This window comes from Phyllobates terribilis, unplaced genomic scaffold (assembly GCF_046119375.1).
Source record: "Phyllobates terribilis strain yellow unplaced genomic scaffold, ASM4611937v1 Scaffold_2__4_contigs__length_985480577, whole genome shotgun sequence".
Lineage (NCBI taxonomy): Eukaryota > Metazoa > Chordata > Amphibia > Anura > Dendrobatidae > Phyllobates > Phyllobates terribilis.
In genome coordinates, this window is record NW_027362762.1 from 126735113 (window position 1) to 126858514 (window position 123402).

At 44.4% G+C, this 123402-nt stretch overlaps 2 protein-coding genes across 6 annotated transcripts; one reads left to right on the forward strand and one right to left on the reverse strand.

The window, feature by feature from the left end:
* Positions 1-400: 400 nt before the first annotated feature.
* Positions 401-71790, reverse strand: PROSER1 (proline and serine rich 1). Of its 3 annotated transcripts, XM_073662577.1 has the most exons (16): positions 71391-71790; positions 64432-64524; positions 61505-61719; positions 57769-57834; positions 56873-56941; positions 54400-54494; positions 35384-35477; positions 34503-34613; positions 32198-32278; positions 32021-32099; positions 25032-25175; positions 21458-21547; positions 21338-21382; positions 16964-18569; positions 3546-3669; positions 401-2427 (listed from the first exon to the last, which is right to left on the reverse strand). In XM_073662577.1, exons 3-16 carry the CDS (start codon positions 61547-61549, stop codon positions 2305-2307), a joined length of 2772 nt encoding a protein of 923 aa, XP_073518678.1. In that variant the 5' UTR covers positions 61550-61719; positions 64432-64524; positions 71391-71790; the 3' UTR covers positions 401-2304. The 3 variants fall into 3 exon arrangements, with proteins under 3 accessions (XP_073518678.1, XP_073518679.1, XP_073518680.1); XM_073662578.1 differs by lacking the exon at positions 25032-25175 and having other exon boundaries at positions 402-2427; positions 71391-71789; XM_073662579.1 differs by lacking the exons at positions 401-2427; positions 3546-3669 and adding an exon at positions 15326-16011 and having other exon boundaries at positions 71391-71789.
* NHLRC3 (NHL repeat containing 3) lies at positions 71700-97707 on the forward strand. 3 transcript variants are annotated; one of them, XM_073662581.1, is made up of 8 exons: positions 71700-71844; positions 74857-75072; positions 81433-81585; positions 88332-88485; positions 89575-89775; positions 91025-91116; positions 92926-93038; positions 95805-97707. In XM_073662581.1, exons 2-8 carry the CDS (start codon positions 74986-74988, stop codon positions 96028-96030), a joined length of 1026 nt encoding a protein of 341 aa, XP_073518682.1. In that variant the 5' UTR covers positions 71700-71844; positions 74857-74985; the 3' UTR covers positions 96031-97707. The 3 variants fall into 3 exon arrangements, with proteins under 3 accessions (XP_073518682.1, XP_073518683.1, XP_073518684.1); XM_073662582.1 differs by having other exon boundaries at positions 71737-71853; XM_073662583.1 differs by having other exon boundaries at positions 71821-71884.
* Positions 97708-123402: the final 25695 nt, after the last annotated feature.

A 123402-nucleotide genomic window follows, 5' to 3' on the forward strand; every position in this document is an offset into this window, starting at 1 on the left:
CACGCGGCCCGCGGGCCGCATGCGGCCCCTGAGGCTGCTTTATGCGGCCCGCAGGCACAGACCCCTTGATGATCCCGACCAGGTCCAGGAGGAGCCGCCGACAGCAGCGCTGAATTGCCGCACAGAGACTGTTTCCCAGCACTGCATTTCCAATGCCAGCCGCCGGCCAATCAGAGGCCAGCAGCTGATATCTGCGTGTCGGCGCAGCGAGTATGACGTCATTGCCATACGCAGCTATCAGCTGCTGGCCTCTGATTGGCCGGCGGCTGGCATTGGAAATGCTGTGCTGGGAGACAGTCTCTGTGCGGCAATGCAGCGCTGCTGTCGGCGGCTCCTCCTGGACCAGGTCGGGATCGTCAAGGGGTCGGACTCTGTGGTGCCTGCGGGCCACATCTGCAGGAAGGCCGCCGAGGGAACGGAGGACAGGTGAGAATCATCTTTTTTTTTTTTCTATTTTATGTGTGTGAAGAACAGGGGGCACATAGCCACAAGAGGGGACCTGAATGGGGCACATAGCCTCAAGATGGGGACCTGGATGGGGCACATAGCCACAAGATGGGGACCTGGATGGGGCACATAGCCACAGGATGGGGACCTGGATGGGGCACATAGCCACAAGATGGGGACCTGGATGGGGCACATAGCCACAGGATGGGGACCTGGATGGGGCACATAGCCACAAGATGGGGACCTGGATGGGGCACATAGCCACAGGATGGGGACCTGGATGGGGCACATAGCCACAGGATGGGGACCTGGATGGGGCACATTACTACAAGATGTTTGCCATTATTACTATATGATGCTAATTGTAAGACAATATTACTGAATGTGGCCAATTGGGGGAAACAAAATTGTAAAAATCAAAAAAATAAAAATAAAGCATGAAAAAATATTGGGCACTAAAAATGCTGTTTTATATGTAAACTAAAGTAAACACAAAAAAGTGCACGTTTATTATCGCCACATCCATAACGACCCAAGCTATAAAAAAATAAACACGGAAAAAATGTTCAAAAGGTGTATACAAAAAAAAAATGGTATCACTAAAAATGTCACATTGAACAAAGAATGCGGCCCCCCAAATTCAAATTTTTTCCATGTGCGGCCCATATACCCAGCCGAGTTTGAGACCCCTGATCTAATGTATAAGGGACACCCATAACGATGGAAGGTGATGGGAGAGAAAAAGCAAGTGGTTGGAATCTGGGAGGAACATATTCATTCTCCCCATTTAGGACACATGCATGCCCGTCTGAGCGTACATGTATAATGGGAAAGGGGAGTAGAAGATGTCTGAAGAGAAGAAGATCCATAGAAAACATGCCACCAAATTGTTGTAAATCAGAGTTCCTAAAACAGCTAAAGTATGCTTTGCTCATCCTTGATGTCTCCACTTAACAAGATGGATCATGAAGAGGTCGCCATCGATATCGAGTAGTACACGTGGTGTGATTCATGTCAGGTTCTTTAAAACCGGCCACAGATATAAGTCTGTCTGTAGAATCAGCAAAACTTCTCATGTCAGGGGTGACAGACACCATTCCTAGATATCTGCCATCAGAAGACAACAAAGACCAGAGAAGATGATATCCAATCTGTTTCACCATGTCCACATCTGACGCCCTTTTACTTCTTATAGTTTCATAGTTTTAAGGTTGGAAGAAGTCGTCCATCGAGGTCACTCTATAATTTGCTTTTCCTTTGATTCAGATTACATGACCTTTCAACTATTCTAATTTAGTGGCCCTGGTGGGCTAGAGGAAGTTAGCTGACAGTTATCTTATACATACCTATGGCAGCTTTAGTGTTCACCAATTATAAAACGTTTGCGCCTAATGACTGGTGTAGCCCATTTCTGGGGTACAGAAGGACAGACTGGTAATATGGTGCAAATGTCCAACAGGCCTATGGGAATATCTGTAAACTGGTCTCCTACATCACAGAGAACACTAAGTATATACATATTGGCTTTAAAAACTCAGACTAAACCTGTAACATTTTTGTGATTTTTTTACATGCTCTATTAAAACTCACTAAAAAAAATGTATGAGGGATACTACATTTCATGAACTAAAAGAATATAAAAATTACTGAAAAGATGTAAAAATAAATTAGACCCATAGGCTAATATTGTCAGAATACCTGTGTCAGTAAATATCTAGCCAATACAATATAAAACCCTCAATGATAAGTCTGGTTTAAAAAAAAATATATATTAAAAATCCAGAACCTAAAAAACCCCTCTAAAAACAGTGACACAATGAACCTCACTAAAATGTGGTGGACTGCAAGACTTTCCGATTACTGCCAGCCGCGTTGGGGCAGTCCTGGTTGAAGTGAAAATGGTGTACCGGGTCCTGTGGGAAAACCGGCAAACGCATCTGCCTGTGCCGAAAATCCTTCCAGGGCAGATGCTGAATGTGCCTGACGAAAAAGACAAAAACACAATGTCAATTATACATCGAATCCTAAACTGGTAGCAGATTTTAATAACCCCTTCACAACCTTGGATGTATAGGTACGTTCAAGGTTGTGTCCCTCCCTTTGATGCGGGCTCCGGAGCTGGGCCCGCATCTTTCTCGGCATAACAGCTGATTTAATCAGGTGTCATGTGCCTCTAACAGCCACGGGTGAAATCGCGATCCACTCGCTGCTGTTAACGTGTTAAATGCTGCTATCAATCTCTGACAGCGGCATTTAACTCATGCAAACTGGATTCACGTCATAAGACATGGCCATCATAAATTAAACCGATCAGTAAACGGCGTAAAGAGGAAAAAAATCAAAACGCCAACATTTTTTTTTTTTGGTTGCCAATAAAATGCAACTACAGCTGAGCAAAACATCGCATCTACCCAAAATGGTATCAATAAAAACGTCAGCATGGCGCGCAAAATATAAGCCCTTACCCGGCCCCAGATCCCGAAAAATGGAGACGCTACAAGTGTCAGAAAATTGCGCCATTTTTTTCTGACAAAATTAGAATTTTTTTTTCACCACTTAGATAAAAAAGAACCTATACATGTTTGGTATCGGCGAACTCGTAATGATCTAGAGAATCACAATCGCAGGTCAGTTTTAGCATTTAGTGAACATGGTAAATAAAAAACCGAAAAAACTACTGTGGAATTGCACTTTTTTTTTGCAAATTCACTGCACTTGGAATTGTTTTCCCATTTTCCAGTACACTGTATGGTAAGATCAATGGTGTCCATCAAAAGTACAACTTGTCCCGCAAAAAAACAAGCCTTCACAAGGCCACATTGATGGAAAAATAAAAAAAAATAGGGCTCTGAGAATGGGTGCAAACAACGAAAATGCAAAAAAAGGAAAAACCCTAGGTGCTGAAGGAGATAAAAGAACAAAAAAACAAACCAAAACACCGAGGGGACATCGAGACTGATACAAACTTTTAATCTAAATGATTAATATTTCAGTATTAATACATTTTTGTTATACTGGAGACCATCTCTGCATGGAGATGACAGAAATATTCCCACCGTACATGCGGGAGCCTGTAAGGAATATACTCAGAGCCTTGCCTGTAATAAAGCAGACTGCGCGGCGGCCACTGCAGCGCTCTGCTGGAGGCCTTGCAGTGACTGAGAAGGACTCTGTGGAAATCCAGGAAGACCGGAGAGAGAAAGGAGAGGAAATGCTGAAGGCCTGTGGGAAAAGAAGCCATTATAAGATACTAAACAATTATTATAAAACAATATTTCAATGACAGAGGGAAATGAACCTCTATTGGGACCCCTTTACTAGAGGCTTATCGGTAAGCAGAATAAAAGTGCATGGTAAAATCTAACATGCCCAATCCGCCATCCGGGCACTGTTGTGGGAACCCCCTCATACATTTTAGACCGGTTGCTAATGTGTTTAGCTTAGTTGGGAATCTATCTGTAACATCTGCTGCAAACTACAAAAAGCCATAAAAGTGACAAAAGGCGACATTTTGTGCTGCACCAATAATCTTAAACCATAGGTCATCTTTTGAGGACACATTCTTTTTAGTCTGGTGGTTAAAGGGGTATTCCCATTTCCAAGATGTTATATCAATATGTAGTAGATGTAATAATCATATTAGCAAATACCTCCAATTAGAAATGTAGCATAGTTCTTCTGATTAGCTATGTCGGTTGCCCATGTACAGAGCATTGCGGTAGCTTAAGTATCCATGGTTACGACCACTAAGAGCTGTCTAACTAACTGTCACTATATGAGTGGTCGTAACAATGGATACCTAAGCTACTGCAATGCCCTGCACATGGGGTAAGAAACATAGCGAATCTGAAGAACTATACTACATTTCTAATAGGAGATATTTGCTAATATTATTAATATTACACCTAATATTGGGATAGGATCTTGGAGATGAGAATACCACTTTAAATTAAATGTATTTTTTATATAGTATTTTTTGGAATATGGGATGCACCTTACTAGAATCTAGTAATTGTCAAGTTTCTTCTAGTGTATATACAACAATCGGTTTAAATAATTCAAACTATGTCACTGTGACATGAGACTGTGGTGTGAGCAGTTAATTAGAATAAAATCTCTGTTTATAGAATAACATTAAATTGAAATATTAAAGGATCAACCCTCCTAAGCCGTCTATATGGGCATACAGGTCATCGAAAGTTGAATAAAATGATACCTTGATATCTGGGATACGATGTCTTATTCCAGAGATATCCACATTTTTCTTAATCTATAATTGACCTGTTTGGATCTACGGGCAGGACATAGATCTCCCTAAAAATTTGCCTCCAGAACAATTTTAAATAAAAAAAGTGTGAGACATGTAATGACTGACAGTTTGCTCTTCTGATTTCACAACAGAGCGGTTTGTTACATTTAAAGCTTCCTTTTGACAAGCCACGTCTTGGTCCTTGGTCCTGTCCTGGACCTTCGTCTACTAGGTGCTATAATGTTCATAAGGTTGTGAGCTCTTCTAAAGGTCATCAGTGGTGCAGGAAGGGAGGAACCTAAAATAGGGTCCCTATTTAGGAGGTGACACTGTTTGAAAAAAATGATGATTACTTACCGGTAATCTAATTTTCCAGAACCCAAGACAGCACAATGGAGAGGATCCACCCCAAGCAGAGGAAACCCTACAGCTTTAAAAGGCAGAGCCCTCCAGTACGGAGCCATCCATGAGAGGAGCTCCGTTTGGTTTGGTAAATTATTGTGGGGGAAGGGGGGTGGGGTGGCATCCAGATGTGTAGGCCAGGGAAATCCCTGTTCTGACCCAACGGGCTATGGACTCTTTGGATGCCGCCTGGGACCCTGAGAGAGAACAAATGGGGAGGTAGACTTTTTGAACTCTCTGGTTGACTCTAAATACTGTAGGAGGCATCTCCTGACATCTAGAATGTGAAATTCTTTCCCCCTCGTTTTTAGGGTTATCACAAAATGATGGCAGAACTATCTCCTGGGACCTGTGACGGGTTGATACTACCTTGGGGAGAACGGGTCATACTCAGTCCTGATCCAGCCTATCTGATAAAAATTGTGTAAAAGGCTGATTTACCAACAGAGCGTGTAGTTCACCAATCCTCCTAGTCAATGTAAGGGCCTCTAGGAAGGCAGTTTTCAGGGTCAAAATTCTAATTGGGTATTCTAATAGAGGTTTGAATTGGAGCTCCGGTTATGGCTTTTAGGACTAAGTTTAGGTCCCAAGGACGAATTCGAGGCTGAGGAGATATACCGGAACGACTGTCTGCTTTGAAAAATCTAACTATTAATCTGAACAGAAACTTTTCGGTCAAAAAGGGCCCCTAGTGCAGCGGCGTGGACTTTTAGGGTACTCTTTTTCAAACCTTTCTCCCACCCTCTTTGTAAGAACTTTAGAATAGACACCCAAGGCACTGGGTTGTTTTTTTAATGGTTCGGACCCAGAAAAGTTTAGGAATTTTTTCCATATTCTAGAATAAATATCAGTTGTCATTTTTTTCCTGGAGTTCAGAAGGGTGATGGAGATTAGATTTTCTGAGCATCCCCTGGCCGCTAGAAGTTTCTGCTCAAACGCCACGCCGTCAAATGGGATGTAGTATGTAGTACCCATGGATCTGCCATGGCCAACCGGCAAAGCCAGGTGAACCAGGTTTTCCTGGACCAAAAGAGGGCTATTAGTATCACTTCAGCATGGTCTTTCCGAATTTTCCTCAGCACTATCGGAATTAAAGAGATCAAATGAAATGCATAAACTAGCTCTCCCGGCCATCTGTGGAGAAGGGCATCGACTTAGTAGGGAAGGTCTTTCAGATTTAGACAGAAGTGGGTTTGTGCCCAAGTCACAGCAGGGATACATGAAGTTAGGGACTCCAAAATCAGCATAGCCCGGCATAGGGTCGTCACCGGGTTTTTGATTAATTCGGACGCTAATCTGCACACCTTTACTTTTTCCTCTGGAAGAAAAGAAGTTTGGCTTTTGGAATTTAACAAAATTCCCAGGAATGTTTGCATCTGTTCCGGATTTATTTGAGATTTTTTAAAATTTATTAGCCACTCCAGAGAACACAGTATCTCCTTGACTTGTTTTACTGCTTTTTTGCAATCTCCTTCTGATTTCCCTACAATTAAGAAGTCACCTAGGTAAAGAATGAATCAAATGTCTGTGAGCTGACATCTCTGCCACTAACTTTGTGAACAGTCTTGGAGCCATAGATAGGCCAAAGGGAAGGACTTGAAATTGTAGATCTATTAAGCATCCCTGAATGTTGACTGCCACTCTGAGATACTTTTGATAAATAGGCACGAGGTATTAGGCGTCTCGAAGGTCTATAGTGCCCATAAAACATTCTGGAAATAAGAGTTTTACTGTTGACTCGATTGTTTTCATGTTGAAGTGTTTGGGCACCAGAAACTGATTTAGACTTTTTAGATTTATAAAATTGTTCTGAAAGATTGGTCTGGTTTTTTCCTTAGAAAGAGGAAACTGTAGAACCCTTTCCCTTCTTCTTCTGGTATGCGAGTCAGCACCCCCTTCTTTATAAGGGAAACCACTTACCTCTCTAGGGCTCTTTGACTTGCACCTGAATGCTGATTCATGATCACATATCTTTCTGGGGGAAGAGTACAGAATTCTAGTTTTATCCCTTCTTCTATAGTGTCTAATATCCATGGGCTAAGGGAAATCCTTTCCCAGGCAGGAAGAAACTATTTCAGCCTTCCACCTACCTGGGCTCTGGCGTCATTGTCCTCCCGGCTTTTTAGGGAATCCAGATAAACTGTCCCCTTGAGAGGTATTCCCCTTGTTCCAGGACCGCTTCCACTTTGCGTCCCTTTGCATTGGAACCATCCCGTTTGTTCCTTCTTGAAGCACAAAAAGGTCTTTAGAATTTTGGGGCGCTGGTTTGTGGGAATCCTATTTTTTGAATCTGAGGCCTTATGCAGAATTCATTCAAGGATGAACTGAAGAGATATTCACCCTTGAAGGGAATGCTGCAGAGCCTACACTTAGAATGGCAGTCTCCAGTCTAATTTTTTAGCCAAAAGAGCCCTTCTGGCTGAATTTGAGAAGGCACATGTACGTGCTGTCAATCTGACTGCATTAACTTAAATTGTGTTTTCCTAGGCTTGTCCTATAAAACATATAAAAAAAACAGGCATTTAGGATCATTTACACAGGGATTAACCCTAACTCACCCCACCTGACGCAGGACTACCGAGGTCAGAGGGGCTGGCAGGTTCTCCAGGCAGGTTATTGTCCTCCATCTAGAATTCCTCTTGCAGCCTGTTCTTAATGTACGGGGAGGATTTTATCCTCCTTCAGCTTTCCGGGTATGCCCCGGATCGAGTCAGGGGTAGGCGGCTAGGGATGCGTTCTGCCCTGCCCCCAACTATAGGGATGCGTTCTGCCCTGCCCCCAACTATGGATCATGCTGCTCCTATCCGGGAATGCACTGAGCAGCAGCAGGAGTTCCCCCGGAGATGACGTCTTCCACTGTGCCGGCTCTCAAGAGATGCACAGCGAAATACCACGCCTTGCCCCCGGAAGTGACGTCACCTGCTCTGCCGGCTCCTACTAGGGATGCACTGTGCTCAGCCAGGCCGTGCTCCCATGAGATACGCCCGTTTCTTCGCTGCATCTGCTCAGCGCCGCAAACGACATCTGAACGAAGAATGAAGCCCGATGTTGGTGATGCTGGGACCGCAGCCCCAGGTAACACTTCTTTACTCCACGGCAGCATTGGGGAACTGTAGGGTCTCCCTCAAGGACAGGAAACCACTGAAGCGTACTGGAGAACGACGCCTTTTAAAGCTCAATGGTTTCCTGTCCTTGGGGGTGGATACTCTCTGTCCAGGGTGCGGTCATGGGGAATGGGAAAAACATCCATGATATGGGCATGAAGTTTGTTATGTGTAGTGATGTAATTAGCTTTATATTTCTTGCCATCCATTATCTTCTGTTTGGATCATAGGCATTTTAAGCTCTTTTGTAGGCCATATAAGTCCCACATGGTCGTATTTTTTCTTGTTTAAATCTGGATCATAGGATGTTAGCCTGGGTCTAAAAATCGGTATCATTAATGCAATTCTTTCTAATCCTTTCAAATAGGCTAAACAGGATGTTTGTGAGCCAGGTACTAGAATTTCAGCTATTGAAGTCGACATAGCTATTTAGGTCAATGGATTTAAAAAGGTTTCTTCCATGGTTGTTATTAATATATTCAAAAATTTTATTTGGTTTTTACTTTTGCGTAGAACAAAATGTAATGCCACAAGTATTTATGCCGAGTTCCTCGTCAAACGATAAATAGATCGTCAATAAACTGATGATATAAGAGCATATGCCTGTGATATAGGGAGTTTTTGTAGAAGTTTGTATCTTCCGATTAAAAGATTTGCTAAGCTCAGTGCTATCCAAGTGCCCATCGCGGTCCCTGTGGTCTGATGGTAGGTGGTTTCATTGAAAGTGAGAAAAGTTAGAAGTGAGAATAAAATGTAATCCATCTAGCATGAATTTACAATGTTCTGATGTGATCCTAGGGTCCTTTTCAAGGAAACTGCTGATGCACTGTTGGTCAAGGGAATGCTATATGTTGGTGTAGAGTGAAGTTACATCAATCGTCCTATAGATATATTTCTCCCTCCATCAGATGTTTTGTAGTTCCGTAAAGAGTTGAAATGAATCTTTTAGGCAATTGTGTAGTAGAATCACATGCTTCTTGTTGAATAATGTCAATATATTGCTGGCTGTAGAGTTGTTACCTGATGATGATAATGAGGCCTGGTGGGTGAGTGATTTATGGATCTAGAGAAGGTGGTAATAGAAAGGAGTGTTTACATTTTGGATGGTGAGATATTTCTTCTCATTCTTATTATGGATATCTTTGGTGAATGCTTTATGGATACATGTAGAAAATGCTTCTTCCATGGATGGAAAAGTGATTTCCTCATAAGTTTTGTCTGAAGGAAATCCATGTGACGTATGGAGAACTTTTAGGGTTTACAGACCAGGCAAAAAAATCAAGGCAAGGAAAAGACGGTTTAAACATGCAGTCCCGTCGATTATTGTGGGAAATGTTCGCTCATTGGGAATTAAGTCGGATGAACTGCTGGCACTAATTCGGACCCAGAGAGAGTACAAAGAAAGCAGTTTGACGTGTTTTTCTGAAACTTGGTTATATGGGGAGGTCCTTGATTGAAGTGTCTCGTTACCAGGGTTTCACATGGCCCGACCTGATCGAGATATGATGAAGAGTGGCAAAAAGAAGGGTGGTGGGATGATACTTTACATTAACAGTAGATGGTATAATCAGGGGCATGTGACTGTAAAGGAGCGTCAATGTTGTCCAAATATTGATCTGTCAGCTGTTGGTTTCAGGCCTTACTATCTACCTAGAGAATTCGCTCTTGTAATCGCATTAGTGATGTATGTACCACCATCTGCAAACCATGAGACAGCTGGGGAAGTGTTGTCAGGGGTTATGGCTCGGCTTCAGACGAAACACCCTAACTCTATAACTGCAATTTCTGAGGATTATAATCGAGCTATCATCTCAACTGCTTTACCAAAGTTCTATCAATATGTCAGATGTACTACACGTGACAACAGGATATTGGGTCTCCTCTATGCCAACGTTAAGAATGCTTATTCATCATCTGCCCTGCCACACTTGGGGAAATCTGATCACAATCTTATATTACTGTCACCAGTTTATCAGCCAGTTGTTAGTTAACAATCTGCTACAATTTAAAAAAAAATAAGAAATTGGTCTTTGGCAGCAGAAGAAACGTTACAATAATGCTTCGATCTTACAGACTGGGACTTGTGTGAGACTAGGAGAGAGTGCTAATGCAGCTGATGTTAATGAAGTGGTTGGTAGAATTACTGATTACATTAACTTTTGGACTGATATGCTGGTGCCTCTAAAGGTGGTTAGGTGCTTTGCAAATAACAAGCCCTGGATAACAAAAGAATTAAAACATTTACTTAACAGGGAAAAGCTGGCATTTAAATTGAAGGACAAAGGGAACGATCTGCAACATTGATACTGTGAGACAGTTTAGAAAACTAAACATAGGTAAAGCAGTAGGGCCAGACGGTCTCTGTCCAAGTGTCCTCAAAGTGTGTGCAAACCAGCTGTGTACTATCTTTCAGTACCTGTTTAACTGGAGTCTACAATCACAGAAGGTACCAGTGTTATGGAAGACTTCCTTTGTGGTTCCGGTCCCCAAGACTACTTTCCTACCACCCCTAAATGACCGTCGTCCTGTAGCCTTAAAATTGCATGCTATGAAGTCCTTGTAAAGATTAGTGCTTGCTTTCTTGAGTTCGAGGGTTAGGACTTTTGCTGACCCCCTACAATTTGTTGACCGGAATAGATTGGGGGTGGACAATGCCGTTATGTCTTTGGTACATACAGTACATTAATTTTTGGATATACAGTGCAGAAAATAAGTATTTGATGCAAAGTACACTACAAACTTTGCAAGTTTTCCCACCTACACAGAATGGAGAGGTCTGTAATTTTTATCGCAGGTACACTTCAACTGGCAGAATCTAAATTAAAAATCAGAAAATCCCACTGTATGTTTTTTAAATAATTAAATTGCATTTTATTGCATGAAATAAGTATTTGATCACCTACCAACCAGCAAGAATTCTGGCTCCCACAGACCTCTTAGTTTTTCCTTTAAGAATCCATCCTACTCTGCACTCATTACCTGTATTAATTGCACCTGTTTGAACTTGTTACCTGTATAAAAGACACCTGTCCACACACAATCAATCACACTCCACCATGGCCAAGACCAAAGAGCTGTCTAAGGACACCAGGGTCAAAATTAAAGACCTATACAAGGCTGGGATGGACTACAGGACAATAGGCAAGCAGCTTGGTGAGAAGGCAACAACTGTTGGCATAATTATTAGAAAATGGAAGAAACACAAGATTACTGTCAATCTTCCTCGGTCTGGGGCTCCATGCAAGATCTTGCCATGTGGGGTAAGGATTAGTGATGAGCGAGCATGCTCGTTTTACCCCTTAAACAAGCAGGCTCGGGTACTCGCTGAGTAGTTTCGGCATGCTCGGTATTTCAGTAGGCTGTTACTGAAATACCGGGCATGCCGGAACTACTCAGGGTTAAACGAGCACTCTCATCACTAGTAAGGATGATTCTGAGAAAGGTCAGGAATCAGCCCAAAACTACACGGGAGGACCTGATCAATTACCTGAAAAAACCTGGGACCACAGTCCCAGAGAGGTCTGTAATTTTTATCATAGGTACACTATGAGGGACAGAATTTGAAATAAAAAAAATCCAGAAAATCACGTTGCATGATTTTTACATAATTAATAAGCATTTTATTGCATGAAATAAGTATTTTATACAAACAGAAAAACAGAAGTTAATATTTGGTACAGAAACCTTTGTTTGTAATTACAGAGGTCAGACGTTTCATGTAGTTCTTGACCAAGTTTGCACACACTGCAGCAGGGATTTTGGCCCACTCCTCCATACAGATCTTCTCCAGATCTATCAGGTTTCAGGGCTGTCACTGGGCAACATTGAGTTTCAGCTCCCTTCAAAGATTTTCTATTGGTTCAGGTCTGGAGACTGGCTAGGCCACTCCAGCACCTTGAAATGCATCTTAGAGCCATTCGTTAGTTGCCCTGGCTGTGTGTTTCCGGTCATTGTCATGCTGGAAGACCCAGCCACAACCCATCTTCAATACTCTTATTGAGGGAAGGGGGTTGTTGGCCAAAATCTCATGATACATCCATCCTCCCTTCAATATGGTGCAGTTGTCCTGTCCCTTTTGCAGAAAAGCACCCCCAAAGTATGATGTTTCCCCCACCATGCTTCACGGTTGGGACGGTGTTCTTGGGGTTGTACTTATCCTTCTTCTTCCTCCAAACATCGTGAGTACATAGCGAGTAGAGTTGATACCAAAAAGTTCTATTTAGGTTTCATCTGACCACATTAACTTCTCCCATGCCTCCTCTGGATCATCCAGATCATCCACTGGCGAACTTCAAACGGGCCTGGATATGTGCTGGTGTAAACAGGGGGACCTTGCGTGCCCTGCAGGATTTTAATCCATGAGGGCGTAGTGTGTTACTAACTGTAATGCTTCAGACTGTAATCCCAGCTTTCTTCAGGTCATTGACCAGTGTAGTTCTAGGTTGATTTCTGACCTTTCTTAGACTCATCCTTACCCCACGAGGCGAGAACAACTTGCATGGAGCCCCAGACCAAGGAAGATTGGCAGCCATCTTGTGTTTCTTCCATTTTCTAATAATTGTGCCAACAGTTATCTTCTGATTACTCTGCTTATCTATTGTCCTGTAGCCCATCCCAACCTTGTGCAGGTCTACAATTTTGTCCCTGGTGTCCTTAGACAGCTCTTTGGTCTTGGCATGGTAGAGAGGTTGGAGTGTGATTGAGTGTGTGGACCGGTGTCTTTTATACAGGTAAGTTCAAACAGGTGCAATTAATACAGTTAATGAGTGCAGACTAGGAGGGCTTCTAAAAGTAAATCTAAAAGGTCTGTGACAGCCAGAATTCTTGCTGGTTGGTAGGTGATCAAATACTTATTTTGTGCAATAAAATGCAATTTAATTATTTAAAATTCATACAATGGGATTTTCTGTTTTTTATTTTTAGATTCTGTTACTCACAGTTGAAGTGTACCTACAATAAAAATTACAGACCTTTCCATTCTTTGTAGGTGAGAAAACTTCCAAAGTTGGCAGTCTATCAAATACTTATTTTCCCCACTGTAGAATAATAGATTGAATCACTGTACGAGTAATTTTCTTAGATTTTGGCCGCTGTTGGCCGCCATCTTGACACTTTTAAGGAGGTAGTGGAAAAAATAATTCAGAAGAAGTGTATGGCGATCATGAACAATAGCGCACACCCATTATATAAGCTGTTCATGAGGCATAGGGGCACCTTCAGCAACCGTCTAATCCTACTAAGGTGTAAGAAGGAAAGATGTGGTATGATCAGACCATGTCCCTGTATGGTCAGACACAGCCATTACACAGTACACAGCAGGGGCACATGTATAAGATTATCTCAGCACAGGAACATTTTATTTAAACACATTCAATTGTGGAACTTATTATTATTCCAAGATCTATTGATTAAAATGTACTTTTGTGCATGGTAAAATCCCAATAAACAATTCACGTTGAGGATTTTCCACTTAGGTAATTGTTGCACTTTCCCATAGCAGTACTTTGTACATAGCATGTACTTTGACCGTGGGAAAACCCCTTTAAGTAATTCATGTTCTTGTTTATGTTGTGCTGCTGTGATATTCCAATTTCCCTTCGGGATCAATAAAGTGTATCATATTGTATCGTATTTACTTCCTTAGTGTAACAGGCATAGTCTTCAATCACGCTTTCACTCCCTTTGTCTTATGACAATCTCAGTGTTGTTTCTGAGTGAGGAGATTGCATGTCTCTCATCTCTGGAAAGGTTACTGGTTGTGACGGTGTGGGGGGCAGTGACCCTTTAAAATTCATGAGATGCAAAATCATAAACAGTACTTACAACATGACCTTGATTATGAAAGGAATAAAAATTGGAGTGGGGTTTTATTGTTGTACGACGTTGTAGGTGTAATGGACTGATGGGGTTTCCTTACTGACAAGCCCCTGCCTATTATATATTAGAAGGGAGGGCAATCATCCAGCTTTCCCATACTACAATATCATTTCTCCACGATCACATACATCCTGAATTTGTGTGGCCTCAAGTATTTACCTCAAGGTTTACTAATTTCATCAGAGTCTTTGATATATCTATTTTTTTTTTTTTACCAATGTACTTTAACATTTTTACTGGTATTCTATAAACAGAGATTTTGTTAATCAAGGCTTCACAATTTGGCCTCACAATGACTGGAATTTTTTTTTTTTTTTTTACTATTTAAAGCACTGTCACACAGATTTTTGTATATACATGAGAAAAATCCTGAAGAAGGGGGGTCCGTCTGACACTGATAAACATTACTATCCAAATAAAGTCATTTGCAATTATCTTAATCTGCCTCAAAGCCATCTGTAACAGCAGCAAAGTTGGCTACTTAACCTGCAAAGGCTTCTATTCCTTCCAGACGTGTCGGCGGCAGAAAATGCCCAACCTGAGTAGGCAACATCAGCAGCTACGCGTACGTGTCTGTATGTATTGTGTCCTCTACACATCACCTCAAGGTCAGTGCGCGACCAACGGGCAAGTAGGTTAACCCTCTTACCATCTTCAATGGCACTACACAGTGTTGACCTATGAGCACTTTCTTTTTTAGCACCTTGCTATAAGACGCACCCCATGTATAGACAACAGAAAATAGGAAAAACATATTTTTTACTAATTAAAACTTCCCTGTTGGGGTATTATACATATATAGCTTTACATTAAGCACATTATGTATACTCAGCAGGGAACACATACACAACACTGCATGCACACTCAGCTCTGCTGTGTACAGACACACACACAGCTCAGCTACCACACACAGACAGCTCAGCTACCACACACGCACACACACACACAGCTCAGCTACCACACACACACACAGCTCAGCTACCACACACACACACACAGCTCAGCTACCACACACACACACACAGCTCAGCTACCACACACACACACACAGCTCAGCTACCACACACACACACAGCTCAGCTACCACACACACACACAGCTCAGCTACCACACACACACACACAGCTCAGCTACCACACACACACACACAGCTCAGCTACCACACACACACACACAGCTCAGCTACCACACACACACACACACAGCTCAGCTACCACACACACACACACACAGCTCAGCTACCACACACACACAGCTCAGCTACCACACACACACACACAGCTCAGCTACCACACACACACACACAGCTCAGCTACCACACACACACACACAGATCAGCTACCACACACACACACACAGCTCAGCTACCACACACACACACAGCTCAGCTACCACACACAGCTCAGCTACCACACACAGCTCAGCTACCACACACAGCTCAGCTACCACACACAGCTCAGCTACCACACACAGCTCAGCTACCACACACAGCTCAGCTACCACACACAGCTCAGCTACCACACACAGCTCAGCTACCACACACAGCTCAGCTACCACACACAGCTCAGCTACCACACACAGCTCAGCTACCACACACAGCTCAGCTACCACACACAGCTCAGCTACCACACACAGCTCAGCTACCACACACAGCTCAGCTACCACACACACACACACATACATACAGCTCAGCTACCACACACTTTATATTACATTTTTCCTTCAAGGCATGTGACTAATCACATGATCTGAACGTTTCTTTCAGCTGCTCAGGACGTGCAGAATCCATGCAGCTTTAGAGATGTGAGGTCCTGGTTGCTTCTTCTCCTGCTCCACATGGGTCAGATAGATCAATGTTGAACAGGAACGAGTGAGAACAGTTCTCTCAGTGATTGGGAAGGATCACCATGATCAGAGCAAGTTGCCTAGGGACTAGAAGATGCACACACTTTTTAACAGGATTTTCTCTGGATAAAAAGTGTATCTTATATTCCAAAAATACTATAGTTTTTTGTGTTTTTTTTTAAATATTCCATTAAAATAAAATCTGAAATATTCCAATTTTCACACTGGTCACTAAGCCTAATAAATGACTTATACTTACTGTTGTTTTCACCAGTCACAAGGCTGTAGGCAGGAAAAGACCAGATCTGATTCATTGACTTATGCAGGAGAGCTTTTAGACATGCTCTGATCTAGATAATATGCAAATTGCCTCCTCAGATAGGAAGAGGACTAGAACTCTACAGTAGCAATCCTAAAAGTCAATATCGACTCTTTAACAAGCCTTGCCATATGACTCTGGATAAAAGCAGAATCTCAATTTGCAGACAAAGTGTTTCGGGATGTTGACACTCATCAATGCAAAGTGTGAGATCTGGTTTGGCTGGGTGATAGGCTTCCGAGCTGGATCTAAAGGGTAACGTTTTTCCCTGTGAAGAGTGACATGCCAAGCCTGGCATGCCAATGTGAGGAGGCTTTTAAGCCTGGCATAAAACTCACTGTGCAGGGAGGGGGATGGCCGTGAGCTGTGACATCACCAAGTCAGAATGATGGATCGTAAACTATCTGCTGGATATAGAGGAGTTACCTGTCATTGTAGTCCTGTCTGTGATGATAAAGTGGCTGCTAAAAAGTCAAAACTGAAAGTTGGAGTCTGGTATTAGGCTTAATTGGCAGTGTGAAAATTGCAAGTTTTTTTTATTTCTTTTCAACAGAGATAGTGAAGAAAAAATTGAAAACTTCACAAAAAATAGTGCTTAACTCGAGAATCTAATTGAGGTAATAAGTCATTTTTTGATGCCAGATTCCCTTTAAATTGCAGGAATAAACAAGAAGCAGACATGTCTATATAACACAATAGAAAAATTATAATATTACTAACCCGGCTTGACCCACGAGGGCAGAGTTAAAGTTAGAACTGAAAGCAGAGGCGAATCCTGGTAGAACAGATGCTGGAGATGGAGCAGATGCCGGCACCGGAGGAACTGCTGACATTGTAGAGGGTGGCTGCAGTCCAGGGAAGGGTGGAAGAGCAGGTAGTGCTGAGTTTACTGGTGGAGTGCCAGAAACTGGGAACACAGGAAAATTAGGATTTGGAGGAACTAAGGGACCCTGTGGTAGAGGAAACAATGAAGGGACTGCGGTAGATAGGTTTAATGGAAACTGTGAGGCAGCAGCTGCTGCAGCGGCAGCAGGTGCAGAGAGACCAGGGAACACAGCTGACGTTAAAGGTGGAGTTGCAGCAGCAACTGTGCTGGCAGATGTTAGCATTGGAAGAGATGGAGTAAGAGCTGGGCTACCAGCAAACGGAGATCCGTTGGACAATGATGTAAATGCAGGGAAAACGGTAGGAATTGCTGCAGAGGTGCCCAAAGCTAAAGACAGGTTTGGACTGCCTAGATTTCCATTCAGTGAGGCAAGCCCTGACAATCCTGGGTTCATTGAATTAGTCAGGCCGGGTCCTGATGGAAAAACATGGCCTAGCACTTGGGGTAACCCTAGAGAACCATGAGAAGGTGTGGCTGAACGTGATGGACCCTTGAAAGCAGAAGGTGATGGACTAGCTGGTTCATTTTTGCCCAATATGTTACTTGCGGATGGTGAAGAGGAAAGATTTTGTTCGGACAGGGAGGCGGATGCACAACTAAGAGGAGACGGTGTGGCCAATAGACGTTGTCCTGGCATTCCTGCAGATGTGGAAATGGGATTTGACAATGAAGGTGAAGAGGAGCCTGAAAATATAGATGTTCCGGGAGTGGCCGTTCTCTGAGGCGTAGGGGTTGAACATGGAGGAGTAAAAGACTTATTTACTGCAGGGACCGGTTCCAAATTTGGAAGACCCGATAATGGCAACAGTCCAGAAGGAGGCACCGGAGGCGAATTCATTAACCCTGAATCATTCGAAGCTAAAAATCCTTTTAAAACAGACAGAAGAGGATTGCCTATTTGTCCAGTGGCTCCAGCAAGATCAGAGAGTGTGGGGCTAGTCATACCCTGGAAAACAGGATTAAAGGGCAACGGGAGACCAGCAAATATAGATGGCATCATAGCATTGCTTACGGTGGATGTAGAAGATGTGGCAGAAAATGGAAGTCCTGGAAGTGACAAGGATGACATTGCATCATAGGGCCCAGGAATAGCACAGGGAGTGGAGGAACTTGGCTGCGTTGGAATAGCGGCAGGTGGAAGACCTGGGAATACTGCGGGGCTTGATGTAGATGGTGTGCTTACTGCCGGTATGGGTGTACCAGAGGACATCTGAACACTTTTAATCACTGTTGGAGTGGGTGTTGATGGTTTAGGAGATGTCATGGAGGGAGGAGTAGACATGTTCATTCCAGAAAGTGGAGTTGTAGGAGTGGATGGTGAGGTCCCTGCTTTAGCAGGAGAAGCAGTAGGAGCTGGGCCGGGTGTAGCAGAAGGTGTTGGGGGAGCAGAAGAACTGTTCCCATGTGGAGAACCAAGAGGGTTCGCTGGAGCAGCTGCAGCTAGAAAAAGTAGATAAAAATGTATTTAGTAAATAATAATAATTATCTAAGGCTATATTTAAACCCATGGCCGAAAAACTACATGTAAGCTGATCGGAGGGCATTTAATAGCCTGTTTAGACTGCACTTACTTATGTATAGAAAACAAGAGGAAAAAACTTTTAATCAAAGTCCATATAGTGCTAAAATGACAAAATTGTATAAATTATAGATAGCAAAAAAAAAGAAATATGAATCACAGATACAGAAACAAACAATAATAAAACAATGGAGGAGCACCAATGAGGAGCAAGTAACAGGTAGACATGATTCTTTTCTAGTGTAAATACCGCATTTTTCGGACTATAAGACGCACTTAGGAAAATGGGGGGTGCGTCTTATAGTCCGAATGTTGGAGGGGGTATATGTATATATATATATATATATATATATATATATATATATATATTATATGCTGTATGGGATGTGGGGGGAGCGGTAGTGGCGGAGGAGCGGGGCACAGGAGGCAGCAGCCGCCTGCTGCAGCCTACACTGTGCCCGCTGCTAAAAAAAAAAAAAAAAAAGAATATTCGTGCTCCTTAATAGCGGCACACAGTGTAGCCGCAGCGCGGCTTCTGCTGCTGCCGGAATCGCCTGTGCCCGCTGTTAAAGGGCATGAATATTCAACCTCTCTCCACGCCCATGGGCATGGGGAGGGGGTGAATATTCATGCCCTTTAATAGCGGGCACACGTAATCGCCCGGCAGAAGCAGGAGCCACGCTGCGGCTACGCTCTGTGCCGGCTATTAAGGAGCATGAAGTCACTGCTCCCCGCGCACACAGTCCCGGTGTGTGGTAGCAGAGACTTCCGGCAGCTGATCTCTCCTTGTGAGCCGCGCATGGTAGTGACGCTATGCGCGGCTCACATGGTGAGATCAGTGTGGGCAGACAAGACGCAGCGCTGGAGGAGAGAAGAAAGGTGAGCAGGAGTGTTTATTTTTTTATGTGCAGCATGAGGATTAGGGGGACCATACATACCAGGATAAGGCTGAGGAGCCATACATACCAGGATAATGAGGAGGGGCCATACATACCAGGATAAGGATGAGGGGCCATACATACCAGGATAAGGATGAAGGGGATCATACATACCAGTGTATGGATGAGGGGGCCATGCCCACCAGGATAAGGATGAGGGGTGCCATGCATACCAGGATAAGGATGAGGGTGATCATACATACATATCAGGATAAGGATGAGGGGGATCATACATATCAGGATAAGGATGAGGGGGATCATACATACCAGTATACGGATCAGGGGGCCATGCCCACCAGGATAAAGATGAGGGGTGCCATGCATACCAGGACAGGGATGAGGGGTGCCATGCATACCAAGACAGGGATGAGGAGTGCCAAGCATACCAGGACAGGGACGAAGGGTGCCAAGCATACCAGGACAGGGACGAAGGGTGCCATGCATACCAGGACAGGGACGAGGGGTGCCATGCATACCAGGACAGGGACGAGGGGTGCCATGCATACCAGGACAGGGACGAGGGGTGCCATGCATACCAGGACAGGGATGAGGGGTGCCATGCATACCAGGACAGGGGATGAGGGGTGCCATGCATACCAGGACAGGGGATGAGGGGTGCCATGCATACCAGGACAGGGGATGAGGGGTGCCATGCATACCAGGACAGGGGATGAGGGGTGCCATGCATACCGGGATAGGGATGAGGGGTGCCATGCATACCAGGATAGGGATGAGGGGTGCCATGCATACCAGGATAGGGATGAGAGGTGCCATGCATACCAGGATAGGGATGAGAGGTGCCATGCATACCAGGATAGGGATGAGGGCTGCCATGCATACCAGGATAGGGATGAGGGCTGCCATGCATACCAGGATAGGGATGAGGGCTGCCATGCATACCAGGATAGGGATGAGGGCTGCCATGCATACCAGGATAGGGATTAGGGGTGCCGAGCATACTACGATAGGGATGAGGGATGCCATACATACCAGGATAAGGATGAGAGATGCCAGGCATACCAGGATGGGGATGGGGGCCACGTATAAAAGGAAGGGGGGGGGGATATATACCAGGATGGGGGATATTGTCAGAATTGGGGGACATTACCCCTATAACAGTGTCAGCAGAAGACCCCCTCCCCCTTAAAAGTGCATCGTGAACACATTTTTTGCTTAAATTTTTTTTTCTATTTTCCTCCTCTAAAACCTAGGTGCGTCTTATAGTCTGAAAAATATGGTACATAATTAGGCTACCAAAAAAAATAGGACACAGCCAGCATCTGCCAGGTTTGATGCAGGCTCAGCTCCCGAGTTTGTATTGTACACGGTGACCTGACATTGGACGTATCGGTATGTCCACTGTTGGAAAGGGTTGCAATGATCTTTCAGCAAGCAACAACAGATTTGATGGCCAAAGTGGACTTTGTCAGACTAGGATCATGTAGGATTATTTGGTGGTTTACGTAAAAAAAATGATTAAATGGGTTGGGCAGATAACTGACTGATGGAGAGCTGGGTTGCAGTATCAAAGAATGACCACTAAACAGTGTATGGCACTATCGTGCTCTAGATAGCAGTTCATCTGTGGGGGTGCCGGGTATTGGACCCCTCCCGACCTAAAACTTAGATATTATCATAAGGATAGATACTAAACAACCCCTTTAAAAATTCTGTAAAACTTGACAAATAGATGAGGCATCATAAAAATAGTCCAAGCATTTACCACTTGTCCTGAAGACCACTTTCCTTACCTTGATTGGGTGTAGATTTTCCTTGAGCAGCAGGATCCTCAGTTCCTACAAAATCACGATTATAATTAGTCTTTTATAGAGTACAGCTCATACATTTAGAATAGATACTGTTAACGTTACCTGCAGCTACTGTAGCAGGATTGGAAGAATAAGGAGGAGGTAAAGATCCAGGAGTCAAGTTGGCAGCAAGGGCGCCATTGACGTATGCACCTGTAAGCAAACGAAAGACATTAAAATCAACCAAGTGTTAAGGTATGAGGCTCGATTCACAGCTTCATGCATTTCTGTTTTTCTGATCTGCCATAGAAATAGAAAAACAAAAATGATGGCAGTGCTGGATCCATCACATGACCGACATCAGCGCTTCCCGACGCACCCTAATGACTAGAATGAGATCTGTTGTGTTCACGTCTTTGCGTCCGTCACTTTACCAGACCAAGATAGCTCAGCCCATTGAGGATATTTTGTCTAGTAATTTTAGAAAAATCTGTGATGGAGCCTCTAACTTAAAGGTAGTAGAGGAGGATGATATGTTGAATGGGTTGCGAGCTAAATAGGAAGCCTTTGTGTTCCCAAATGGTTCTGTATTGTCCCAGCGTGTTTTGGCGCCTTTCTCAAGGTTAAAAACCTGATATATGAGGAAGGCGCCGGTACCACACCAAAATGCATCCCGACTTTCACTATCCTCACTAAACGATGAAACTCTTTGGCTAAATTCACACATCCATTTCCATTTTTACATCCAGATTTGTCCCCCGTGTCATCCAATTTGCCTAAATTTTTGAAAACTGTCAGAACTTTTTTCTACTGACGCTTAGCAATGGAGCCATTAAAAACAGAAGAAAATTAGATAGAGAACGGACCGTATTTAGATATTCATCCGTTTCTCACAGGGCTGTGGAGTCGGAGCCCATTTTGGTGGAGTCGGTATAAAATGGACCAACTCAGACTCCTAAAATATATAATAAATTGGGTACAGTAGTTCAATGCAGTTTGTGGGGAATACTTTTTCAGAAGAATTTGGTAAAGTTATGAAATGTTCTATAAATGTCTGTCCTATTCCTGATCTAAGGGTCTAGACTATTAGCTGAGATGAATCTGTGCTACAGTAAATTTATCACTTACACATGAGCCGTGTATGAGGGAGTCGGAGTTGTGGAGTCGATGTCATGGAAATTGAGGAGTCTGAGGCTTGGCTTACCGACTCCACAGCCCTGGTTTCCGCGAGATCTTGAGTGCCAAATTCTCATGGATGAAAATAGGCCATGTGAAGAGTTAACAGATAGGATACATCATATACAATAAAAATTGGATGTATGAATGGTTTTATTAATCTCTATGGGTCAGAGCTTCTGTCCATTTAAAAGACAAATAGGCACGGATGAGATAAGGGAAAATCAGATGTGTGACTGTAGTCGTATTTTCGGTCCATGTGCTGTTCGCGTGTGCAATGGACAAGGACCAATGTTAGCCTATGTCCTCATGTACATGGGAAATTTTTCACACAGACTCAGATCCGCCTGAAAAAAAATTGCAGCTAGTGCTGGTAAATAGTAGGCAACTCCTGCTCCCGTCCTGTAGATGGATGAGCCTGCGGAGCTCACAGCTGGCCCTCATCTCATGGGCATGCATATAAGGGTGCTCTGCATATAAGGCTGCTCTGCATATAAGGCTGCTCTGCATATTAGGCTGCTCTGCATATTAGGCTGCTCTGCATATTAGGCTGCTCTGCATATAAGGCTGCTCTGCATATAAGGCTGCTCTGCATATAAGGCTGCTCTGCATATAAGGCTGCTCTGCATATAAGGCTGCTCTGCATATAAGGCTGCTCTGCATATAAGGCTGCTCTGCATATAAGGCTGCTCTGCATATTAGGCTGCTCTGCATATTAGGCTGCTCTGCATATAAGGCTGCTCTGCATATAAGGCTGCTCTGCATATAAGGCTGCTCTGCATATAAGGCTGCTCTGCATATAAGGCTGCTCTGCATATAAGGCTGCTCTGCATATAAGGCTGCTCTGCATATAAGGCTGCTCTGCATATAAGGCTGCTCTGCATATAAGGCTGCTCTGCATATAAGGGTGCTCTGCAGAGTCAACAAAAGGCTGGAAAGGGGAATGGTGCTCCCAACATAGAAAATAACCCTTCTAATCCCCGATGGGATGGCAGTGATAATGGAGGTCCAATCTCAGACATTTACTTGACGAATGTCAAGTACAGATCAACAAAATATTTGAAAAAGAAGAAAAGAGGAAACAATTAAGAAAAGAAAGAGAAACATTATGAAGAAAATAAGTTTGTGGAGGAGGATGGATGATTTCTCTTTGTGTCAAGGTATGGTCAAAACTACAAATAAATAAAAAAAAAAAAAAAAAAAAAAAAAAAATTCATCAGTCTCTAATATTACCAATGAACTTTTGCGAATTGCATGGGCTCAAGCTGTCCATTAATACAAAGACTACGATACAGTCAGAATTGGACGATTAGGCCAGTTATGACTTTATCTCTAGGGCTGAATCATCCGAAAGCAACTGACTGAAATACCTAATCTACTCTTCTTCTACAGGCGATCCCACCCTCCCCCCCCCCCCGTCTCATTTTCCTGTATGCTAATGCTTGATTGACAGCTCAGACCAGCGGCAGGATTGCACCACTGGCCCTACCTGTGCACTCCAACGTGACACTATATGAGGCATCTTTGCATCTGCAGCATTGGTGCCTTTTATAGAAGATTGTGAGTCAACAGTGCGTCCCAGCGATCGTGCCACGCTCAGAGCATCTTGGAAGTGCTTTCCAATAATAGAGCTTGGTAGCACTGCGCATGTTCCAGAAAGTTTAAATTCCTTTTTTTCATTTTTTTTAATAACAAGGAAATAGCAAAATAGCTTGCTATTTGCATATTTAAGTTCCCAGAGAAGCATGCAAGGCGTTTAAGTCTCCTCATACTGGCGTGCCAGACCTGGCATGTCACTCTCCACAAACTTACCCTTTAGATCCCAGTCTTAGCCTCTCTCCCAGCCAAATCAGTTCTCATATTTTGTACTGACGAGGGACAATACCCCGAAACACCGTGCCAACAAATTGAGATTCTGATTTGGCTTTTATCCTAAGTCATATTTCAAGGCTCGTTAAAGGGTTGATAATGACTTTTAGGATTGCTACTTCCAATAGGTGGCACTAGAGTTCAAGTCGTCTTCCTCTCTGAAGAGACTATTTGCATATTTAATTTCCCAGCAGAACATGCAAGGCATTTAAGTCTCCTCATACTGGCATGCCAGACCTGGCATGTCACTCTCTACAAGGAGAAACTTTACCCCTTAGATATTAGAAAAGCACTTTGTGATTTTACCCATTAAAGAACTTGAGCCTAACCTGTTAAATATATTCATGCTGATAATTTTGGCCAAAAAGGGCTGTAATCCAATTTTAATAACACTGTGCAAAGTCAAATTTATAAAAATTTGACGACACAGAACTCTAATAAAGAAAAATAAAAACTAAAAACAAATAGAAACGTAAAAAAAAGGAATGATAATGATGACCCTGCTGGTCGGCTCGTCAGTTTGTTAATCAAACCATATGTCATTCCAACATATACATGGATCTACCGTCTCTGTACATGCAGTGGGGGGCAGCATGTGGCATTGTGCAAAAATGAGCATTTGCAAAAAAAAAACAGAAAAAAAATTAGTTACTGTTAGTCTCGTTTGTCTTAGCCCAATCGCGACAACTGGTGCTAAGGCTTGTCGCCCCTCCCCCTTCAGATAAACTTTGACCTTCTCCAGCGGTATTTAAGTTTGACTGCTCCTTCTTTACCGCCATTGTCTTTCCATAGCAATCTAAAAGATAGAAGAGCAAGAAGAACAAAACAGAGCCCCGACACATTTTACGCCCTGCAGTCTAGAAAGTAAACCGGAATACATTTTTTAATACAGCTTTGCATCAAGTTTCCCCACAATGGACTGATGGAGAATTGCCTTCCCCCTGCCTCGTTGTCCTACCATGTGACATAGAAGGAGCATGCATAAGGGAAGGTCATCATGAGGATTGGAACATGCAGTATTTGCTTCACTGCGAGGCAAAAATGATAAAATAATTCTATTAGAACGATTTATCACAGACCCAGACTCCAGCGATGTGTCACTTACTTGGCTGCTTGCTGCAGTTTTGATAAAATCCCTGTTTTCTCTGCTGCTGCAGATCTAGCAGTTCTCTAATACTGAGCTTTGTATAACCCGCCCATGTACGGATGTGACAGAGACTGTTCCTGCCCCTGAAGACAACAATTGTGTAGTGTGAATAAGGTCATGCGTTTTTACTGCGTTTTATGATGTTGTGTAAAATGTAGAGAGTGTACTGTAACTAATGCATAGTGTTATAGGTACTGATGCAGCTGTGTGGGTACTGCAAAGTAACGCCTAAGGTAACTCAGGTACGCTCAGCTCAGGTATAGGGAAAGCATAGAAAAGAATTTAAGTTAGTACACAAGGTAGGAAGTAGTTAATACTTAGTACTAGCCCACAATTTGGGGGGACCTAGTGAGACAAAAGGGGAAAGGGGAACCACCTCAGTTAGGGAAAGTATTCATTGGAGGCAAGGTGAAGTTCAAGGTGCAGTGGGCTGGAAGCACAGTGTGGACAAAACCTTCTGGAGGTATAAGGTCGTACAAAACTCCCAGTGGACATTCCTGTAAAGTCCGGAGCTCAAGGCTCAAGTTTGGGGCTAAGGAGAGCACCAACAACCCTTCTGTACAAAGGAAGAGGGACGTGAAACAGTGTGAGGGAAACGTAGCAGATCTCGGGAATACTGGGATCCCGGATGGGGAATTCCTAGGGCTAACAGAGTCTGATAAAGTAGGGATAGTCCGAGCTGAACGTAAGAAAATGATTGAAAAGTACTGTGCTGATGGAACAAGAACCGGAGGGTGCTGGCCCGATACTGCGGGATGTACTTGCACTGTCCAGTAAAGTTGAACTTGTTAAAACCAACCAGTTGTCCCCTTATGTGTGCGGCTGGTCCTGGAGCGGAGGACGTGGAGGCAGCGGGGGACGTCGGCCTACGCACCTTACACAGCACAACACATATGGACTGGGACAATGGGTTTGTAAAGTGCCAGGGTGTTATGGAGCAGCAGCTCGCCCCTGGCTACCGTCCTGGGCACCTTACAACCACACCACTCATTGGCAGCTTTCTGTGTACACTGTGCATAGGCAGAAATCTATCAATCAGTGGTGGGGGTGGGGTTATACAGGGCTCATGAATATGGAGGATTACATGTCAGCAGGTTTACTAGTGCTCTAGTGATAATCTCCTGCTGATTAAACAGGGATTTTATCACAGTAAGTGACAGCCTGTGGTAATATTCTTGGCCCTCTTCCAAATGTAAGTGCCCTGGTGGCCCATAATAGGCTGGTGTTTGACTTACTAAGCAGACGACCCAGCGCTTTATGAGATGCACAGGATCCAGCCTAATAACAAAATGGGATTTTTATTTTAATCAATTTCATTCTACTTGTTTTAAGTACACCACCAGGACAACAATAGTTCTGTCAGTACTACATAAACACCAAAAACTTTTTCTTGCCTGAACGGTACCATTACAGAGATTCTTTACAGTAGCCTCAGAATACAGAAATAACATAACTAGGTGCCACTTATATACCGTATTTTTCGGACTATAAGACGCACCGGACCATAAGACGCACCTAGGTTTTAAAGGAGGAAAATAGGAAAAAAAAATTTAAGCAAAAAATGTGGTCATGATGCCCTGTTATGGGGGAGGGGGTCTGCTGCTGACACTGGTATTGGGGTAATGTCCCCCAATTCTGTTAATATCCTACATCCTGATATGTATGGCCCCTCCTTCCTGGTATAAGTGGCCCCCATCCCATCCTGGTATGCATGGCACCCCTTTATCCCCCATCATGGTATGCATGGCACCCCTTTATACACCATCTTGGTATGCATGGCACCCCTTTATCCCCCATCCTGGTATGCATAGCACCCTCTGAGCCCCCATCCGGGTATGCATGGCACCCCCCCTTGAGCCCCCCAACCTGGTATGCATGGCACCCACCTTGAGCCCCCATCCTGGTATGCATGGCACCCCCCTTGAGCCCCCATCCTGGTATGCATGGCACCCCTTGAGCCCCCATCCTGGTATGTATGGCACCTTCTGAGCCCCCATCCTGGCATGTATGGCACCTTCTGAGCCCCCATACTGGTATGCATGGCACCCTCTGAGCCCCCATCCTGGTATGTATGGCACCTTCTGAGCCTCCATCCTGGTATGTATGGCACCCCCTGAGCCCCCATCCTGGTATGTATGGCACCCTCTGAGCCCCCATCAGGCTGCCTACAAAAAAAAAAAAAAAAAAAAAAAAGAACAATCATACTCACCTCCTCCCTCCTCCAGCGCTATACCGCTCTGCTGCCGACACTCTCACTGTGTGAGTGGCGCATGGCAGGGCATGCATGGCGTCCCTGCCATGCGCCCTCACACAGTGTGAGACGCTGTGCTGGAATAGTCACTGCTACCCACGCCAGGACTCTGTGCGTGGGGAGCAGTGACCATTCAGTCTGTTCAATAGCCGGCACACTGTACCGCAGCGCGGCTCCTGCTGCCGCTCTGTGGTCAGTGTGCCTGCTATTAAAGACCATGGATATTCACTACAACCCATGGGAGTGGGTTGTAGCGAATATTCATGAGCTTTAATAGCGGGCACACTGACGGCAGAGCGGCAGCAGGAGCCGCGCTGCGGCTACAGTGTGCCAGCTATTAAGAGAAATGAATATTCATTGCTCTACACGCCAAAGGGCGTGGGGAGCAGGGAATATTCATTTTCTTTAGTAGCGGGCACAGCTAGGCTGCAGCAGGTGGCTGCTGCCTCCTGTGCCCCGCTGATCCCCCGCTGCCGCTCCCTCCCCCAACCATTCGGCCATACAATAATATAGTATTCGGACTATAAGACGCACCCCCCACTTTCCTCCAAAATTTTGGAGGAAAAAAGTGCGTCTTATAGTCCGAAAAATACGGTACTTTGGCACTATCTGCTGCGAGTGTGTACACATAGAAGTACCGTATGTTCATATGTATAAATATATATATATATATATATATATATATATATATATACACACACACACACACACACACACACACGTGTATGTGGGTATAAATATAGATACATAAAAACACACACACACACACACTATATATATATATATATATACATACACATACATACATACATACATACATACATACACACACACACACACACTATATATATATATATATATACATACACATACATACATACATACATACATACATACATACACACACACACACACACACTAGATGGAGGCCCGATCGCATCGGGAGGGCGGTAATGTCACGATGGGGGCAGGCTTTGCAGTGTTGAGAATCTCTCCCCCCCCCATGTGCTCACCCACCTATCCGCTCTCTCTTTCCCCCATCTGTGCTCTCTTCTTTGATCTGTCTACTCCATGTGCTATCCCCCCTTGTCTGCTGTCTCTCTCCTCCCTGTGCTGTGTTCTCACCTCATGTGCTGTCAAGTTTGAGCTGTCTTCCCCCTGTGCTCTGTCTCTCTCCCCCCTTTTCGCTTTCTCTCTCCCCCATCTGCTGTCTTCTCCTCTCATGTGATCTCTTCTTTGACCTGTGTACCCCATGTGGTCTCCCCATTGTCTGCTCTCTCTCTCCACCCCTGTGTTGTCTTCTTCCCTCATGTCTTCTCTGGTTTGAGCTGTCTCCCCGCGCAGTAAATCAGACAGCCGCCATCTTTGTGCAGGCAGATAGCGGCAGTCACATTAAAACTGCGCACACGCTCCTCCTGTACAAAGATAGCGGCGGTAAGTGAATCATTCGGCTGATCCCGACGGTGTTCCGCTGGTGGTACCGCGCAAGAGGCTGGCACCACCAGGGTTTCCATATTGAGACACCCATCACTGGATGTCCCAATATGGCGGTGGACGAACTTCCGCCACTTGGAATTCTGGGATCTGGACGGAACAGGATGTGAAGACATTACAAGGTAAGTATATCAATAAATATATATATATATACACACACACATACATATACACACAGTTGTGCTCAAAAGTTTACATACCCCGACAGAATTTTTCCTTTCTTGGCCTTGTTTCAGAGAATATGAATGATAACAAAAAAACTTTTTCTCCACTCATGGTTATTGGTTGGGTGAAGCCATTTATTGTCAAACTACTGTGTTTTCTGTTTTTAAATCTTACTGACAACCAAAAACATCCAAATGACCCTGGACTGGTCCGCTACACCACACATCTGGGCAGAACTTGAAGGCGCTATCTAGTTATACTACAGCTGAGAACAGCAGTGGTAAGCAGTTGTAGTATTTCGTAAGCTGAAGTTGTCGGGGCCTAGTAGAAGATGGTAATTTCTGAAACCGCAGCATCAAAGTTAAAGAAGTTGTCCACAACTTTTTATTATCACCCCAATGTATTCAGCCGGTGCCCATAAGTGTTTTTCTCATTATGAAAACACTCGATGATGTAGCCTTTGGACACATCATAAGGAAAGTTAGCGGAGCACCTCCATTTATGACAATTATATGGGTCCTAGCTGGTGGTATCCACATATACAGTATCACTCATGTAAGCGGTTTCCACCCCCCTCCTACATATGAATCTGCCTTAAAAGTGGATTTCACAATACTAACTGCATATATTATTAAATAGATTTCTTAGACCTGATGACGCTAGCACGTTTACTTTGATAATCTGCGTTATTCCTCCATGCCACTTTTCTGCTTAGAAATAATTCTGTCATGTGCTGAGCACCTGAGGACTCTCGTAGTCAGACCGATGACAAGACATGGGCTACGGGACAAGACCGAGAACTTGTGGGAATGGCCGATGCCCCACAGAGCTCCAGATCTACCCACTGCCCACAAGAAACGTACGGGCTGCTGCAGACCACATCCATGGAGAGAGCGGCAGAAGAGTGGAGAGTCACTTCTCCTGCACTGGGCTCCGGGCGCCCCCAGTTCTGGGGTCGTGCGAGGGGGTTTTACAAAAATCTTCTACAAGATTTAATAATTAGAAAAGAAGTGACAAGAGCTAGAAAGATAAGGTTGTGGCTTCAGATGGCGGAGAAAAGAACATTTCCACCCGAAGCTGAATATTCATCGACACTTGTCCCACTTACATGAGGACTCCCCCGCTGTCAGTAACACTACAGAATTTATTCTCTTTGGAGTAAATGATCTTTATAGAAGATTCGACCTAACAAATCAGGGAAATATAAGTCCAGGAATTTTCCTGCTACCATCACATTAATGGGGCTGACCAGGAATAACACTAATGACCTCTCCATAAGTCATCGATAACAGACCGGTGATGGTCCACAAAGTAGCCGTTATTAGCTCCGGCCGGGTGTAAATGTTGTATGAATCCGTACATTGCTTGGTGGCCGCTCCCGGGGACTGCAGGTTATACCCCATTCACATAAATATGAGATGACGTGCTGGACCTGGGAGCGGATGCTACAATGCACGGAGCGGTGCAGCTCCAGAGCCCGGTGACATCCGGCTGGCAATGAGGTGCCAGGTGTCAGACCAACACCAATCTGATACTGATGACTTACCATCAATACGTTTCTCCAGGACAACCCCTTTTAATAAATGTGTTTAGCCACTACCTTGTTTCTGGGGATACTATAAACTTACGCCCTGATATAAGAGCAAACAAAAGCATCACAGAATAACTATATCACCTGCTCCCGGTGGCGCACCCCCTGCAATCACCTGCTCCTGGTGGCGCACCCCCACCAATCAGCTGCTCCCAATGCCGCACCCCTACCAATCTGCTGCTCCCGATGCTGCACCCCCATCAATCAGCTGCTCCTGAGATCGCACCCCACCAATCAGCTGCTCCCGGTGCCGCACCCCCACCACTCAGCTGCTCCCGGTGCCGCACCCCCACCACTCAGCTGCTCCCGGTGCCGCACCCCCACCACTCAGCTGCTCCCGGTGCCGCACCCCCACCACTCAGCTGCTCCCGGTGCCGCACCCCCCACCACTCAGCTGCTCCCGGTGCCGCACCCCCACCACTCAGCTGCTCCCGGTGCCGCACCCCCCACCACTCAGCTGCTCCCGGTGCCGTACCCCCCACCACTCAGCTGCTCCCGGTGCCACACCACCACATCTCAGCTGCTCCCGGTGCCACACCACCACATCTCAGCTGCTCCCGGTGCCGGAGCGAGGGTGGCGGGTGTCTCCCCCTCACCAATCAGATACTGATGACCTATCCTAAGCATAGGCCATCAATGTAAAAGTCTCAAACAATCAAGTGAAGTTACAAAAAAGTAGATGTAACGAAGTTGCCGCAAGAGGGAACAACAGACATATGAAGAGGTCGGACGCTAGATAATGGGTAAAGTGACAAGAGGAGAAGAGGAAGGCAATGAATTAAAGGCCTAAGCAACAAGCTTAGAGACACAGTTATTGATCAGGAGAGGCAGCAGATAGCAATCATTGACAGATCAATAGAGATTCATTGAGAATAATGCTGTGCCAGCACAGTCAATGCTCTTAGCAGAAGAGCGAAATTAGACCCCGATTCATTTTTACATTCTGGTCTATATTTCATATTAAACTGGAGAAAGCACTTTTCCTCCTCTTACTTGGTGCAATAGTTGGGTGAGGCCGACATGGTGGAATCGGGTACGGCACTGGCCTGTGGGGGTTATAAGTTGACGGCGGCTGTGAAGAAACGAAAAACAATGAACAGTTTTGTGGCATAAGACCTATGAGATAATAGAAAAAAATGGATAAAAAAAGAAATATGTCCAAATACATACCGGCTTACAGGGCCCAAGTATTCTGGCCGCAATGCCCTTGCCTTCATTGGTATCTTCACCTTCTTTCTTTATTGGGGTTCCCTTAAAAAAAAATGGTCAAGGATTGTCCCTAATATTACTGCAATCGTATCCATGCTTCAAAATTCCTCCTGCTATGCAGATCAAAGAATATGGACAGCTCTAAGGGCATTGTTGTTGTTTCTTTTTCTTTTTACCTAAATTCATGTATTTTGGCCTAAAAAATTGAATTTCAGCAAAAACTTGGCAATTCTTTTTTCTACAGCCTCCATTGCATGGACTATTGCTGGCCGCAGAATGAGTTAATGGAGAATCAGTCAGGAGTTTCTATAGCTTTTATCTTCATTTTTTTAAGCTCCTGTCACAAAGTTCAGCAAAAAACTTCATAAATCAGAGAGGAGTAGGAAGATACTCGGACCAAGCTCATGGACAGAAGAGAAAAATAAAAAAATAATCAGATTTTTATATGTTGAATGGACATTTTTTTAACTTTTTTACTAGATAAAAAAAGAGAGAAATCTTGCAACTTTCACACTAACCACTAACACTTATGCCTTTGCCTAAATCAAAGCATGTCAGAGATCTCCCTTACATAAGAAAAAGCAGTCACCCTACCGCTACCTAGAGTTCATGGGGCTGCAATAAAGCACGTCTATAAAAGTAGCAGAAACTTGGGCATAAAAGTTGCCGCCATAATTAAGTAAATTAAAAAAAAAAATCAAAAAAAAAAAAAATCAGGAAATCAATGAGAAAATATATTATTATTATTATTGCGCCATTTATTCCATGGCGCTTTACATGTGAAAAAGGGGTATACATAGCAAAAACAATTACAATAATCTTGAACAATACATGTCAGGGACTGATGCAGAAGGAGACAGGATCCTACCCGTGAGGGCTCACAATCTACAAGGCATGGGTGAGGATACAGTAGGTGAGGGTAGAGCTGGTCGTGCAGCGGTATGGTGGAGCGAGGGTTACTGCAGGTTGTAGGCTTGTCGGAAGAGGTGGGTCTTCAGGTTCCTTTTGAAGGTTTCATGATAGGGACAGTCTGATATGCTGGGGTACAGAGTTCCACAGCAGGGGGGATGCACAGGAGAAATGTTGTATGTGATTGTGGGAATAAGAGATAAAAGGGGAGTAGAGAAGGAGATCTTGTGAGGATCGGAGGCTGCGTGCAGGTATGTACCGGGAGACTAGGTCACAGATATATGGAGGAGACAGGTTATGGATGGGTTTGCATGCCATGGTTAGGGTTTTCAACTGAAGTCTCTGTGCGATGGGGAGCCAGTGAAGGGATTGACAGAGGGGAGAGGCCAGGGAATAGCGGGGGGACAGGTGGATTAGTTCGGCAGCAGAGTTTAGGATAGATTGGAGGAGTGCGAGAGTGGTAGAAGGGAGGCCACAAACAAGGAGGTTACAGTAGGCGAGGCGGGAGATGATGAGGGCATGGACTAGTGTTTTTGCTGAGGAATGTGCGGATACGAGAGATATTTTTGAGTTGGAGTCGGCAGGAAGTGGAAAGGGCTTGGATATGTGGTTTGAAGGAGAGATCAGAGTCCAGAGTTACCCCGAGGCAGCGAGCTTGTGGGACTGGGGAGAATGAGCAGCCATTGACTATGATGGAAAGTCAGATGGGGGGGGGTTGAGTGAGATGGTGGAAAGATGATGAATTCTGTTTTGTCCATGTTAAGTTTTAGAAATCTAGCAGAGAGACTTTAGGCCAAAGCATTGTCTGATGGTGTCAATCTTCTGCTTGAAGAATGAGGTAGAGTGTTCAGCCGAGGAGGCGCTGGTGGACGGAGGAGAGAATTGAAGGTGTTGAATAGCTGTGAGACAGAGAGGATATGAGAGATGTGAAGTAGGTTTGTTTTGCTGAAGTAAGTGTGGACTTGATGATAGAGGTGATGTCAGCGGAAAGAAGTGAAGTAGCCAAGTGGTGAAGTGGTCGAAGAAGGTGGTGGCTAGCCCTGGGGGGCGGTAAATGACAGCCGGTTGGAGGGGGAGTAGATTAAATATATAGTAGTACATATGGGAGTAAATTATATATATAATTTTCTGATTGATTCCCTCATGATCAATTAAATTTACAAAAAAAAAATAATAGAAAAAAAAACAGGAAATCAGTGCAAAAAAAAAATCATACCTGATTTGTTGATTTTTTTTAAAATTTACTCTATACTTTTAATTCTATAGGTGAGCCATTCCCTATGATACAGGCCCCTCGTAGACTGAGCTAGGAGGGCTGCATGGTGCATAATGATACAAGTGGTCACATTATCCTTACAGGGAATATCCCGTGGGTGCGACTGGGTCTTCCCTTAGGGTACGGATTTCCGGGGATCATCCCACATGAAGAAATCATAGCATTCGGGGCTTTGCAGCCTCTTTTCACAGCCTTCAAGAAAACAAATAGTATTAGTCAGAGCTCACATATCAGAATAAAACCACAAATTAAACTAGTCACACGTCAGAAAGCAGAAGCCAACATAAGTCGGCCCACTGATCACAGCTTGTGGCATATCCAGTGGATACATCAGAGCTATAAACCAGCCCAGATCATGTATTACTGAGCAGTTATTACAATTACGGGATGTAATAAGTATCAATAATCATACTAATATTGTCATTTATGTTAATATTTGGCTGTTAATTAGACATGACACTAAGAATATGTTCACAAATGGCCTTTTTGCAGGGTTTTATTTTTTTAATTTACTGCATTGTACAGTACTTTCAAAAATCTCATGCACACACTTGTTTTTTTTTTTTTTTCACGCTCCTAGGCATTTTTGGAAATCTGCAGCATGTTAATTTTTTCACCGTTTGCAGCATTTTTCTAAAGAATGGAATAAAAAAAAAAAAAAAAAAACGCTGCAAAAGCGTACCAAAAAACACACGGATTTTATGCAGCGGGTTTCTTGCCAACACTCTGTTTTTTTGTGAAGAATAAAAAACAAGCAAAAACCCTGCGTGTGAATGTACCCTAAAAAGCCTTTGGTTTTAACGCACTTTCATGTGGCCCCAGTGAATATCTGAGCAGATAAAGTGGCGTGGGATCATCTTATCACTGCTGCCAATGTTAGGACTCCCAATTAGACACTAGATGTTTACCCCGAGCAATGCGAAAAAAAAAACCTCAAATACCCCATTCTGTTACGTAGGTACCTGCTCCAGGATTCTTCTGCTGCGTTTCTTTTCAGTTTGGTTGATTTTAAAAAGTTCTTCGATTGGCTTATAATTTGATGCATCATGAATATTCCTGAAAAAAAGAAAGATTTTAATAGTCACAATCTAGAAGTTCAGAGCAAGCAAACAATGCACAGACCAAGCAAACATTAAAAAGAAGAGTCGGCTGTGTCCATAAACCCCTGCACCAAGAAGAGCCGGCTGGGTCCATAAACCCCTACATCAAGAAGAGCCGGCTGGGTCCATAAACCCCTGCACAAAGAGTTGACTGCGTTCATAAACCCCTGCACCAAGAAGAGCCGGCTGCGTCCATAAACCCTGCACCAAGAAGAGCCGGCTGCGTCCATAAACCCCTGCACCAAGAAGAGCCGACTGCGTCCATAAACCCCTGCACCAAGAAGAGCCCACTGCGTCCATAAACCCCTGCACCAAGAAGAGCCGACTGCGTCCATAAACCCCTGCACCAAGAAGAGCCGGCTGCGTCCATAAACCCCTGCACCAAGAAGAGCCGGCTGCGTCCATAAACCCCTGCACCAAGAAGAGCCGGCTGCGTCCATAAACCCCTGCACCAAGAAGAGCCGGCTGCGTCCATAAACCCCTGCACCAAGAAGAGCCGGCTGCGTCCATAAACCCCTGCACCAAGAAGAGCCGGCTGCGTCCATAAACCCCTGCACCAAGAAGAGCCGGCTGCGTCCATAAACCCCTGCACCAAGAAGAGCCGGCTGCGTCCATAAACCCCTGCACCAAGAAGAGCCGGCTGCGTCCATAAACCCCTGCACCAAGAAGAGCCGGCTGCGTCCATAAACCCCTGCACCAAGAAGAGCCGGCTGCGTCCATAAACCCCTGCACCAAGAAGAGCCGGCTGCGTCCATAAACCCCTGCACCAAGAAGAGCCGACTGCGTCCATAAACCCCTGCACCAAGAAGAGCCGGCTGCGTCCATAAACCCCTGCACCAAGAAGAGCCGGCTGCGTCCATAAACCCCTGCACCAAGAAGAGCCGGCTGCGTCCATAAACCCCTGCACCAAGAAGAGCCGGCTGCGTCCATAAACCCCTGCACCAAGAAGAGCCGGCTGCGTCCATAAACCCCTGCACCAAGAAGAGCCGGCTGCGTCCATAAACCCCTGCACCAAGAAGAGGCGGCTGCGTCCATAAACCCCTGCACCAAGAAGAGCCGGCTGCGTCCATAAACCCCTGCACCAAGAAGAGCCGGCTGTGTCCATAAACCCCTGCACCAAGAAGAGCCGGCTGCGTCCATAAACCCCTGCACCAAGAAGAGCCGGCTGCGTCCATAAACCCCTGCACCAAGAAGAGCCGGCTGCGTCCATAAACCCCTGCACCAAGAAGAGCAAGCTGCGTCCATAAACCCCTGCACCAAGAAGAGCCGGCTGCGTCTATAAACCCCTGCACCAATCATCATCTCATAAAACACGTGAACATTACTTATAGCTGATAAGAATCGGATTAAATAATAAAACAGTAATAGTCGCCTTACTAACTCTTCATACTGACACATCTGCAGCTGGAAGAAGAGACTGGCGGGTTGCCGGGGAAGAGGTAGGGGATTAATGAGAAATTGTATATCAAAATATATACTGGGTTGGACGAGACCTTTTATTGGGTTGATCTTTCTGTATACATTCACAGGGATGTCAAACTCAAACACACAGAGGGCCAAAATGAAAAACTTGGACAAAGTTGCGGGCCAACCCGTATACAATATAACTGGCCCCACAAAGTCCTCCATACAGAATAATGGGCCCCACATAGTCCTCCATACAGTATAATGGCCCCACATAGTCCTCCATACAGTATAATGGCCCCACATAGTCCTCCATTCAGAATAATGGGCCCCACATAGTCCTCCAAACAGTATAATGGGCCCAACATAGTGCTCCATACAGTATAATGGGCCCCATATAGTGCTCCATACAGTATAATGGGCCCCACATAGTGCTCTATACAGTATAATGGGCCCCACATAGTGCTCCATACAGTATAATGGGCCCCACATAGTGCTCCATACAGTATAATGGGCCCCATATAGTGCTCCATACAGTATAACGGGCCCCACATAGTGCTCCATACAGTATAATGGGCCCCACATAGTGCTCCATACAGTATAATGGGCCCCACATAGTGCTCCATACAGTATAATGGGCCCCACATAGTGCTCCATGCAGTATAATGGGCCCCACATAGTGCTCCATGCAGTATAATGGGCCCCACATAGTGCTCCGTGCAGTATAATGGGCCCCACATAGTGCTCCATGCAGTATAATGGGCCCCACATAGTGCTCCATGCAGTATAATGGGCCCCACATAGTCCTTCATACAGTATAATGGGCCTGACATACTGCTCTATACAGTATAATGGGCCCCACATAGTGCTCCATACAGTATAATGGGCACCACACAGTCCTCCATACAGAATAATGGGCCCCACACAGAATAATGGGCCCCACACAGTCCTTCATACAGAATAATGGGCCCCACATAGTCCTCCATACAGAATAATGGGCCCCACATAGTCCTCCATACAGAATAATGGGCCCCACAGTCCTCCATACAGAATAATGGGCCCCACATAGTCCTCCATACAGAATAATGGGCCCCACATAGTCCTCCATACAGAATAATGGGCCCCACATAGTCCTCCATACAGAATAATGGGCCCCACATAGTCCTCCATACAGAATAATGGGCCCCACATAGTCCTCCATACAGAATAATGGGCCCCACATAGTCCTCCATACAGAATAATGGGCCCCACATAGTCCTCCATACAGAATAATGGGCCCCACATAGTCCTCCATACAGTATAATGGGCCCTACATAGACCTCCATACAGTATAATGGGCCCTACATAGACCTCCATACAGTATAATGGGCCCTACATAGACCTCCATACAGTATAATGGGCCCCACATAGACCTCCATACAGTATAATGGGCCCCACATAGATCTCCATACAGTATAATGGGCACCACATATTCCTCCATACAGTATAATGGGCACCACATAGTCCTCCATATAGAATAATGGGCCCTACATAGTCCTCCATACACAATAATAGCCCCACATAGGGGTGGTGGTTCTGGTGTCAAGGGGCAAAGAAAACCACCCTGGGGGCCAGATTTGACCCATGGGCCACAGTTTGACATGTATGGTATAGAACAACTCAACCATTACTTGTATTACTTTTATTTTCTGCTCCAGTTTAACTGGATTTTTACTATAGAAAAGGATGCCCCAAATTGTACACCTTACCCCATGTACTATGTGATACTGAGTAAAATAAATGTACTCCCAAATTTATCCTGTCCATTTTTGATGCAGATATTGATTTTTTTAAGCTTTAGCAGCAGCTGTCTGACACTGGTGGCTATAGGTAATGCTGCATCCAATACAGATCATTATCCTTTTATGTGTTGTGATGACATTTGCTTTCTCAACCTTATAAGACATCATCTAGAGGGTAGCGTCACACGACCGTTTTCTCCACATCCGAGAAAAACGCAGCCGGTCCGATTATTCTGATCAGAGTTTGAGCAGTGTGACATCAGTTTTTCTAAAACATGGAGAGAAAAACAAAATTCCTCCACCTTCTGTCTATCAGTCAGTCAAAACCGAGCGCATACAGATGGCATCCGAGTACTACCTGATTTTTTTCTGAGGAAAAAAACAAAAACAAGGACGAATGCACGGCCTCATAGAATATCATAGGTACGAATGCAATCCATGAAAACCACAGATAGCACTCGTACGAAAAAAAACGGTCATGTGCATGAGCCTTAAATTTCTGAGTTCACCAACCAGGAGTATTCTTTATTTTTACTAACAAATCTCATGAGGGGTAAGTGGAATCAAACTCCGCTGGATTTCATTCGTGTTACTTTTTTTTTTCTTGTGTTTTTATTGTAAAGTATTACACTGTTACTTTGAAATAAATTCATATATTAGTACTCACTAAACAATGAGTGAATCTTTCTTATAAAGGTGGATATACAAGAACCGGTATTTATTTGCATTTGCTATTTCTGCTATTAAATTATTGATTCCTCTTAACTATGGGGTTTCCTGGATCCTCTCAGCCCCCGGGACTTTTCACTACACAACCATGTTTACTACCCACAGTAGGAAACCAGGGTTAAATCCTAGCACTCTAAGTCCTGATTACATGCACCTGGCTAGCTATGACTAGAACCAGGCCATGTGTTCATTTTGTAGAGGTCAGCTGGGGGAAGCTGAGCAGAGAAGTAAATTCAAAACGTCAGAATTACGTTTTTTTTTGGTTGCAATAAAATGCAATAAGAGGCGATCAAAACAATGTATCTACCCCAAAGTGAAATCAATAAAAATGTCAGCTAGAGCTAGAGAGGGTACAAAGGAGGGCGACTAAGGTAATAAAGGGAATGGAGGGACTAGAATACCCAGAGAGGTAGTCAAAATTAGGCCTATTTACGTTGGAAAAGAGAAAGCTTAGGGGAGACCTCATAAACATGTATAAATACATCAGGGGGCAGTACAGAGATCTCTCCCATGACCTGTTTATACCAAGGATGGTGACAAAGACGAGGGGGCACACTATGCGTCTGGAGGAAAGGAGGTTCCTGCACCAGCATAGAAAGGGATTCTTTACGGTCAGAGCCGTGAGACTCTGGAACTCTCTGGGAGTGGTGATGTCCAACTCACTTAATGAGTTCAAGAGAGGCCTGGACGCCTTTCTTGAGAACAATAAAATTACATCTTATACTTAGTGATAGTTAATTAATCCAGGGATTTAATCTGACTGCCAGATTGGTGTCGGGAAGTGAATTTTTCCTCAGTGATGTAAATTGGCCTATACCGCATGTTTTTTTTTTTGCCTTCCCCTGGATCAACGCTGCGGAATAGCTGCAGTGCACAAGAAATAGGCTGAACTGGATGGACGCTTGTCTTTTTTCGGCCTTATAAACTATGTAACTATGTAGCTCAGGGTGCAAAAAATAAGCCATCACCCAGCCCCAGATCCCAAAAAATGAGAATGTTATGGATTACGGAAAGTGTCAAAAAAAACAAAATATTTGGGGTTAGGGACAAATTTCAGAATTTTTTTTCACCACTTAAATAAAAAAAAAAAATAAAAAAACTATACATGTTTGTTACCTGCGCATTCGTATTGACCTTGATAATCATATTGCCAAGTCAGTAGTGAACAAGGTGAATAAAAAAAAAAAAACAATTGTGGAATTGCACTTTTTTTGCAATTTCAACACACTGAGGCTGCATGCCCACTATGCGTTTTTCAAGCGTTTTTGATGCAGAATTTTACGTGTCCAATGGTCCACAATGAAAATTCGCATGTCCTGTGCACATGCTGCGGAATTTTCAGCAGCAGATTTTCCTTGCGGAAAAATCCACAGCATGTCCATTATTTGTGCGTTTCCGCATGCGGATTTGAGGTCACAATGCATTTGAAAAACGCAAGTCAAATCCGCATGTAAAAACGCTGCAAAAAAAAGCATTAAAAAACGCATGTAAAATCCGCAAGCGTTTGTACTGCCAAGGACATGCAGAAACGCTGCAGAAATTTTCTGCTTCAATTCTGCATCGTGGGCACATAGCCTAGAATTTTTTGCCCGCTTTCCAGTGCATCACATGACAAAATGAATGGGGACATTCAAAAGTACAACTCATCACGCAAAAAAACAAGACCCCTTATGACTATGAGAACAGAAAAATTAAAAAAAGTTATGGCTCTTAGAAGAAGGGGAGAAAAAAATGAAAATGGGAAAAAAAGAAAATCGCTGGGTAGTGAAGGAGTTGAAGAACTGTGCAAGTTTATGGAGTTCCACAAACCTCACTGCTTTGACACAAGAATCTTGTGGTGGGATTAACTCTAGTGCCTACCTGAGAGTGTACGTCCCTACACCATACCACACCACGGTGCGGTCTGTCTGCAGTCAGTTTAGCACATTGGTTGCTGAGTAGCAGTCACTATTGCACATCAATAACTTTTCAATAGATGAAATGTTGAAGTCATTTCTGAGTATTGCTTGGTATTATGTCATGATTAGAATTATTCCTGGCTTCTTAAAGGGAACCTGTCACAAGGTTTATGTCACCTAATCTGAGAACAGCATAATGCAGAGACAAAGACCCTGATTCCAGCGATGGGTCACTTTCTAGACTGCTTGCTGTTTTGATAAAAATCACTGTTTTATCAGCAGGAGATTATCACTAGAGGACTAGTAAACCTGCTGCCATGTAGTCCTCCCTATTTATGAGCTTTGTATAACCCCACCCCCAACACTGATTGGCCTATGCACAGGGTACCTAGAAAGCTGTCAATCAGTGATGTGGACGGGGTTATACAGAGCTCAGCATTAAGAGAACTGCTAGATCTGCAGCTGATAAAAGAGGGACTCAAAACTGCAGCAAGCAGCCCAGTAAGTGATACATCGCTGGAATAAGGATCTCTTCACCTACACCATGCTGCTCTTACATGACAGATTCCCTTTAATTAAAGGGGTTTTCCCATCTTATACAGTGATGTCATATTACTACTATATGACATCACCCTGTGATCAGGGAGGGGGTCTGATCTTTGGAACACTCACCATCCTCAGGAATAAATGATGCAATGCTGATTTAGAGCTGTGCTCTCTTTATTATTTCTCCCCTTCACAGTGGAGTCCGGCCTGTTGCAATTCCCTGCATCAACGCTATTCCCTCCACAGTGGAGTACGGCCTGTTGGCATTCCCTGCACAAACGCTATATCCCCTCCACAGTGGCATACGGCCTGTTGCAATTCCCTGCATATAGGCTGTATCCCCTCCACAGTGGAGTACAGCCTGTTGCAATTCCCTGCACCAATGCTATATTCCCTCCACAGTGGAGTATGGCCTGTTGCAATTCCTTACACCAATGCTATATTCCCTCCACAGTGGAGTCCAGCCCATTGCCATTCCCTGCACCAGCGCTATATCCCCTCCACAGTGGAGTCCGGCCTGTTGCCACTCCCTGCACCAACACTATATCCCCTCCACAGTGGAGTCCGGCCTGTTGCCATTCCCTGCACTGACGCTATATACCCTCCACTGTGGAGTCCGGCCTGTTGCCATTCCCTGCACCAGCGCTATATCCCCTCCACAGTGGAGTCCGGCCTGTTGCCACTCCCTGCACCAACACTATATCCCCTCCACAGTGGAGTCCGGCCTGTTGCCATTCCCTGCACTGACGCTATATACCCTCCACTGTGGAGTCCGGCCTGTTGCCATTCCCTGCACTGACGCTATATCCCCTCCACAGTGGAGTCCGGCCTGTTGCCACTCCCTGCACCAACACTATATCCCCTCCACAGTGGAGTCCGGCCTGTTGCCATTCCCTGCACTGACGCTATATACCCTCCACTGTGGAGTCCGGCCTGTTGCCATTCCCTGCACTGACGCTATATCCCCTCCACAGTGGAGTCCGGCCTGTTGCCACTCCCTGCACCAACGCTATATCCCCTCCACAGTGGAGTCCGGCCTGTTGCCATTCCCTGCACTGACGCTATATACCCTCCACTGTGGAGTCCGGCCTGTTGCCATTCCCTGCACTGACGCTATATCCCCTCCACAGTGGAGTCCGGCCTGTTGCCACTCCCTGCACCAACGCTATATCCCCTCCACAGTGGAGTCCGGCCTGTTGCCATTCCCTGCACTGACGCTATATACCCTCCACTGTGGAGTCCGGCCTGTTGCCATTCCCTGCACTGACGCTATATTACCTTCACTAACAAAGGTCGGACCCCCTCTACTCAGAACGTTATGGCATATTCTAGTAATATACAATCACTTTTTTTTTAATTTCTGAAGCATTTGCTGTCTGCCTGTGTATAGTACATGTGTATCATATCTATTGTGCATGAGGTACAGGGATGGTATTAACAGCGATCACAGAGCAGCAGAGCCATGACGCAATGAGAAACTGTTCCCCTCTCTAGAGAACATGACACAAGGGCACAGAATCCTCCGGTGATCACTTAGCACATGTACAATGTGTATAAAACTCACTTGTAAGTTTACAGAGACTTTAGTAGGAAAGACAAAAATATATTGTATTATCACAGAATATGCTATTCTAATGATCCCAACTGGTATTACAGGAGACAAGTCCTGTGTTGTCCTTCTGGATCATTGGATTAAAAGAATGATAACTAAGCACACAGGCAAGTATACAAGCATTTATCTGAGGTTACAGCCCCACACTATCAGTATTTGGTCAGTATTCAGTCAGTATTTTTCCTCAGGAGTGGGAGCCAAAACCAGGAGTGGGTGATAAATGCAGAATTGGTGACTTGTTTCTATTATACCTTTTCTCTGATTGTTCCTCACCTGGTTTTGGCACCCACTCCTGAGAAAAAATACTGACCGAATACTGACCAAATACTGATAGTGGAGCCGTGGCTTGAGACAAATATTAGAAAAAAATGGAAAGTGCAGAACAGCTCAGTGATGTTGGGGATAAAGGGATGCCCTTTTAAAACCTTAGTGAAACTTTCCAAAAAAAAAAGAGAGAGATGCGGGTGTGGCAATCTCAAGATAAAGTCCATGAATGAATAAAAATTTAAAACCAAATATATGTCTGACATTTGCCTGTTCTTATACTTTTAAGTAGCATATGTTAACCTCGTAATGGCCAAGCCAATTTCACCCTTAAAGAATATAGACATCAGAGGAGACTTTTTTTATTTACCTAAATACATGTATTTTTGAAAAAACAATAAATACAAAAAAAAATATAATAATTCTGCAGCCTCTACATATCACAGTACATAGAAAAATGCAAAATGAGTTACCAGAAAATTCATCAGCGAGTTTGGTCTGGCAGCAGGGTCTGTAACCCATATCTTCTTTCTATTGAGCTATCTTCTGAGCACATTTATGAAAAAATGAAAAGTTCAACTTTCAGTTGGCTATAAACCAAATGGGACGTAACAAGCGGTCCTTGGATATGACAAAAAGGTTTGCATAAAACCCCTGGAAGCACTCCCAAGGAGGGACGAGTACAATGACCCAAGATGAGAAGAGATGGCTTGTAAAAAATTGAAGCCATGATAGGAATAAGGGGAATGCAAAATCTGAAGAAGTGGTTGCGAAGGAGAACAGTAAACTCTATCTTGTAACTTGAGTGTAACATCTGTCAGAGGTCATAGGATCAAAAATGCTACCTCCTGCAGACTTCACACAAGCCACTCCGCCTGGCATAGAACAGAGGAACTCCAGCCTTCACCCTTTAACTCCTGTACAGAGATCTGGTCTTAAAACAGTGTCCTCTGGATTATTTTCACGGAACTGCTTCTGTAAGGAGGAGCAAATCGGGGCAAGTGAATTGTCTGGTAGCCAGTTCAAAACTGAGAGGGACACGAAGGTAAAAAATAGTCAGGCAGGAGGAACATCAATAAACAAGCAGAGGTCAAAACAGGATACATACACTAGATAGGAGCTGAACAGAGAACCAAACCAGGGAGAGAAAGAAAAGATGAGCATCCACCCAAAGAGTCACCAGGTGGGGGCAGTCCATCATGCCAAGGAAAATCTGTTGACACTAAACCTATAGGACTTGTCCACTTGGCCAGGATGGGGCAAGTTTGGAGAATAGCCACATTTTTTGCGTGGTAGTAGGGGATTTTCTTGATACTCGGGGCCACCTCTCAAGGAGAACTGACAAAAAGGACAAAACTGATGCATCCTGAGCTTGCTGTTAGAGAATCTGGGCATGGACTGTGGGAGCAAGGTGTCAGTAGTGTCCAAAATAATTTTATCTAGCTTGGCACTAAACAGGCAAGAACCCAGATTTATTTGGACACGGGGTCTGCAATCCACATCTTAAGGCACAGAATTAAGTGGATAGCCACAATTTTGCTCAAGGCTTGTGCAAAGCAGCCAGTGGCTTCCAGAGAAGCAGAACAGAAATACTTGCCCGAGTGAGTGATCTGGTTGGCAAGGTCAAATAACCCTCGTCAGAGCTCTTGAAAGAATACCCTGTCAGAGGTATTTGGCTTTGGTGATCCAAGTGGTGGCAAAAGCTTGGCCCAGGACTGAGTCCAAAGCTTCAAAGTTTTGGCCAAGAATTTGACACATCTGTAGGGTCCTTTAGAGATGCCACCTCAGAGTGGAAAGGTAGTAGTTCTGTATAACTACTATACAAGGGGGCCCAACTAGAGTGGAATGGACCAGGTAGCCACAATTTCCACTGTGAAAGGGTACAGAATCTAAATGCGCTTCTGTCTGTAGAAGTGTTTATCTGGGTGCTACCACTCCTGTTCAGCACCCCAATGAACTCCTCATGCTTTGAGAAATATTTATCCACACATTTGATAGTCTCTGTGGGAGAAGCGGGGGCCTGCCTCAGTAACGTTCCAGGATTAGTTCATCATGTGGACAAGACTATTCACCATCTCTCTTAGCGCTTGGTTGGAGTCAGAGCAAACATCTGATATCTGTACCTCAGGGAAGGGGGAGAAAAAAATGGAGGTGTGGAGAGAGATAGAGACCTGCAAGATGAACTAACCCAAGGTCGCCTGGACAGCTTATGTGATATACCATGTTGGTGCGGAGTAGATGGTGGGTCTGATTTACTTTGGGCAGTGGTCAAAAGTACCAGGGGCGGGTGCTTCATGACAGTAACGAAGGTCTGTGACACCTTGGTTAAGTCACACAGCAAATGAGAAAAAGCAGTAGCCAATGCTGGAAGAAACTCTCTCTCATTGCGGGCCTAAGTGGGCTCCTGAGGGAGTGACCACAAACAGGGTAGGTGTAAGCAGTGCAAGTTGTTACAGGTTGGCTTGAAACAAATTTGCGCTTACATGAGCAGGAGAAATAAGTAAAGCCTACCCGGTGCTGGAGAGGTGTCCCTGATGAGGTGAGAACGGCTGGAGAAGCGGAGCGGAGAAGCTGGCTGGAGAATGGTGGAGTGCACTGAGGCAGGCTGCATCTCCTGAGAGCACAAGCTCTTTTGAGTGATGCAGAGAGAAGATGGTAGCCCACAAAGAAAGAGGAACAGGAATGGGCGGAAACAAAATCAGAGGACGAGACTCTAGCCTGGTAAGGTTAGAAGAAATGGAGAGTGGCTTGCCAGGAGCCGGCTAGGCTGCAACTGAAGCAAGGGAATAAATTAGCATCCTAGACCCGCCAGAGAACAGCGATTGCAGCGGCAGTGACGGGGGGACTAGAGCCTAAATGGCTCGGCACAACAAGCCACAGGAGGCCGAAGGAGATACCAGAGGGAGAGAAGGGCGCAGCAAAGGACCGGGGGTTTACAACGTAGGAAGAACACAGTGGGGAACATGTTTGCTCCTCTGGATCTGAGAGCCCTGTATTCATCCTCTTCTACATGCAATGTGCCATGCTTTGGAGAATGAGCGGGCAGGAGGCAAAAACAAAGGCCCATCTGACTGGGCATCTTATCGCCAACTGTGTCAGGTACTATGATCCTCCATTCTGACAAGATACAGAACACTACTTACTGTTCTCTCCGTCAATAATGGGGTGAACAGAGTGGCCCATCCTGCTTTTTTACCCAAACCTAAATTAGTAGAGACAGCTCAGCAAAATGCAGGGAAAACCACAGGTAGAATCCGGTCAGGATCCCAGACTTATGTCTGCCTCCTGCATGACTAAGCTACACTGCATGGCTTGGTCCTGGTAAGCAGATGGCTTCTTAGCGTCGGCCTCCTGGTGGAAACAGATTTCACCCACAGTTTCTTGTGTCCCATCAATGAGGTGCCCGGAAAGAGATTATACTCCCCTCCCACACCGGCTAAATTTCAGTGATGTTGGCGAAGTTATTCCTGGTGGGTGACGTAACATATCAATGTCACGTGACCGCTGCCAACAATCAGCAATTGCTGATCAGCCGCAGCCTCTACTATTTCATCAGAGTGAAGAAGGAATATTGCTGAGCTGCAGCCGATCAGAAAACATTGATTGGCTGCAGAGGTCACAAGACATTCTAATGTCACATCACCCACCGGGAATAGTAGAGCAGACATCACTGGAACAGCGCCACTGCAAGAGTATAACCGGAGTTTTCAGAAACCAATAAACCGTGGTCAGGGGTCCCACAAAACCCAGCAGTTTGACCTGTCACTTTTACCACAGATATGACACAAGGTCTGAGATGCTGAGATACTTGGAAAACTGTCACTGACCCTACTTCAAACCTCCTTCCTTACCGTTAATTAAAGTCCAGGTAAGTGGTCCAAAGGAGTGGAGGGGTCTCAAGAGTGGAGCCTCCTCAACACATGGCAGATACAAAGTCACAGCAGCCAAGTTCTGGCAGCGACTGTTAAGAGACGGACAGCGCTATTTAAATGCAATGTTGCGCGATGCACATGTAAGTCGTGTACTTCAGGACACGGCGGAGCCACGGGCGAGAAAACCAACACTTACAAAGTTCGTTCCCAAAAGCACTATTTTACTTATTTAAGTGAATATTTTTACCCGGACAATAGAAAACATTTAGACATTGTGCAGACATTAACCAACGGCTGGAACCTCTGTGCTACACAACATGGCACCCGAGCAATCTGTATTTACTATTTTGCTATAGATTTGCGTGCTGGTGTGCCTGTCTAAACCGGCCGCCTATTACCGCTTTACACACTGAGAATAGGATTAATTGTATGAGTGTAACGTAAAGGCTAGTCTGCAGTACAGCACTGAAGTTTACAATCTTACAAATATTTCCTCTATTTCCCCAACCAAATTTCCCTCTCCCTTCCAATGGTGTCTACAGCAAACTCAGAGGAACAGTCCCGTCTTCAACTGTATCGAAGATACCAAAAAAAAAAAACTATGGCGACAGCAGTTTAGCCATAAATAAAGTCTTGCGCAGTTGAATAACTGTCCAGTACTAAAATGCTCCGCAGAAACTTTCTCCTGCAACAAAATGGAGTTCAAGTGTGGTCCGGAGACCGTTGTGTGCCGTGTCAGCGCCTCAAAGTGGATTGGGATTTTTAGTTATTAAACAAACAGAAACCCTGGCAGCGAATCCGAAAGTTCTGGACGCTGGTATTAGCAACAACCGTTGTGTGAAGCAGTTAATATAACTAACTAACTACAGGCTATATCTCAGCCTAAAATATTTTGGCGCCAAAATGTTGTGTGATGAGTGAACAGCTACTAACTGCAAGGCCCCTTCAACCAGTGAGCGGTACTATTGATGCTTGTGGCTTAATTCTTGAGCGGTGTCCAATACCCTTTCACTGTAGGTCCCAGCCTTTATTGTCTTGTAACAGCGTTTCTGACAGAAATCTCCTCAAACCTGGACAGGTTCCAGTCGCGAGCAAGCTCAGCTCCAATATGCCACTTCTCTGGTGTCAATGGGGCGTTCTCACAAGCAGATGCTGCTGAATTACTTTCCAGCGCATCCTCTCCTGTTCAGGACATATCCCAGACTACCCCGAAGATGGCCGCTCCACTTATTCCTGTCACGTACTTTCAACTGTCAACTGGGAAATCCCCTGAACACATTAACTAAGTCCCTCCAACACTGGAGCTAGACCAATCACCAACTCTCCTTTGGTTGTTGGGCAAATTTCACCATTACTACCCTCTAACAGCATGCACTGAACTCCTATAATCAATATATTAACTGTTTATTCTCCTTATATAATCATGTCATACAATGCATTGTAAATCATTCACAGAGTTAAAACCTTACATCAAAATACATACACAGTCTTTCAACAAGTACAGTGTTATACTGGTGTGGATACAGGTTTACACAATTATATCACTCTGGTGAACCGATACACATCTCAAACACACACCAGCACCCATTTACGTGACTGCAGGGGACCGATGGGTTGCCAGGACAGCTGTGGAAGACCCCTTTCGCGGTCATCTCGGTCATTCTGTGAAGCCCATGCATAGGCAACGCTCCATAGGAGACCGATATTTTCACTATATCCTGCAATACAGTGGTATTGTAGTATATAATATAAGCATCAAGTACAGTATCACAGCATCACAGGTGCAAGTTCCTTAAGGGGACGTAAAAACAAACCCCCAAAAAAAAAAAAAATCACCATTCCCCCCCCCCCCCCCATTAAAAATAATTAAAAAAAAATACACAAACATATTACTACGTTCGTAAAAGTCGGATCTATTAAAATATAGAATTAATTAACCCAATTATTAAACGCCATAATAGGGGAATAAAATCAAAATGCCAGAACTGAACGTTTTTTGGTCTCGCCTCCCTAAAAAAATGTACTAAATAAGAAATCAAAGCAAAAGTATGATATCAGCTTCATGTACAATAAACTCGTCAGAATACTGCACAAGAAAAAACAAAAAAAACTCTCACTCAGTCCTATCAACAGAATAATAAAATTGGTACAGGTCTCAGAAAATTGGCGTCACAAGGAAAAAAAAAAATTGAGGGACAATATTCAAACGTGTTTGTTTTTTTTTTCATCATAAATATTATAATATATATATATATATATATATATATATATATATATACACACACACACACACACACACACACACACACACACACACACACACACACACAGTACAGACCAAAAGTTTGGACACGCCTTCTCATTTAAAGATTTTTCTGTATTTTCAGGACTATAAAAATTGTACATTCACAATGAAGGCATCAAAACTATGAATTAACACATGTGGAATTATATACTTAACAAAAAAGTGTAAAACAACTGAAAATATGTCTTATATTCTAGGTTCTTCAAAGTAGCCACCTTTTGCTTTGATGACTGCTTTGCACACTCTTGGCATTCTCTTGATGAGCTTCAAGAGGTAGTCAACGGAAATGGTCCTCCAACCATCTTGAAGGAGTTCCCAGAAATGCTTAGCACTTGTTGGCCCTTTTGCCTTCACTCTGCGGTCCAGCTCACCCCAAACCATCTCGATTGGGTTCAGGTCTGGTGACTGTGGAGGCCAGGTCATCTGGCGTAGCACCCCATCACTCTCCTTCTTGGTCAAATAGCCCTTACACAGCCTGGAGGTGTGTTTGGGGTCATTGTCCTGTTGAAAAATAAATGATGGTCCAACTAAACGCAAACCGGATGGAATAGCATGCCGCTGCAAGATGCTGTGGTAGCCATGCTGGTTCAGTATGCCTTCAATTTTAAATAAATCCCCAACAGTGTCACCAGCAAAGCACCCCCACACCATCATACCTCCTCCTCCATGCTTCACGGTGGGAACCAGGCATGTAGAGTCCATCCGTTCACCTTTTCTGCGTCGCACAAAGACACGGTGGTTGGAACCAAAGATCTCAAATTTGGACTCATCAGACCAAAGCACAGATTTCCACTGGTCTAATGTCCATTCCTTGTGTTCTTTAGCCCAAACAAGTCTCTTCTGCTTGTTGCCTGTCCTTAGCAGTGGTTTCCAAGCAGCTATTTTACCATGAAGGCCTGCTGCACAAAGTCTCCTCTTAACAGTTGTTGTAGAGATGTGTCTGCTGCTAGAACTCTGTGTGGCATTGACCTTGTCTCTAATCTGAGCTGCTGTTAACCTGCAATTTCTGAGGCTGGTGACTGGGATAAACTTATCCTCAGAAGCAGATGTGAGTCTTGGTCTTCCTTTCCTGGGGCGGTCCTCATGTTAGCCAGTTTCTTTGTAGCGCTTGATGGTTTTTGCAACTGCACTTGGGGACACTTTCAAAGTTTGCCCAATTTTTCGCAATGACTGACCTTCATTTCTTAAAGTAATGATGGCCACTCGTTTTTCTTTTCTTAGCTGCTTTTTTCTTGCCATAATACAAATTCTAACAGTCTATTCAGTAGGACTATCAGCTGTGCATCCACCAGACTTCTGCACAACACAACTGATGGTCCCAACCCCATTTATAAGACAAGAAATCCCACTTATTAAACCTGACAGGGCACACCTGTGAAGTGAAAACCATTTCCGGTGACTACCTCTTGAAGCTCATCAAGAGAATGCCAAGAGTGTGCAAAGCAGTCATCAAAGCAAAAGGTGGCTACTTTGAAGAACCTAGAATATAAGACATATTTTCAGTTGTTTCACACTTTTTTGTTAAGTATATAATTCCACATGTGTTAATTCATAGTTTTGATGCCTTCAGTGTGAATGTACAATTTTCATAGTCAGGAAAATACAGAAAAATCTTTAAATGAGAAGGTGTGTCCAAATTTTTGGTCTGTACTGTATTCCCGGACAATCATATTGCGCAATGGATACCGTAAAAGCAAAACTCACAGAAACAATGGAGGAACCAAATTTATATTCTTTTCAGCACCTCACCCCCCTTGGAATTTTTTCCCTGTTTTTTTTTCAGTACATTATATAGTAAAATTAATGGTGTCATTCAAAAGTACAACTCAACCTGCAAAAAACAGGCCCTCATTTGTCTATGTTGGGAAAAAAACGTCAAAAGTTATGGTTGTGGGAAGGAGGAGAGAAAAAATCAAAGTGCAAAAATGAATAATATGTTTAAGGTAAGAGTAGGAGTGCGGGCTCTCCCGGGAGAGAACAACGCTGCATGACGGTAACATGATGGGGGAGATCCACAGTAGATAATATAGAGCTTACTTTTCCTTGCAGACTGTACAGGGTGGAAACTAGAAAAACTAATATGCAGAAAAAGTTGCAAGATCTGCACCACAGGAAGCTGGAATGGAGCGTGATAATTATTTCCACACTTGTGCCATCATTACATAACGGGCTGAAAATCAGACGGGAGCCGCGGTCGTCTCTGTGGACAGAGCGGCAATTACACCAGTCGAGTATGAAAACAACAAAACACTTAATGGCCTCCGTGTTTGTTGTCACCGTCCCTCTGATAATTGTCCTCTGACTAGTAAAGATGTAAGAATGTTTAAATATTCCTATAATGATCCCTTTGGTGCCTCCATTTCCCTTGTCCGTCACCATCATTATCAAGAGGATTAAAGCCAGTCTAAACGATAAGAATATGGAAGGTCAGTGAGGTCGGTCAGACGAGGAGCCCAAGTGGTGGGCATAGTGCACCTACCTCCTATGAAGGTCAGTGTGGTCGGTCAGACGAGGAGCCCAAGTGGTGGGCATCGTGCACCTACCTCCTATGAAGGTCAGTGAGGTCGGTCAGACGAGGAGCCCAAGTGGTGGGCATCGTGCACCTACCTCCTATGAAGGTCAGTGAGGTCGGTCAGACGAGGAGCCCAAGTGGTGGGCATCGTGCACCTACCTCCTATGAAGGTCAGTGAGGTCGGTCAGACGAGGAGCCCAAGTGGTGGGCATCGTGCACCTACCTCCTATGAGTGAGGATATGCGTGCGCCCCATGAGTGTAGAGGGGACATCACTGCCCAGCTCACCTCCCCTTTAAGAAGTTACTTGTGCACAGAACCAAAAACCTAATAAACAGCAACAACGCGTTTCCTTACTCTCTAGTGACTTTCATAGTAAAAGAAACTAAGATGCGGAAAATTTGTGGAAAAATATTTCAAGGGTAAAATATGACATTTCCTGTTATGCAAAACATAATTCATTCACTGGAACCATTTTTAAACATTATTAGACATTACCGCTACATATTTGTTATGGAGACCCCTGCCGTTCTTTCGATTTCTTCTCAGAACGTGTACTTGCTTTATTAGGTTGGTAAGATTGCAAAGTGCATGTAAAAACAAGAAAAGTAGCAGTTTACCTCTTACTAAACATCCTCTATTGAAGAGAAGGATATTTAATTCTCATAGACCACCCATAGACTTTAAACGTCCGGGCGGTCTGGCTCCTCCGCTGCAGTGACGTTGTAAATCGTCATTGCATACACAGCCACAGGCGGGAGCGGCTGTCAGCTGTAGTCCCCAAAGAGAAGGCAGAGATGATTTATTACTGTCTCTGCCTTCTCCATCACTGTATCCACAGCACTAAAGAAGCGCTTTGTACGCAGTAACTGGAGGAGCTGACAGAGCTTCTTCCTCAAGTGACCACTGTATATAAGGAGGCAGCAGGAGCTGCTGGGTCATAGGAGAGTTTCCCCACTGATAAACCCCCAAAACAGTAACAAAAATAAATAAAAAGAGATCATGACAGGACATAAAAATTAAGCCCAATGCATCACGAAAAAAAAGACACAAAAATGACATAAATATAAGAAGGAGACATTTTATTTTTACAGCACTTTGAGCTGCATGTACGAAAAAAAAAAACTGAAAATGTGCCTGGTCAGGAACAGGGGATAAATGCAATTTTCATACTTGCCACTAGGCCTAATATCAGAATCGTACTTTCTTTCCTTCAAATGGACATTAACAGCAACAGACTCGTTTAGACCCTATTTGTTTGTAGAGAAGTGTTATCCAATCATTCACTCATCAGGGAAAATATCACTGTGACAGGTGGAAGAGCATGGGAGCTGTGACCAGCAACTATTGTGAATGTTGGTTCCTGTGTTATCTACTTTATATACATGTGCTATATTTCTAATCCTGTCTGTGAAGATAATGAGACTGCTGAAAAGTCATCTATACAGAACATTACGTGTAAGCATAGTATAAGACCTAGAGGCCAGTGTAAAAACTGAAAAATGACAGATTTTTTTATATGGATATTAAAAAGTAAAAAAAACAAAAAAAACAGAAAGAAACATTACAAATAAAAACCTTTAAACTACAGCTCATTTTCTGATGACACATTCCCTTTAATGTTGCGTGGAGTCTTTGCACAATAGTAGGAAGAACTTTGCAGCCTGTGTGTGCATAAGATCTGAATGGTGGCCATTGAGCTACTAGCCACGTGAGTCAACTAGGAACATCAGAGGGCGCCGTAACTCGGATTTAATGGCAATATCTAGACACAGGTGTACTGTTTTGTAAATGATTGAAAAGCTGGATTGTTTTGTGTGATCTAACAGTAGTGTAAGGTTTATTCTTAAGACATCCCCTTTAATGTAGAAGCAGATCAAAGTGAGATGCAAATACCGAGGCCTCCTGAGCTGGTGTGCATAGGTCACAATGTAAAGTGCTGACATAAATACTCACACCGCCAGCAGCTCCAGGGCGCTCAGTCTGTCCTTACTGAACGTGAAGCAGTTCAGTATATTCACCACCTTCACCGCAGGGATGGCGACCATTTTCTACAAGAGAACAGTGTTAGAAATAATATCACAGTCAGGGACTAAACACCCAAAGAAATAAGAATCAGATGGGCTGAATGCTATAAAATAAAAAAGGGGGTGCACAACCCTGTGTGGCCCTCCCCGCTGCTCCCACGTGTCCCCTGACGTCTGGACACATGACCGCAGCGCTGGCATCTTAACCACCATTCTATCATTGTAGAATATATCTATTGCTTTAGTTTTTATGGTAAAAAATGAAGTCTCAAACCAAAAACAGACTGACTGGGAAGGTTGGTTGGAAGATGGCAGCCATGGGGTCATGTTTTAGGCCCCCATGGGCACCCAGAGATTGCACAGGTCCGATAAGCAACCACTGCAGCTCTGCCCCATTCAAGGGACTGTGACCAGCAGTAATACTGCTAGTATGGGGCCTTCTGTGGTGAACAATGATGGGGACTTGTCTACCAGCTGATCAGTGCGTGTGCCGAGGATGAGCATTGAAGTCCCGGATAGCCTCTTTATCCACTATGAAAACATCTGCAACCTTGTGGTACATTATACTAATACTAGTCAGGATACCAGATTGCTATCAGTGAATGACAACACTTTTGTTCACATTTACAGGCTGCAAACCCCCTAGATAGTGGTCTATCGGCACAAATCTCTATCATCACATCAACGTATCAGGTTTTGTAACTCGCTAAGCATTGCTGAGAGGGAATACAACTCAATCCACTACATAGTACTGAAACTTAGAGTTAATCCAGGGCTATTTTATTTTTTAACTTTGGGCTTAAAAACGAACAAAGCAGATAGGTGCTTCCTACCTGCCTGTTGTACCGAGCGCCGGCACAGAGTGATTGATAGCGATTCAGCTACTCCATGTCACCAGAGCAACTCTTCCTCTTTCGGGCTGCTCTGTTGATGGGGCGTGACTGATGAGTCATGCTGATTGACAGCCGGCTCCCCGCAGTTAGACAGTGGGGAACTGACTGTCAATCAGCATGACATCGGCAGAGACACCCTGTCAACAAAGCAGAAAGGAAGAGAAGCCGCTGCTCTGTCAACGTGACGTCAGAAGAAGCCGCTAAACCACCGACAGGAGCGGTCTGTGACGGCCCTGTGCCGGCGGGAGATTGGCGCGGGGGACTACAGCCTGGTAGTTAGCAACTATCGGCCTGTTAGTTCTTAGGCCCATAGAAAAAAATAATAATCCCGGGTAACCACTTTAATTACGGAGCTTGCAGGACCTATTATGTATGGAGCTCGCAGGACCTATTATGTATGGAGCTCGCAGGACCATGCCTGTATGGAGCTCGCAGGACCATGCCTGTATGGAGCTCGCAGGACCATGCCTGTATGGAGCTCGCAGGACCATGCCTGTATGGAGCTCGCAGGACCATGCCTGTATGGAGCTCGCAGGACCATGCCTGTATGGAGCTCGCAGGACCATGCCTGTATGGAGCTCGCAGGACCATGCCTGTATGGAGCTCGCAGGACCATGCCTGTATGGAGCTCGCAGGACCATGCCTGTATGGAGCTCGCAGGACCATGCCTGTATGGAGCTCGCAGGACCATGCCTGTATGGAGCTCGCAGGACCATGCCTGTATGGAGCTCGCAGGACCATGCCTGTATGGAGCTCGCAGGACCATGCCTGTATGGAGCTCGCAGGACCATGTCTGTATGGAGCTCGCAGGACCATGTCTGTATGGAGCTCACAGGACATATTATATATGGAGCTTGCAGGACCATTGATGTATGGAGCTTGCAGGACCATTGATGTATGGAGATTGCAGGACCATTGATGTATGGAGCTTGCAGGACCATTGATGTATGGAGCTTGCAGGACCATTGATGTATGGAGCTTGCAGGACCATTGATGTATGGAGCTTGCAGGACCATTGATGTATGGAGCTTGCAGTCTCTGCATCTCGACAATATTGTTCTCAATCACTAAATGCAAACTAATATTACATATGGTGGAGAATTGAAAAAGTATATAGGAAAGTTGCAGACCACCTTATTCCTGTGATCACACTTTATGTTCAGAAATCTTCTGGAAAGGCTCTTATAGGGGCTTAATTGTCAAACACACATGTGTAGAATAAGGCTCTAGAGACAGACTGTTCGGGGTCTAACCATTGAGAAGCCCATAGACCTTTAAAATAGAGTGGGATCAGCACGATGAAAGAACCATGTTACGACCATCATCATATATTGGCTCAATGGAGAAGTTTTATTTTTCCAAGGATCTAGTGCAACCACTGGTGGGAGAGGTAGCATCAAGACAATACAACTATATGACACCCGGAGCGGCTTCTCAAATGTAACTTGTAGTACTTGTCCTGATATACATCAACCTATGTATCTGATAGTATATACCGTATGTACTCACATGCTGCATCGCCTTCACTGCCTTCAGCTGAGGAACCGACCAAGAGAAATATCTTAATAGTTCAACCACCTACAGGAGAGAGACTTAATTACACAACGTTGAGAGGAGCGGCACAAGACTCTCCATGTAGATCACTGCTAATAGGAGCTTCAGAACTCAAGTACGGCTGCATTTTAAAGTCCATATTACAACCCCTTTAGCCCCCCATAGGTCTACTGAGCTGATCATTACAGGGTTTTAGGCTATTTTCTAAGGGGTACCGTTTGTCCTTCTGGAGAGTAACAAGCCAAGCCTGGCATGTCAGGGTGAGAAGACTTCTAAGACATGCAAGCTCCTCAGGGAAATTAAATATGCAAATTGTCTCTTTAGAGAGGAAGGGGACTAGAACTCTAGCGCCACCTATTGGAAGCAGTGATGCTAAAAGTCAAAATCGACACTAATGAGCCTTGCAATATGATTAAAATTTAAATCCAAACCAGAATCTCAATTTGCTTACACAGTGTTTCAGGCTGTTTCCCCTCATCAGTGAAAAGTATGAGATCTGATTTGGCTAGGTGAGAGGCTATGGACTGGGGTCTATGGAGTAATGTTTCTCCTTGTGGAGAATGACATTCCAAGCCTGGCATGTCAGAGTGAGGAGACTTATAAGACATGCATGCTCCTCTGGGAAATTAAATATGCAAATGGTCTTTTGAGAGAGGAAAAGGCTATTTTCTAAGAAGAAATCGTAACTGCCAAGAAAGCATGGTGAAACATACCTCTTCTAGACGTACTATGCAAGGAAACAACCAAGCCCAGGTAGTAGACACCGCGTCCAAACACGGGGCGGATGTGAATGAACAGCGGTATCCCAGAGCGGAGCTTTTTTTTAGTGACACATTCCCGATTTACCTTACCTGCTCACAGGAAAAATATCCATGTACATTCTCCAAGGCCTTGACTTTATAATCTGTAACCACAGCCTGCGGACAGGAAAGAGACAAAGAAATGATCAGGAAGAGACTGGTCAATATACCACGTTACTGCTATTTTTATGGGTGTTCACATGGGATTTACAGGGAAATTTCCCGCACAATTCGCTACGTTTCTGATGCAGTGAAAGTCCACAGAATATATTCACATCCACAGATCAGGCGAACCTCCAGTGCAGATTCCTCCGAATGAGAACGCGGCTATTTCTATCACAGACAGACAAATTTCCGCACACAAATCCAAGGAAGAAAATACGATCCTGTGTGGACGGACACAGACTTATTAAAAAAAAAAAAAAAAGATTTAAGACTTTTGCACTTTATGTACGAAAACAGAGGACTCGGGCGTCCTAACCCTGCAGAAGAGATACCCAACGGACTGACGTCACTGTGCCTGTATGTGGTCGCACCATGGCTGAAGACAGTCACCTTACACGACTGACATATTAGGATGGTCACTGTACATGTAGGGTGGGTAAAAGCCAGAAGATCAAATCTTACAACTTCTGTCTCACCTAAAATCCCAGAGAGCAAGGAAGACTGTACAGGATCCATCATGGTGACAATCTCTGACAGCGGCATTTAACACGGGCCGGCGGGGAGCGAGTCATTGCTTCTGCCCATCGGCGTCCCCATGACGTGATCGTGGTGCACCGATGGGTTGTCCTGACAGCCAGGGGTCTGCTGAGGACCCCCGTGCATGTCATTACTGAGCCCCTGTGAACGCAGGCCCAAGTCCGGTGTTCATAGAAGATCGTGATTTCTGCTACACATAGCAGTGCTGATTGGATGATCACAGCCGCAACTTTTCAATACAGTAAATATATATATATATTTTTTTAAGTTAATACCACCCCCCTTTTGCCCTATTAAAAATAAAACAATTAAAAAAAAAAACGCATATTTGGTATTGCTGAGTTCTGAATTGTCAAATTTATCAAAATATAAAATAAATTAAATTGATCCGATCGGTAAACAGCGTAACGAGAAAAAGAAATCAAAACGCCAGAATTAATTTTTTTTGGGCCGCTGCAACATTGCGATAACAGACAACCAAAACCTTGTATCTACCCCAAAATCGTATCAATAAAAACATCAGCTCATCGCGCAAAAAATAAGCCCTCACCCAGCCCCAGATCACGAAAAATGAAAACTTAAGGGGTTTCGGAAAATGGTGGAAAAAGTAATAATTTTTTTTCCTTTACAAAAAATTTTATACGTTTGGTATCTGGTTACTCGTACTACTGACCTAATGAATTATATTGCCAGATCAGTTGTACTTTATAGAGAACATGGTAAATAAAAAACACAAAAAACAATTGTGAGATTGCACTTTTTTTTTTTAAATTTCAACGCACTTGGGAATTTTTTTCCAGTGTACTATATGGTAAAAAAAAATGGTGTACAACTTGTCCCGCAAAAAAAACAAGCCCTCATACGGCTATGTGGACGAAAAAAATAAAAAAGGTATGGCTCTTGGAAGAAGGGGAGCAAAAACGCAAAATCGCAAGGTCCTGAAGGAGTTAAACAAGCTTAACAATCCATTTCACCAGAAGAGATTGGCAACTTGCTTACACTTTGGCTGATTGTCAGGATAAGGCCACAGCCCCACTCACTATCAGTATTCAGTCAGTATTTTTTCTCAGGAGTGGGAGCCAAAACCAGGAGTGGGTGATAAATGCAGAATTGGTGACTTGTTTCTATTATACTTTTTCTCTGATTGTTCCTCACCTGGTTTTGGCTCCGACTCCTGAGAAAAAATACTGACCAAATACTGATCAAATACTGATAGTGGGGCCGTGGCCTAAGAGCGCTCCTGGGAGAGGCCAGTGTAAATGTTCCCCTTTAGGAGCGAGCACAGCTTGCATTTCATTGCCGCAGCAGCTTTGCATTATTGCACCTTCTATTATGGCATCTAGAAGGTTTTTATGGTGTTTTTTAGGATTTTTGCAAAAAAAAAGCAGAGAATGTGATAAAGAAAGAAGCATTAATTACCCTTTGAATCTGATGTTTAATGATGTATCTGACCGCTGCAGCCAATTACAGCCCTCAGAGGTGACAGTTGCATGTTTGGCACAAGATCTAAGAATAGCGACTGACTGCAGCTGTCATGCGAGTACTGGATGGGAAGATATAATTTGTGGTACAAGTGAGGACCACCGCTGCCTGAGCACAAGGATAGCGAGGATTTTAATGGATAAGTGTCATTTCTTTATTGCATAGTACCTACTCTGTGCAAACTCTTGAAAAATCTTAGAAAACTCCTTTAAATTGAGATGCTGTGTCTACGACAGACCAAAGTACTATTCCTCTGCGACCAACCAAGATGGATCTTATATATATAAAAACACAAGGATGAGTCAAAATAATCCGCACTTGGTAGAGTTTATTTTCATCAAGTTAAATATCATTTTTCGGACATAATCTCCCAGTTTTTCAATAGATTTTGTCCATCTGTGCGGAAGCTTTCATATTCCCCCATTAAAAAAATATTTTCGGCTGAGCTGCGTGCTGCACCGCTGTCTTCCCCTCTTCATCAGATGTGAATCTTCGTCCTTGTAGTTCTTTTTTAGGGGGAAATAATCCGCCGTCCCCGGTCTATACACCGGAGTCCGTTCCCGCTCAATGTTGTCATCAGTCGTGGACATGGACGGGCATACGGCTCCTTCTTCATGGCTGTCACTTGTGCCTCCTTCCTTGAACTTCTGTCCTTTCACACACACTACTTCCTGACAAGAAACTTTCTCCATACTGCGCGCAAAGTCTTCGAGAAATATCGGCACCAGACACACTGACAGACCACAAAAAAACACAAATCAATACACGCTGCTCTTCTTTTGTGCAAATCACAAGTGTGGCAGACATTGTTTTTCGCACCCCAGACACCAATGTACTGACGTAACACATTCAACCCTGTGCAGCAGTGACTGGGGAGACAGCGACCTGGTATGGAAAGTGCCGATAAGACAGTGCGGCCAACAGAAGTTTGAATATAACCGGAATGTGGAAACTTTTTGACTAAGTATTAAAGGGGTTGTCCAGTACTTTTAAAAATAGCCCAATGTGTTTTTATGCTGAATAGAAGCTTCTTTCTAATTACCTCCTGGTGCTGTTTCTGCCTGTGAGCGCCGCCATCGGTGGCCGCTCACAGGCAGCACGTGACCCCCGGCTGCAGCCGGCTGTGACATCCACTGATGTCACGACAAGTCCAGGCTGCAGCCGGGGGTCCCTCTTCCACGTTCCACAACCCAGCAGCCACTACGGGGACCCCAGTGCTGAGTCATGCCTCACTTGACGTGACGTCAGCGGGGGGGTCACGTGCTGCCTGTGAGGGGCCACCGATAGCGCCGCTCACAGGCAGAAACAGCACCAGGAGGTAATTAGAAAGAAGCTTCTATTTATCATTAAAACACACTGGCATATTTTTAAAAGTACTGGAAAACCCTTTTAAATACATTAAAATAATAGCAGGAGCCATGGGAAAATCCAAAAAATTTGAACACTTGATCTACCTCCCACTATCTTCATCAGGGGGTATATACACCGTATGGCGGTGATGTCCACAGCGACATTACATTACTTAGGTCATGTATAAAGGATGTGTGCATTGTGCAATGGCTCCGGAGCTGTATGCATAGAGCGCCCTGCAATGTACATGTACCTTTCTGACTTCATCCAGCACCATCTCAAATGACTTCTTATCCATGGCTGCGCTTTTATCTTTCTTACAGGAGCATCCAATATGTAAAAAGTTCAGTGAGTTGTTTTCTTCGTTGGCTCCTGTGCTGCCGGTTATTACAGAGCGTTATAAGCACCAGGAGCCCATGATCACAGAGGTTTTCTCCAGCAGGACGCACATTTATAAAATGCTGCAATCTGAAAAGAAGATGGAGGAACTGATCAAATGAGAATGATGATCTGTACAGAAGGAGCCATCTATAGTGTACATCTCGGGTATAGCTAACTTTGGTGGTGCTGAGTAGATCCCATATGGCTCCTATCATATCCTACGCCTCGGGTATTGCTAACTTTGGTGGTGCTGAGTAGATCCCCCGGCTTCTATCATATCCTACGCCTCAGGTATAACTAACTTTGGTGGTGCTGGGTAGATCCCCCTTGGCTCCTATCATATCCTACACCTTGGGTATAGCTAATTTTGGTGGTGCTGGGTAGATCCCCACTGGCTCCTATCATATCCTACACCTCGGGTATAGCTAATTTTGGTGGTGCTGGGTAGATCCCCACTGGCTCCTATCATATCCTACACCTCGGGTATAGCTAATTTTGGTGGTGCTGGGTAGATCCCCACTGGCTCCTATCATATCCTACACCTTGGGTATAGCTAATTTTGGTGGTGCTGGGTAGATCCCCACTGGCTCCTATCATATCCTACACCTTGGGTATAGCTAATTTTGGTGGTGCTGGGTAGATCCCCACTGGCTCCTATCATATCCTACACCTCGGGTATAGCTAATTTTGGTGGTGCTGGGTAGATCCCCACTAGCTCCTATCATAGCCTACACATTGGGTATTGCTAACTTTGGTGGTGCTGGGTAGATCCCCACTGGCTCCTATCATATCCTACACCTCGGGTATAGCTAATTTTGGTGGTGCTGGGTAGATCCCCACTAGCTCCTATCATAGCCTACACATTGGGTATTGCTAACTTTGGTGGTGCTGGGTAGATACCCCTGACTCCTATCATAGCCTACACCTTGGGTATAACTAACTTTGGTGGAGCTGGGTAGGCCCCCTCTGATCCTCTCACAACTTCACTTGGGAGACAAGGAAACGGACATATGAAAGTCAATTAACCGTCTTCATCTCTCCCAAATGATAACGAGAAAACACAACAGAATCCTAAAAGGCGCATGGATCGGACTCGTCATTCTGGGGATAGGAAGGTCTGCAATTAATGTAGAAATGTATAGTGATAAATGTAGCACGCTTTACCCACTGCCTGCAGATCGGAGGTACAAGAATAAAGGTGTTGTCTTAAAAAAAAAAAAAAAAAGAAAACAGCCAACGGGAGGGAGGGAGTGTGTAATAAAATAGTTAAAGGAGCCTGCCTGCTAAATCCTCCACTGCTTCAGCACTCCAGTGCTCTCCGCCAGTCCTTATTTACTTAGCTACAGCAGTGACATCCCATTGACAGATTTAACACTGCAGCCAATCACTACTGAAAACAATCACCGGGAGGAGCAGTGGAAAGTCGGTTCTGTTATTTTTAACCCTTAGAAAAACTATAGGGAAAAAAAATATTCTCCGAAGCCCCTTTAAGATGGAAGTGTTCCTTTAAATATAGCACCAAAACCAGTGTGAAAAATCAGCACGTTGGGCGGACTAGCACATACACTTTTGCCTCTTATGGAAGAATAAAGGCCCCCATACATATTAGGTAAGTGGACTGGACTAGCTGATTTTGGCCGACAATCTATGTTTATCAGGGCCTCCCGACCCTCCTCTGACAAAGAAGGAGAAAAGAAAAGAAGGATTCTGCCAGTCACACAAAGGGAGCAGCCACGCGAAGACTTACAGCCACGGGGAAAGCGCAGCCACGCTGGGGTGAGCAGTGTGCTCCTGTGTATGGGGGAGTCAGGGGAGAGAGCTGCCTGCTGAACAATTCTTTCACCAAGTGCTATCTAATATGTCAGGGGACTTAGAGGGAAGTCATCGTCAGAGATTGTACAATTGTTCAAGTCAGGTTTTTGTTTTAAATATAGTTAATATTTTGGGCATTTTTTTTTACAAAACAAATTATGTATTTAAAAAAAAAATAAATAAATCTTACAATTTTTCACACTGGCCAGTAGGAATTTTTGAGAGTCAATACTTCCAGTTTCAGGAAATAACACATGTACATAGTCACAATGGTCTGATCCTGACCCAAACGTTTATTTTGTTGTGTTTAATGAGCGTGTACAAAGGTAATTGTGAAGGGAGAGGGAGCAGGTGAGCTGTGACATCATCTATTGATAGATTCAGTGTTATCAGCCATGTACAGAGCTGTTACTGGTCATTGCATTCCTGCCTCTGATAATAATGAGCCTGCTGAAAACTCTTCCTGAAATGACAATAAGAATGACTCCAACAAAAGCCCTAGTGACCACTGTGAAAATTGCAAGATTAATTTTTTTTTTCTCCTTTTTTCAATAGAGATCTTGACATGAAAAAAAAACCAATGCCAATATTTCTTTAAAAATAAAAGTAACAAAAAACGCTGATTTACGCAATAGGTGATTTTCTGATGATAACCCTTTAAGACTGGCCATAATCTTTAGCTAGCTGGTGGCCAGACACTGTTTTGAAGAGATTTTCCCTCTATACTCCCCATACACATATACATTTGGCTCAGCTATTCCAACAGGGAGAGGGGAGTAGATGGCTGACACACATATCTGCTGGACCTTCATATTGTAGCCCAACATCACGAATCTTTTTTACTCCATGACATCTGCAGTTGGAGGGAGACCATGGCGCCCACCATACACAATAGATTGTGGGCAGATTTCGCCAGGTTCGGACAATATCCATCTCATGTGTACGCTCCGCTAAGCCCAGAGGCGGACGGGGACGTTAGAAAGTTACCTGTGGTCATCGGTATCAAGATCATTGGTCAACAGCTGCGTGTCGATGGCCTCCTTAGTTCTTAATGGAGGATTTCATGCTTGACACCAGATCCTATATAAAAACACATTTAATTCATTAATGTAGTGAATATTTATAGGGACACATTATCACACATACAGTCCTGCTCATCATTATTGGCAGCCATGAAGGTTGAGTACATAATGTGGAATATCTCCTGATAAAAATGAATCAAGTGAAAACTTTTTTTTGTATAGATATACCATAATTTAAAACAAAAAACAGTGGGAGCGAAAAATAGAAAAACCTAAAGCTTTCTGTGTCACTGGTATTGGCACCTTTTACATTAATTTAGTATGGAAACATATTTTGACTCCTGTAGTAAATCACAAAAGAAATTCACCTGTGTTTAATTGTTGGTGCCCATGTGACATAAATTAGCCAATGAATGATGACTTCAGTGTTTTAAAACGCCACATGGCAGTCCCTGTTCCTTGGTCACAATGGTGAAGACAAAGGAGCTGTCTGAGGACATCAGAACTGCTATTATTAGCAAACATAAGACTTCCAAAGGGAATAAGGCCATCTCCAAAGATTTTGGTTTCCCAGTTTCAACAGTGCGCAATGTTATTAAGAAGTTTGCAAAGCATGAAACAGAGGGAAAGAGGAAAACTGACAAGAGATGTCTTCAAAGGTTTGTGCGAATGGTGGAAAAAACACCACATCAAACATCTAAGGCCAACCTGGAACAGTCTGGGTCATGGTTTCAACAAGTACAATACGCCACACACTAAACCAAGCAGAGCTTTATGGGTGAATGCCAAGGAAGAAACCATTGCTGAAGAAAAGACATAAAAAGGAACTACTGATCTTTGCCAAAGAGTACCTTGACAAACCACAATCCTTCTGGGAAAATGCTTCTGTGGACAGATGAAACAAAAATATGGCTTTTTGGCAAGGCAACGTAACAGTTTGTTTACAGTTGGCGCAATGAAGCTTATAAAGAAAAGAATACTTTACCAACAGTTAAGCATGGTGGAGGATCCATAATGATGTGGGGTTGCTTTGCTGCGTCTGGTACTAGAGGCCTTGACCGTATCACAGGAATCATGAAATCAGAGAATTATCAAGAGGTTTTAGAGCGAAATTTTCTACCTAGTGTAAGAAAAATTGATTTGAGTTGAAGATCATTGGTCGTCCAGCAAGACAATGACCCAAAGCACACATCCAAAAGTACACAGGAATGGTTGAAAAAAAAAAAGAAATGGACTTTTTTAAAATGGCCAGCAATGAGTCCTAACCTCAATCCCATTGAAAATCTTTGGGGTGAGCTGAAATCTGCCATTGGGAAAAAGAACCCTGCAAACATTAAAGAGCTTGAACAAACTGCAAAGGAAGAGTGGGAGAAAATTCCAGCTGAGAAGTGCAAGAAGCTTATAGATGGCTACAAGAAACGTCTGGAGGCTGTCAGCAATGCCAAAGGGTGGGCAACCAAGTATTAATTAGGGGGTGCCTTTATTGCTGCACATGCAGTTTATTCAGTTTTTTTCATTGAAATTGCAACATGGAAGTAGAAAAAAAATGTTTTATTGTTGTATTACTTTGGACCACTAATTAAAAGATCCCGAGGATATAACTTTGGTACATTTCCATTTATTTCTGAAGATATTGTGCAGTCTATGAAAAAAATGAAGGGGTGCCAATAATAGTGAGCAGCACTGTAAACCATTTCTATCTACATACAATCTGATGGTAACGATAAAGAAGGTGAACACGGGTTTATCCGCTATTGGAAACTGGAATTCTCCATCTGTAGGATTCGCTGGGATTTCTTGACATACAGAGGTGACCTGATCATGTCAGAGTTTACATACAGTAGATCATTTACCCAAGTATCAAGACTTCACTAATGGGGTTTTCCAGGGTCAGAAAATCCCTTTCCCTTGACGTAGTTTGTTTTCTTTTAAAATGTCGCTCTACTCACCCTCCCCGGGTCCAGCGCTGAGTCTCTGCAGCAGATCAGTGAGCACAGTGGCTCTGCCAATAGACAGCACGAGTCGCTCAAAGTCATTGAGCTCACTGATTGGCTGCAGCGAAGTCAGCACTGCAGACAATAAGTGCTCTGTGAGCAACAGTAGAGACTCAGCGCTGGACAAGGGGAGGGTGAGCGAACCATAGTTTGTGCTTTTTTGTGCAATAAGAGCTAAGTTGATCACTAGCAGAGCAGAAGTAATACAGTGATCTAAGATCTAATGACTTGGTGGTCAGATGCCACCACTCAGAAAGCGGTGACATATCCTGGAGATATAGGTCATCACTTTGTACAGTGGGATTACTGGTTTTAATATAAAACGTGTAGTCAGGGAATCCCATATAACTGATCCTTTAACCCAATAATGCCCCAGTTTCATAAAAGCTCAGCGTTCGGTCGTGGGCTTCAATACTACATTGTTGTGAAGCTCCTGATCCGACAATCTTCCTGACTGTCACAGACCAAAATGATGACCTTGAATATTGTGTGAAGGGCAAATATCGGTAGGGGGTAGAATAAGAAGCTGAGAGAACGGCTCCAACAATCAGTCAGCGACACATGGCTTCTACATCAGTGATTGCAGAGCAGCCTCCATTGCCTTCTCTGCCGAGTCACCCCGATCACAACGCTCTCCGCTATCGGCACAAACCTGAAGCTACTGTTAAATCCCTGTCCTGACAGCAGCAGGGTCACCCTGGAGGAAGCGACAGCCACGTGGTGACATTATTTAGGACCTGCCCTGCTTCTTGTGGGGTCATGTAATATAGCGAGCCGGCTGTAGAAAGTTGCTTGTAAACAAAAAGTTTATTACAAAGTTACTAAATCTTGGAATTTCTTGCAATCAGTGAATGGAAACATTGTTTGGAGGCTGAACACTAGCAATCGCTGGTGCCAAATATGTGCGAATATAAAAATAATATGGAAAGTATTGCCGGACTATCGGTCACTGTCTGCAACAATGTAAGAGTGCTTTGTTTTTGTTTTTTTTATTTCCTCCTCAGGCTGTGTGCCCACGTAGCGTTTTTCAAGCGTTTATGCTGCGGAATTTCCGCAGCGGAAACGCTTGTGAAACGCATGGTAATCCGCACCCCATGGTCCCCAAGGGGATTCTGCATGTTCTATGCACATGCTGCGGATTTTTCCGCAGCGTTTATGGTGCGTACAAAAATCCGCAGCATGTCATTTAATTTTGCGGAAGCGCAGCGGAACTCCCGCCATTGACTTGCATTGAGACGCACAGAAACCGCGACTGTACATTTTTACAAGCGGCTTCTATGCGTCTCTATGTGCGGATGGTACCCAGTTCTGGAGGAGAGGAGACTCTCATCCAGACCTGGGTACCATTGTACCTGTAAAAAAAGAATAAAATAACAAATAAAGTTTATACTCACCTGTCCGGCGTCTTCTCTCTGAATGCCAGCAGCGCTGAAGGACCTTCGGTGACGTCACAGTCATGTGACCGCAGGCCCTTCACCGCTCTGTCTCGCGATATGCCGGCAGCCGGGAACCAGCCAGGAAGCAGCGCTGCAGCCACGCCGGGGCCTCGGGGGTGAGTATAGCTTTATTTGTTTTATTTTTTACGGTTCACGCTGTATAAATCCATGCTGTTTGCATGGATTTATACAGTGTGACCTAGTTGTCAAGCACTTTCCAAGTGATGCTATCGCCTGGAAAGTGCTTGTCAATCTGCATGCGGAAACGCATGTGAACCCGCATGTATTCTGCAGGAAAAACGCATGTACAATCCGCATGCGTTTTTTCTGCCAGGGAGATGCAGAAATGCTGCAGAAATTTTCTGCTTCATTTCTGCATCGTGGGCACATAGCCTCACAGCCCAAATCCAGAAAAAAAGAACAAATTACTTATTACTTCTTATTTTATGCATTTTCCATCAATTATACAAGAGGGGAAGGAGAATATTAGAATCTTTAAATGTGGAACAAACTGAGACCAGAATTAAAATAACTTCATTTTATCATTATTATATATTATTCATTAAACCCACAGCGGCATTTACTACTGATCCCCTCACAAAAACGGTGCGGTAACGTCACACATAGCAAAAGGCAAAACAATCATTTTATTTATATAGTGCAAACATATCCTGCACCACTCTCCAATGTCCATGTAAGGGTGTTCTCTTCTGGAGACTTTTTTTTTTCTTTAACTGCATGGGGCTGAGAATCATTTTTGCTATGCGGTTTCATTAAAAACTTTGGACTCTTTTGCTTTAACAGGCGCTTTGTTTCCCTGTACAATCAGCTTTGTGTGATCATCGTCAAATCATCTGAGAGAAGCACAGAAAACAAACAAATAAAAGACATAAAAACTCCCCCATCAGACCATTATAGCGAGCTGACAGATTCTCAGTTAACTCATTCTATAGTCTGCAATCGACAGTGCAACACCGAGGCTATAGAAGGCAAACGGTACACAACTTTTAGTGAGATCCAATTACAAAGATGACTTTTTTAATCCCCAAATAACAAAGGTGGACAAACCCCTTGAAGCTGCAGATATTTTTCAGTTTGTGTGAATGAGATTTCTTAATATCTCATGCACAATTCTGGTACAGTAATTCATAGCAGAGTTTCCATAAATGAAAAAAATAAAAAAGGTGTTTTCTACACATAAAAGAAAAAAAAAATTATACTAAGAGTTCTGAAAAAAAGAACAAACAAAAGACATGTTGTATGAACCCAGCCTAGAAGTGAAACTGAGCAAAACTACAGAGCTAAATAAAAGGGTGAATCACTGTGTACATTTCATCTTCTTCCTCCACTGTACATAAAGGGAGAGTGTCCGCTTATACAGTGCTGTGGAGTCAGTAAGCCAAACCTCCGACTCCACGACTCTGACTCCCTCATACATGGCTCATGTTTAAGTGATAAATTTACTGTACCACAGATTCATCTCAGCTAAAAGTCTAGACCCTTAGATCAGGAATAGGACCGACATTTCATAACTTTCCAAAATTCTTATGAAAAAATATTCCCCACAAACTGCATTGAACTACTGTACCCAATTTATTATATATTTTAGGAGTCGGAATCGGTTCATTTTATACCGACTCCACCAAAATGGGCTCCGACTCCACAGCCCTGCGCTTATGGTGACTTCTTTAAACTGTACCCAACTATGGGGCACACATACAGTACGATTTTTTGTGTAATGGCAAGCAGTGCGCCCGTCCTTACTTTCCATGCCAAGTAATGTGGTAATAACATAAATTCTCGCCATGCTGGGAGCATCCGCTGGGCCTCATATGACACATATTAAGTCCAGTATCTTTCCCTCCTCCTTCAAACAAGCCATCATAACCCCCCACCTAACAAACCATCCCTCAACCAGAACTGCACTGCTAACTACAGACCGGTGTCTAATCTTCCCTTCATCTCTAAACTCCTGGAACGCTTGGTCCACTCTCCCCTAATCCACTATCTCTCAGATAACTCCATTCTTGACCCTTTACAATCTGGTTTCCGCTCCTTACACTCCACTGAATCTCCAGAATCCGAACTTTTCTCACCTTTGAAACTGCTAAAACTCTTACTGTCGCTCTTATTCACTCTCATCTGGACTACTGCAACTCTCTTCTGATCATTCTCCCTCTTACCAAACTCTTTCCTCTCCAATCTGTCCTGAATGCGGCAGCCAGGGTCATATTTCTGTCCAGCTGCTACATCAGTGCCTCCACCTTGTACCAGTCATTACATTGGTTACCCATTCACCACAGAATACAATACAAACTCAACTCTCTTACCCACAAAACTCTCCATAGTTCTGCGCCACCCTATATCTCATCCCTCATTTCTGTCTATCACCCCTCCTATGCCCCGTTCTGCAACTGCTATAAGACTAACATCCTCAAAAATCCAAACCTCCCAAGACTTCTCTCGTGCTGCACCAGTTTTCTGGAATGCACTACCCCAGACGATCTGATTAATATCTAGCCCCCACATTATTAAGGGTGCTTTAAAAACACATGACCTCAATTCACTAATCTAACTCTCCCCTGTAGCTTCATGAGCCGATCATCTGCCAGGATATGTCTAAGGCTGTGTGCACACGCTGCAGATTTGCTAGCAAAACCTGATGCCAGCAAAGTGAATGAGAATCCTAAAGTGTCAGACACACGTTGCTTATTTTTGAGGTGCAGAAAATAATCTGCAGCGTGTCCATTCTCTGTGCGTTTTTCACCATTAACTTCACTCAAATCAGTCAAAAACGCAGCGTAAAAATGTGCGTTTTTGGGGCGGCATTTTCCCTGCAAAGAGATGCAGAAATTTCTGCATCCATTTACTCAGCGTGTGCACACAGCCTTATAGCATATCCCCTATTCATTATTATAATGACGGCTGGACCGGACATAGCAGCACGTTCTACCCATTGTCTCCCCCCTATCTCCTTATACTGTAGCTTGTGAGCAGCAGGACCCTCGCTCCTCCTGCAACTGCTGATCTGTGTATTACTCTGATACCTTCTTTGTCTGTACATGTCCTCGCTTATTGTACAGCGCTGCGGAATATGTTGGGACACCTCTTTTGCGGCTACTTTTGGGGGGGGGGAGCAGGTCTGTGCTCAGCCCCAGGGCACTGTGGGATCGGTCGCTCCTCAGCTTTTGTGAAGGAGGATTCAGGGGCGGACATATCATTGGTGCAACCTGTGCGGCCGAACATGGGCCCAAGAGGTGAGGGGGCCCAAGAGGTGAGGGGGCCCATATATACCGCCAAAGCAGGTGACATTTTGCATTTTTAGGAGCTCTTGGACTGCAGAGGGCCCATATACTGTTCCTGCACAGGGACCCTCTTCTGTCTGTGTCCGCCAGTGAGTTAATTGTAATATTGTGGCAGAGCTGATCATCATCCTCCTCGTACAGTAACCTGCAGATCCCTTTAGGAGTCATGCACGGCCTACTGCCGCTTACCGCCTGTCTCCTGAGCAGAGGTCGGGCATCTCAGGCGACTCCGTCAGACAGATCTATCGGCCGATGAATGAATACCATACAGCAGATCTTCCCGCGATCGTACAATGGGTGAGAAGCTGCAGGATGCAGCGCACAACTTCCGGGGCACCCGCACAACACTCCGGGGCCCTGGCAGGGGGGACTGTGAGGCGGGTGCACCTCCCGCAGTGACGCCGCCCGGGGATCACAGGTCCTGCCTGTAACCTGCACGGAGAGCAGCGCCCCCAGTACAGACCGGCAGCCCCCCGGCGCCTCCGCCTGCAGAGTGGGGACACCGCACACTGTCACCGTCTGTACCGCACACCCTCGGGGACCCCTCCATACACACAGCTCCGGAGGTCGCGGAGTGATGACGTGTGCGGTCACCTGACCACGAGGGACCGGATCTCTCCTTAACCCCTGCAGCGCCGGACTGGTGAGTGAGGTACAGTCAGCGCTATAGATGGGAGGATAAGGTGTGTGCGGGCAGATGGGGGGGACTACAGGTACCAGGATGCAGGGAACGGAGAGGTGTGAGAGAAACACCTGCAGCCGTATGTACCGTCATCAGCGCACCATACTAATGGCCGGCAGGATGCAGCAGCCCTGTGATAAAGGCAGAGGCAAAATACTGGGGGACAACCACTCACACGACCACCAAGGAGGGAGCAGCCTAAGGCCACGTTCACACGTTCAGTATTTGGTCAGTATTTTACCTCAGTATTTGTAAGCTAAAATCAGGAGTGGAACAATCAGAGGAAAAGTATAATAGAAACACGTCACCACTTCTGGATTTATCACCCACTCCTGGCTTTGGCTTACAAATACTGATGTAAAATACTGACCAAAGACTGATAGTGTGAATGACGCCTTTAATTCTGGCTGAAAATTGAATGTTATATATTCGCTTGTGTGAACTTAGCCTGAAAAACAAATGAAACTCTGATAGAAAACTGAAGCACACGGTGTCTTTTCTGTGTCACGTGTTTTTCGCGGCTCCTCATAGACTGTAATGGCTGAGATGAGAACAGGAGCTGCGCTGAGACCCTGCCCCGATTTATAAGATATGTCTGTCTGAGAGAAGAGCCGGGCAGCACGGCTGTGGAAATCAGCCTTAGCTGACACCTAAAAACTGCCCATCCGCAACAATAAATCTGCCATATTTTCCCACACCCCAAAATCAGTCTCTGTTGTTTAAAGTCGTCCAGTGCGGATCCCACATCTCTTCTCTTTGCTACAAATCAATACTTTCGTTAAGTTTATTTGCACCTAAAAAACAAACAAACTGCGGGAGCCCGTGTGATTGTGTTTTTTCTTCTTTTAACATGTTTTGGGGATGGAAAAAATATTTTACCGATTTTTGCAGTAAATTAAAAAATGGCAAAAAACCCCCCAAAAAACGCTTGTTGCAAATAATCTGGACGCTGGCGTTTTTAAATGCATTTTAAAATGAGTGTAATATTGTGTAAAGGCTTCAGACTTTCCTGAGAATTCAGGGTGGTCTCATCGGTGGGGGGTTTGTGGCATGTTTCTATGAATGAATAGGGCCGAGCTGATTTTTGACGGAGATGGGCAGCACGGGATCCCTGGGGTCGGCACTGTTGTTCTGAGTAGTGTGGGCCCTGGATTCAGAGCTGACCAAGGACAGCATCTGGATGGAGTTTTCCTGCTGCCTCAGTGGTCTTGTGCTGGATACCACTGAGCTGGTGATTGGCTGCAGCAGTCACTGGTGGTCCACGGCACATCAGCGCTCTAGCCAAGTGCACAACTGTCAGAATTCCAGTTGTCCTTCTACAGTTTAACCACTAGTGGCTGCTATTGTTCACCTTAATAATTGTGCTTTAACTTGTTTCTGAATATTATTATTATAGCACCATTTATTCCATAGTGCTTTACATGTGAAACAGGGGGTATACATAGCAAAAACACTTACAATAATCTTAACAAAATGAGTCAGCGACTGGTACAGGAGGAGAGAGGATCCTACCCACGAGGGCTCACAATCTACAAGGGATGGGTGAGGATACAGTAGGTGAGGGTAGAGCTGGTCGTGCAGTGAATGGTGGAGCGGTGGTTACTGCAGGTTGTAGGCTTGTCGGAAGAGGTGGGTCTTCAGGTTCCTTTTGAAGATTTCCATGGTAGGGGAGAGTCTGATATGTTGGGGTAGAGCGTTCCAGAGCAGGGGGGATGCACGGGAGAAATCTTGTACGCGATTGTGGGAAGAGGAGATGAGAGGGGAGTAGAGAAGGAGTTCCTGTGGGGATCGGAGGCTGCGTGCAGGTAAGTGCCTGGAGACTAGATCACAAATGTATGGAGGAGACAGGTTGTGGATGAATTTGTATGCAGGGTTAGGGTTTTGAACTGGAGTCTCTGGGCAATGGGGAGCCAGTGAAGGGATTGACAGAGGGGAGACGCTGGGGAATAGCAGGGGGACAGGTGAATTAGTCGGGCAGCAGAGTTTAGGATAGATTGGAGGGGCGCGAGAGTGTTAGAAGGGAGGCCACAGAGCAGGAGGTTGCAGGAGATGATGAGGGCAGAGTCTTTTTCTGAGGAATGAGCCGATGCGGGAGATATTTTTGAGTTGTAGTCGGCAGAAAGTGGAAAGGGCTTGGATATGTGGTTTGAAGGAGAGATCAGAGTCCAGGGTTACACCAAGGCAGCGAGCTTGTGGGACTGGGGAGAGTGAACAGCCATTGACGTTGATGGATAGGTCAGATGGGGGGGATGAATGAGAAGGTGGAAAGATGATGAATTCTGTTTTATCCGTGTTAAGTTTTAGAAATATGGCAGAGAAGAAGGATGAGATCGCGGACTGACGTGGGATTTTGGTTAGTAGGGAGGAAATATTGGGTCCAGAGAGGTAGATCTGTGTGTCGTCAGCATAGAGGTGATACTGAAAGCCATGAGACTCTGTCAGCTGTCCCAGGCCAAAGGTGTAGATGGAGAAGAGCAGAGGTCCTAGAAATGATCCTTGGGGGACACCAACAGATAGGGGGTGAGATGAGGAGTATATTCTGGAATCCAGAACCTTTTCAACTGTGTTCTGCAATTGCCCTTTACTAAGATGGCAGATTCTGAGCTTGTGGGATCCATCTTGTTTCCTGTTTGGGCCTACTTAAAGCCGCATGGATCTCTCTCATTGCTTGAGTATTGTGTCTAGCTGTTAGCCTAGTTCCAGCTCCTGAACATTCTTACCTAGATTGTTCTCACCTATCTACGGATTGTTTCCTACAACTCCTTTTGCTAACTACAAGAACTTTTACTACCGCTTGTTGTTCTGCACGTGCTCCTTCGGCCACTGGTTTCCAGCAGTACTATGCCAGTATTGTAACAACAACATACTGTATTATCGGAGCATCAGAGATTTTACCCTTGATACAGCAAGTTCTGATATGGCTGAAATAAGTGTATTTTCCCATTTATTCACAGAACATCTTTTTCTTTGCAGGCATCGGTATAACTCATGCTGGCATTATTTCGGGGAGGAGCAGTTGATGTGATGCCAGGTGGGATTGCTTGGGCGCTGTGCTGAGGAAGTGTCTGTGCTATGTCAATATAGTCACAAGACAGCCGCGCCATGAAGCTAAAATCCAGTATCTGCATATCTGCCGCCCTGGTGAGCCTGGCCCTGTATGCCTTACTGCACTATGATGGGAAACACAAGGTGAGTTACTGGGATGTGTTGTATATACCGTATTCTGGGTGTAACACCACAAGATGGTGTCCTACAGAAATCGGGAGGCGGCACAACTCTCACAGCAGCTATCATAGGGTGGGAGCCTCAAGGTATCCGCAACAGTGCCCCCCTACATCTTCTATTGGTGCAAGGAGGCAGAAATGGGATCAGGGGGCACGTCATAAATTATAGCAGTAATGATCGTATATTACTTCAGCGGTATGCGAAACCAATCATCTAGACGTAATGGGTAAACACGAATGGTCAATGGTCGCAAGGGATCTAAAAATCAGAATTGTCAGCAGTAAATCTTCCTATATAAACACGACACGTGATGACGACAATGCACAAAGTATACTGGGACCAAGCAATCTTATGGATGCAAACTTCCCATACAGTATGCATTGGTTTGTGAAAAAGGGCTTTTATATGGGCATTGATCGTCTCAGCCCATCGTTGATTGGCATTTGTTATGGGACCCTTGGGGCTCAGAAGAGCGCATCATCGGTCCGGGTGCTTTCTGTAAAAAGGTAGTATGCAGACAGCACCCTAATCAGTGCAAATCAATGTGGAAGTTCACATAGTCCATGTATAAAAATAAAAAAAAATTGCAGAATGTCCTACTTTGATCTTTATTTTGGACCAGACTTTCCCATTATAAATGGAACCACTCGCTACAATGAGGCAGATAGAGTCACTTTGGACTCCGTCTGGTCTCCGTTCCGGCTGTGTCCCATCATTTTAGGCGTCTTCTTAGCACACAAGTGTGGGCGACCACAGATCTGTGATCCGCTAATAACATGGATACCACCGGAACAGATGACAAACGGAGTCCAAAGTGCCTCCATTTGCCTCATTATGGTGAGTGCTTCCGTCAGGGGTTTCGTCTGAATCGCATTTTTGTGGGATTTACACGGAAACCCCAACGTAAGTGCTCAGCTTAGAACACAACAATGTGATCCCAGTCTTATTCTGGAAGCGATTGAAAAATATGTACCCCAAAATGTTACCAATAAAACCCCTAATTTATCCCACACAAAACCAGGAACCATTAACAGGTCCGTCATCTGTTAATGGAAATATAGGGGGGTTTCCACGTTAGTGGTAGAACAAAGACTCTGGATAAGCGACGGTTCCCATCCCCTGAAATAAAATCCAGTGAAATCTGCGCTCCCAGATCCAAATGCCCCCCTTTTTCTGAGCCCCACTGTGCCTGAACCACAGTAAGCATCCACATGTTTGGCATTATTGTAGCGGGGAGAGCGCACTTAACAATTTACGGGGTGCGTAACAAAAGCTGGGCACAATGTATGGGAGCGTTAAACTGTATGGGGACGCTCCAATATATGGGGTCTCTACACTGTATGTGCACAATGCAAGGGCACTAAACTGGCAGATTTGCAATTCTCAAGAATGAAGCCTGTTCAGAAACAGTAGATTCTGACAACATGTGAAGCATCACCGCTTCCTGGAGAAATTGCGCATTAAATTGTGGGGTCCAGTTTCACCTATAAACCCTTGTTTAACTGCCAAATTTGCAGCTAATAGAAAAAAAAAAAAATACCACTAAAATGTCATATTTCCACGTCCCATGCATCTTAGTGTGAGGTTATAACGTCATTGACACTGCTCACTCCGAGAAGGAAGCGAGCGGCGGTGGATAAGCTATTGAAGGAACCATTTTTATACCCCAGATTGCTGAAATAATTGTGATAATCTATATTCCTCTGTACACCGGCCTGTTGTGTGTGCTTGTCTGCACAACTAATTACAAAAAATACATGATGCCCCGTTCTTCCATCTTGGTTGCATTGGCTTAATTAGTTCAGACAATTGCACGCCCAGCCCTAGACAAGACGGCTCGCTGATTTCTGCAAGACAAGCTTGATAAATGGATCTCCCTAACATTGGTGACCGGCTGTATTTGTATGTTACGATGCATTCTGTATAGCTGGGTCACTGACCTGTGGCTCATGGCTGTCTGCCAGGTTGGTGAGTTAGCAAACAGCTATGAGGAGCAGGTCTCCAGATGGTGACTTTTGTGAGTAGCTGTGAGGGGGTGGTTGAAGATTCCCACTCCACTCCCATCTAAAGCTGTTTTTGTAGATATGATTACCTGTGTAAACATAAAAGATGTTATTGGTGTTTAGCAGATATGTATTACATGTATAAACATAAGAGATGTTATTGGGGTTTTGGCCATTAGATGGCAGTGGTTTGCAGATTCAGACTACTGTCACCTGTCTGTCAGTTGGCACACGGGATAAATCCGTTTGAACCGCCCCAAGCGACAGTTGAAAACTGAAGGATTTCTGAGGGTTGAAGGCGGCCATCTTTGAGCGCAGTTTTAAGAGACAGTGAATAGAGACAGACGTGAGAGTGTTCCTGTCAGAGACGCACTGTTCCTGTAATTCCTGTCAGAGAAGAAGAAACACGTTGGGGGATGATAACGGTTGGATGCAGAGTTGGATTCCTCCCAAAAGCATCGGCTGTGACGTGAATGGCCTTCTGCTAGTCTGTGAGGCTAAAACTGCGCTTCAGGTGACAAGCCCAGGATCCACTCCACGGTCTCCCAGCTAATCGACCGTTCGGACGATCAGACAGAGATCAGTTAACAGCCGGTAAGTCCTGAGCTCAGGCCCCACCACAGGGATCCCGGTGGGCGTATGCACGCAGTCTATAGAGAGAGTTTGGCGCCAAACATAAATTCTGAGTTAGAGGCATTGTTTGCTAATAGGGCTGTGTGAATATTAGCTAGATACTCCCCTCAGTGGGTGAGCTTGTGTATAGAGAGCATAACTGAATTGTAATTTTAGAGAATTGTTAAGTTTGTGAATCTCTGCGCTGCACCACTGCAGGGGCTGCCTCTTGCACTCATCTAATTACACCCTTGCTCTGGGTTACTCCCGGTTATCGCATTAGGCATAACCACAGGTTAGGCAAATTATAGTGTATCTGATAGAACATACTTGGCCTATCGGTTGTGCAGTGCAGGGTTCCTAGCTGATCTGGGCTAGGTGTGTGTGATATTCATCTGTGTTTCTTTCTTACGTTTCTGGGGTAACACTGTTTTTGTTGTTAGTAAAAATTAGTTTCTTAACAAATTGCCTGCCCGTGTTCTTTGTCCCCAGCCCACTGTATTCTGAGAGAGACCACCCCGGTACACTGTCTCCATAGCCACGCAAAGAAGAGCAGATCTGGATGTAAAGTGGCATGTAAAAGTTTGGGCACCCCTGGTCAAAATTACTGTTATTGTGAACAGTTAAGCAAGTTAAAGAGGAAATGATCTCTAAAAGGCCTAAAGTTAAAGATGACACATTTCCTTTGTATTTTAGGCAAAAAAAATATATTGCCTTTTGTTTTTCATTTTAAAAATTCCAAAAAGGAAAATGGGCCAATACAAAAGTTTGGGCATCCTTGGAGATTTGTGTGCTCAGAGTTATGGCTGGTTCGCTATCATAGTTAGGAAAGGCCAGATGATGCAAATTTCCCAGCTTTATAAAAAACCCAGCCTCCTCTCTCACCTTGTGCCAAAAACAGCAGCCATAGATTCTTCTAAACAGCTGCCTAGCACTCTGAAAATTAAAATGGTGGAGGCCCACAAAGCAGGAGAAGGCTATAAGAAGATGGCAAAGCGCTTTCAAGTTGCCCTTTCCTCAGTTCGAAATATAATAAAGAAATGGCAGTTAACAGCAACAGTGGAGGTCAAGATAAGGTCTGGAAGACCAAGCAAAATTTTAGTGAGAGCTGCTCGTAGGATTGCTAGAGAGGCAAATCAGAACCCCCGCTTGACTGCAAAAGACCTTTAGAAAGATTTAGCAGACTTTGGAGTTGTGGTACATTGTTCTACTGTTCAAAGACACCTGCACAAACATGGCCTGCATGGAAGAGTCATCAGAAGAAATCCTCACCATAAAATTCAGCATCAGAAGTATGTAAAAGAACATCTAAACAAGCCTGAAGCATTTTGGAAACAATACCTGTGGACCGATGAGGTTAAAATAGAACTCTTTGGCTACAATGATCACAGGTATGTGTGGAGAAAAAGGGAACAGAATTTCAGGAAAAGAACATCTCACAAACCATTAAGCATGGGGGGGAATCAATCATGCTTTGGGGTTGTGTTGCGACCAATGGCACGGGGAACATTTCACGGGTAGAGGGAAGAATGGATTCAATGAAATGTCAGCAAATTCTTGATGCAAGCATAACGCTTAGGCTGAGGTTGAAAAGAGGAAGGCTTCTACAAATGGATAATGATCCTAAACACACATCAAAATCCACAATAGACTACCTCAATAGGCTCAAGCTAAAGGTTTTCTAATGGCACTCACAGTCCCCTGATCTGAACTTTATTGAAAATCTGTGGCTAGACATCAAATTAGCAGTGAATGCAAGACAACCCAGGAATTTTCCAACGAAGAATTGATGAAAATCACTCAAACAAGTATTGAAAGACTCTTGTCTGGCTAATAAAAAGCGTTTACAAGCTGTGATATTTTCAAAAGGGGGTGCTACTAGGTACTAACCATGCAGGGTGCCAAAACTTTTGCATCGACCTATTTTCCCTGTTGTAATTTTTAAAATGTAAAATATGAAAATATATATATTATTTTTTTGCCCAAAATACAAAGCAAATATGTAATCTTTAACTTTAGGCCTTTTTAAAGATCTTTTAACCCCTTAACGACCATGGGTCTTTCTGTTTTTGTGTTTTTATTTTTTGCTCCCCTTCTTCCCAGAGCCAGAACTTTTTTAATTTTCGTTCAATATGGCCGTGTGAGGGCTTATTTTTTGCGGGACGAGTTGGACTGCTTTTACCATATTGTGTGCTGGAAAACGGGAAAAAAATTCCAAGTGCGGTGAAATTGCAAAAAAAAATGCAATTCCACAGTTGTTTTTTGGGTCCTTTTTTTACCACGTTCACTGAATGCTAAAACTGACCTGCCATCATTATTCTCCAGGTCATTACGAGTTCGTAGACACCAAAGATGTACAGGTTCTTTTTTATTTAACTGGTGAAAAAAAAATCCAAAGTTTGCTAAAAAAAAAAAAAAAAAAAAAAAAAAAAAAAGACTCCATTTTCCAAGACCCGTAGCGTCTCCATTTTTCGGGATCTGGGGCCGGGTGAGGGCTTATTTTTTGTGCGCCGGGCTGACGTTTTTATTGATACTATTTTGGGGTAGATCCGATGTTTTGATCGCCGGTTATTGCATTTTATTGCAATGTTGCAGCGACCAAAAAAACGTAAATCTGGGGTTTCGATTTTTTTTCTCGTTACGCCGTTTACCGATCGGATTAATTCTTATTTTATATTGATCGGGCGATTCTGAACGTGGCGATACCAAATATGTGTATGTGGGTTTTTTTTTTAATTATTTTATTTTGAATGGGGCGAAAGGGGGGTGATTTTAAACTTTTATATTTTTTTTATTTTTTTAATATTTTTAAAACCATTTTTTTACACTTACTGCATGCTTCAATAGTCCCCATAGGAGACTAGAAGCAGCACTTGTCTGATTGCTTCTACTGCATACAGGCGATGAGCAGATCGCTTGTATGCAGCAGAAATGCTCACTTGCTATGAGCGCCAACCACTAGGTGGCGCTCATAGCAATTGAGACATGACAACCACAGGGGTCTGCTGCAGACCCTGGGTTGTCATGCCCACCCATCGATGACCCGCGATCACGTGACGGGGTCACCGATGGGCGGGGCTTAGGACGCGCTTCACGGAAGCGCGAGTTAAATGCCGCTGTCAGAGATTGACAACTGCATTTAATATGTTAACAGCCGCAGGTGGATCGCGATTCCACCCGCGGCTGTTGTGGGCACATGTCAACTGTAAGAATCAGCTGATATGTGCCCGGTTCAGTGCGGGCTCAGCGCCGGAGCCCCCGCTGAACCGGCCTTTCCGACCAGGTGCATACTATTACTGACCTGGTCGGAAAGGCGTTAAACTTCAACTTGCTTAAATGTTCACAATAATAGTAACTTTGACCAGAGATGCCCAAACTTTTACATGCCACTGTACATGTACTGGCCTTAGGGGTTTAGGGATAAATGAAGCATAGTAATCTGGAAGTAGCAAGGTCCTGCCTGTTGGGTTGGGAGCAGTAAGTCACTATGGGGTCTTCAGTGGCTCTGGATGTGGCTCGCGGCCCCTCTCTCTGAGCTGAGTGTGGTTCTCCAGGTGAATAAGGTTGGGGACCTCTGCTGTATAGTGTCCACTGCTTGTATCCCCGCATCCTCCAGTTGTGCAGTGTTGTACTAGAGCCTCAATGCTTTTATACCCACATAGTGGCGTCCTGTATATGATATTTGGTCTTACAACTATATCTCCTCTAGGTCCGGGTTAAATCAGTCTTTGATTTTCTAAGACTTGCACCAAAGCAACTTTACAAACTGGATGCCGGCTGGCCCAGGAACCCCGAGTGGATTACAGGCATGCCCTATGATGTGGCTGTGGATCATCTGAACTCTGTGATCTACGTAGCTCAGGTATTTCTTACCTTCTGGTATTTATTTGAAAACGACTGGGGGAACAAGTAAAGCACAATAGGGTATTATCCAAAATGACAGAGTTAAGCAAAATGCGGTATTGCTCTTCTTATGTGGCTGTGCGAAGCACAACACTGTAAAGGTTTTACATGTAGATCCCAGCTCTAAAGATTGCCAACACCAACGTAGTAGTAAACCAATTAAGAAATTGTGGGTTCCCTGCGTTGTACCCTTTATTGGATATGATACCAGCAGGTCACCCATAACTTCCGAATTGTTCTTTTATTTATGGCTTTTTTTATTGACTCAGTCTATAATATGTAAGAAGAATGCGCAGGAACAGTGACAAGTTTCAAATTTTTGCTTACGTTTTTGTGACTGTCTGTACGCACTTTATATCCTTGGTAATAACAATCCTTGAGACTTTACAGAGAATTAACAGGGAATTCCCATGTCATACATTTTCTGCATAAAATTTGTTTTTTTTTTTAATTTGATTATGTGGTGGGAAAACAAAGCTAATTCTACTTTATTACATAATCTGCAACATATGGATTCTGTGACCTAAAATCCATATGTTGCTATGTGCTGGGATATTTTAAGATACAGAAATGAAGATTCGCATCATTGGCTTCTGGTATAAAGACTTTCTGTTCTTTGGACAATCCCCACTTGTTAGCAGGGTCTGAAGCTGATGACAAAATGTCCTTTTGCTGTGATCTCCAGTGATCAGTGGAGAACCCTGGCAGTAAGTTCTCCATTTTCCTGCAGCGCCATCACAGGGCTAATGAAGAATTGCACAATGGGTTGTCTTTGTAGTGCGAGACAAGATAAGTCCTCCGCAATGAGAAATGTTCATTGTAACCAATAGGGACCACAGATAAGGTTCCTAAACCAAGGAAACCCCTCTATCAATTCAGACATCCCTAATAGGACATATAATAATGGGATGTCCAAACTGAGGCTCTACATGACTGGGCTTTATAGGAGGATTTTATTTTAGGACTGAGGTATCCACAGGATATTTCATACATCTCCTTTTTTTTGGAAGTGCATTGAGCTGTAGGTTGGATTGCTGCGAAAGGGAAAAAAAAAACTCTTTAAATCTTCTTCCTTAGCGAGTGTGAACAAGCTGAGTGTGACCGGAGCGTAAGTGCAAACGGAAGTAAGTGTGTGACTTGTGATTCAGTGACTGACTTTGGATTCAGGGAGTTTGGAAGGGAGGAATTTGTACTGAATTGCTGTCTGTATTTTATTAATTCTTTACATTTCTTTTTTGCTTAACATTTCTGTCTAGTGCAATCCCCATTAGGAAATGAGCTCCATTATTGACAATGCTATCCAGTGTACATCTTGCCATATGTATGCATTCCTTGAACAGTCGGTCGGGGTTGCTTACTGCTGTGCGATATGTGCGCACGTTGTGCGTTTGGAAGCCCAGGTACTGGATCTAAATGAGCAGCTGGCCACACTGAGATCCATTGACAATATGGAAAGGAGTCTGCTGCTCATTGGGGTAGATGTGGGGGAGGGTGATAGTAGGGAGCTGCAGGACAGTGAGGCAGCTAGCTGGGTGACAGAAGAGGGGGGTAGAGGGAAGAGTGCAAGGGAGGCTAGTCCTGATCTGGCACACCCCAATAAGTTTGCAAAGTTGGCAGATGAGGGGGGTGTCAGCACTGCTGCAGCAAGGCATGTCCTCTGAAAGCCGGAGGAGTGTCCGTTCCAGTAAGGGGGGAAATAGGAGAGCATGACAGGCCAGGCAGGTGCTGGTAGTGGGGGATTCAATTATTAGGGGAACAGATAGGGCAATCTGTCACAAAGACAGGGATCGTCGAACAGTGTGCTGCCTACCTGGCGCTCGAGTCCGGCACATCACTGATCGGGTTGACAGATTACTGGGAGGGGCTGGTGAGGACCCAGCGGTCATGGTGCACATTGGCACAAATGACAAAGTTAGAGGTAGGAGGAAGGTCCTTAAAGATGATTTCAGGGAATTAGGCTGCAAGCTTAAAGCAAGGACCTCCAAGGTGGTATTCTCTAAAATACTGCCTGTACCACGTGCCACGCCTGAGAGGCAACAGGAGATTAGGGAGATAAATAAGTGGCTCAGGAATTGGTGTAGGAAGGAGGGGTTTGGGTTCCTGGAGAACTGGGCCGACTTCTCAGTTGGCTACAGGTTCTGCGCTAGGGACGGGGCTGCACCTCAATGGGGAGGGTGCAGCTGTGCTGGGGAAGAAAATGGCTGGAAGGTTGGAGGAGTGTTTAAACTAGGGATTGGGGGGTGGGGGTATTAGTGCAGATAGTGACCTGGGCACAAATAAAGAAATTGGGGGTGGGGTTAGAACAGTCAATATAGTAAGAAGGAATAGAGGTACAGAGATACATAAAATGCATGTACACTAATGCCAGAAGCCTCACCAACAAAATGGAGGAATTAGAATTAATTTTGTTGGAAAATAATTATGACATGGTGGGGACATCTGAGACGTCGCTGGACGAGAGCCATGACTGGGCAGTTAATTTACAGGGCTATAGTCTGTTCAGAAATGACCGTACAAACAAGCGAGGGGGGGGGGTGTTTATATGTAAAATCATCCTTAAAACCCATCTTGCGTGAGCATATATGTGAATCTAATGAAAATGTAGAGTCCCTGTGGGTGGAGATAAGGGGAAGGGGAAAAAATAATAAATTACTGATAGGGGTTTGTTATAAGTCTCCAAAAATAATAGAAGCAGCGGAGAATATCCTCGTAAAGCAAATAGATGAAGCAGCGACTCAAGGAGAAGTCATTATTATGGGGGACTTCAACTACCCTGAAATACATTGGGGGACAGAAACCTGTAGTTCAAGCAAAGGTAATAGGTTTTTGACAACTATGAGAGACAATTACCTTTCACAACTGGTTCCCAACAAGAAGGGGGACACTGCTATACCTAATATTAACCAACAGGCCAGACCGCATATCAAATATACGAGTTGGGGGTCACTTGGGTAATAGTGATCACAAAATAATAATCTTTCATGTATCCTTTAATAAGATGTGTAGTAGAGGGGTTACAAGGACACTAAACGTCAGGAAGGCAAATTTCCAATGGTTGAGAGATGATCTTAGTGCAATAAACTGGGATGATATCCTGAGACCTAAAACTACACAAAGCAAATGGGAGACATTTATTAACATCCTGAATAGGACCTGTGCACAATATATACCCCTTGGGAATAAACATGCTAGAAATAGGAGGAAACCACTATGGCTAAATAGAGCTGTAAGGGGCGCAATAAGTGACAAAAAGAAAGCATGTAGAGAACTAAAGCAAGTAGGCAGTGATGAGGCATTAAATACAGAAAATTAAATAAATTCTGTAAAAAACAAATCAAGGCAGCAAAGATTGAGGCAGAGAGAATCATTGCCAGAGAAAGTAAAGATAATACCAAAATATTCTTTAACTACATAATTAGTAAGAAACTAAAAAATGATAGTGTTGGCCCCCTTAAAAATAGTCTGGGTGAAATGGTGGATGAGGATGAGGAAAAAGCCAATCTGCTAAATGATTTTTTTTCAACAGTATTTACACAAGAAAATCGCATGACCGAAAACATGATTAGTGATGACAAAAATTCTCCATTAAATGTCACTTGCTTAACCCAGCAGGAAGTACGGCGGCGTCTAAAAATCACTAAAGTTGACAAATCCCCGGGCCCGGATGGGATACACCCGCGAGTACTGCAGGAATTAAGTAACGTCATAGATAGACCATTATTTTTAATCTTTAAAGATTCCATAATAACAGGGTCTGTACCACAGGACTGGCGTATAGCAAATGTGGTGCCAATATTCAAAAAGGGGACAAAAACTGAACTTGGAAATTATAGGCCGGTAAGCTTAACCTCTACTGTGGGCAAAATCCTGGAGGGTTTCCAAAGAGATGCTTTACTAGAGTATCTGAAGAAGAATAACCTCATGACCCAATATCAACATGGGTTTACGAGGGACCGTTCCTGTCAAACTAATCTGATCAGTTTTTATGAAGAGGCAAGTTCCAGGCTGGACCAAGGAAATGCAGTGGATGTTGACCCGAAACATAACTCCTGTAAGGGATATATGACCAAGGAGGATGGATAGAGGCTGCGTCAGATGACATGACCTCCTCAGTCACCCAAACTCAACCTATTTGAGGTAGTGTGGGATGAGCTGGAATGTAACGTGAAGGTAAAGCAGTGAACAAGTGCCCAGCACCTCTGGGAACTCCCACAAGACTGAAAGAACGACATTCCAGGTGACGACCTGATGGAGCTGCTGGAGAGGATGCCAAGGGGGTAAAAGGCTGTCATCAGTCTGGATCTTAGGTTTAACACATATTCTGGTTTGTTTTACATGTGCTTCTTTACTCCTTGTTTCTGATAAAGAAAGTAATCAATATCATTTATTCTCTGTAAATTGCCAATATTGCTTAGATTAGAAATAATTATGTTGTTATTAGTATATATTATGCTGCATTGCACATTTCTCTAATCAACTGTGCAGAATGTTGTAAAAAACCACCAGTCAGCACAGAAACTTAAAGCTTAAAGAGGTTATCCACTACTTTATCATTGTTGACCAATCCTTAGGATAGTACTCATAGGGAGGAGGGAGAGGGAGACTTCAAAGCTTACCACGTTGCCATAGTCCTGTCAGTCTCTCAGCTGGAGTCCTTAGGATAGGTCATCAGTGTGACACCCGGCACCCCTGCCGATCAGCTGTGATCGGTGTCGGCGGGTGGAAGTACTCACTTGCCGAGCTGCTCCGTCTACTTGTAGTGGCCGATACAGGGTACTACACATCCGTCTCATTGATATGAATAGGAGGCAGATGTGCAGTACCCTTCCCTCGGCCACTACAAGTAGACGGAGCAGCTCGGCAAGTGAGCACTTCTGGCCGGCAGAAGCCACCGACAACAGCTGATCGGCGGGAGTGCCGGGTGTCGGACCCCGACCAATCAGACATTGATGACCTATCTTAAGGATAGATCATCAGTGTACAAGTAGTGGTAACCTCTTTAACAGTGTTGATCTTTTAGGCATAAAAAGGATCCTGGAAATGGTTTCTGCAAACCTGACTTTGTAATATGCAGTATTATGTATAATACCTCATGCCTGTGTGCCAAAATTTTGACACAGATTTTTACCATTATTGTCTTCATGCTTTTATCTCTTATTTATTCCCTTTTTAATTTTGTTTTTAATTGTAACTTTTATTCTAAATACATTTTATTTTTATTCAAATCACCTGTGAAGACCGGATCTTTGCTCAGAAATACAGATTTTACTATATGTACGCCCTCATGGTTTTACGGCCTTCTGTCTGAATCTATGATGTGCACGCTCCAATAGGAACAACGAAAGTTATTGCATGAACAAGTGTATCCAAACTCTGACCGGTTCTCTGTAAGATGGGAATATCCCTATTGGGCAGTTTTCTATTATGGTTCATAATGATTCCAGTTGGATATTTTGATCGCCTCTTGTAGCGGGGTTCATTGTACGATGGATACCTTTTGCCACCTGATGAGTCCCACTGACTTCCATGGAGGTCCGTCCTGAATTCAGTGCTATCTTGTGTGCACGATGAGTGGCTCCTCCAGCACAGATTATGGTGAAGCCTTAGGGATCACCGATGAGCGTATTTTTAGTCATTGTGTTGTCCATGTGCACAGCTATGTGTAGGTGCTCACAAGCTATTTTCTACACGGTCCGATGGTCCATGTGGAAAAATATAGCCGCATGCACTCGTCTGGTCCATTTTATAGACCAGAATAATGCACGATATAGCTGGCACGCAAATTCATATGGCAATTTGCAGACATGACTGGCGCGATTTTAACAGTGGCCACCTGAGTCCGGCCTAGATCTGGCTCAGATACCTGCTAGTGACTACGTGTTCTCTTCATGGTGCATCAGTCACAGGCTGTCAACGACGATTAAAGGGAATTTATCGCCTATATTATCACCCATATTATTTGGAAAAATTAAAACCAGATTGTGGAACATAATTTTTTTTTTATCTGTTTTTGTTTTATTTATTTATATTTTTTTTATTCTCTGTTCATGACTACGGGGCGGCCATTGTTACCGAGCTCCTGTATACAAATGTAAAACAGTAAATTATTATTAGTAAGTAGAGTTGAGCGAACCCGAACTTAAAAGTTTGGGTTGGTACCGGACAGTCAGTGTCTGGTGCTAGACGCCGACCACGGACTTCCGAGTTCCGGGGAAAGTCCGTTGCAGAGAGAGAGACAGAGAATTTTCCAGCTTAAAAGTTTGAGTCCTCATTGTTTTCAATGGGGTTCGGCTTCTGGTACCCGAACCAAACTTTGGAATAAAGTTTGGGTCATGTACCAGAAACCAAACTTCCACAGGTCCGCTGATCCCCCATTAGTGAGCAATCATTTTCCTTAGGCCCTAAAGGAATATTCCCAATCATGCCCCATGGTGGGCAGTGCTGGATGGGTCATTTTGCCATCTTTCCTTTGCAAACGTGGCAGACCCAAATGGTGCAAATTTGAGAGGGCATTGGGTGGTGCTGTTTATGGAGGGAAGCCGACGTGTTTTTGTAATCTTGGACCCCTCTCCCCTCTTAAAAAGGAAGAGACTTGACACTCCTGTCCACCTTGGATCCTGTAAGGACAGAACATGACAGCGGTATATTCTGTTACCTTTATAAATGACAATTTATTTCCATATTATCATATCTGTATCACTCTAGAGAGGGGATAACGTGTCCAAGGTGCTGGTGTTTACAGAGGAAGGATACTTCCAAACAGCCTGGAAGACGAACACTCTGGACATGCCCCATGGTATATTCGCGCTGATTGAGGAGGAACAGTTGAAGTCCCTCTGGATAACGGATGTGGGGCTAGGTAACGGCACCATTTATTCAATGCATAGTTGGGAAAATTACTGTTTTTCTGTGTAGAAAACCCAATTACGACTAAAAAACAGGGGATCTATCTAACGTCACAATCATGCCCTGTCTAACCAGATTTTAACATTCATGGATCTTTAGGAATCGTGCTATTTAGACAAAATGATTATGAACGTATCACCTTATTAGTTCTGGTTACGCCCCCCCGGATGAGTTCGGGCAGTGAGATGGTACATGCGCTGTTCTGCCATTCTCATTGCACAGGGTGAGCATGCGTTGGCGCTTGCCCTGCAGTTCCTCTTTTTGCCGTCAGTGACGCTCAGCTGTATATTATAAAATACACAGGAAAAAGTAGTGGAGGGCTGAGGCGCCTGTGAAATGTAATTTTTTAATGAGAAGCAGTCAATCAAGTGCTGGACAACCCATTCTGCCATCAGTTCTTTGCAAATGTGACAGAGCCATGACAGTGCTGATTTGGGAAGGAAGCATACATAGAAGGTGAATGAGTGCACAGTTCATCTGCATTTTCAATATCTACATGTATCTGGACATTTTTAGAAAAAAAAACATGGCGCCCGATGCATTTTTTTTTTTTGGATTATGCTATTAGCTGACAATTTTTGTGCCAAATACAGTTAGGTCCAGAAATATTTGGACAGTGACAGAAATTTTGACATTTTAGCTGTTTACCAAAACATATTCAAGATACAGTTATATAATCAATATGGGCTTAAAGTGCAGCCTCTCAGCTTTAATTTGAGGGTATTCACATGCTAATTGAAGTAAGAGTTTAGGAATTACAGCTCTTAAATATGTATCTGCCTCATTTTAATGGGCTTCTCCCTCATTAATTTATTGTCACTTAAGCAGGTTAAAGGTCTGGAGTTGATTCCAGGTGTGGCATTTGCATTTTGAAGCTGTTGCTGTGAACCCACAACATGCGGTCAAAGAAGTTCTCAATGGAAGAGAAACAGACCATCATTAGGTTTTATCACAGTTAATGATGACAGGAGGCCGGACAGACTTTACATTACATCTTAGTAATTTTATGATGTAATATCTTTCCTGTCATTACCTTCTGCAGGACCTTATGGACACACAGTAAAACAGTACTCTCCATCTGGAGCGCTACTCAAAACCCTCGGGACACCAGGCATAGCCGGCTCTCGTCTGAGTCCCCTCCAGTTCGATCAACCCGCAGACATATTCATTAAAGGGGAAGATGAAGTGTATATTGTGGATGGAGATGGAGGGATGAACAACAGACTTCTCAAGCTGACTGATGGTACGTCTTTACGGTTTATACCACCAAGATCCCACCGTATATGAAATATCAGCTGATCCTCAACCCCCTTGCCCTGAGCTGTTAGCACTGGTTGCAGGCTAGAAAAGAGGTAAAGACATGCAGTGACCCTGACATATAAGTCCGCCAAAAGTCACTCTGCCTCCCATGAAGTTGGGAAAACTGTAAATGAGCAGAAGAGCCATGTGATGGAGTAGAACAATAATTACACAACTATTTAGTAATGCTGGATGGGATTGTCGTGCTACACAGAGGACAGTTCACTTCTAAAATATTCAAATCCTATATGGATCCATGCAGGATCTTTGGTACATGTTTTACACCAAGAGTTTTAAAGGGTAATTCTCATCTTCAGGAGCTCATTGCTCCTCTGCCTCCCATCTTGCCGGAGGAGCAGTGCGCTCCTGAAGATTGTGTCTCTAGTCCGTACTGTGAGTTCTCCAGTGCTGCCAGCAGAGGCTGCTATACCACTGCAGCATCCGAGGCTTTGAAGCTGAACGGATTCTGCGATCCTGCCAGCTCCAGAGCAACGCTTGTAAGCTCCATAGCAAGGAGTTTGTATGCGCTGTGCTCCTTGCCTAGTAGTCCGGCCACGACTGATAGATCACAGTAGTGGCGGCTAACAAAGGCAGCAGGCCATAAACTATAGAATTAAAAATCCCTCAGTTCTTGAAAAATTAGAGGATTTCCAATGAGGAGTAAATTGCAAAATTGCTTGCTTTTATGAAGTTTTAAGAAGTTGAAACAACCCCGTTACGCATTTTTTTATTATTATTTATTTACTTTGTGCAACATGTATTAGCTTGCCAATCTGTGTTGAATTAAAAAAAATCTTCAAACTTTATTACATATTCATCAGATTAAAATCCACAAGATGATTTTGGAAAAAAGACTTTTGGCGCGTTTCTGGCGCTAGCTGCGCCTTTAGTCATAGAGTATAGTCAATGACTAAAGGCGCAGCTAGCGCCAGACTTGAATATGAAATAAAGTTTGAAGATTTTTTTTTTATTATTAAACGTGGATGTGCCATTCCTCCACTCCTTTTTTTACGATCTGCATTTTCTGTCGGTCAGCAGTATTGAAATGACTTGCTTTTGTTTCCTATGTACGTTGAGCAACCTTCTTTACTTTTCTTAGCTTCCCGATCTGTTTTTGCAATCTAACTGTAAAAATACTGATTTTGGGGTGTGAGGACAACGCTGACTAAGATATGTCGTTCATTTTGTTTAAGATTTCAGCTTGCAATGGACTTTAGGAGGCAACGGAACCAAACCTGGTCAGTTTTACATTCCTCACAGTGTGGCAGTGGATGAAGTGGGCCGGGTAAGCGTTTGTATTTTATAATATTCAGCAAATATTCATCTCCTCTGTTTTATGTGTCACATACAATTAGGACAGTATCCTTATAGTTCAGGGTTGGGCAATTAATCTTCCCAAGGGGCCACATGAGAGACAGTGACTGTTGTGGGGGCTGAACCAATAGGCTGAAATTAATTCTGCTCAATATTAATATTAACATAATTATTTTATATTAATTGTATCACTTAATATTGAGCAGAATTAAGTATGCTAACATCCCTCTATATACCATATGAGCCGCCACACAGCCTCCCATATACAGCATGAGCCCCTACGTAGCCTCCCATGTACAGCATGAGCCCCTACGTAGCCTCCCATGTACAGCGTGAGCCCCCGCATAGCCTCCTATATAAATACAAGCATCCCATACACATAAAAAAAAAAAAAAAAAACACCACATACTCACCTCACTTCTGTTCCCCCGGTGCTCTGCTCCTGTCTCCGATGCTATGACTCTCCGGAGTGCACATCCATCTATTCTTTTACTGTATGTAATGGCACAATAGATTACACTATTCCACCTGACTGTTCTGTTTCTGCTTCGGATGCTAGGCTTCCAAGCATGTTTGTTGTGTGTGATGCTTGACAGCGACAGTCCTGTTTTATTATTTGATTGTTGGAGCTAGATTGTTTTGATTACTCCTTTCTGAGAGCCCTGGGCAGGACTGCCTTCTATTTAAACCCCTGGGCCTCTGACTTCCACTGCCAGCCAATGAGTTCTGCTTACTGGCTTGTAGCTTTAGTCCTTGCTCTTGTGTTGGCTTCCTGGTTTCTCCCGTTCTCTGACCTCTGCTTGTATTTTGATCATCTGCTGGCTTTCTGATTTTGTCCCTGACTTAACCTTTTGGCACTTGCCCCATGTGGCAACCTTTCTTGCCTTCAGCTTGATTTACCAGAGTTTTTTATTTTTTTTTTCTTTTGTATCTGGAAGTATTTTCGTTAATGTCATTGATGTTTGTGTAGGTGATTTTTGGATGTTTTTTTAAATACATGAAGCAATTTAATAAAACTTAGCTTTTTTGCAGCAGTTTTTCTGCACTAAAATCCAGAGTGGTAGCAGAAAAATTTTTATTTTTATTTTTTTGCCTTGTTTTTACTTTTCTTTATTTTACAATCATTTGACTAGGTAAAAACCGCTGCAAAAAAAAATGAAAGAATTGACACACTGAACGCAGCTTGTGAATGAGATTGAAATGAAAAAAAGACTAAGATGAGTCTCTCTAAAGCTTTTCTTTCAGGCATTTTTTTTTAGAGCAGACCCACTGCAAAAGACTGTGTGCACAAAGCCCTGGAGGTCCTATTTAGTGTCTGACAGCCTGCTTTGGCTGAGTGTACATACAGATATAGCTGTAGATCATTGAGTCTCCTAAATCTAGATTGAGCATGGAGTTGAATTATAAATATATTGAACCCCTTTGCACAACACAATGATTCTGCTCCATATGTGCTGCCTGCAGGTCGGGCTGCATGTTCAGTGTAACAGGTTTCCCTTAAATGATGCCGTCAATTGCAACCTGTGCTTGAGCCTCATGGCCTCCTCTACTGCATTGTGCTTTGGTTCTGAGCCATTTTTCTGCCTCTTCTAGTTCTGGTCTGATACTTTCTCTATGTTTAGTAACAGGTTAAATTAAACATTTTTTTATCTGTATGGAAAAAAGTTTCTTTTTTTTCTTATTCTAGTTCTTTAGTTTTCATTTTTATCTACCGTTTGATGACTCCATAGCGTTGTGCAGCTTTTTCTGCTGTCCTTCACATTTCTCCATTTCCTTGTAGGTCTGGGTGGCGGATCGCGGAAATAAAAGGATCCAGGTGTTTGATACTGTGGGTGGAGAATGGATTGGATCTTGGGACTCCTGTTTCTCTGAAGATGGTCCTTACTCAGTCAGGTATGGATGCACATAACTATATACACACGGTTCATTGCACAATATTGGAATTGTCTATTTAACCTAAATCAGTCTTTAGCTCTTTCTCTCCCCCTCTTTCTCTCCCTCTCTTTCTCTCCCTCTCTCTCTCTCTCTGTCTCCCCCTGTGTCTCTCTGTCTCCCCCTGTGTCTCTCTGTCTCCCCCTGTGTCTCTCTGTCTCCCCCTGTGTCTCTGTCTCCCCCTGTGTCTCTCTGTCTCCCCCTGTGTCTCTCTGTCTCCCCCTGTGTCTCTCTGTCTCCCCCTGTGTCTCTCTGTCTCCCCCTGTGTCTCTCTGTCTCCCCCTGTGTCTCTCTGTCTCCCCCTGTGTCTCTGTCTCCCCCTGTGTCTCTCTGTCTCCCCCTGTGTCTCTCTGTCTCCCCCTGTGTCTCTCTGTCTCCCCCTGTGTCTCTCTGTCTCCCCCTGTGTCTCTCTGTCTCCCCCTGTGTCTCTCTGTCTCCCCCTGTGTCTCTCTGTCTCCCCCTGTGTCTCTCTGTCTCCCCCTGTGTCTCTCTGTCTCCCCCTGTGTCTCTCTGTCTCCCCCTGTGTCTCTCTGTCTCCCCCTGTGTCTCTCTGTCTCCCCCTGTGTCTCTCTGTCTCCCCCTGTGTCTCTCTGTCTCCCCCTGTGTCTCTCTGTCTCCCCCTGTGTCTCTCTGTCTCCCCCTGTGTCTCTCTGTCTCCCCCTGTGTCTCTCTGTCTCCCCCTGTGTCTCTCTGTCTCCCCCTGTGTCTCTCTGTCTCCCCCTGTGTCTCTCTGTCTCCCCCTGTGTCTCTCTGTCTCCCCCTGTGTCTCTCTGTCTCCCCCTGTGTCTCTCTGTCTCCCCCTGTGTCTCTCTGTCTCCCCCTGTGTCTCTCTGTCTCCCCCTGTGTCTCTCTGTCTCCCCCTGTGTCTCTCTGTCTCCCCCTGTGTCTCTCTGTCTCCCCCTGTGTCTCTCTGTCTCCCCCTGTGTGTCTCTCTGTCTCCCCCTGTGTGTCTCTCTCTCTCGCTCTGTGTCTCTCTCTCTCGCTCTGTGTCTCTCTCTCTCGCTCTGTGTCTCTCTCTCTCGCTCTGTGTCTCTCTCTCTCTCGCTCTGTGTCTCTCTCTCTCTCGCTCTGTGTCTCTCTCTCTCTCGCTCTGTGTCTCTCTCTCTCTCGCTCTGTGTCTCTCTCTCTCGCTCTGTGTCTCTCTCTCTCGCTCTGTGTCTCTCTCTCTCGCTCTGTGTCTCTCTCTCTCGCTCTGTGTCTCTCTCTCTCGCTCTGTGTCTCTCTCTCTCGCTCTGTGTCTCTCTCTCTCGCTCTGTGTCTCTCTCTCTCGCTCTGTGTCTCTCTCTCTCGCTCTGTGTCTCTCTCTCTCGCTCTGTGTCTCTCTCTCTCGCTCTGTGTCTCTCTCTCTCGCTCTGTGTCTCTCTCTCTCGCTCTGTGTCTCTCTCTCTCGCTCTGTGTCTCTCTCTCTCGCTCTGTGTCTCTCTCTCTCGCTCTGTGTCTCTCTCTCTCGCTCTGTGTCTCTCTCGCTCTGTGTCTCTCTCTCTCGCTCTGTGCCTCTCTCGCTCTGTGTGTCTCTCTCTGTGTGTCTCTCTCTTTTTTTCTCTCTCTCTTTTTCTCTCTCTCTTTTTCTCTCTCTCTTTTTCTCTCTCTCTTTTTCTCTCTCTCTTTTTTTCTCTCTCTCTTTTTCTCTCTCTCTCTTTTTCTCTCTCTCTCTTTTTCTCTCTCTCTCTTTTTCTCTCTCTCTCTTTTTCTCTCTCTCTCTCTTTTTCTCTCTCTCTCTCTTTTTCTCTCTCTCTCTCTTTTTCTCTCTCTCTCTCTTTTTCTCTCTCTCTCTCTTTTTCTCTCTCTCTCTCTTTTTCTCTCTCTCTTTTTCTCTCTCTCTCTCTCTCTCTCTCTCTCTCTCTCCCCCTCTCTCCCTCGTTGTATTCAGTTTTTCTACTGTAACTGGGAAATCCATAGGAGCCCCAGTTATAGGGGGAAACCGCCCACTACAGAGACAGAAGTCACTGGCACAGCTGATCTGTCACCCAACTCTGCTATGCTGGCAGACCTCTAGAGATCATACGATTGCCAAGTCTTACAGAAGCATTGGCATTGCAGATACTTCTATTTAGTACATAGTGCTCACTCAGTGCTATATTGCCAGCAACACAGAAGACAGAAGCGATAATAAACCTCTTCAGTCTTCTCCCCAGGGTTCCCACCTGTGTTTTACAGTCAGGCGCCGCACCTGCTCCTGCTATATTGCATGAGGAATGCCATAAATTTATAATAATGCAGGGTTAAAGTCCAGGTCCAAGCGCCGTAAATTTACGGATGGGGTGACCATTTCTCATTGGGTAAATATCTTCCACTGTCACATGGGTGGTCCCCACCAGTCCTGCAGCAAGAACACGACATTCCTATGACTGTTGGCTGGTGCTTTCATGTACGGCTCAGGACCCCTGACTACAATGATTGTCTGCAGAAGTCACATATGAATGATGTATGTAATGATTGCTGAAGGACCGATGGGGATCACTGGACCCATGAGAGATTTAAGGAGTAAGTAAATATTATTTTACTGATATTAACAGTTTCCGACTCTTGAGCAACATTCTTAGAAACTTCCCCTTAATTGCAGAACTGTACAGAAGTGTATTTTATAGTAGTATTCAGACACATTTTGGTCACTTTTTATTTTTAAATCTTGTGGTATTGGCTTTGTGTGGGATATGTTCTATAGCTCTCTGTTCAGAACCTGCAATAAGCAACTTTGTAAGAGGTGTCATGATTTCCATCCTATAGGTTTACATCCGACAAGAAGTATGTGGTGGTGGTCCAGCTGAATATAAGCAGACTTCTTCTTTTGGCTGCACCTCCAATCGGGGAAATTGGAGACTGCAATGTTGTCAGCACCATCCAGATGGCTGATGGGGTCCGGCCTCATCTTGTAGATGTCAACGTCAAAACCGGTGCCATATATGTTGCAGAACTTGGTGCTGAGCAAGTTCAGAAATATGTGCCCCTTTAAAAAGCAGCGTAACATTGTGACCCTCCAGTGGTGATTGCCTGTACGGTTTGGTGCCATTTACTGTTCCTTCTTTTCACCTAAATGTTGGTATTTTGGTTTTCATGAATATGAATTAATGTAAGTAATGTTTATGTTGTGTATGTAAAGTTTCCATTTCCCCTCATATTGAGGGAAGTCCTGGGTTCTGAAGCTCTATGGATTTTTTTTCTTTTTATTTCATGCATTGTGTTTATTTCATGAATCTAACATTTAAAGGTGTCCTTTCCAGCATAAAACTGTCTGATACTCAAGAATCATTGCAAGTTCTTAGAGTTAAGATGCCTACACATTGGCCGAACGTATAGTCAACAGTTATCCCTCCTGACTCCTGAATGCTTAGCTCGAGTCATGTGTCCTCTATGGGGAGGCCAGAGTTAAAGGTTTGTCTCCTGTTCAGTCTTCAGCAGCGCACCGCTCCCCTGCCTACTGAAGGAGGGACAGTGTGCTCCTGATGATCGGCACTTTGGACCAGCAGCAGGGTTCCACTCCTGGTCTGTATTGGGTGCTGTGCAATGCTGCAAGCATAGACATAGTTCTGCTTCTGCAAAAGCAGAGGAGTGCAGAGGAACTGAAGCTTTACTTATCCAGACACCTCCAGAGCAGTGATTCCATCTCTACAGCAAGGAGCTTGTAAGCGCTGTTCTCCTTACCTAAGAGACAGGCCACCTCTGATAGACTGCAGAGGTGGCCAGTAACCTGGGTAACGAGAAGTAAACTGTAGAATTAAAAATCCATCTGTTCTTGAATGGAGAGAATTTTTAATAAGATATAATAATTGTAAGGTTGCTTGTTTTCAGAAGCACTTTGCAAATTTACCAACTTAAGGAGGTGAGACAACCCATTTAAGCCTCTGTCAGACTAATCTGGCGGTGGTTTATCTGCCTGGAAATTCACCACCATACACATCAGATGTTTGTGCAATCCTGACAAAATTGACAGGTTCGGTCAACTTTAATGTGTATAGTGGCCTTTACAGAGAAGATATCTACAGTGGGGAAAATAAGTATTTGATACATTGCCGATTTTGCAAGTTTTCCCACCAAAGAATGGAGAGGTCTGTAATTTTTATCGTAGGTACACTTCAACTATGAGAGACAGAATCTTACAAAAAAAATCACACTGTATGATTTTTACTTAATTAATGTGCATTTTATTGCATGAAATAAGTATTTGATACAATAGAAAAACGGAACTTAATATTTGATACAGAAACCTTTGTTCTTTGTTTGCAATTACACAGGTCAGACTTTTCCTGTAGTTCTTGACCAAGTTTGCACACACTGCAGCAGGGATTTTGGCCCACTCCTCCATAAAGATCTTCTCCAGATCTTTCAGGTTTCAGGGCTGTCGCTGGGCAACATTGAGTTTCAGATCCTTCCAAATATTTTCTATTGGGTTCAGGTCTGGAGACTGGCTAGGCCACTCCGGGACCTTGAAATGCTTTTTAAGGAGTCACTCCTTAGTTGCCCTGGCTGTGTGTTTCGGGTCATTGTCATGCTGGAAGACCCAGCCACGACCCATCTTCAATGCTCTTACTGAGGGAAGGAGGTTGTTGGCCAAAATCTAGCGATACATGACCTCATCCATCCTCCCCTTCAATATGGTGCTGTCGCCCTGTCCCCTTTCCAGAAAAGCACCCCCAAAGTATCATGTTTCCCCCACCATTCTTCACGGTTGGGATGGTGTTCTTAGGGAATTACTCATCCTTCTTCTTCCTCCAAACACAGCAAGTGAAGTTGATACCGAAAAGTTCTATTTTGGTCTCATCTGACCACATGACCTTCTCACATGCTTCCTCTGGATCATCCAGATGGTTATTGGCAAACTTCAAACGGACATGTGCTGGCTTGAGGAGGAGGACCTTGCGGGCCCAGCAGGATTTTAATCCATGATGGCATAGTGTGTTACTAACGGTAATGTAGGAGACTGTGGTCCCAGCTCTCTTCAGGTCATTGACCAGGTCCTTCCGTGTAGTTCTGGGCTGATTCCTGACCTTTCTCAGAATCATCCTTACTCCACGAGGTGAGAACTTGCATGGAGCCCCAGACCGAGGAAGATTGACAGTGATTTTGTGTTTCTTACATTTTCTAATAATTGCGCCAACAGTTGATTCCCACCAATCTGCTTGCCTATTGTATTGTAGCCCATCCCAGTCTTGTGCAGGTCTACAACTTTGTCCCTGGTGTCCATAGACAGCTCTTTGGTCTTGGCCATGGTGGAGAGGTTGGAGTGTGATTGACTGATTGTGTGGACAGGTGTCTTTTATACAGGTAACGAGTTCAGACAGGTGCAATTAATACAGGTAATGAGTGCAGAGTAGGAGGGCTTCTTAAAGAAAAACAAACAGGTCTGTGAGAGACAGAATTCTTGCTGGTTGGTACTTGATCAAGTACTTATTTTATGCAATAAAATGCAGTTTAATGTAAAAATCATACAATGTGATTTTCTGGTTTTTATTTTTAGATTCTGTCTCTCACAGGTGAAGTGTATCTACCATAGAAATTACAGACCTCTCCATTCTTTGTAAGTAGGAAAACTTGCAAAATCGGCAGTGTATCAAATACTTATTTTCCTCACTGTATTTCATCCTTCTCCTTAGATATAAAATGGTGAGCAAATAATATACTGGAATCATTGTGGTGTATGGACTGTTATATTGATCTTGGTGTATCTCTATCTTTAGTTTTACTTTGCACTTAAAAATACAGATAGAATACAGAATTGCACTGCAGTCCATATAGTTTGTGCTGTATAACGCATCTCATGCCCCTTTCCTCCACTTTGTGTAAGGCCACGTTCACACATTCAGTATTTGGGCAGTATTTTACCAAAATATTTATAAGCAAAAATTAGGAGTGGAACAATCAGAGGAAAAGTATAATAGAAACACGTCACCACTTCTGTATTTCTCACCTACTCCTGGTTTTGGATTACAAACACTGAGGTAAAATACTGACCGAATACTGAACGTGTGCATGTGGCCCCATAAAGGGCGATTTGGTTCTATATAAGGGATGGCAATGGAACATACTGCATATTGTAAAAGTAGGAAATGCGTGTAGTAATTTGAATAAGACCATAAAGGGAACCAGTCAGGAGCCTCATGGCCCCATACACTTCAGAACGAAGCTTTGCCGATTGTTTGGCCATCTAAGCCGTATCTCCCATACACAATGGAGCTCCCTCACTCAACATACTTCTCTGTCAGCGGCTTATCTCCAGGAGAACAAAGCGAAGAGCTGTCCGAAATCGGACATGCCCGATCATCAGTAGGTTGGCACCGCAACACATTACATTCAGCATCGGCTGAACACATCGATGTTGGCGGGAGCGGCCGACATTAGTCCAATGTATGTGAACGGGGGCTTTAGGTTAACAAAGTCAAGACCGCACTGTGTAGGGAAGTAACAAACAAGCTCAACCATACCTTCCTGGTTTCTATGTCTGTTATCTGCAGCGCTAATCAAGCGTCAATCAAGTCCATGGGGGTGGAGCTAGGCAGGCACAGTTGTGATGGCCCCGCCCTCAGTGCACTTGCAGCTTCATATCTTTAAAAATTCTAAATTGATTTTCACAGACATTCATTATCTGTTTTTGGCCAGGGAGGCATGGTGCAGTTTGTCTATTATTACCCTACTAAGATGGTTGTGTGACCCTAAACCTTTTGACTAGTTTCTTTTTTTAAATAATTAGTATTTAGTTTGCTATTTCCACGTAATAATGTAGAAATGTTTAGATCCTGTCATCAGGTCATGGGATTGTCCTGTGCTTCTCATCTCATTGTATATGATTATGTGGACATTTTTCTTTCTCCTTGGAAAATATCCAATAAATTTGAATGTTTAAAAAAAAAAAAAGTGAAGATATGTTTCATTCTGAAGTAAGGAAGGGTCCAGACACGCAGTGTGATGACCTGGCACTGATGGGTATGTGGCCTTTTTTGATTTTCACTCATCCCAAGTACAAAGGGATCCCCTTCGTAGTCCTCCGCAGAAAGTGGCAGCACTTGCATGTATAGAGGGTTGTTGGCCAGACACTGACCAATTACATGTTCATGACATACAATAAGGGAAGGCGACTGTGAGGGCTCCTAACATAAGCCCCCGCATAAATCAGAATTGTCTTAGCCATCTAAATTAGACTACCCCTTTAACATCCATACAAACTGTATACTTTTCTTAATTTTGATCACTGGACCTGTTTTAAACGGAATCTGTCAACAGGATTTCACCCCCAAACTATTTATATGCACATGTAGCTCAATCAAAGACAAGTCCGGCAACACCTTTACATGGCCAATCCGTTCCACCGTTATTGAGAAATCAGTGATTGAAATGATATGCAAATGAGGCTTAAAGAATACTGTAGATCTGAAGCCTCTGACACTCCAGATCTATACCCTGCACATCGGAGGAACAGAATGGCCATTTAAAGGTATTGCTGGACTTGTCTTTAAAAGGCCTACATGCGCATATAAATAGTTTGTGGTGTAAATTCGTGCTGACAGATTCCCTTTAAATGTGAATTCTTACATATAGAGGTTACAGATTCATCATGTTTCTGTTAAAGAGGATATAAGTAGAGCTCCAGGCACTGGAAGGCTAAGTGCAAAATCCTTCCAAGGTGATAATTAAAATCAGTGCTAATGTAACTTGTGACAGTTCTGATTAGAACAAGGCAATTAAAAGTTTCACACAAGTTTGTATATGTATAACTAAGGAAATTAAGGGGTTGGCAATCTAGAACCATTTTGGTGCATTTTGCTGAGACACACCTCATAACATCTAGCTGATTGATCTGTTCTAGATGCAAAAAACATATCTCACTTGCAGCAACATTAGTATCAGATTTACTTCTCAGGTGTTCACAACCAATAAGAGCATGATACATAGATAAAGGGATTGTTTTTACAAATGGAAGAAGTGGTATGGGTGCTTCTTCCCAAGCAAAAGATATATTGTTTTGTAGAAATCTGATGTTTCATTCATAAAATTTCTAGTGCAGAAGCCATATCAATTTGGAAGTTCACTGGGGGTGTCAGTGCCCTAAATTTCTCATGAATGTGGTATCAGATTTTTGGGGACAAGCGCCTACACAGTCATACCAAAAATGTATTTATTTTATTGTAAATCTGAGGGCATCTTTTGAGTGAAACTGTCATTTATGGGAGAACTTGCAGCAGAATGTCTGATATGTCTCTCTGGATTCTCCCTCTTTATTCTCCCTTCCCTCTCCTTAGAATTTTACAAGCAGAAATTGTCATCTGATCCCTCAGTATTTTGAAAATCTATATTCACTGAAGACAGATTTTACCTATGAATTGTGAAAGATCAGTCCGGGAAGAGAAAGAAGCAGATTTTGGTATGGGCTCACCTAGTGAAACAAGCCTAGTAAAATAATTTCTGGAGGCAGAGTTATCTTCCAGGCAGCTTCCTAAAAACGAACGTTCTGAGAAGTTAGTCACGCAAATAGATTTTAACCAGTAAGAAATAGACAAGTACAAGTGCTTCTCACTGAGTTAGAATATCATCAAAAAGTTAATTTATTTCAGTTCTTCAATACAAAAAGTGAAACTCATATATTATATAGAGTTATTACAAACAGAGTGATCTATTTCAAGTGTTTATTTCTGTTAATGTGGATGATTATGGCTTACAGCCAATGAAAACACAAAAGTCATTATCTAAGTAAATTAGAATAATTAACAAACGCCTGCAAAGGCTTCCGAAGCATGTAAAAAGGTCCCTTAGTCTGTTTCAGTAGGCTCCACAATCATGGGGAAGACTGCTGACTTGACAGATGTCCAGAAGGCAGTCATTGACACACTCCACAAGGAGGGTAAGCCACAAAAGGGCATTGCTAAAGAAGCTGACTGTTCACAGAGTGCTGTATCCAAGCATATTTATGGAAAGTTGAGTGGAAGGAAGAAGTGTGGTAGAAAAAGGTGCACAAGCAATCGGGATAACTGCAGCCTTGAAAGGATTGTTAAGAAAAGGCCATTCTTGGGGGAGATTCACAAGGAGTGGACTGCTGCTGGAGTCATTGCTTCAAGAGCCACCACACACAGACGTATCCAGGACATGGGCTACAAGTGTCACATTCCTTGTGTCAAGCCACTCATGACCAATAGACAAAGCCAGAAGCGTCTTACCTGGGCCAAGGAGAAAAAGACCTGGACTGTTGCTCAGTGGTCCAAGGTGATTTCAAATGAAGGTAAATTTTGCATTTAATTTGGAAATCAATGTCTCAGAGTCTGGAGGAAGAGTGGAGAGGCCACAATCCAAGCTGCTTGAGGTCTAGTGTGAAGTTTCCACAATCAGTAATGGTTTGGGGAGCCATGTCATCTTCTGGTGTAGGTCCACTGTGTTTTATCAAGACCAAAGTCAGCGCAGCCGTCTACCAGGAAATTTTAGAGCACTTCATGCTTCTCTCTGCCGACAGGCTTTTTGGAGATGGAAATTTCATTCTCCAGCAGGACTTGGCACCTGTCCACACTGACAAAAGTACCATTACCTGGTTCAAAAACAACAGTATCACTGCGCTTGATTGGCCAGAAAACTCGTCTGACCTTAATCTCATAGAGAATCTATAGGGTATTGTCAAGAGGAAGATGAGAGACACCAGACCCAACAATGCAGATGAGCAGAAGACTGCTATCAAAGCAACCTGGGCTTCCATAACACCTCAGCAGTGCCACAGGCTGATCGCCTCCATGCCACGCCGCATTGATGCAGTAATTGATGCAAAAGGAGCCCGACCAAGTATTGAGTGCATTTACTGAACATACATTTCGGATTTTAAAAACATTTTCAAGCTGTTATAAAGTATTCTAATTTACTGAGATAATGACTTTTGTGTTTTCATTGGCTGTAAGCCATAATCATCAACATTAACAGAAATAAACACTTGAAATAGATCACTGTGTGTAATGACTCTATATAATATGAGTTTCACTTATTGTATTGAAGAACTGAAATAAATTTACTTTTTGATGATATTCTAATTTAGTGAGAAGCACTTGTATATCTGATTGACTCTATTGTATTCTAAGAGTATAAAAAGTCCGGTGATTTAAAATAAGATGGATAACTGCTTGACGACCTTGTAGTGTGCGCTTTGTTGTCTACATGCTGGGAAGAATAAACCACTATCTACCTTTGAACTGAGATGTCTATGTGCCTCCATTGATAGCTGTAGAGATTCTCCCGTGACAGCCAGGTGTAAACAGGATCGAAAAGTTGGTCACTTGCGTTCTGAGAGAGTGGTGTAGACAACACCTAATAAGCTGGACTGAGCTTGGAAATCGCGCTGGTTGTAGAATGGAAGTTAAGAGTATAAATGGAAACTATGACTCACCTCTAGCCAAGTGTCTAAGTGAAGTAGAAGAATTCTTCAGACAAACTTGAGGCAACTTTGGACAATACTACTTTTATACCAAATCACCTGAGTTCTTCCTGAGCCCAAAAATGCCTGGGGTGATGTCAGAAGAATTTGCTGGGTTACCTGAGAAACCCAGAGTGGACTACTGCAAAGAGAGGCGGCCATAGGAAAAGAGAGCAAAGTCCGGCTCTGGAGCCAGGACAGGTGACTGACAGATATATTATTGTTTCTTATCTTCTCTTGTGCTATTGATCTTTGGAAAAAAAATTAAAACAATGTGCATTAGGAGTAAAATATCTTTGCAATTAGCAGCAAATATCAGTTTTCTTTTTTTCCCTCTAATAATTTTTCTCAAATGTGAACATGACCATAAAAACCAGAACCTCTGTTGATGATCTGTCCAGAGGGACATGTGACCAATTCAACCAACCACTGATTGTACCACTGACACATTAGTCCAATGACTCTGCAAACAGTGACTGACTGCAGCACTCACATGTCCGTCCAAACCAAGCCGGAATAACAGAGAATGGTGGGGGATAGAAACGTGTATATTACTTATTATTTTACAGCATTCTGAGAGCTTTTTTCAAAAAAAAAAAATATCTATTTATATTTGTTGCCGCCAATTTTTTTTAAGTTCTTAAAGTAAAGTTTTATATTGTTTCTGCTAAGTGTTTAGCCCATTTAACACACATAATCTAGAATAGGGGCATGGACCAAATACATTAGCTCGTTAACTTCTTTTCCCTCTTTGATATTTCTGCACGCTCCTAAATTTAAGTATTTTAAAAGGGAACTATATAGAAACTGGGAACTGAAAATATATGAAAACTCTTATTGACCACTGCTTCTGTATTCTAGAGATTGCTGGGTCATTGATGATGTGACTGGGATCCACAGCAGAGAAGGACGGGGTGGCATATTTCCATAAATTGGTGCAGTGCTAGGCTGCAATTTTATCCTGTATATAGGTTTTGTTCCCTTCTTCTGTTTGATGTTATTTGTCGGTCACACTAGGGGGCACCAGAGATCCGTCATGTCACATTTTCTAGAGAATATAAAATTATATAAATCCTGACTTTTATGTGAATAGTTTCCTTGATTTCCTTGATGTTCTCTTCTTATGTCACTTATTATATATCAAAGTGAAGTTTACAAACAGAGATAGTAATTAATTTGACAATATTCATATATTTATCCCTTGCCTTAAAGGGGCTCCTCGGCAGTAGTATAAATAAAGTCAATTGAAGTGAGTGCTTGATGCACTAGAAGTTTAAAATAATTATTATTATAGTCCCAAGATGGTGCAATGTCTTTCCATCCATCCATCCAACACACACACACACACACACACACACACACACACACACACACACACACACACACGAGTTGTACAAATGTTATACAGATAATAAATATATCCAAAAGTAAAAAAAAAAACAGCAAGTGATGCCAGTGATTAACTGCAGCGGTCACATTACAGTATGTCATTACATGCAGGATGTAGACCAGGGATGTCAAACTTAAACACACAGAGAGCCAAAATGAAAAACTTGGAAAAAGTAGTTGGCCAATCAGTATACAGTATAATGGGCCCCACAAAGTCCTCCATACAGAATGGGCGCACATAGGGGTGGCGGTTCTGGTGTCGCGTGCCAAATATAACCACCCTTTGGGTCAGATTTGGCCCACGTGCCGGAGTTTGACAATTATGAGGTAGACAAAGACCAGCAGCAGGACCACCGCATTATCTGTATTGAAAGCAGCAAGAAAGTTAAAGGCACGCCAGCATTTTTTTTTTATCTAAAATGATCGGAATCATTTCGCTAACATAATATTATCAGATTATAGCAGGTCATTTGTAGCATCGGCGTCTCTGCCCCCTGCCAGGCAGAGACGCCGTCCCCTTACCGCCGCGGTCCTGCTCCGGCGTCTTCCGGCCTCCCTACTGCTGGTGCACGCAGCTTCCCCGGCACTGTGCTTAGGGCGCGTGCTCCCTCTCTCTTAAAGGGGCCGCGCGCGCCGTCCTAAAAAGTCCCCGACCAATGACCGGAGGACTTTCTCTATAAAAGTCACCTCCTCCAATATGGAGGTGCCCGTGCAAGGTTGTTGCTTTGTTATTCTTACTTTGCTTCAGCCCTCAGGTCCTCTGCAAGTCAGTCCTGTCCATCAGTCTGTTCTTCAGTTCAGTCCGCCAGTATGACTACTTTCCAGCCCGACAGTCTGCCTACAGTCCAGTGCACCAGTCTGTCTATGGGCTCTGCCCGCCTGCTCACCTGGAGGAACCTGCCTGTTACCTGCTGTCCCCGCCAGCCTGCTTACCTGGAAGCACCTGCCTGTCACCTGCCTTGCCCACCCGCCTGCTTACCTGGAAGCACCTGCCTGTTACCTGCCGTGCCTGCTTACCTGGAAGCACCTGCCTGTTACCTGTTGTGCCCGCCAGCTTGCCTACCCGGAGCACCTGTCTGGCTATCAGCCGAATCAGCCTGCCTAACTACCTGGACCACCCGTCAGCATGCCTGCCGTGCTCTTCCGCTGTACCGGTCAGTTCCTGCCTTCTGACCCATGGGAGTCACCTGCTCTCATACAAGGTCGGTCCCAGAGTGGCACCTGGTCCCTCTGCTTGGTTCCTCCCTGTTTCATGGAGTCTACTGAGCCGCCTTGCGACCGTGGTCAGGCCGAGTAGATACTTAGTCACGCCCATCTGGTCCCTCCTTGCACCGCAGCACAGAGGTTCCACCACCCGGATCCATAACACTTTGCACGGGCCATGGAACCCGGTGGCTCCCAGGCTCCTTTCTGACCTGTACCAGGAGGTTTCTCGTCAGAGATCCCAACAGGAAACTATCCTGACCTACCTGCGGTCTGTCAACTCCCACCTGGACATGCTGTCCATCCCACCTGTGTCCGTCTCGAGCCGAGCGGCACCCGCTCCGGCGGCGCCTCAGCCTACTAGTGTCATGACATCCTGCCCTGGTCCCCAGCTCTCTACACCTCCACGTTTTGGTGGTGACTCAGTCTTATGTTGGGGTTTTCTAAACCAGTGCACGCTGCACTTTGAACTCCTGGCACATCAGTTTCCCTCCGACCAGGCCAAGGTGGCGTTCATCATGTCTCACCTCACCGGGGAAGCATTGGCATGGCTAAACCCTCTATGGGAGAGAGGGGATCCCCTGGTGTCCGATCTTCCGGCTCTCCTCACTGCCTTCCAGAAGGTCTTCGATGAGCCCGGACGAAAGACTTCTACTGCCTCCTCTCTTCTCCATTTATGCCAAGGGAGTCTCACTGTGGGCTAGTATGCCATACAGTTCCGTACCCTCGCTTCTGAGCTTGCCTGGAACAATGAGGCCCTGTTGTCCACCTTCTGGGAGGGCCTTTCCGGTCGGATCAAGGATGAGCTAGCCGGTTGTGACATCCCTTCCACTCTGGACGACCTGGTGTCACTAGCTACCTGGATTGACATCCGTTTCCAGGAACGAGTTAAGGAGACTACACGGGAGAGAAGATTTCCTCGTCTCGCTCCTGTATTCCAGAAACCTGCCTCCCAACCAGAAAATCCCCGGTCACGATTGCCCGAACCCATGCAAATTGACCAGACCAAGATGGTCAAGTCTCGCCAAGAGACACGCCGAGCCGGGGGGAGCTGCTTCTACTGTGGCAGTAAGGAGCATCTGATCCGTTCCTGTCCGGTGAAGCCGGGAAACTCCAGTGTCTAGGACCGCTCGGAGAGGTCGTCCTAGGCAAGAGTAAATCCTCTCCGTCCTTGACTCTATCCGTTTCTAATTCCAGTGGTGAAACCTGCTTCTTTGAGACCGCCCACCTGGATTCCGGAGCCGCTGGGAATCTCATTTCTCGGGCCCTTGTGGAGCGGTATCAGATTCCTACCAAACGTCTGGCCGAACCATTGGCAGTTGCTTCCATGGATGGGAGACTCCTTCCGGAGACCATCTTGCTCGTCACAGAGCCAGTAACCCTACAAGTGGGAATGCTGCACTCGGAGAGGATCTCCTTTCATGTGCTATCCGGACTCTCTCGCTCCCTGTTGCTAGGTCTACCCTGGCTACAGAGACATGAACCCGTCCTGAATTGGCGATCTGGTGAGGTGCTCCGTTGGGGGTAGGATTGCCATGAGACCTGCCTGGTTCCGGTTCATCCGGCTCGACCTCCGTCTTCTCCGGCTAATCTACCTGGTCTGCCGACACCCTACTGGTCCTATGCGGACGTCTTTGACAAGAAAGAGGCTGAGACTACCACCCCATAGGCCATATGATTGCCCAATCGACCTGGTACCCGGTAAATCTCCTCCCCGCGGGCGTATCTACCCCTTGTCGCTGGCTGAGACCCGGGCCATGTCTGAGTACATTGAGGAGAATCTTGCTAGGGGATTCATTCAGAAATCTACTTCCCCGGCCGGAGCAGGATTCTTCTTCGTTAAAAAGAAACACGGCTCACTACGACAGTGTATCGACTACAGGGGCCTAAACCAGATTACCATCAAGAATAAGTACCCCCTGCCTCTCATCTCGGAGCTGTTTGACCGCCTTAAGGGCGCGAGGATCTTCACCAAGCTCGATCTTCGTGGGGCGTTCAATTTGGTCCGGATCCACCAGGGAGACGAGTGGAAGACTGCATTCAACACCCGGGACGGTCACTATGAATACCGCGTGATGCCCTTTGGTCTCTGTAATGCTCCAGCCGTCTTCCAGGAGCTGGTTAACGACATCTTCTGAGATCTCTTGTATTCTTGCGTAGTGGTGTACCTGGATGATATCTTGGTCTTCTCTCCGGATCTGCCCACACACCGGAGGAATGTTCATCATGTTCTGCTAAGGCTCTGGAAGCACCTGCCTGTTACCTGCCGTGCCCGCTTGCCTGCTTACCTGGAAACACCTGCCTGTTACCTGTTGTGCCCGCCAGTTTGCCTACCCAGAGCACCTGTCTGGCTATCAGCCGAATCAGCCTGCCTGACTACCTGGACCACCCGTCAGCCTGCCTGCCGTGCTCTTCCGCTGTATCGGTCAGTTCCTTCCTTCTGACTCATGGGAGTCACCTGCTCTCATACAAGGTCGGCCCCAGAGTGGCACCTGGTCCCTCTGCTAGGTCCCTCCCTGGTTCACGGAGTCGACTGAGCCGCCTTGCGACCTTGGTCAGGCTGAGTAGATACTTAGTCACGCCCTTCTGGTCCCTCCTTGCACCGTAGCACAGAGGTTCCACCACCCGGATCCGTAACATCATTTACTGGCCAAGCTTCTTAAATTTCCGTATTGGCAGTGTCACGCAAGGTGTGAGAAAGACTAAGTGCAACACAAAGGGAAGAGGGGATTTAGGATCTCCCTGCAGCAGTGAGATCACCATTCCCACCCATTGCTCCTCACTTCCGGGGGAGTAAAGACGAAGTTTAAAGTACAGTTTGCAGGCCTCCTTGAACACAAAAAAACCTGTCCCTACCACCTGAAAACATGTCCTGGAGGGCAACCTTGGGTTGAGGCTGGACGGGCCTACCTGCAGAGACCCCCATATTAGCGACCTGTAGCCGCTGATGCTGTTGCTGAACCTCACAACGGAGGTCATTCACCTCCAGAGACAGACGGCGCCGCCGCTCTGCGAGCTCTGAAACTGAACCCATACCAAGGGAGACAGGAAAAAAAATCATGCCCGAAAAAAAAAACACAAACTCAAGTGTCAGGTTTTTTTTCTTCAAAATGTGCATGGCTGGTGATAATGTCACGCAAGGTGTGGGAAAGACTAAGTGCAACACGAGGGGAAGGGAGCCCAGACACTATGGAAAGGGGTGTGGAGACCTGGGCTGATCTGCTATCACCCTGTCAGCCCTAACATCCCTATATTGGTTCCTCACCAATCGCCGCACAGGAACCTAAACCCTGTATTTCCCTAGAGCTTGGCCCTGGATAGGGAAGGGGGGGGGATGAGTACTAGACAGTCCCCACTAACAACTAAAGACAACAAGGGAGACAAACACGTGGGAAAGTAACTTAGCTTGAGCCGACTTCAGAGACATTACACCACAGAGGAAGTGGACAGACTGCAGTAGCTCCAAGCCTTCACAAGGGAATGTGTGAATCTCACCAGCGCCTCCCTGCAGCAAACGGAAAGTATTTAAACACCCAGGCCTGGGTGTCAATTAGGAGGGAGGTAGCCGCTGGGTCCTAGAGTGATACAGATCTAAGAAGGCGTCTGTAATGCCAAACGAAGAGATCTTCTGCAACCAACTGCAGGTAGACTGTCTGTCACATCTGACACACCTGTGACAGTACCCCCCTCTACGAGTGGCCTCAGGACCAGGTTTCTCAGGATAAGAGAGGTGGAATGAATGAATCAACCTGGGAGCATTCACTTCTGATGTTGAAACCCACATCCTCTCTTCTGGACCATAACCCTTCCAATTCACCAAGTATTGTAGGGAATGACAACGGAGACGAGAATCTACAATCCTCGAAATCTGAAACACCAAATTACCATCAACCATTATTGGGGGCGGCGGTAGGGGTGATGTCTCAAGAGGTTCCACATATTTCTTGAGTAAGGACCTGTGGAAAACATTGTGGACCTTAAGGGCCTAAGGAAGCTCAAGATAAAACGTTGCTGGTTAATGACTGCAGTTATTTTATAGGGACCAATAAACCTAGTTCCCAGCTTCCAAGAAGGGACTTTCAACTTGATATTCCTGGTAGACAACCACACAAAGTCGTTCACAATCAGGTCCGGACCTGGCAAGCGTTTTCTGTCAGCCATACGCTTATACCTGTATCCCATGATCTTCAAATTACTCAGAACCCTGCGCCACACCGAGGAGAGCGACGAAGCAAAACGTTCCTCCTCAGGAACTCCCGATGCTCCTCCCCCACTAAAGGTACAAAACTGTGGATGGTAACCGTATGCACCAAAGAACAGTGACCTGCCATTGGATTCTTGACAATGATTATTAATGGCAAATTCTGCCTGCGGTAAGTAGGATGCCCAATCCTCCTGATTTTCAGAGACGAAATGCCTGAGGTAGGTCTCCAAATTCTGATTGACGCGCTCGGTCTGTCCATTCGACTGAGGGTGGAAGGCAGAGTAAAAGGACAGCTGCACCCCCAGTCGAGAGCAGAATGCTTTACAGAACTTGGAACCAATCTGACACCACATCGGAGGGAACCCCGTGAAGCTTCACAACCTCATTTATAAACACCTGAGCAAGTGTTTTGGCATTTGGAAGTGCGGGTAATGCGATGAAGTGAACTATTTTACTGAACCTATCTACAACTACCAAAACCACCTTTTGCCTGCAGAAACTGGTAGGTCGGTAATAAAATCCTGCTAGAGATAGGTAGCGGAAAAAGAGTACCAGATGGACGGGTATGCAAAACTTTAGAACGCGCGCAAATACTACAAGCAGATATATGTTCAATCACATTCCGATGCAACCCCAGCTACCAAAAATGACGAGAGAGGAGGTCCGCGGTTGCCTTACCACCTGGATGACCAGCAAGCACAGAGTTGTGATATTCCTTAATTACTTTTTGCGGTGCAGATTAGATGGTACAAATTACCTTCCTGAATGGCAGGAGGCAGTGGCGTGACCCTGAGCCTCCAACACCTCACCCTCTAGTTCAGGTTACAATGCCGAAATGACTACCCCTTCTGTAATATCGGGGCAGGGTTCTCATGGTCACCACCACCAGGGAAGCTCCAGGACAAAGCATCAGCCTTGACATTTTTGACCACTGGACGAAAAGTGACAACAAAATTGAACCCATACCAAGGGAGAAAGGCAAAAAAAAACACACAAACCCAAGTGTCATTTTTTTTTTTCTCAAAATGTGCACGGCGACATGACAATGTCACGCAAGATGTGGGAAAGACTAAGTGCAACACGAAGGGAAGAGGGGAAGGGAGCCCAGACACTAGGAGAAGGGGGAGTGGAGACCTCCTAGGCTAATCTGATGTCTCCCTGTCACCTCTAATGTCCCTATATTGGTTCCTTACCAATCACTGCACAGGAACCTAAACCCTGTATTTCCTTAGAGCGTGGCCCTGGATAGGGAAGGGAGGGTGAGCACTAGTCAGTCTCCACTAACAACTAAAGACAATAAGGGAGACAAACACGGGAAAAAGTAACTTAGCTTCAGCCGACTTCAGAGAGATTACACCACACGGCCTCCTAGCACCAGAGAGGAAGTAAACAGAGTGCACTAGCTCCAAGTCTTCACAAGGGAACATGTGAATCTCACCGGCGCGTCCCTGTAGCATACATTTAAAATCGTATAGACGTTTACCAATACCTATAGGCATAAATACACATCAATTAAACAAACAATGTAACATTGTCTGTTTAATTTACGTGTATTTGTGCCTATAGGTATTGGTAAACGTCTATATGATTTTATATGGTATTATTAAAAGTTATATTTTATGATAAGACTCGCCTTATGCTGATAACTGCGTTTTACAGTACCAGACAAGTCTATGAGATTTCAGAAATCTCATGCACACAGATTGTTTTTTGTGTCATCAGTATTTTGTGCTTTGCATGTTTTTTTGCACAATAGAGCATGTCACTTCTTTCAGCGTTTTTTCAGCATTTTTCACCCACTGAAAGTAATAGGTAGTGAAAAACGCTGAAAAAACGCCTAGTATGAACATAGCTATCAGCTTTTGCTGCATTTTAGTGGAAAAATGCAGTATGTGAAACTCATTTATTTTTGTGATTTTTCCCAAGTGTACCATCTTGTCTTGGTTACCTGAGATGGCAGTTTGGATTAGGACAGTCTAATTAAATTAGTGATGCATATCCAGTAAACATTGGCTGAGCTAGGTGTGATATTCAACAATAACTGTGGCCCAAGAAGGTGTGAAATTGAACAATCCCTGAGCAACTCAATGGTAGACCATAGTGTGAAAGTAAATAGTGTCCTACAAACTCAATGCACTGTCAGTGTTTTAGTTAAACTATTCCTGAACAATTCACCTCCCCCACTGTTACATTTGTAATTCTGGTTAATATGGTTTCATATATGTCTTGCATTGGTGACCTGTGTGTTCATGCTTCTATGATGGAAGCAAAGCTGAACTTTGAGATTCTGAAAAACGCACCAAAACTTGTGTTTTTGCCTCTTCTTTCCTGCCAAGAGATTAGGTTTTGCTGCAGAAAAAAAACGCTGAAAAAGCGCCTAGTGGGAACATAGCCTTATAGTTTGGACAACTCTTTCCCACATAGATGATCGGGCAATGATTAGCTAATCAGCTGTTATTGCTAAGTGAAAAGGGCCAGTAATGAAAAAAAATGTCTCTGTACAATCAGTGGAGATCAGTACTTCTGGGATTAGTAGGACGTGCATGTTTTATTTTTTATTTTTAAGTATATTGGGTGTTTTTTTTTAACCCCTTTACAACCCAAGGTGGTTTACACGTTAATGACCAGGCCAATTTTTACAATTCTGACCACTGTCACTTTATGAGGTAATTACTCTGGAACGCTTCAACGGATCCCCCTGATTCTGAGACTGTTTTTTTGTGACATATTGTACTTCATGATTGTGGTAAAATTTCTTCGATATCACTTGCGTTTATTTGTGAAAAAAACGTAAATTTGGCGAAAATTTAGAAAATTTTGCAATTTTCAAAATTTGAATTTTTATGCCCTTAAATCAGAGAGATATGTCACACAAAAGAGTTAATAAATAACATTTCCCACATGTCTACTTTACATCAGCACAATTTTGGAACCAAAATTTTTTTTTGTTAGGGAGCTATAAGGGTTAAAAGTTGACCAGCGATTTCTCATTTTTCCAACAAAATTTACAAAACCATTTTTTTAAGGACCACATCAAATTTGAAGTCACTTTGAGGGGTCTTTATGACAGAAAAAACCCAAACGTGACACCATTCTAAAAACTGCACCCCTCAAGGTGCTCAAAACCACATTAAAAAACTTTATTAACCCTTCAGGTGCTTCACAGGAATTTTTGGAATGTGGAAGAAAAAAATGAACATTTAACTTTTTTCACAAAAATGTTACTTTAGACCCAATTTTTTTTTATTTTCGCAGGGGTAACAGGAAAAAATGGACCCCAATATTTGTTGTGCAATTTCCCCTGAGCACGCAGATACCCCATATGTGGGGAAAAAACAATGTTTGGGCGCACGGCACAGTTCGGAAGGGAAGGAGCGCCATTTGACTTTTTGAATGTAAAATTTGCTTGAACAATTAGCGGACACCATGTTGTGTTTGGAGAGCCCTTGATGTGCCTAAATAGTGGAAACCCCCCACAATTGACATCGTCTTAGAAACTAGACCCCTCAGGGAATTTATCTAGATGTGTGGTGAGCACCTTGAACACCCAGGTGCTTCACAGAAGTTTATAACATTGAGCCGTAAAAATAAAATTTTCACATTTTTCCCACAAATATGTTTTTCAGCCCCCAATTTTGCATTTTCATAAGGGTAACAGGAGAAATTGCACCATCCAGTTTGTTGTGCAATTTCTCCTGAGTAAGCAGATACCCCATATGTGGGGGAAAAACACTGTTTAGGCGCACGGCAGGGTACGAAAGGGAAGGAGCACCTTTTGACTTTTTGATTGTAAAATTAGCTTGAATAATTAGCAGACGCCATGTTGCATTTGGATGTGCCTAAACAGTGGAAACCCCCCACAAGTGACACAATTTTGGAAACTAGACCCCTCAGGGAACTTATCTAGATGTGTGGTGATCACCCTGAACCCCCAAGTGTTTTACAGAAGTTTATAACATGGAGCCGTGAAAATAAAAAAATCAAACTTTTTCCACAAAAATTATGTTTTAGCCCCATTTTTTTTATTTTCACAAGAGTAAGAGGAGAAAATGGACCCCAAAAACTTTTGTGCAATTTCTCCTGAGTACGCCAATATCCCATATGTGGAGGAAATACAGTGTTTGGGCGCAGGTCAGAGTTCAGAAGGGAAGGAGCACTGTGTGACTTTTTGAACGCAAAATTGTCTGGAATCGAGAGCGGACGCCATGTCGCGTTTGGAGAGCCCCTGATGTGCCTAAATAGTGGAAACCCCCCACAAGTGACCCAATTTTGGAAACTACACCCCTCAAGGATTTTATCAAGGGGTATAGTGAACATTTTGAACACAGAGGTACGACACAGAATTTGATAACATTAGGTCATCATATTGAATAAGTTGTCATTAGTCTTGAGCGCAAGTGCTCGCTACTTGAGTTTGCATCGGGTACTCCGGTATGCACCATGTATCGCGCGTGCTTTAGCGACATGCTCGAGTCCCCGCCCGCATGTTTCACGGTTATTAGACACCCAAAAAAAACATGCGGGGATCGCTCGTGCATGGCATCCGCGATACTCAGTGCATACCTGTCACGCTGTCTCTGTATACTGGAGGTAGGGGGCCTAAGCTGACCCTAAGCTGGGGCCCTGACTAATCCCTCAACCTGGAGGTACTGTTAAAGGTACAGAGGTCCAGGCCGCCAGCGTAACCCCTACCTCCTGAGGATCCCTGCACCTAAGTAATCTAGTCCTGAGAAGGACCCCGATCACAACAAAAGGGGACAAGTAATAATATGCCCACACACAGTACTTAGACGAACGAGACAGTACAAGGGAAAAACCAAAACCACCTTGCATACAAAAACTACACAACTACAACAGAGGGAACACCAACGGGAAAGGAGATAAATGATAAAGCGAGGAAGGGAAAAAACTCTCCGAATACACTTATCTCTGAAACTCCAAATACCACGATCCGCTCTGTTAGTCTGCATGAAATGCTTTCACCGACACTTCCCTAACAGACCAGCAGGCATTTGAAGGAGTCTCACTACAGCAGCATTGATTGCAGCTGGGCGAGGCTGGACCTCGTCTAGCACAGAGAGAGAGAGAATTAACTCCCTCACTGCCGAAAAACACAAAGCACCAAAAAGTCAGCTGCGAGAAGTCAGGCTGTGTAATCGTGACGATCTTCGTGGCGACACACCCGTGACAGTACCCCCCCTTCTACGAGGGGCCTCCGGACCCTCAGGGCCAGGTTTATCCGGGTGAGTCGTGTGGAAGGCCCGAACTAATCGGTCTGCGTTAATATCCGACGCAGGAACCCACATCCTCTCCTCAGGACCATACCCCTTCCAATGAACCAAGTACTGAAGGGACCGGCGATTAAAGCGTGAATCAATGACCCTCGATACCTGGAACTCCAAGTTACCCTTGACCACCACTGGAGGGGGAGGTAAAGGTGACGGTACCACCGGCGCCACATACCTCTTAAGCAATGATCTGTGGAACACGTTGTGAATTTTAAACGTAGGGGGGAGGTCAAGACAGAATGCCACCGGATTAATAATAGAACTGATTCTGTACGGCCCGATGAACCTGGGACCCAGTTTCCAGGAGGGAACCTTAAGTTTTATATTCCTGGTAGACAACCATACCCGATCGTTCACACTTAGGTCCGGACCAGACACTCTCTTCCTATCAGCCATACGTTTGTATCGGTTCCCCATAGTATTCAGATTCTTCAGCACCCCTCTCCATACTGAAGCGAGTGATGAGGAAAATCGTTCCTCCTCAGGAACCCCCGAAGAGCCCCCCCTACTGAAAGTACAAAACTGGGGGTGAAAACCATATGCCCCAAAAAACGGGGACTTACCAGTGGACTCGCTCCGCCTATTATTAAGAGCAAACTCTGCCAGAGGTAAGAAAGAAGCCCAGTCCTCCCGGTTCTCTGACACAAAACACCGGAGATATGTCTCCAAGCTCTGGTTCATACGTTCCGTCTGACCATTGGTCTGAGGATGAAAAGCCGATGAGAACAACAAATGCATCCCCCGCCGTGCACAAAACGCCTTCCAGAACTTGGACACAAACTGAGACCCCCGATCAGACACCACCTAGGAGGGTACCCCGTGAAGCCTCACAATCTCCCCAATGAACACCTGCGCAAGAGTTTTAGCATTAGGGAGAGCCGGAAGAGCGATAAAATGTGCCATCTTGCTGAACCTGTCCACTACAACGAGTATGACCTTTTTACCCGAAGACGGAGGGAGGTCCGTAATAAAGTCCATAGACAGATGAGTCCAAGGACGCTCCGGGATCTTCAAAGGTAAGAGGGCCCCAGACGGACGGGTATGTGAGGTCTTAGAGCGCGCACAAACCCCACAGGACGCGACAAAAGTTACCACCTCCTTATGTAAGTTAGGCCACCAAAACCGACGCGAGAGGAGGTCCACAGTTGCTCTACTCCCCGGGTGTCCTGCAAAAACTGAGTTATGGTGTGCCTCGATCACCTTTTGTCACAACTGATCTGGAACAAACAGTCTCCCCGGAGGTCCAACAGGGGCGTCCCCCTGAGCCTCCAATACCTCCTCCTCCAGCTCAGAGCATACTGCCGAAACCACCACCCCCTCCTGAAGGATAGAAATCGGGTCGTCCGTATTCCCGGCCCCAGGGAAACTACGAGATAAGGCATCCGCCTTTACATTTTTTGACCCAGGACGATATGTAACGACAAAATTAAACCTGGTAAAAAACAATGACCACCTAGCTTGTCTGGGATTCAGACGTTTCGCGGACTCCAGATATAGCAGGTTCTTGTGATCGGTGATGACGGTGACCGGATGGACTGCCCCCTCCAAAAAATGGCGCCACTCCTCAAAAGCTAACTTAATGGCCAAGAGTTCCCTATTGCCGACATCGTAATTCCTCTCAGCGGACGACAATTTTTTAGAGAAAAAGGCGCACGGATGCCACTTACCAGGGGACGAACCTTGTGACAATACTGCTCCCACCCCTACCTCGGAAGCGTCTACCTCTACAATGAATGGCTGTGATGCATCAGGTTGAATGAGTATGGGTGCCGAGGCAAAACATTTTTTCAAGGAGGAGAATGCTTGACAAGCCTTGTCAGACCACCTAGAAAAATCCGTCCCCTTTTTAGTCATGTCTGTGAGAGGCTTAACCATGGACGAGAAATTACGAATGAACTTCCGGTAATAATTAGCAAACCCCAGGAAACGTTGTAGTGCCTTAAGATTCTCTGGCCGATCCCACTCAAGAACTGCCCGCACTTTCCCAGGGTCCATACGAAAACCGGACGCTGAAACCAGGAAGCCTAAAAACTGGAGTTCCTGTACGGCGAACACACACTTTTCCCATTTGGCATACAGTTTATTATCCCGCAAGATCTGTAACACCTGCCTAACGTGCTCCTGATGAGACACCAGATCCGGCGAGTAAATTAAGATATCATCCAGATATATGACAACAAACTGTCCCACCAGGCGGCGAAAAATGTCATTAACAAAGTGTTGGAACACCGCCGGGGCATTAGTCAGACCGAATGGCATGACAAGGTTCTCATAATGCCCCTCCGGAGTGTTAAACGCCGTCTTCCACTTATCCCCCTCCTTCATCCTAATCAGATTGTACGCCCCCCTGAGATCCAATTTAGAGAACCATTTGGCGCCCACGATCTGATTAAAGAGATCGGGAATAAGTGGGAGCGGATACGGATCTCGGACCGTAATCCGATTAAGTTCATGGAAATCCAGGCAAGGGCGTAGGCCTCCATCTTTCTTCTTAACAAAGAAGAACCCCGCAGCCACCGGTGAAGATGAAGGTCTAATATGCCCCTTAGCCAGACTTTCTGAAATATAATCCTTCATGGCCTGCCTCTCAGGACCAGAAAGGTTATACAACCTAGCTTTAGGTAACTTGGCCTCAGGGAGCAGTTTTACAGAACAGTCATACTCGCGATGAGGAGGTAGTTCCTGACACCCTTTCTCCGAGAATACATCCTCAAAGTCCGCCAGAAATGGAGGTAAGACCCAAGGAGTAACCGCACCGATGACCGTGTTCATGCAGTTTTTATTACAGAATTTACTCCATTGGCTTATCTCTCTGGTTTGCCAATTAATAACCGGGTTATGCTTAGTTAACCAAGGAAGGCCCAACACTATAGGAGTGGGAAGACTCTCCAACACGTAGCAAGACAACAGTTCTTTATGTATCGCCCCCACTTGAAGTTTTACGTCATGCACAGCTTGCAAAAAACTTCCCTGACCGAGAGGCCTGGCATCGATCGAGAATATGGGGATGGGTTTAGCCAACTCACTCAATCGCATACCTTGAACCCGGGCAAACCGAGCATCAACCAGATTAGCCCCGGCCCCACTATCCAGAAGAACAGATATCCTCTCAGTTCTCGTACCCACCACCACCTCCGCCGGTACGAGAAACTGAGACGAACCTAGGGACGAAATACCTACTCCCAGATTGCTGTCCACCACACAACCTGGGATCAACAGTTTTCTGACGACTCTTCACTCTGCAAGGGACGGGATGGACACCCCCCAATAAAATGTCCCTTTCTCCCGCAGAAGAAACACCTTCCTGTCTTATGGCGCACCACCGGTCCCCTCCCCCGAAATGATGTCCCTCCTAATTGCATAGGCTCCTCTGGACTGACCAGGGGAACCACCATATGAGGGGACCTTGTAGGAGGTGGAGTCATCACAGGGGGTAGAGTTATCCCGCACCTCTCCCGAAGCCGTCTGTCAACGCGAATAGCAAGGGCCATAGCGGCTTCCAGTGACAATACCCGAGCACCCGATGCAAACTCAAGTAGCGAGCACTTGCGCTCAACACTAGTTGCCATATCGTCATCTTTTTTTTATTATTTTGAAAAACATCCCAACCCTAACTCTAGCCCAACCCTAACCCTACCTTAATCACAACCCTAGCCCAACCCTAACCTTAGCCCAACCCTAACCCTAGCCCAACCCCAACCCTAGCCCAACCCTACCCTAGCCCAATCCTAACCCTAGCCCAACCCCAACCCTAACCCCAACCCTAACCCTAGCCCAACCCTAACCCTAACCCAACCCTAACCTAAGCCCAACCCTAACCCTAGCACAACCCTAACCCGAGAGTTTATTTTTTACGTCGTTCCTCTTGCAGTATAAGTGATTAGACGACTTTATTCTTCGGGTCGGTGCGATTACAGCGATACCAGAATCATATCGGGTTTTTATGATTGACAGCTGTCACACACTTAGGCTATGTGCCCACGTTGCAGAAATGAAGCTGAAAATTTCTGCTTCATTTCTGCAATTAAAAACGCATGCGGAATTCCGCAAGCGTTTATCGCGCGATTTCCACATGCGGAATTGCCTTGCGTTTTTTAATGCATTGCAAAAGGCAATTTCGCTTGCGGAAACGCAAAATTAATGAACATGCTGCAGATTTTTGAACGCAGCATAAACGCTGCGGAAAAATCCGCAGCATGTGCATAGAACTTGCGGAATCCCCTTGGGGACCATGGGGTGCGGATTACCTAGCGTTTAACAAGCGTTTACGCTGCGGAAATTCCACAGCATAAACGCTTGAAAAACGCTACGTGGGCACGCAGCCTAAAAGACGCATTTTTTTGTAAAATCTAGTTTTTGCATCGCCATATTTTGAGAGCTATAATTTTTCCATATTTTGGCCGACAGAGTCATGTGACGGCTTGTTTTTTGCGGGATGAGTTGACGTTTTTATTGGTGCCATTTTCAGGCACGTGACATTTTTTGATCGCTTTCTATTCCGATTTTTGGGAGGCAGAATAAACAAAAGCCAACAATTCAGGAATTGTTTTTTTTTTATGCTGTTCCGTGTGTGGTAAAATTTATAAGGTAGCTTTATTCTTCGGGTCAGTACGTTTACAGCGGTACCACATTTATACCGGTTTTATATGTTTTGGCGCTTTTACACAATAAAAGTTATTTTATAGAAAAAATTATTTTTTTGCATCGCTTTATTCTGAGAGCTATAACTTTTTTATTTTTCGGTTGATGGAGCTGTATGGCGGTTTGTTTTTTGTGGGACAAGATGACGTTTTCAGCAGTCTTTTTGATCGCGTGTTATTCCATTTTTTTGTTTGGTGGTATGATGATAAAGCATTGTTTTTTGCTTCATTTTTTTTTTTTTACCGCGTTCACTAAAGGGGTTAACTAGTGGGACAGTTTTATAGGTCAGATCGTTCCGGACGTGGCGATACCAAATACGTGTACTTTTTTTTTTCAGAATAATATTTATTGATGGGTACATTATATTTTTATTTTTGGTGGATTATATTTTTTATTTTTATTTTTTATATATTTTTTTTTTTTCACTTTCTGACACTTGTTTTGCTTTTATTCTTTGTCCCACTATGAGACTTTCTGACAGCTATACAGGCTGTCAATGCTGCAGATGCAGAACATATTTTGGTCATGCACTGCGCATGACCAAAATATCTTCCTGCTGTCTGGTGACCCGAATGTTGTCATGACGACATCGGGTTGTCATGACGACATCCGGGAAGTCGCGGATGTTAATGTGCCGGGAGTGGTGCGGGACCGCTCCCAGCACATAGCACCGGCACATAGCACCGGGTGTCAGCTGTGACAATCAGCTGACACCTGGTGGCGATCGCGCCCACACAGCCTGTGTGCGGGCGCGATTGCAAAGACATATTAATACGTGTCAGGCTCTTAAAGCCCAGGGCGCAGATACGTATTAATACGTCTTGGGCTTTAAAGGGGTTAAAACATAATTCAGGGTGAAACAACTTTTAAAGTGAAGAAGTAAAATAAAAAAAATAAAAAACTTTTACGTATAAATCTCTGAATTATTACCATGTACAGGAATGAACAGAACTGTCAATTTTTTGCTCTATTGTTATGAATTATATCAAGATGATTGTGTTTCCTACCATTCATATGAATAGTTTTTCTTGTAACTGGTTCCTTTAAAGGGAACCGGCCAACCTCATTTAGCCCTAATAGTTCACTATGCAATATGAAACAAGCCTATAAAACTTCATACAAACCCATTAATAAATTGATATAGTAGCCATCGTTTTGTCTCTGCAGGTCCCAAAACGTTTTCCACTGAATATAACAATGACTTGATTTGAGACCACTGAGCGGTTTCCTGAAGTAATGAGTCTGATGTTTTTCCTCTTGTCATCCCTAGACAGTCATCTCGATTAATGATGTTAGGCTCACGTTGTGAGGTGGATCCTCTAAGCCCCAGGTCTGAATGGGCACATGGATCCCAGTCGTTGATGCAGCAGCGGAAGGCACGTGTGCAGCCAGGACTTGGATCACCGAAGGCCACAGGCCGATAGGACTCAAGAAATCCAAATCAAAGCAGGCAGATGCAGACCAGCTCCAGATAGAAATGCACAGCAAAACCAACAGGGAAAAGAGTCGTAATACCAAGACACAGGTTTGTGTCTCAGTGGGCTTTATATAGGCCTAGGCAAATAGGAGCACATACGGCCACTTGTAAAACCCGACGTGGAGCACAGCAGAGGGCAGCAGACATAGAGGAAGGAGGAGACACCCTGCCAAGCCGACATAAGTTATAGGACGACCCACGGCGCCTGCGCAGCGATTACTGAGCTCAGCACAATCGCCGTTCATTGCCCTGAACTCTCTCTGTCCTCACCACGTTTTTGCGCATGTGCGTGTACTTGACACTGATGTTTTACTGTGTACTGCATACGCAATGACATGGTGAGGATAGAGATGGTTGAAGGTAGGGAATCAAGTTCAGTAATCAGTGAGAAGACACGGGATTTCAGACAAAATCTGGAGACAGGAGAGACCAGAATGAAATGTCTATCAAAGTTATGGTGGCAGGACTAGCCACGTGATCAACCTCATAGGAAGGAAAATGCGGGTAATTACGATCTGCTGGCTACGATTTTCAAAACAAAAAAGTTACTGGAGTATCGGCCATTAGGTTCACTATTGAGGTAGTGTAGATTTGGGTATGTCAAATCCATGTGACTGCTTCCCTTTTCCGACTTTCATGATTTCGGTGCATTTATCTAAGTGCTGTGTTTACCATGCAGCACAAATGAGAGGTGAGAACACCCGACGCCATTTACACCTAAAATAACAACTAGAACTTTATGTGCCGAGTTCTCTCTGCTCTAAAGTGTTTTGGCGTTCTTGTTCAGACATTTACACTTCTTCCTTATAACAGAGCTGTGAATCTCACAAATGTAATTAATTTACAGGGAATGTATCACCTCTATTACTTTTTTAATTAATAAAACCATAACGTGAAACATTCTTTTCCAGGACGTCTCTCCTGACAGCACCATCAGGAGGTCGTCCTTCATATCCTTGATAGGAACAGGAACACACAAAAGGTTAAAAGGCCCCTCCCTCCACCTAAACCCCAGTGTTTTTGCTGTCCTTTTCAGGGACAGAAGCAGAAGAGGTGAATTTACAGATTTCCAGTCAAGCACGAGGATTGGAATGGGGTACTTGCATCACTCTCCTTCCTCCTGCCGTGGGTCCGGAGATCAACACCCTGCTGATCGAAGGGTCCCTCAGCCTGTCCAGTTGAGCTATGGCTCCTGAGGAGAACCGCTTCCCCCTCAGGGAGGCACTTGGTTTGCATTGCTCCATCCCTGCGGGCTGCTCTTGTGCGCGCTGAAGATTGAATGCAGGAGCACTTCCGGTTACAGAGGTGATGACGCGCAGACTTCTAGTACCCGGCATGCGTTCCACCGTGGAACGCACTTCTGAAATTTGAATAAAAAGGAGTCCAATTCTTAATTAAAGGGGAAACGCCTTTTGACGATTCAGATGAAAGACCGGTGAGATAATACTATTTTTAAAGTATTTTCAAAGGGGAACAGAGGTTACCAGTGCATCCAGACCGCCAGCTATGGAAGGACAAACCACTGGTCGTTCTGGTACCCCAGCTGAAACCCCGGTACAAGTGAGTTATCTGGGTGTTCCCCCTTTTTTCTCATACACTGATTCCATCTGTTGTATTTTATATTATACGATCCTTTGTTCTTTATAGGACAATGAGATTACTAAAAGATCTATGACACGTACTGCCCCTAAGAAAAAAGGGAAAAGTTATGCCATCTGTTTCACAAAACTGCCCGACACATATGGGAA

Excerpts from the sequence above, each read along its gene's own strand:
- NHLRC3 (XM_073662581.1), top strand. The coding sequence starts at position 74,986 with ATGAAGCTAAAATCCAGTATCTGCATATCTGCCGCCCTGGTGAGCCTG. Across the intron at positions 81,586-88,331 it reads CTGTGATCTACGTAGCTCAG|AGAGGGGATAACGTGTCCAA; the intron begins GTATTTCTTACC and ends GTATCACTCTAG. Across the intron at positions 93,039-95,804 it reads GATGGTCCTTACTCAGTCAG|GTTTACATCCGACAAGAAGT; the intron begins GTATGGATGCAC and ends TCCATCCTATAG.
- PROSER1 (XM_073662577.1), bottom strand. The coding sequence starts at position 61,549 with ATGGATAAGAAGTCATTTGAGATGGTGCTGGATGAAGTCAGAAAG. Across the intron at positions 34,614-35,383 it reads GCAGAAGAATCCTGGAGCAG|GCTGTGAAAAGAGGCTGCAA; the intron begins GTACCTACGTAA and ends GTTTTCTTGAAG. Across the intron at positions 21,383-21,457 it reads TCCTGCTACAGTAGCTGCAG|GAACTGAGGATCCTGCTGCT; the intron begins GTAACGTTAACA and ends GTGATTTTGTAG.